The 126,663-nt window shown below is 45.5% G+C and overlaps 3 protein-coding genes across 10 annotated transcripts; 1 reads left to right on the plus strand and 2 right to left on the minus strand.

Annotated features, from left to right (window-relative positions):
* Positions 1-11,172: 11,172 nt before the first annotated feature.
* On the minus strand, positions 11,173-21,843 carry MRPL46 (mitochondrial ribosomal protein L46). Its single transcript, XM_060156243.1, has 4 exons — positions 21,480-21,843; positions 19,967-20,156; positions 19,034-19,207; positions 11,173-11,537 (listed from the first exon to the last, which is right to left on the minus strand). The coding sequence occupies exons 1-4, from the start codon at positions 21,705-21,707 to the stop codon at positions 11,287-11,289; spliced, it is 843 nt and encodes a 280-aa protein (XP_060012226.1). The 5' UTR covers positions 21,708-21,843; the 3' UTR covers positions 11,173-11,286.
* Positions 21,844-21,984: 141 nt separating this feature from the next.
* On the plus strand, positions 21,985-32,264 carry MRPS11 (mitochondrial ribosomal protein S11). Of its 2 annotated transcripts, XM_060156256.1 has the most exons (6): positions 22,018-22,158; positions 22,291-22,419; positions 27,455-27,553; positions 29,656-29,785; positions 31,036-31,101; positions 31,867-32,264. In XM_060156256.1, exons 1-6 carry the CDS (start codon positions 22,094-22,096, stop codon positions 31,972-31,974), a joined length of 597 nt encoding a protein of 198 aa, XP_060012239.1. In that variant the 5' UTR covers positions 22,018-22,093; the 3' UTR covers positions 31,975-32,264. The 2 variants fall into 2 exon arrangements, with proteins under 2 accessions (XP_060012247.1, XP_060012239.1); XM_060156264.1 differs by lacking the exon at positions 31,036-31,101 and having other exon boundaries at positions 21,985-22,158.
* Positions 24,062-84,943, minus strand: DET1 (DET1 partner of COP1 E3 ubiquitin ligase). Of its 7 annotated transcripts, XM_060156208.1 has the most exons (7): positions 84,805-84,931; positions 77,326-78,418; positions 76,300-76,368; positions 74,379-74,566; positions 63,848-64,039; positions 62,435-62,471; positions 60,441-60,623 (listed from the first exon to the last, which is right to left on the minus strand). In XM_060156208.1, the coding sequence occupies exons 2-7, from the start codon at positions 78,406-78,408 to the stop codon at positions 60,588-60,590; spliced, it is 1,605 nt and encodes a 534-aa protein (XP_060012191.1). In that variant the 5' UTR covers positions 78,409-78,418; positions 84,805-84,931; the 3' UTR covers positions 60,441-60,587. The 7 variants fall into 7 exon arrangements, with proteins under 7 accessions (XP_060012195.1, XP_060012178.1, XP_060012202.1 ...); XM_060156212.1 differs by lacking the exons at positions 60,441-60,623; positions 62,435-62,471 and adding an exon at positions 24,062-25,291; XM_060156195.1 differs by lacking the exons at positions 60,441-60,623; positions 76,300-76,368 and adding an exon at positions 33,378-33,829.
* Positions 84,944-126,663: the final 41,720 nt, after the last annotated feature.

A 126,663-nucleotide genomic window follows, 5' to 3' on the forward strand; every position in this document is an offset into this window, starting at 1 on the left:
TTATATATATATATCATATGTATTACATAAATAAGGCACCCCAATTTTTAAGAGGGCAAGGAATTGAAAAGGAACACCACAAAAGAAAATACTGAATGGGCAATAGATATATGTAAAGGTGCTCAGTATCATTATTCATTGGGATATACAAATTGAAACCACAATGAGATACCACTACACGCCCACTAGAATGGTTGAAAGTGCTGGTGAGGATATAGAGCCACTAAAGCTCTCACACATTGCTGGTGAGAATGTAAACTGACATAACCTCTATGGAAAACTGTCCATGTCTAATAAAGTTTCAAAGACTTATACCATGGCCCAGCAATACTACTCCAATGTGTGTATATAGTATATAGTATATATGCTATATATATCCCCAAGATAAATGAGTGCATATGTCCAGGAAAAAAGACTTACACATGAAGGCTCATAACACCTGTACTCATAATGGCCAAGAAGTAAAAACAATCCAAATATCCCTCAAAGGGAGCATGGGTAAATAAACTGTGGTATTTGGTAGTACTCAGCAATAAAAAGGAATGAACTACTGATAACATGCCAGATGGAAAATCTCAAGAGTACTGTACTGAACAAAAGAAGCCAGACTCAAAAGAATACATACTGTAAGATGTTAATCATAAGAAGTTCAAGATCAGACATAGCTCACTTATGGATATAGAGGTCAGTGGTTACCTTTGGGGAGGGAGGGGTAGCTATTGACTTAGAAAGAAGCACAACAGAACTTTCTGAGAGATGGGAATGTTCCATATCTTTATATGGATGGTGGTTACATATGTAAAGTGTATACATATGTAAAAATCATTAGGATTTATATATTTTATTGTATTTAAATTATGCCTCAAAAATACAACTCCACATATATCCTCTTTCTTTGGAAAAAATGAGAAAATTTGGCAACACAGGGCCCACATTTGGCCACATTTGGCTGGGGGAATGCACGTGCCACTTCACCACAGACGCCACCACTCTCTATTTTCACCTACAACTCATCACACTCATTTCTGCTACCTGCCTGGCTCCAACCAGATCCAACCATCTTGGCACATGGGTCAAGCTGGGAGTCCTGGGTGAGGGCACCACAGCAGCCACCCACCAAGACAGCCAGGGAGTGGACTAGTCAGACTCTAGTTGTCTTTCTGCCTGGTATTTGGAAGTAGGTCTTCTCCTTCATACTTAGCCAACGATTCAAGGGGCAGGAAGCCTCAAAAGAGAGACCATGATCTTCCGAATAATAAAGATTGTTCAAGCAATCAACTGAAGGAATAAAAGAAATGTGCTGGTATTTGCATTCCAAGCTGGCAAAGCAGGTCATGTTGATTATATTTTTTAAATCACTGAAGCAAATCATGTGCAAACTCTACATTAACAGAGATGTACACTATTGCCCCTGTTCAACCTCCAGATAGATGCAGGGCTCCATCTTTGTCTTATGGCTGTGCTGGGGAACACTCTGGGGATGGGGCCTCCCAAGTAGCCAACAGTGGTGGGCCAGGCATCATGTCCACAAGCCATGGTCACTCAGCTTACTGGCCTGACACTTCTAGTCTATAGACCTGTGATACCCAAATAATTTATCTACTGGTCTGGCACATCAGAACTGATACTGGCCAAATCACAGGAGCAGGGTCCTCATAACTCTTTTAGTTAATGGACCAGTGGGAGCTCTGGGAGGATCATGAGGGGAGGCCAGGGTCAATGGAGCAGTAGGAGAACTCTTGAGGCAGTGGCTATTTACCAACCAGTACGAAAAATTTTAATATTTATTAAGCAGCCTTATCACACCAGTAGTACTGGACCAGAACTGTGCTGAAACCAGATCACACCAACTCCTGAGAGCCAGCTATGAGCACCTCTTCCCTATCCCTCATTTAGTGGCACCACAGTAGTGGCTCAAAACCAGCCATGGTGCGAGTGTTAACACCATGGAAATTGGCAAATGCTACAAAACAGCACTCTCTCCCCACTGCCCACCACCTCCAAGAACCTGTTCACCAGCACACTGCTGGCACCGACTAAATATCAGCCACAACCCCACACACAGGACAGTCTCTGGACTCGGGACCCTGGTGCCAGGCAATCTTGTAAGTGCTTTAATATACACACTCATTTGATCCTCACAGCTACCCGACAAGGTATGTTCCATGTGTATCCCCATTTTGCAGACGAGGCACAGAGAGGTCAAATGACTTGCCCAAGATCACACAGCTACCAGGGGGCAGAGCTGAGTTCAAACTTGGCCATCTGGAGCCAGAGTCCACATGCTTCTCCCCTACATGACACTGCCCTGCCTCTTCTCTTCCTCCCTCAAACGTTTCAGTGGGCTATGGGCTTTCTGTCAGCCGTGAAAGCAGAGCCCAAATTACTAGCTACAGAAAACCTGACTTCCCATTCCTTGAAGGCAGGAAAGGCCTGGGCTTCAAAAGCACTCTCTACCTCTTAGGCTAGACTTCTTATGGAGGATGGGAGATCTTTGCATCTAATCTTGAGAAAAATTCTCCTCCCACCATCCCAACCCCAGAAATGTGCCTAATGAGACCTTCTAAAATGCAAGTTTGAGTTTTCATTACAAGAGCAGGTGGACCGTCCATAGGTAGTAGCATTGGTAATGAATGGGTTTCCACATCCCTGCTTGAGCTACAGCTGCCCTGCCCTGCCTTCCTCTCTCTGGTACTGGGGATAGAAACCCTTCCAGGACCCTTGGAAAATCCTGGCCTGGCCCCAGGCACGACAAGCACATCCAGCCCTGGCCCCAGCCTTGCTCAGGGGTCTGAGAAGACCTCTGGGAGGTCCTGGCTAGCAGTGCCAAGACCAGATAGCAGGGGAGATTACTACAATTTGATTTCCACATAACCCATAACTTGGATGAGTGAATGTTCCTTCACATGCATTATCCTGTAATCCCAGGGGAAGTTGTGCGAAGAGCCCAGCTCTTCCTGCCTCCACAGACCCTGGTATGCTGAGTAATCCCTGCTCTACTGGGTGGGGGTTATGAGGGCCAAGCAGCCCTGCCAGGGGCCCGAGGAGAGGCTCTCCCCAGGGCCGTGCTGGCTCCTCAGAGCCTGGTGTTTGTGAGCTGGAGCAGAGTTCCCGAGGCTTCCAGAAGGCACCAGCTCTCACACTGGAGCCAGGCAGCCTGCATAGGGCATCTGGGAAAAAGCCTGGGGGTGGGAGTCAGGACTCCCTGGGTCTCCTGCCTTTGCCTCTGGCTCCGTATAAGGCCTGAGATAAGAGACCCTCCATCTCTAGGCCTCGTTACCCCAAACGTAAAGAGAGGAAGTAGAAGCACAGGTGATTTGAGGGGCTCACCCACTTCACCTGCTGCCATGTGTTACCTGGTCAGCACTGTCTCCCTGTCGCAGCTGACAGAATCACCCAAACCACCCTGAGGTGGGTGCCCACCCTACTGACTGTTTCCAGTACCCAGGGGTATCCTTCATGGCTCATGGGGACCCTGATCTAAGTCCCAGCTCTGCCGCTTACTAGGTGTGTGGCAAGGGCCATGCCACTCCACTTCCCCAGCTCCTGGTTCCCTGCACCTGTCAATTAGGGACACCTACCTACCTATAGTGTGCTGCTTTCCTCGAGCACACTATAAAAATCACATAAATTTAGGACACTGGACTACAGGGAGAATATAGCGTATCAGTCAGCTCGAAGTAAAGCTACATTAAACTGAATCAAATATGTGTGAAAACACTTGGATGTTGGTGTTAATACTTTTTCTCTCCTGGCTCTGTCTTCCCTTTCAAATTTTACCTGTCCTGAGTGCCCACACCCTCTTCATGCTTCTGTTTAATCCTATGAGTTATAGTAATTCTAATGTGTTAATGACTTGGTGACTTCTGCCTCACCCTATCCTTCCATATTTGCAGTCATCTCCAATGCTTTAACTCAGTTTGTAACAGGCAGAGGGCCACTCAGAGGCACTGGCATGCAGGGAGGCTCCGGGGAAGAGGAACGTGGGCTTTCTGACTCCGTGGGCCGCACAGCTTTTGGCCTGGGGTGTCTGGGGCTGTGTATGTCTTTGTGTGTTGCGCCTCCCTGTGGACGATTTATGTACTGCTTGGGACCCACCCTGACCACCAATCACCAACCCAAGGCAACGCCCACCAGCATTGCGAAGCCAACTTCCTAAGGCTGCAGATGAGAAAACCGAGGCCCACATGGGGGCATATTACTTGTTCAAGACCAAATAGTTCCTTAGACATTTTATAAACATGAATAAGTGATGGGTCATGGTCCCTCATGATTCTATAAGCAAGAACTGAGATAAGGAACAACTTGCCCAAGTCAGTTTCACAACTAGGAATTTAGATTTGGGGGCATTGCTCAGACAACAGGTGCACCCAAGTCGTGAGGGACAGACACTCCCATTCTTCCCTATTTATCTCCGGCACTGAGAGTCCCCTTGCTTCTGAAACCACGTCTGGCCTCATGATGCAAAATCGTGAGGCTCCACGAAAGCTCCCACGACTCAGCTGAAGGCCATTTACCCTCCGTTCTCCAAATGGGCTCCGTCTGAGATGGCCTGGACCCTCATGAGGCTGCACTCACTGTCATCATTTGTGGTCCATCTAGACAGGATGTGCCCCTGAGCCATCTAATCCCGGGGTCCAGCAAGCTCTGTCCCAGAAAAATCCTGGAACAGGGAAGGAGGCACTGTACTCGTGCTTCCAACAAATACTGAACACCTACTCTGTACCAGGATTCCATCCAACAAAGACCTGAGCACAGTTGGAGGAAAGTGTCGGTCAGGGATGAGAATATTTTAAAGGGTGGGTGTTAGAGAAGCATAAATCAGGGTCCAGTTAGGGAAAAGTCACCCATTCCAGGTAGTTCAGAAGAGGAAATTTAATACAGAAAACCAGTTACAGAAGTGTTGGAAAGTATGGAAAACAAAAACAGAGGATGATGAAGCAACGCAGAGATTAGCAAGAGTAGAAGCCACCACCACCCCTAGAGCTGGAGGGACAGAGCAAAGAGGTGGTGCTGCCTGGACCCTTGCCATCTTGCAGGAACTGGAATCATGAATAAGTCTGCTAGCGGGAGACGGGACCACAGAGGGATGCTGGGAAGGCCACCCAAGCAAAGAAGGAGGAGAAATACCTGGCTTCTCCCTTCACCCTCCCACCTCTCACTGGTAACTCTTACTGGCCAAACCCAACTGGAATCCAGTGGCAAGAAAGCTTGGAAAATGTAATTTTCAGGGGTCAGCACCCCCCTCAACACACACACACACACTGCAGAGCAGGGGAAGGGCAGGGGATAAATCTGAGAGCAACAGGCAAATGACCTGCACAGCGAACAGCACGTGAGGTGAATCTTCAAGCGTCTGTGTGTAATGTGAACATGCAAGAATTTGCATGTGTATTCTGCTATCAGTTTCAAAGGCGTGTGCTTACAGAATGTGCAGTGTGTGTTTCAGTGTGACTGTTCAAGGGTACATATGTATCAGATGGATTTCAGGGGTCTGTATAAGAGTGTCATGGGAGCAAGTATCCAAGTGTTTGTGCGTGATGTGAACATTCAAAGGTATGTGTATATGTAATGAAAATATTTAAAGCTCTTGGGGGTGTGTGTGTATGCTGTGAATGTTCAAGGAGGTGGATGTGTGCTGTGCATGCTCAAAGCTGTGTGATGTGAATGTTCACAGGCGTGTGACATGATGTGTAAGGATGCGTGTGAGAGACTAGTGAGAAGTGGGGATGGGAGAACGGAAGTGCACAGAGATGTTCTCTATGGACATGGGAGAAGATGGGGCCACGTGTCTTCGTTGGGGACAGATATGTAATCAAAACTTTTCATTCTCGCCTATAGACACAAAATGGCTATGAGGATGATGTTCAGAGAAGGTTGTATATGAGGTGTGATTAAAAGAAACGTACTTCTTTAGCAAACATACTTTTCCATCCAAATGAGTGTCACCTGCTTCAAAGCAGTCATCTTAAAAAATAATATTCTTAAAAAAAAAGAAAAGAAAAAAAGTTAAATTCTTATTTTATTGACGCAGCCACAGTGCAATGAAGTTTCGGGACCTGCCTTCAGTTGGTTTGTATGCCATACATAAAATCTACACTCACTACTACAATCATCACTTATTCTTATTGGCTGAGGCTAGAATTACCCAACTTTAATCACTTAATCACTCTCATCACTGGCTTGACTTAGAACTTTCCTAAAATGCAAATCTCTCACCTTAAAAAAAAAGTTAATTTGTCACCTTTGAGGCCAAGCCTCCTTTGGGTATATTGGTTATTTGGGTATAAGCTTCATTGTTTGATAATTAGCTCCTGCAGATGGGAGTGTACTGGGAGCTACAGAAACAACTGGGAACCAAATGAATCCATAGAATCCCATCATACTCTTATGAACTCAAACTATTATACTGCGACTTTTAAAGGGGAGACCAATAATCTGCCAATACTGCAGGCATTTCCATCCACTATTGATGAGCTTACTGCTCCCAGGGCTCCTGCTCTGGAACGAGCCTGAGATGGGTGAGGCAACTCCATTGTGTCCCGAATGCCTATCTTTGTGTGAGCATCTCATAATGCTGAGTGTGATTCTGAATCTCCTTCAAGTTCAACATCTTCAACCTCTTTAGTCTCAATTGTTCTCCATTCCAAATCCTCTTCATGTTCTCCCAAATTGCCCCCATTCAGGCCTTTCCAGGGGTCCATGGGCCTGCAATAGGTTGCCCCTTGATAACAGGTGTGGGAATTCTGACACAAAGGTAATTGTCCAGGTAGCACGGGGCAGTGGTGGCTTTAGAATCACACAGCTCTGGGTTCAAATCCTGGCTCCACTGCACGCTGGCTATGGGACCTTCACAGAGTCCCCTCACCTCCCCAAGCTTGTCTGCTGATCAAAACACGGCGAAAGTAAAAGCTGCCACACAGGGCTAACACGAGAATCAAGAGAAGCAGAGTATGCGAACACCCCCAGCATCTGTCCTGGTCAGTGCATGTCTCACCCCAGAGGACTGGGCACCGAAGGCTCTGCGGAGCCTGGGAAAAGAAGCTTCTCCAAGGCAGCGGCCTAAGGCCAGGCCTGGTGAGGCTGCAGGAGACAAAGTGGTTGTCAGGCAAATCCTGCCACCTCGTGGTGCCCGTGCATAAGAGACCATCCTACCCGTCCTGAAGCCCCGCCTTACCCCCTCCGCCTCCAGTCTTCTTCTTATTCTGAGGACGTCCCCTCCCCTCTTCTCAGCTCTGCCACCCCAAGGCTTCCTTACGTGTCCTCCCAAGGCCCCTAGTTCCGGGGTGTTCTCAACTTTAACTACTAGTCCTGTCATCCTCAAAGAGCCCTACTCTCAGTGGTCCTCATGTAACTGTATTAGGGCCATTTTCTCCCTCCTGGGCCCAAAGAGAACCTGGGGCTCTTTCCCCGCCCCCATCTCCATCTCTTCTTCAGCCACTCAGCAGCTAGCTGAACAAAACATGTTGCTGGCTCCCCTGGCGCATTTGAGGATGGCTTGGGGCAGGGAGAGAGGGAGAGAGGGAGGGAGGGAGGGAGGGAGGGAGGGAGGGAGAGAGACAGACAGACAGAGAGTGTGTGTCTGTGTGTGTCTGTGTGTGTGTGTATCTGTGTGTGTGTGTCTGTGTGTGTGTGTGTTCCTTGCTGTGGGCTAGCAATGGCCTCCCCTCCCAGTGCCAGCCCCTCAGCTGCAGCAGTGACTCACTGTCTGGACCCATCCCTGAGTCTTTACAGAGGCACCTATTCTAGATACTTCTGGAAGCAAGGACAAGAACAGTTTCCTCCTTCATGTCCTGTGGTTTAAGCACTGACATTCCAAGGCAGGTGGGAAGTGACTGATGGCCTGAAGTGACTGGCTATAATCCAGGCTTCTAGGAAATAAAGCAGAGAAGGGCGGGGGGCCGAGGTTGCCCTAAGATTGCAGGCAAACAGGCTTTAATTTGCTGTGTGTGCTTGCAGCTTAGCGACCTGTGAGCTCTTAATAATTGGGTTGCTGACCCTTCCACTGTGCTCCTTTTCCCCCTGCTGGGGTAACGGAATGGGTCAGCCAGTCCATTCTGGTTTTAGTGCCCCCAAGCCTGTGCCTAACAGTAGCTCTGGATTTCCTGGCCCAGGGTGGGAATCATGCCCAGCCAGATGGATGTGGTTATGGGACTGACCTGCCATACACTCACTCTGAGATGGGCTGATGGAATCCATCAATGTCCAAATTACCCATGTTCCTCTCCAAATGGGTCAGAAATGCTTGGCTGTCACATGTATAACCTGAGAAAGGTGAGAATGGGAGTTGCAAAAGCTAAAGATGATACAGCTGAACTCCGGAGAACTTAGCAGCCTAAATATGTCAGAAGGAGGGAAACATTTACTGAGTGTTTATAGTAAGCCATGCATGGTGCTAAGTGCTCTTACATAAATTATCATATTACCTGAGAAACAGTTTCATCTTCATCTTACAGATGACAAAAATTAAGAAAGGTTAAGGGCTAGTTTTGTACACAGATCTGGGTTCAAATTACTAGAGAGTAACCCTAAGCAAGTTAACTAACCTCTTTGAGTTTATTTTCCCATCTATAAAATAGGAATAACAATACTTGCCCTGCTGTTTTAAATAGAAATGTACATTGTAGGTACAGGCTCCAGCCCCAGTACCTGGCACTCAGGGGTCATTCCACTGTGACAGTAGGTGTAATTTGCCTAAGGTCATAAAACAAATTCAAACCCAGGTTTTCTGATTTCCAAGTTCAGCGCTCACAGGGAAAGAAGCTGATTCACTTGAATATGTCTGTGTATGGCTATGAGGCAGGCCCTGCCCTAGGATTTGGAAGTTCAGTTAGATGTGGGAGCCAGACCATTGTCCTATCAAGTGCTATGTGTAGAGACATGTTCAAGGTGCAGAGATGGCCCAGCAGGAGGTGACTCTTGAGGATCTGTTATCAGGAAAACAAGTTTATAAAAGTGATATTTTCTCCATAGTCCCCGCAAAGGGGAAAAACAAGTGACTGGAAATCATTGGGGAAGAAAATGACCAGGTGAGGACTAAACTTCTGGAGGAGACTTCTAGTGAGATGGTCTGTTTTTCAGGTTACACACACACATACACACACACACACACACAGCAGCAGCAGCAGCAGCATTTCTCTTCTTAGAGCACACAAACACACCTCAAATTGCAACTCCTAACACCCACATCACACACAATATTCCTTCCTCCTCTCACTGTTTTCTTTAAGGACATCCCTTAAAATACAGAGATCATCACCTTTTACTTTGTTCCATGGCAATCTCTCCCCCAAGGACACACTAGAAATAGTTTTTTGGTTATGCTTGGCAGCCAATGGACAATTCAGGTTGGCACTCAGCATATGCGGTCATTTCTACTATAATGCCAAAAAACACTTGCATTCTGCAAAATCACACTCCCCAAATAACAGGGCTTCTGGAGAAAGGGGATTGGGGCAGACCACTCAAAACCTCCAGAATTTTGTAGCCAGGGTGCTGACAAAACAGAATCCAGCCCCACATGATGCCAACACAGTTAAACCTCCACTGGCATGTACACTGGTCGCTTACAGCATGAAATCCTAGGGTTCTTTTCTTCCTGAGATGTAGGGTCTTTGAGATGCAGGTCCTAGCAGAGACTAGTTCCATCAAAATCAAAAATGTGATCCAGGACAGAGCCTTCTTCATCAGTTTTGTAAAACAAAGCAGGATTGCGGGGGTGGGCCGTGGTCTTCCTTTCCACTCAGTTTCCCCAGACAGCCTAACATAGTGGAAAAGCTAGTGGTGAGTCTTGAAGCTACTAAACTAGCCACTACTTGCAATAAAGAAAGTCACTTCTACACAATTTTCAGCTTTTTTCTTAAGGTATTCTATCCTTTCCCTGATCTCTTCAAAATATTAAAGTCTGGGGAAAACCTCACAGGAAGGAACCTAATTCCAGGTTATCCTGACACCATTTCTCTACTTACCAATTTTATATATGCTATTTCCCTTTAAAGAAACAACCCTGCAACAAAACAGACCATCTTATGAATGGCCATTAAGATTCTGGTATCAACTCCACACCAAGCAATTCTGTGACACCAGCTAGATGTCCTACAATTCAACTCAATTTTGACACTATCTACCTGAAGAAAGCATCGGCTCCCACAGGTTAAGGGCTCCATCCTACCAGACTCCTCCTCTCCCCCCTTAGGTGTCAACCACAAGTCCAAGTGGTCACTTGTGCTTCTGACCAACTGGTTATAAATCAGAGGTTCCAAGGACTCCCTCTTGAGTGCAATTAATTTGCTAGAGGCCAGACTGTTTAACCCAGAAGAAGGCCTTCTGAGAGGAAACCAGGAAGTTTGATAGGATCCAGGACTGCAGTCTTGCTACTGGAACCACTATTCTGGGCAGAAAGAAGCATGCCTGAGACCCTCCCTCCCTTCCCCTCATTTTAGCAAATGCTCACTGAATGCCCTCCATTGTGCCAGGCACCGGGCCCAGCGGTGACCCAAGCAACCTGGTAAGGGGTCAAGAGCCCTGACCCAGAGGCAAGAGATCAGCAGTCTCCTCCTGCACCATCAGTGACCTGCAGTAAGACTCTCAACCAATCACACCTGGCCACGACACCCACCCACCTTTTCTAAAATGGGAGATAACAGGCTGACCCTGCTTATTTCACATGACTGTTTCAAAACATGTAAGAAGTGATTATATTCTGTTTAAATATAAAATGCTTTAAAAAAAAGAATGAATGAAAATAGGAAGGGAGAGAAGGAGGGAGGAAGGGAAAGGGAAGGGAAGGGAAGGGAAGGAAAGCAAAGCAAAGCAAAGCAAAGTAAAGCAAAGAAAACAAGGAAGGAATCATTTCCTAGGCTAGATTGATATATTCTCATATCAAGTAGAAAGGGAGAGAAATACAAAACAGAAAATGGAAACTACATAGCAGTAGGTTTTTTTTTTCAGGGGCCTAGAAGCTTTCACAGAACTCAAGGCTTTTAGAAGGTAGATTCACTTCCTTCCATTCTTTCTTCCTGGGTCCATGAAGCCAGTTGATTCACTACCAAGTAATACAATCCTACTCAATTATGAGCATGGGAAAAAAAGGGAAAGGCACCCTAAAAGACAGTTCTCTCTTGACAGAAAGAAGCCAGTAGTCCGCAAAGAACAAATCAACAGAGACGCACACAATGATAAACTTGTTTATTTCTCAGAATTTAGTTTGCTGCTTGATATTCCCTACAGAGAAGAGGCAACCCAACGTCCTGAGGCCCGATTGCAGACCTGTCTGGGCATTGTCCATCAGAGGTCCAAGAGAAACCTCCTAACCTGGGCCAGGTATTTTGGTTTCAAATAGTCACCCAGCTCCTCCTTACTGACCCACACATGATGGCCCTTCTTCCCAGCCTCGAAAAAGTCTCCAGTTAGCAGCAGTGCTTTGAAGAAGAATATTTTGGCCCCGAGGCTGCTCTCTGTCCGCATTGCCTGGGGGAACTTGAACTTGTAGTGGCCACAGGGTGCATTTCCCAGGAACTTGGCTTCCATGTTGTTCTCTGAGAAGGGGGGAACAGAATCGGAAGATGAGGATACACCCACCTGTTTACTATGGCACCCGAAATCACTGGGGGTCTCTGCGAGAGCCACTTCCAGCCTGAGGTAAAAGCAATCCCTGAGAGTGAGAACTAGGGTCATTCCTGAAGACGCTTGTCTCCTCTCAATCCAAAGGTTCCTGGCCCATAGGCTCCAGATTCACTGAGTCCATTCCTCGTGCCAAGCTACTGCCCTCAGACTGAAGTCAGCAATGCAGCCCAAATATCACTACCTGGGAGTCAGAGCACCGAGCTTCTAGACTCAGCCCTGTCACCATCTGTTGATGAAGGACCAAGACACCTGGTATCTGTAAAGCAAAGTTCGTCAGGCTTTTTTTTTTTTTTTAACATCTTTATTGGAGTATAATTGCTTTACAATGGTGTGTTAGTTTCTACTTTACAACAAAATGAATCAGTTATATATATACATATGTTCCCATATCTCTTCCCTCTTGCGTCTCCCTCCCTCCCACCCTCCCTATCCCACCCCTCCAGGTGGTCACGGAGCACCAAGCTGATCTCCCTGTGCTATGCGGCTGCTTCCCACTAGCTATCTACCTTACGTTCGGTAGTGTATATATGTCCATGCCTCTCTCTTGTCAGGCTTTTAAACGCAATGTCATGTGGAAAGTATAAAAAGGACCCAATTTGACTGCTGCAGGGTGAAAACCAAAGGTAAAAGGCAAAGACAGATGGACAAACAACATCTGCAATCTACAACAATGGGTTAATAACCCCAACCCAGCATTTCAAAGGATGGGAAAATGATGGATTAATTACTAAATAGCATTGGGAGAATGGGCTAGCTAAAAGGAAAAACTAAAGCTGGATCCCAACCTCACTCCTCACATTAAAATTGACACCATATAGGTCAAAGATTTAACAGTAAGTTAAAATTTTCATAAATGGTTTGTTCATTCTGGATTGATGGTTTCATAGAGATTTAATATTTTCTGAATTTTTCTGTATTTAAAAATTTTTCACAAAGAAAAAAGAAACCATAAGAGTACCAAAAAAAAAAAGTGGGATATTTTCTGTATCATTTTTGAGAGGGGAATTCCTAACCAAGACACAAAATTCAAAAATCCAAAACAGAAAAAACATTTATCTACATAAAAATTAAAATCTTTCTGCAAGGAAAAACGAAGCATACAAAAGTCACAGACAAAATGACAAACTAGGAAAAATATTTTCAACACATTCAACAAACGAATATCTTAAGGTATAAGTAGTACTTAGAAATCAATGAGGAAAAAAACAACTCTAAAAGAAAAATGAACCATGCATATGAACAAGAAGTTCACATGAAAATAGTTATCAATGAACTATAAACTCATTAAAAGATGCTCAATCTTATTAATAATTCAAGAAATACAAATTTATTTTCTATTTGATGTGTAAAACACATCATTATTACCGAAGTTCAAAAACTTTGAGCTGCAACATCACTAATAATTAGAGAAATGCAAATCAAAACTACAATGAGGTATCACCTCACACAGGTTAGAATGACCATCATGAAAAAATCTACAAACAATAAATGCTGGAGAGGGTGTGGAGAAAAGGGAAGCCTCTTGCACTGCTGGCGGGAATGTAAATTGATACAGCCACTACGGAAAACAGTATGGAGGTTCCTTAAAAAACTAAAAACAGAATTACCATATGACCCAGCAATCCCACTACTGGGCATATATCCAGACAAAACCACAATTCCAAAAGACACATGCACCCTGATGTTCATTGCAGCACTATTTATAATAGCCAGGTCATGGAAGCAACCTAAATGTCCACTGACAGGCGAATGGATAAAGAAGATGTGGTACATATATACAATGGAATATTACTCAGCCATTAAAAGGAACGAAATTGGGTCATCTGTAGAGACATGGATGGACCTAGAGACTGTCATACAGAGTGAAATAAGCCAGAAAGAGAAAAACAAATATCATACATTAACACATATATGTGGAATCCAGAAAAATGGTACAGATGAACCAGTTTGCAAGGCAGAGATAGAGACACAGATGTAGAGAACAGACGTATGGACACTGAGGGGATAAAGGAGGAGTGGGATGTATTGGGAGATTGGGACTGACATATATATACACTAATATGTATAAAATAGACAACTAATGAGAATCTTCTGTGTAGCACAGGGAACTCCACTTTGCTGTACAGCAGAAACTAACACAACATTGTAAAACAACTATACCCCAATAAAAAAAAATAAGTAAATTAATTTAATTAAAAAAAAAAACTTTGAGCTGTACACTGCTTGTCAAGGATAAGGGAAAACTGGGATCTCTCAAACATACTGTGGGAGTGTAATTAGTACAAGTACTATATTTGGCGAGAGATACCAATTTTAATTATACAAACCCTTTGATTTAGCAACTCTGCTTCTAGAATTCATCCTCCTGGATATAGTTATTTGCCCTTGTGAGCACAGAGGAGTGTACACAGATGTTCACTGCAGCTTTGCTTGTAAAAGCAATACACTGGTTAAACAAACTGCAGTACATACATATATGAAATATTACACTGGCGTTGGAAGTGTAAGATATGTCTTCACCTGCTGATATAGAGATATGCTTAAAAGCTGTGTATAAGAAGAGAAAGGAAGGTATGTAACCATGTATATCCCACTGAGTGGAAAAAAGGAACAGATAAAATATGTATGTGCTTGCAGTTTCTAAAAGGATACACAAAGTGTTCATGGAGATTACCTCTAAGATGGGAAAATTACTTATTACTTCTTATAGTACTACATTTACCAGACACTGTTTGATAGTTTTTCACCATATACAATGAATTGCTTTTCTCAATATTATAAACAATAACAACAGCATCAGCATTAGATGAGGAATTCACGTATGATGTGAAATCACCTACGATACAAAATGTCAGCAGTGGGGATCTGTGGGTGGTGGAATTATACTGGCATGTTTCTTTATACTTTTCTGTATTTTCCACTTAATTCAATGAATACATATTACTTTTCTATAATCTGGGGAAATGGATTAAATGTAATTAAATCAAAAAGAAAAAAAACAGTTCATTACAAACATGAGCAAAGAATCTGAACAGGCGGTTCACAGAAGAAGAAATATAAATAGCCATATGAAACATATGAATATATGAAAAGACGATCAATTAGCAATCAGGAAACTGCTAATCCAAAAGAGATCCTTTTTTTTTACTGACTGGACAGGCAAAAATTTTAGAGAGACTATTTCACATGTTGGTGAGGTCTAGACAAACAGGCACTCCTATACCCCACTCCTGAAAATGTCACATGCTGTGTACATTCTGAAGGACACTTGGGTGGCACCTATCAAAAACGTAAATGTGTCCATCCTTGACCATTAATTCCACCTCTAGGAATTCCATCTTGCAGAACTACTCGGGAAGTGCACCAAAGGGGAGGAAAAGAATAGACTTTGACTGTTTTATATTTATACTTTTATACTGCTTGAGCTTTTCTTTGCCATTTTAATTATTTTATTTACGATTTTAATGAATTTGAAATAAATCAACATATTTTATATGCACCTATAAAATACTAATATATCCTTTCACACTTATTTATGGCAACAGGAATGTTCAAAGAAGGAAAGCATGGTGCCAAGGGGAGCCCCTTTCCACGTGGTGCACAGCAGGTGGAGCTCAGCACCAGTCGTGAACATGAACGACTGACCGAGGGAAGCTAAGCATCTGAGTCCAATGATCCTAGCAAGAAACCCAGCTGCCAACTCTTGTGTGATGGCTAAGGAAACCGAGAACACAGCAAAAGCCACTCCCATTCCATTCTGTCTTGCTCCCTCTCCTGCAGGCCACACAGGTCACTCTCGGGAAAGGATCAAGGGGGTGCACACTGGCTGCTGACATTTCATTAGCAGGTACTTACGCTGGTGGCAGAGCCAGAAAAGTGGCTGTGCACTTATACAACCAGATCATTTACTTAATAAACATTCAGCAAGTACCTACTATGTGCCAGATACTTTGCTGAGAGTTGGGATGACTGAGAGGGATAGACAGTATCCATATTTTCAAGGGAGTCAGAATTCTGGCTGGGGAAGGACAACGTGTTAATAAACAATTAAACGGCAATGGAATACGTGAAGAGCGTCTTCTCCACAAGGACATAAGCTCCCAGGAAGCATGGGTAGTGTTCTGTTCATCACTGTGACCCCATTGCCTGGAGAGCGTCCAGCAAATGGTAGGCAGAGAGTAAATGTTTGCTGCATAAACTGAGTAGGGGCACACACAAGTGCTATGGAGCCTAGAGGGAGGAGTAGCTCTCTCTACCCAGAAGGATCCACCACAGAAGGTAGACTGTACTAAGCAGTCAGACTAGGGAGGAGTAAAGCATTCCAGTCAGGGACCAGCAGGTCCCAAAACAGGGACGTATGAAAAACCACATTATTCATGGGATACAAAAGGTTTGCTAGGTTAGAACTTGGAATATACATTAATGAGTGGCAAGATGGAAGACTGATGAGCTCGGGACGAGAGCAAAAAGGATTTGTAGGCCCTGCTTGAAAGTCTGCTTTTATAGGGAATCTTTCGAGAATTTAAGGCAGAGAAGTGACAAGGGATTTGTGTTTTAGAAGGCTCATTCTGGGAGCACTGAAGAGGACAACACAAAAGCAAGGGGGAACTCACTTGGCATCTACCTCAATAGGCCAGTGTAGCGGTTCTCAACCACTGTGATTCCACTCCCCACATAATGTCTGGCAGTGTCGAGAGACATTTTTGGTTGTCACACTAGTGCGAGTGTGGATGGGTTAGTGCTACTGGCATCTAGCAGGTAGAGGCCAGAGATGTTGCTAAACAGCCTACAAGGCACAGAAGCCCCCACAAAGAATTATCCCGCCTCAAATTTCAATAATGCCAAGTATGAGAAAATCTGGACTAGTGAGAAGTGAAAAGGCTCCCAGAAAAGCTGCAGGAATAAAGAGGGAACTATTTAGAACAAACCAGATAGGACTCAAGAACTTATGGATATTGCAATGAGGTCAAGGATAACTCTGAGGTTTCTAGTTGGGTGAATGGGTAAGTGGTGATGCCAATAAGCAAGCCTGCAAGGACAAAAAGAGAAGCAGGCTGAGAGACTGGCAGGAACATCAATTTTGAATGTAATAAATTTTAAAATCTCTGTGGGGGTGAGGGAGAGCACAGGGATGGCATCTGCCAGCCTCTGTCTCCGCAGGATATTTCCACAGGCCCCCAGATGTGTGCTGAATTGGATGCCTGCTCCCCCAGACCGATGCTTTATGTTAAACAAACAAGCCTCTTTCATAGAAAGTCTGGGTGTTTTTCAGTTGGCTGCCTCTGCACTGGGCTCTGGGGTAGAGCCTAAATCACAGGTCTGTCAGGGATAACACAGATTGTCAAATACTGAACAAAATGGAGCAAAAGATGATAACCAACCAGGGTATCTTCCTCAAGATGACACCAGATGGCCAAGAAATGAAAAATCTCATTTTCAAAGAGACCCCAAATTCAAAGTCAATTTTAGAAGGCAGTGGGTTACCTAGAAACAGGTTCTGCAAAACTGAGTACTTCTTCAGGATCTGAACTATGAGCTGAGGAGAAAATCAAGTGTGGACAGACCATATTGTAGATGCGACAGAACTAAAGAAATTCCTTATCCTCTAAGCTCTTAGCACAACAATGCTGCTTTAAAAAAAAAAAAAGGAGGGGGAGTAACTGTGCAAAGCAAAAGATTCATACTATGCAGAGGCACAAAAAAAAGAATCCTGAAGAATCCATAAATTATAAGAATCAAAAATGTAGGAAAAGAGAAAAACAGGGACTTCCCTGGCAGCACAGTGGTTAAGAATCTGCCTGCCAATGCAGGGGACACAGGTTCGAGCCCTGGTCCGGGAAGATCCCACACGCCGCAGAGCAACTAAGCCTGTGTGCCACAGCTACTGAGCCCGCGCGCCACAACTACTGAGCACGCGCGCCTAGAGCCCGTGCTCCACAACAAGAGAAGCCACTGCAATAAGAAGCCCGCACACCACAACGAAGAGTAGCCCCCACTCACTGCAACTAGAGAAAGCCCACACACAGCAACGAAGACCCAACATAGCCAAAAAATAAATTAATTTTTTTAAAAAAGAGAGAAAACCAAACAGCTAATCCTGATCATTTTTATGACAAGAAACCATGAAAAATAAATACAGAAGCTTTCAGTGTCGTAAAAACTGAAGCACCTTTTAATGTAAGTATTGATTACCAGAATCCCACTAGAACAAATAGTATCACTGGTGTTGAGTGGAGAGACAGAAATGCCTGAAGGGAAGGCGAGTAGGATCTATTAAGCCAACAGGACCCCTCATAGCTACACCCTATAATGACAAAATATTTTACAATACTGGGCCCCAAAGAAGATCTGGGCCAATTAAACAAAAAAATAGTACTAGAATCACCTACTCCTATGGAGAATGCAAAACTGTAGAAACCAGAAGGTGAATGTTTTGCACTCTGTTGGGAAGAGAAGTTTTAGTGATCAGAAGCGGAAACTCTCCATCCTTCAGGTATGACAGCAGTTGTTAATTCATTGAGTACAGAAACTATGAAGAAGCCGCTACTAAACAACATCAGGCCCATTCAAATAGGGAGATGGGAGGAAGACAGCATCTACAGCCAAACTCTTGAGCCTCGTAGAGGAGATGATGGCCAGCCAGGACGATCCACTCAGCCAACCCAGCAGCTTTACCAACCTCCCCGGCCTCAGAACGAGTATGACAAGAGTCTTTGTTTAGAAACAAGCCAGTGACTAGACCTCCTACTTTCCCTTTAGAATAAAATGCAGCCACTGTGGATATTATTATTTGGAGAATGAAAACACAGATTTTAGGGGAAAAAAAAAAATCAACCCACACAAAGAATGGGAAAAAATATGGAGCCAGATAAAGCAACTACCTTTTACAAGTGAAAGAATTTTTTCTTCTGCCATCAATAAAACCAATGTGTTATTTAAAAAAAAAAGAAAAGGAAATAGTTTAAAAGAAATAAAATAAAAATAAAATTTAAAAATCTCAGTGCCAGGACTTCGCTGGTGGTCCAGTGGGTAAGACTCCCTGCTCCCAACACAGGGGGCCTGGGTTTGATCCCTGGCCAGGGAGCTAGGTCCCACATGCGTGCTGCAACTAAGAAGTCTGCATGCCGCAACAACTAAGAAGCCTTCATGCCACAACTAAAGATCCCGCGTGCCACAACTGAGACCCGGCGCAGCCAAAATAAATAGATATTAAAAAAAAAAAATCTCAGTGGCACAAAGACTCTCACTTGATCTAAGATTTTTTCCTAGCTGAAATTTTATAAATATCAAAGTTTCCATTAACCTTCCAAACTCCTACCCTTAAAGCCAGGCCCACAGTCAGCCTGCAAATCCTCAGGCTGAGTCTGAAGTGTGTCTTGTGGGGTTTAGAGGGAGGCAGAGAACTCACCTGAGAGTGTGGCCAGGGTTCGTTCAGCTGTTCGGCGGAGGGTCTCCCCGGGCTGCCACTCTGCCTGGGGCAGCATCCAAACGTCCTGGTCTCCAAGCTTCTCTCTGACCAACAGAATGAGGTTCCTGTCTAGCTTCCGGTGCAGTGAGGTTCGGTCATTCTTTACATCGGCTTCTGTGAAGAAAAGAGGGGGTCTCAGGAGACAAGAGGACTGTGTTCTGCCAGAACCAAGAAGATTAGAGTTTTAGAGTCCTCCTTTAAGGTAGAGCCACAACCTCTGCCCTCAAAGAACTTATAATCAAATTAGAACCCCGACCCGTCTCTCTAACTCTGACCTCTCTCAGGACATAGTCTCACAATCTTGAGGAAACTAAAATTTAACAAGAAGAAACCAAAAGCTGAACTCCTCCTTTGAAGAGCCAAATACAAAGTACTTTGAGCCTCTGGAAAAGAAGCAATACCCGGACACTACTATTTCATCGGTCTTGACACTGTTACTGACTTAACCAGCCCCTCCTTTTTCTGTTCTTCAGTCTTCATCGTGAAATAAGAATAAAATAACTCAACCCCCTGCTTTGGGAGGGATTTCAGATAAAATACAGGAAACTAGTGGGGAACACTTAATTTACCCCACTCTTAGTCCCAAACTAGGAGTTAAACCCAGATAACATTCCTGAGGCTTAAGTGAAACAGATAAGGCTATCCCAATACCCTTACATCCCACTCAAAAATAACACAGACCTTGACAAATTTATATTAGGGTGGATGTGAGGAACAGGGAAAAGAATTTCTTTTTCTCCCACGTGAAAGAAGTTCTATCATTTGAAATTATTTGTTACTTAAAACACAAGCAGGGGTTAAGCAAGAATCCTTTGTTTGGGAACCAGAATACCCCCCTTTTCTACCTCTAACTGGCCTGAAAAGACCACAAACCTGTTATTCGAGCTCCAGGTTTGAACTGTAGGAATTTCTGCTCCCACATGTCTTCCAAATCCTGCAACAGCAATATATTCTGCTCATCTTCTTCTTCACCATAAAGGTCACTTTTCTTCTTTGCCAGTTTCTGGGCTTCATCCAAAGCACGAAGCTCATGGTCTGAATACAGGCTTCTCTCTATCTCGATCTGGGAAAATTAAAAGAGCAAAAATCTACCCCAAACTGGGAAGATTAAAAGGACAAAAAAACAAAATAAAACAGAGCTACAGTGCACTTGACAGACTCAGAAGTTTACCACCCAACAGACATACAACCAAAACACCACAGAGAAAACAGGGGAAAAAAGATCAGCTGCATTTTGGGCTTGAGTTATATTTACTAAAACATTAGAATGTGTTTGGAGGTCAAGACTGCCACAAAGAACAGCGAACTAGGACAGGCAATGCCTGCCCACTTATCTCCCTCCAGTCAGGCCAGTCTTTGATTAGAATCTCACTCACCATGAACGTTCCTGCTTCAGGGAGTTTACAGGTGCCATTCCTTCTCCCTAGAATGTTTTCCCTCATGCTCTCCTGGGAGATCCCTACTCATCCTTCAGATCTCAATTTAAATATCACTTTTTAAAAAAAATATCACTTTCTTAAGAAAGATATTCTATGACACCTCCCATTAAAATCAAATTAATGTCCCTGTTAAACACTATTACAGTACCCTGTGTTTTCCTTTACAACACTTACCAAAGACTTCAATTCCATCATCATGTGGTTATTTGGTTATTGACTGATGCCCCCTCCACCAAATTGAAGCGCTCTGAGAACCACAGCTATGTCTGTCTCATTCACCATTGCATCCCTAGCACTTAGCAGTGTCTGTACAAAGTGGGTCTTAAATGATTAGCTATAAAGCGATTAATAAAATGTTTGCAGAGTAAATTAATAAGCCAAGTAAAAAGGACAGAAGTGAAGTTTTTAATCTCTCAGTAGCCAAGACAAAAACATAATATCCTTTAATCACTATGGGGATTTAAGACCCTCATAGCCACTACACCGCTTTTGCCCATGTCTCTTCATTTGCCCTTCACACAAAAGACTTTATCACAAACATCTTACGGATGTGCCCGTTGCCTTTTCCTTACGCTCATCACATAACAAAGACTCTCTCCTCTCTAAACTGTCAACTACCTATGATAAGGGCTGAATCCGTCTTGTTCACCATCGCATACCCACTATATTGACTGAAAAAGGAGAGCATCTCCAAAGAGTTGCCGACGATAACAGAAAAGATCAATGAAAACGAAGTACCTTTTATTGAACGCGTACTACGTACCACACCAACCCAGTAAGGTAGGCACCATTTTGCAGGTAAGTATACTGAAGCTCAGAGAAGTGAAGTAAATTGCCCAAAGTCACACAAACTAATCGGTGGCGGAATCGGGATCAAACGCAAGTCAGCGTGCCTCTACTGCTTCCCCAACTGCACCGAGAAGCGACGACCCGCACCTCAATCCCACCTGCTGTAGCAGAGCCTCCATCTCTTCCTGCAATGGGGTCAGCGGCTTCGAGACCAGCGGTGGCCGCTGCAGGCACAACGCGCCCAGCAAGCGCCATGGAGACGCGCTGCTCGAGGGTGCGGCCGCAAGGGCCAAGCTGCGAGAACCCAGACTACGGGTCCAGGGGCCCTCGAACTGCCGCCAGCCCCTCGCCACCCCTAATACGGTCAGCCTTACGGGCCCCGCCATCTGTCAACCTTCCCACAATGTACCGCGGCTACCAGCGAGGTCCTGGGCCAATCCTATATTCCCACAAGGCAGTGCGGGCACAGCATGACGGGAAGAGCTAGGTTCCCCGGAACTAGTAGAACGAACCATTCCAATATAGAGGGGTGGGCGAAGATCTCATGTTAGAAAATTAGGAAAAGGGGGGAGGATTCCCAGTTGCCACTCTCAACGATAGTTATTATGGAGCATTTAAGTGGTAATAAAAATCTTTAATGTACGTTATAGAAAGGAATCAGGTGACTTTTCCTCTGCACCCCCCCACAAGCGCTCGTGGTGCTGGCTCCGCTCCAGCCCCGCCAAGCTCCGCGATCGCCGCGGACGGGAGCTGAGTGGGGTCAACTCAAGTCATGCAGGTTGTAAAAAACGCGGGGTTTTGGCTGTTGCGGTTATGGGCTTGGCCACCGACGACCAGGTAAGAATGATTATCCCCTCCGAGCCTACTGCCACCCGCGGGAATTCGCTCCTGCCCGTGTCCCATGAGACACTTGGACTCCAGTTAGGACTCGGTTAGGCCTGGACCTCACCGAGCTTTCCTTCTCCACAGGGTCGCCGTGGCCGGAGTGCCGGCCCCCACCATCCACACTAGCGCCCAGCAGATGCAAGACGCAGCGGCCAAGCCGGAAGTTGAGAAGGCGAAGGCTCCAGCGCCAGCTCCGAGGCGCAGCAGCTTCAGGTGAGGGCCACTTAGGTCCAGCCCTCCGGAGTCTGGCACCACTCTCCAGAGTCAGAGAACCAGTGAATTCCCAACTCTTTGTCACTTGCCATCTGCGGGACCTTATGCAGATTAATCTTTGAGCCACAGCTTTTTCGTCTGAAAGTGGAGATAACGCCGGAAGAGGTTGTGAGGATCAAATGAGATGAGCTTTGGCACAAAATGAATGCTCATGAACATTTGATGAATGAATGAGTGAACGTCGAAGTTGTATAGTAAATATCACTTTTGTTTCCCTCTGGGATCACGTCAGACTAACAGCCTTCCCTGGGTCTCGGACACAAAAGCGGGCGGAGATGGGTGGCTACACTAGGGTGTATGTTATTATGCACTTTTTTGAGTTGGTCTAAGGTCCAGGGTGGTTTCTGTGCTTAGCCCCAGCGACTTGGTAACTTGCTTTCCACAGTGCCACTACCTCTTTGTGCTACTTATACTTCACTATATTTAACAAACCTTTTCTAAGAACCTGCTTGGTGCCAGGCACCGTGCTAGGTGCTGGGGATACAAATGCAGAAGATCATTCCTTCCCACAAGTAGTTCACAGTCTACCAGGGAAGACAGACATACAAATGTTTTCACCATAATCTGACCAGTGGTATATTGGAGGTAAGAGATGGTTGCTTTGAAGTATGAAAGAGTGAGTGTCTGACTCCAGAGGAAATCAGGCAAGAGTGCCAAGAAAATAATGTGAAGCTCAGAACTGAATTGAATGGGAGTTCAGCTGGAAAAGATGAAAAGTCGTTTTAGGCAAACTAACAGTCTGTGTAACGCATGCATTGTGAAAGAATGCAGTGTATTCAGGTGTATGTGTGATGGCAGATGAGGCCAGCAGGGTGAGAAGGAATGCGAATGCTGAGGGTCTTATCTGTAACACTGGGGCTTTTACGCAGTCCCCACTGTAGGCAGTGGGGAGCTGCCAAAGGAATTTAAGCCCAGATTCTTTTATAGTCACTCAGCAATGTCAGGCACTGTTCAAGGTGTTGGGTATGCATTGGTGACCAAACACACAAAAGTCCCTGTCCCCGTAGAAGTTAAATTTGAGTGGATAGGGGACAGTATATAGAAAACAAAAAAAACAAATACGACAGATTGTAGGAGTGTGTCCAGTGTTTGAGAGCAGCAGCAAGAAGGCCAACGTGGAGTGATGAGTAAAAACAGGACGTGGGGGCAAGAGGGCAAAGGGGTGTAACAGGCACGCAGGGCTACATCCTGTCGGCCTTGTGGGCCATCGTGAGGACTTCAGCTTATTCTCTGAGTGAAGTGGGAAGTCACTGGAGAATTCTGAACAGACGATTGACATGATCCTGCTTACATCTTAAAGGGTCCCTTTGGCTACTGTGTTGATATTGAACTGTAGGGAAGCGAGGGTGGAAGATGGGAGAAGTCTCCTAAGCAGCCAGAAAACTACTGAAGTAATCTAGGTAAGAAATGATGCTGGCCTGGACCAGAGTAGCAGCTGTGGAGGTAGTATAAATGGTCAGACTGATACATTTAGAAGATGACCAACAGGGTTTGTTAATGTAAGACGTAAGAAAAGGAGAGGACTGAAGGAGCACTCTAAAATTTTTGGCCTAAAGAGCTGGAAAGATAGAGTTGTCATTAAGACAGGGGAGACTGCAGGAGCTTGGATTTGGGTGGTTAAGTTTGAGATGCTTCGTTAACATCCAAGTGGAGATACAATATTGACTATTAGAAATGGAGTTCAGGGCTTCCCTGGTGGCGCAGTGGTTGAGAGTCCGCCTGCCGATGCAGGGGACACAGGTTCATGCCCCAGTCCGGCAGGATCCCACATGCCGCGGAGCGGCTGGGCCCATGAGCCATGGCCGCTGAGCCTGCGTGTCCAGAGCTTGTGCTCCGCAATGGGAGAGGCCACAACAGTGAGAGGCCAACATACCGCAAAAAAAAAAAGAAAAAAGAAAGAAATGGAGTTCAGGGGACAGATCTGGGCTAGAGGTATACATTTGGAAGACTCATCATATAGATGATTTTGGGGTTTTTTTTTTTGCCATGAGGCTTATGGGATTTTAGTTCCCCGACCAGGGATCAAACCCAGGGCCCCCTGGCAGTGAGAGCACCGAGTCCTAACCACTGGACCACCAGGGAAGTCCCTAGATGATATTTAAAACCATAAGATACAAGATCAAGAGAGAAAGGATAAACAAAGAGAAGAAGAGGTCCAAGGACAGCACCCTGGAGCCTCTGGCATTTAGAGATTTGGGAGATGAGGAAAAATCAGCAAAAGAAAAAGAAGAAATCTCCAGAGAAGTACTAAGAAAACCTGGAGGGTTTTGTGGTTTTTTTTTTAATGTGGTTGAAGGGCAGAGAGATTAGCTATATCAAATGCTACTGATATGATAGGTCCATAGACTGACGACAGAATTGCTCATTGGACTTAACATTGTGAGTTGGTCGGTGACCTTGACTAGAGCATTTTCGGTGGAGGTATGAGGGGCTAAGGTCTCAGTGGCGTGGGTTCAAGGAGAATAGAAGACAGGAAGAAACAGCAGGTATGGTCATTTCTTTGAGCGGGAATATAGAAATGGGCAGGTGCTAAAGGAGGCTTTAGGATCAAGAGGTTTTTGTTTGTTTTTAGGTTGGGGAAATGACCACATGTTTTGCTGATGGGAATGATGCAGTAGAGAGGGGAAAGAATGAGGATGCCGGACTGCTGTCCTTGAGGGGCTAACACACAAGTGGAGCATCATAAGAGGAGAGAAGGCAGAGATTGTGGGCACAGATGTTTGGTAGTGGGAACTGGAAGAACTTCTGATTGCTTCTATTTCTCTGTGAAGGTCATCAGCGGGCAGTGAGGAAGCAGGAAGGAGTTGGAGGTCTGAGGGGACAAAAGAAGGTACAAAATAGTCATCCAGGACAGTGAAAGGGTAATTGAACTGTGGATGTGCTGTATGATTGCCAGCAGTGAGGGCCCACTGGATGTTAGAAGTCATTAAAGTAAAGCAGCGGTTCTCAGCCTGGGGCGGCTGTGCCTCCAAGGGGACTTTTAGCGATGTTTGAAGACATTTTTGGTTGTCACAACTTGAGGAACAATGTCTAGTTGGGTAGAGGCCAGGGATGTTGCTAAATACCCCACAGTGTGCAGGACAGCCCCCCTTCAGAAAATTCTCTTGCCCAAAATGTCAGTAGTACTGAGGTCAAGAAACTGTGATAGAGAGAGAGAGAGAGACAGTAGGTACTACTGCACTACTGTGTATTTTTCTCTACCCAACTGTGCAGGCTATTTTCAATCCTCGTCAGCCATTTGCAAGAGATGCCGTGTGTGCGGGCCTGGTTTGAGGATGGGTATGAAGAGGCAGCAGAACAGCGGCAGAAAGCTTTGTCTTTCCTGTTTCTGGGCAGCCTTGGGGTGAACTACTTGTTCGTTTGTACATTGGACCTGGGAGGCTTAAAAGCTTGATCTTGTCTGTGCCTTCAGTTAAATGGTTCAAGCTCCAAATCCTTCCAAGTTCAAAAATCTTGCCCTATATAAAAGGCATTATGCTGGTATGTTCAGACTTTAGAAGGCTTAAGTTTTTGACCCACAAGTCAATAGGGGAAATTATCAATGGGGAAATGATAATGTTTTAAATATTAATGTCATCTCAGAGCCTCGTCCACATTCCATCTCAGTGTAGGCTGATAAGCTGGCAACCTGCTGAGATGCTAAATCATCTCTAAGATCAGGCCAAGCAGGAAAGAATACACTTGTAACTCTTGAATACCACTGTGTTACTGTTTTGTTTTTTTTAAATCTCTCTAGGGAAGCCAGTCAGGAGGATAATGCTCAGCTAACAGTGCATTCTCTAAATCAGAACCCGTTGTAGTTCAGGTGGCTGAGGGGATACAAACACTGATCTGATCTGTACGTGTAAGCAGGGTGCAGCAGCAGGTTTGCTCGAGTCTAGAATTAAAAAAAGCGCAGGTGGTGAGCAGAGCTCTGGACCAAGGTAGAGCCCCTTGACCCAAGGCCTGGCTTCCCTTGTTAACCCTGTTCCCCTATTTGTACTCAGTTTCTCCACGTGAAAATGAAGTCCTGACCGAGAGACAGCCAGAGGACAGATCGGACTGAGATAGAGAGGGGTCTTGAACTCAACATGATGTCTAGGCCAGTGTGCTAAACCCTGAGTTCACATTCTGACTCACTTGGGCTACTTCAGAAATGGATTCTCAGGCCCCATCCAGAAGTCTGGGGTGGAATGTAAGCATCAGAATCACGTGATCCTGCTGTTCAGCCAGCATGACAACCGCTGGTCTAGGATAGGGGTTGGCAAGTGGGCCCCTACCTAGATCTGGCCAGTTTCCTGTTTCTTATTGGACAGTAGTCACACCTATTAACTTACTGTTGTCTGTAGCTGTTTTTGCACCACAGTGGCAAAGTTGAGTAGTTGCAACAGAAACTTTACGGCCAGCAAAACCTAAAATATTTACTATCTGGCCCTTTACAGAAAAAGTTTGCTGACCTCTATTCCAGGGATTTTTTTTTAATAATAATGATTTTTATAAGTATTATTAAGATAATTTTGTCTTTTTTTATTAAGATAATTTTGTCTTAGCAATATGATATGAAAAATCATATTGTTTGTACAAACAATAATATAGTCAAGATATCTGTGGTTGATAAAACAAGAAATAGAGATTCGACTTTACTTTTTTTAATGCAGAAAGAGTAGCTTATAGAGGACTGGAGAGTGATGTGATTACACTAGAAGGAACAGGGGAGGATGGGGAGCATGGATTAAATTCTCTTTCCTCCCAGCAGAAAGTCACTAGCTGTGTCTAGAGTCAGCAACTCAGGAAATGGCTGCTGAAGCACCGTGTTCACAGATGTGGCAGCAGCGCCAGAAGGGTTGGGGGCAGTGACCTCAGGAGCAGGTTGAGGCAGAGAGCTGCTGTTTCTTATTATGAGTTTGTACTGTTGGCTTTTTTTAAACCTTGTAATTTTTTTTTAATTAAAAAAAAATCAAGACAACTTTACCTAAAATTTTTCTTCTAATTGCAGCATTTACCCTCCAATTCCAGGACAAGAGAGTTCTCTGAGGTGGGCAGGAAAGAAATTTGAGGAGATCCCAATCGCACACATCAAAGCATCGTACAACAAGTAAGCAGGGAAGGGAGCACCTGGTAGGGCTAGAGTGGGCTTCTTTCCCCTTCAGAGGGAGCGGACAAGTCAGGCTGCCACGTTCTGCACGCAGATGCTGATGCAGAGGTTCCCCCAGGCTCCCTCCTGGTTTGGGGAGACCACCTCTCTCTTTATATAGTTTATTCAGATTTCATGAAAATGTGAACTAGGTTAGGCATATCCCATTCATAAGATTTCATTGCTGTCCTTGGGAATTGTATTTCCTGGTTCTGCTCAAGAGTTGGAGAAGAGTATATTTTAGGGCCAGAAAGTCCCTCTGTGAAAGTATTTGTTAAGTGTTAGTACTGGGGATGGGTGATTAATAAATGAGAGAAATTATTTCAGAATATATGATTTCCTAACTAAGCAAAATGGAAACCACCAAATAAGGGTCGCTTTAAAGTACTCGCTTTGGGCCACTGTGCACCGACCTCTGCCTTTGTAGGGCTGCACAAGGTTGGAAGACTAGCGTTCTGTGTGGCTTTCAGACAGTGCTGGGTAAGTTCCCAACTGTGTGTTGGCAACAGAAACCTTGCTGACATCAGTAACATCTTTGCACACTAGCCCCCACTTGGAGATGGGATTGGTATTTGGTCAGCAGTCGCCTATGAAGCAATTTAGAGAACAATACAAGAGACTGTTGGTAGTCAGGGCTAGAGGGTGAGCACAGGCGAGGTGCCATAGGATGCATTTCAGCTTTCATCTGGTAAGCTCAGAATGAGAGCCCCTGGATTTTCCTCTCTTCTCCGGTTGCTAAGGACATAGGTAAGCTCTCTTTGTTCGTTTGCTTTTTTAAGGGTCTGTGGCCCACTCTGTAGATTTCTATTGAGGTTGTCTCAGGGACAAGCCATTCTCTTGTCTATTTCTACTCTGTTCAGTGTAGAAAACCCAAGAAGCCGTGGTAGGGAAATGGCAGCCGTAGCCAGGCCAACAGCTGGTGGCCTGAGCCCAGGGCCAGCTCCAGCAGGTCTCCCCATAACCACTCTCTACTTCCCTCTGTGGTGAGTTCTCAGGGAGCTCTTCAGACCAGGAAACTGGGCAGTGATCAAGAGGGAAATGGAAAGCATATCTAAGGATTTCTTGAAGTTATTCTTAATTTTAATTTAACTTGTTAAAGAGTCCTTATCTTTTAGAGATATATACTGAAATATTTACAGATGAAATGATGGGTCTAAGATTTGCTTCAAAATAATCCATTAGTTAGGGGATAGAGGGGTGTAGAAACAGGGTTTATAGGTGAAACCAAATTGGATATGAGTTAGTAATTGTTGAAGCTGAATGGTGAATCCATGGGAGTTCAGACATTATTCTATCCACTTTTGTGTATATTTGAAACTTTACCAATGAAAAGTCATTAAAAATTACCTGATGTGAAAATCTAATTTCTTAGGAAAAAAAAAAGAAGAAGCCAGAAAGGACCCTGAATCTAATTAAACACTGGCTACAGGGAAGATACTAGGAGGAAAATATGCCACCTTTCCTCTGGATGACACTTAGCACCCTCAGATTATGGAGCTTCTGTTAGTCAGCTCAGGCCACTATAACAAAATACCACAAACTGGGTGGCTTAAACGGCATTTATTTCTCACAGTTCTGAGGCTGGAAGTCAGAGATCAGTGTGCCAGCAGGATCGGGTTCTAGTGACAGCTCTTCCAAGTTGCAGATGGCTGGCTTCTTGTTGTGTCCTCACATGCTGGAAGAGGCAAGGGAGCTCTCTGGGGTCCCTTTTATAAGGCACTAATCCAGTTTATAAGGGCTTCACCCTCATGACCTAATCATCTCCCAATGGCCCCACCCCCCAATACCTTCACATTAGGGGTTAGAATTTCAACATGAATTTAGGGGGCAGAGCCCAAACCTTCCATGCATAACGGCTCTCTTTAGATTATATGACTTGTCAGTTTTTAATGAGGTTTAGGGGTTGATTCTGACCTTTCCTGGCACCTCCTACAGGATAAGCTTAGACTGAAAGCAGCTAACGGTCTTTTTCTTTCACACTCGGGCTTGTCTGGGCATGGGTTAGCGCTCTCTTACTCCCTTGAAGAGCCATTATATTCTGTACACCTCCCCTCCTTTCCCAGCACACAGATCCAGGTAGTCTCTGCTGCTCACCAGCCCCTTGCCCGCGCTTCCTGTGGCACGGAGGGGTTTCAGAATGCCAAGAAGGGCACAGGCATTGCAGCGCAAACAGCGGGCATAGCTGCCGCGGCGGTAAGTGTGTGTTCTTTCCGGCTCCCTCTGTGCTGGGCTCCACTTTTTGCATGGCTGATCACTGGCAGGAAAATTGTCCTTGAGGTGGCTCTTCAGAAGCAAGAGTATTGGCCAACTCTTGTTGGCTACCCTAACATGGGGGGTGGTTTGAAGAGGTGTGTGAAAACGCTTCTCTTTTCTCTTTCTCTCAGCTTCAGTAGAAGTGAAACACTCGGTTCATTCTAGAAGAGGCAGGAGCCAGGTGCTGAAGGCTCACCAAAGCCTCCTGGGTTTAAAGACCAGTGCGGTGGGTGGGGTGTGGTTGTGGTAATGGTCCATCTGGAGAAGGTGTGGCATGTGAGGACTCTCCTGCAGTATCAGAGGGAGCGTGAACTGTTGCAGACCTTTCTAGAAGCAAGGTGGCAGTGAACTGCAGTTGGTGTATTTATTCAGTATCTACTATACGCCAGACACTTTACATTCATTATCTTGAATCCTCAGAATACCCTTGGTATTACCCATGTTTTTAAGAGTCATTTGGGATTCAGAGTGTGTGGCTTGCTCAGAGCCATGCAGCCAGTCCAGTTCTCTGAACTGACCCTGCCAGGTCTGGGACCAGAGCCTGGGCACTGTCTGCTACAACACAGGGCTCACTGCCAAACCGGGAGTATCTCTGGAAGGAAAACCTTGACCTTCAGACAAAGCTCGATGCCCCAAAATACTGATTGCTATGTATCAGTGATCATCAAAACACACTAAATGGCCACCAGTGGGCAGGTTTATACACTTAAAATAAATATGTCAGTGTTAACGGTGGCTTCTGCATGGTGGATTGAGTGACCTGTGTGTTTTCCAGATTTTCTGCAGTAAACTGCCTTTATAAACAAGAAAGAAAATTTTAACTGTAACTAAAGATTAAAATGATAAGATAACACTTTCTAAGAGGGTACTGAGGCTTAGCCTTGGAGTCCAGGGCACCTTATGTTCTGAAATTCTGCCTTTATCCACCTGGGAAAAATCTGAGCAATATTTAGAAGTCTCCACTAGGTGGCAGTGCTGTCCTGGGCGGAAAGAGTTCGCAGCTGACCGCTGGTGTCTGTCCTGCACCTCGGCCATCTGCTCTTTGCTTCCTTCCCTGTCTTCTGCCTGTTTACATGTGTGGGTGCTTGTTCCATGGAGCTCATAACCCTGTTGCTCCAGGTGGCAGTAGCAAGGGGTTTGGATGTCGCACTTCTCTCTCAGAGCACTAACCACTTGCTGCTCCTCTCCAGAAAGCTACGGGGAAGGGTGTGACCCACGTCCGAGTTGTGGTTAAAGGCCTGGGGCCAGGGCGCTTGGTAAGTGACCTCGCTTCTTCGCAGCCCAGCATGTGTGCTTGCTTCTTCAGTTAGTGAGAGAAACGGGAGTGAGAGCAGAGGAGGGAGAGTGGACCCTGTAGTGGATTCTCCTAACGGCTTGAAGTTTCTTTCCATTGCCTCTAATCTCCTAAGCTTCTCAAAGCAAGCCCTGATCACTTAGTTTCAATTCATCAGACACTTACAGAGTGCCTGCTGTGTGCCAGGCACTGGGAACAGAAAGGTGGCCCCTGGGGGACTGTCACAAATGGGTCCCTCAGTACAGACTAGTGAGTGCAGTGGTAAAGCTTGTGCCCAGGGTGCTGGGAGCCTGTTGGGTGTGATCAGGAAAGTGTCCCCAAAGAGGTGACATCTCTACTGATTTTTTGAGAATGACGAGGGACTAACCAGGTATGCGTATAGGATTGGGGGAGGGGGGATCATTCCAGGCAGAGGAAACTACAAAAGCATAATGCTTAAGATGCGTTGAGATTTACAACAGTCTTTGTTCTTAGACTGTAAAGCGCAAGGTGGGATGTGGCAGGTGGGATTGGAGATGTGGGCGACGTTGAGGGCTTGGTGAAGGGGTTGGTAGGGAGAGCTCTGTGAGAGCATCAGGTTGGGACTGTAGATATCAGAGCCAGTGAGCTTTCTCATCCCTACGCTGCGCCCCCCTCACCCCCTACCGGTTCCTCTCCGAGCCCTGTCTGGACACACTGGGGCATCGTTTCTGGGACTGTGCCATCCTGCTATTCCTTCTCTTTCCAGTCTGCCATCAAGGGACTGACCATGGGGGGCCTGGAAGTGATCTCAATCACAGACAACACCCCCATCCCGCACAACGGCTGCCGCCCCAGGAAGGCTCGGAGGCTGTGAGGGGCAGGAAACCTGCACCTGAACCTGACCTCAAGTCCCACCTCCAGCTGGACGTCATGGAAAGCACACTGTCAGAGCTCTCTCCAGGGAGGGCTTGTTAGAGACCCTTCAGACAGTAAGGGAGAGCTCTGCCTCTTTATGGGATGGCCTTTGCTTGTTTTTTCGACTGGAGACCAGTATGCCCAGAAGTGCCTCTCCTGGACAGGAAGGGAGCTACAGGAGCAGCTGTGGCCCAGACGCCAACCAGTAAATGCTGCAGCTGCTCTGAAAAAATAAAAATATCTCCACCATCTGTAGTAATTTGTGGGTTTTTTGCTTCCAGCATTGCAAACAGTAACCCCCCACTTCCTCCTGAAAACGAGATTGTGAATTGAGGTGAGACCCTCAATGGAAGGATTAAGATGTAAATGTGGGCCGCTAAGTACCAGGCACCTTCCTCTTTGGTTTCACATGTTTCCTTTTTAGCCCCTTAACTAAGGGTTCCAGAGCTCATTAGCAACTTTTCTTACTAACTTGTAATTTGGCCCCAAATTGAGAGCTTTGTGCCTCCTACCTCTGGAGTATTCTGATGATAGCAGGTTTCACTGTTAGCAGGCGTGTCTAAAGTTAGTTAGCCCTAACAGTACGGGAGAGTGGTCCTGGAACCATCAGAGATTCCCCACAGTCAAGGCTGCGATACACACTCCGTGGGCGTCAGCAACCCCAACACCCCAGACTGCATGACCCTAAAGGAGGGAGGGTAGAGTGGTATAAAACAGGGTTCTCTAGAAATTAGGGGAGGTGGAGGGATGGGCGAGAGCAGAGCCCAAATTGAGACGTGCAGGAAAGCGAGTCCAGGTGGTGCTGACACAGCAGGCTCCCAGGCAGCACTGACTGCTCAGTCGGGACGCTGGGGTCCCTGGATGCCACACAGAAGCCAAAGGTGGGGCCTCTGGGTACCCAGCAGGAGAGACCCCCCTCTTCCTTGGACAGAGGACCAAGGGTGAGAGCATTACCAGGAGATGAAAAGGTGCATGTCTGTCGGAGGGGAGTCTGCAGGAAGGGCCTGCCGACCACCGAGGGGCTCCACGCCTGCACAGCCAGCCAAGCATTGCGATTTGCCTGAACCCCGTGTAGTAAATGCACAAATGCCCTCTTATGTAGGGAAGCCGCTGCATTACAAAGGTTAGAGAAGGGGAAAGGACCAAGACCTGAATGTGAATTTAGAAGGAAAATGTCTCTCTACTGCCTTCTCTTCCATCCTTAGCAGGACCTATGAAGGTTAACTTGTGACCAATGACTAAAGGAACCCAACTGGAGGCTTCTTGTGTCGAAACCACCGACGGAAGGAGTTACACTTTAAAACTATATATAAACACGTTGTGTAAAAAACATGGGGCTCGTGAGAAACCGCTCTGTGATGTGATATGGTTTGGCCTTTATTCGGGTGGACAGAGGGCCTGGAGCAATTAGTTTAACAGAGCAAGAAACAGGCGGTTCAAAAGAGAAGCTTAAAGAAAGTCCTTTAGAGAGGCGTGGGCAGGGTCAGAGGATAAAGAGGCTGCAGCACTCAAGGACCAGCAGGAGCCGGGGAGGGACAGGCCCCCAGAACCTGGCGGCGCTCTAGTCACAGGGATGCGGCCTCTGCCAAAGCCGTGGCCCGCAGAGGGAGAGGACAGAAACACACTGATGGCTCCAGCCTCTGGCTACCTGACGTGCCCAGTAGCTGAGCCCAACAAGAACCAGAGCAGGGGAGCAGGGTGGTGCCGTCCCTGGAGGGCCAGCCTCGCAGGCAGCAGAACGGATCTGGAGGGGCACGTGGAGAAGAGGAAGCACAAGCGGTCTCCATCATTCCAGAAGTGAAATCTTCCATACGCTGTGGTTTTAGAAAGAGTTATTTTATTCCCAAGAGAGCATCGAAAAGGAAGGTACTGCCTGAGAGGGCCTACAAGTAGACAGGACACAGGGGACCCTAAAGGATCAATGGTCTTAGGGCCAGAAATGGAAGCCTGGCACCACCGCCGGGAGCCAGGTGGGGGGAGCACCGTCGACAGGGCGTCCAGGGGGAACGCACACAGCTTTGCTGTTGGGAGCCTCAGTGCCCTGCTGCGTCCAGGCTCTAAGAGGCCAGTGAACTTGTGCTCTCTTAGGTTCTATCACCTCTTAATCGTGGGGTCTTGGCCTCAGAGACCGGCCCCTCCTCAGGGGAGGACCTTCACTGACCACTTAAGGCAGTTATCGTTCTTCTAAATGCCAGGCTGCCCTTTCCCCTGCTGCCACAAGCCCTTCTCCGAAGCCAGCCTCTCGGTCCTGAGACACAGGTGACCGTGTGCTTGCACTTCCCCCTGGCAGAGAAGATGCAGAGCCTGGCACTGGGTCCTGAGTATTTGCACAAGCAGAGTGTTGGCATCAACTTGTATGACAACACACTTCCTTGTTTCCTGGCAGCAGGGCCTTGCATTATTGCTATGAGTACATCAAAGCACAAAGCTGGTGGCCCAGGACTAGCTGCATAAGGAAAGCGTCTCCTCCCCTCTCCCCTCTCTTCTCTCGTCTGCAGGCAAAAAGGCAAATATAATTTCTCTCCTTTCAGCATAGATGCAATGTTTTCCCTCCTTTTGGCCATCACCCGACACCAAGCTGTACCTTCACCACCAAAATAAACCTGTTTTAACAGTAGAGTACCTGGATGCTGGCAGAATATAACTCAGCAGTTTAGGAGAAACCATTTTGCAATCGCCTCTGCCTGCAACCTGACTCTCATATGTCCATTTTTTTAAATGCATATTAAATTAAAAGGCATTTAATGCATATATGCCTTCCCCCGGACTCCTTTATTCTTTCTTTCTAGTCATTTTTTCCTACCCTGGATAGACACATTGCTTTTTAAATCTGAGTATTATCAGCCCACAGTGATGGAGTGGTCACTACCAAAGCAGAAAAGTCTATTCAACCAAAGTGAACAAACATGGGTTATTGCACAAACACAGGCTGAGCACAGGGAGAACAAATATGGCACTGTCATTCCTGTCCTGGAGCTCACAGACCAAGAAAGTGGGACAGGCACATGGCTGAATTAGTCAGAAGGAAGTTCCATACGAGGCATGAATGTTATTGGTGTTTGAGTGAAAGGATGATCCCCTCAGTTCATCCCAGCAGGATCACCAGGATTGGAAACTGGCAAAGCAGCATTGCCCCAGGTTACCGGATATGGCTTAGTTGGTGTGGTGGGTCATGATAGGAAGACGAATGGGGGTAAAATCTTACCAAAGGATTGGGAGAAAAGGAAGGAGGCAAAAAACGTGTGGCCACACAAGATGTGATAGAGAAAGGGAGGTGGGCGTGTAGAAGGCTGCAGTCAAGCTCATTTGCAGGCGATGAAGGTAGGTGTGTAGGCATCTAAAATAGAGTAGAAAGAGTCACTGAGGTTTAAGTCAAGAAACTATGAGATGTGGACAAAGAAAGCTGTCAATCTTGATGCTGAAATCCCAAAGTGGACATCAGGGCAGGGGACAGAAAAGTCTGGGAGAATCAAAGTCCCGAAACAACACAGAGCGGCCAGAGTACAGGAAGCAGTATATGGGTTTAGGAAGAGGGGAGTAACAGCACGAACTTCAAAAGAGAAGGACTGTTGGGAGGAGGTAGCAGAACGATGTCCCAGAAGGGAGATGAGGCACTGGCCACATGCTGACCCGCATCCCTGGGCACTGGGGTGAGATGTGCAGAGTTGGGGAGGAATGGGGAGGAGTGTGGTGATGAGAGACTGTCTCTTCTCAGTGGAATCAAGCTCTGGGGACCACAGAAGAAGGAGCGGGGTGATGAGAGTCCTGGAGAAGAATGCAGGCTGTGGGCTGGGTTGCGGGTGTCCGGCGTGGTGACTTTGCAGATGCTGAGAGGATGTGGAGAAAGATGAGGCCGGGGAGGGCCTGGAGGGGGCAAGGACAGGGACCTGCCATGGCTGTGGTCTGGACTGGAACCTGTGTCCAGTGTCTGCTCTGCTTCTAAGCTGCTTTCATAAAGAATACAGACGGCCGGAAGCCATGACAAGATGACCCTTCTTACAAGTAATCAAGGAAATGGGAATTAAAATGCATGACCATGGGCTTCCCTGGTGGCGCAGTGGTTGGGAGTCGCCTGCCGATGCAGGGGACACGGGTTCGTGCCCCAGTCCGGGAAGATCCCACGTGCCGCGGAGCGGCTGGGCCCGTGAGCCATGGCCGCTGAGCCTGTGCGTCCGGAGCCTGTGCTCCACAACGGGAGAGGCTGCAACAGTGAGAGGCCCGCGTACCGCAAAAAAAAAAAGAAAGAAAAAAAAGCGCATGACCATCACTCCCTAAATGATGCTAATCCAAGCCACAGTGGGGATGAGCTCTCCCAGGAAAAAAGCAGAGAATGAGGAAAATAAGACGACCCAGTGTTAAATGCTGCAAGGAGGGCAAGGCTGCAAAGAGGCAGGGATGCAGCAATCAGAGAGACAGCAGGTGTGGCGTCTCAGAAGCCAAAGGGCCGAGCACTTCAGAAGAAGGGAACAGTTTGGGTGCACGGTGCGGCTGAGAGGCCAGCTGGCAGGTCAAGCAAGGTGAGGACTGGGCAATGGCCATGGATTTGGCAATGTGGAGGTCCCCGTTCACCAAAGGGAAGGAGGGTGGAAGAGAGTCAGGATGCCTAGTCTTCCGTAGAGGCTGTGTCATGGCAACAGGGGTGGATGAGGAGACGGGCTGTCTCCCTTGAGACATGGCAGCTGTGAGTCGGGGTGTGGAGGACCCTGGACCTGAAGGAGGGGGAAGGAGGGGAAGAGGCCTTAGCAAGGCAGCCGGAGGCCAGGCCTCAGGGGGAGACAGCCAGAGTGGGGCTCCAGTGACAGGCGGGAACAGCAGCGTCCAACTCCAGCAACGTGGCATTGACAACGGAAACAGAACGTCCTTGCAGTTGGTACACGGGGAACCTTTCTTTCTTTTTTTTCCCAATATTCCATAAATTGTTCTGAAATAAAAGTGCTCTCAAATGTAAATAGCTATAGCCTCTTCAGAGGGAGATCTGGCAATATCGTTCACCACATGCGATGTACAGACCTTCACAGTTCCCTTCTAGGAATTTCCCACATGGAGCAGCGCTGTCCCTGCTCATGGACGTGCCCTGGAGCTGCACGGTCAGCACAGCAGCCACCAGCCCCGTGGGACTCTCCAGCACTTGCGATGTGGCGAGCAGGACCATGACTGAGGAATTGGCAGTTCAGTTTTATCTAGTTCAAATTCACTGAAATGTAAGTACGGCATGTGGCTGGTGGCTACTGTATCGGACAGCGCAGCGGAGATAGGCTCTCATGGGGGTGGGAGTAGGCAGAGGTATATACTCACTGAAGCACGGCGAGTAACGGAAGAAGATTGGAACCTAAATGTCCATCAACAGGGCGCTAGCCAAGGAAATTACAGCCCATCTGGATAATGGAATGTTAGCCCTGAAACAAGCCAAGATGTATTGCTAAGTGAAAAACGGGGGTTGGGGGGCGGGACAGGCAAGACAGTGCAGAGTACAGTCATGAACTGCTGTAGAAAAGGACAGGATATGTGTACATAAATGTGGATGCACTGACTATCTGGAAAGACATACCCCAAATGGGAGCATTCCCTCCAGGGAGAGAAACTCAGTGACTGGGTAACAGGCAGAAAGAAGATTTTTTACCTTTTCCACCTTCAGAAGAGGGTGCCATGTACAGCTGACCCTTGAACAACGCCGGGGTTAGGGGCGCCCACCCTGCATGCAGTGCAAATCCACGTATAACTTCACAGTGACCCTCCGTATCCATGGTTCCGCATCCACGGATTCAACCTTGGGTGTCGTAGTACTGAACGGATTTAGTGAAAAAAATCCACATAGAAGTGGACCCTCGCAAATCAAGCCTGTGTTGTTCAAGGGTCAGTTGTCCATGCTGTTGCTTATTCAGGTTAATTAATGAATCAATTAAAATAAAAATAGAAATAAAAAACTGGTTTATAAGAAATGCGTAGAAGCTGCAGAGTCAGGCACTATGTAAATTATCTCAAGTGGGCAGATCACATTTTTTCAATAGACATTTTGACACACACAGATCTGTAACACCCCCCCACGCTGCAGCTGGCCCAGTATTTGGGGGAGGACTTCTGACTTGGCTCTGAAATTTGTTCTGGTAATCAATCTGGCTTCTCCCCTCTGCCCGCCCAGGTTCAAATTAAATTGTACACATGCTCTGCGATTCATCCTAACAAGTCTGGCCAGAAAAGTTGGCCTCAGTGTCATTGTTGCTTGGCTGGAAGGAAGGGGCAGACAGAGCACAGCGCCCCGTTTCCATAGTGCCCTGTGGCAGCTTAACCACCTTGGATTTGCGTAATCCCCTTGAACGGAAAGGAAATGTCAACTGAGGGGCAGTGTGGTGTCACAGGAGGCCCTGGCTGGCAGGACACCTGTTGTCTCAACCCAGCTTGAGCACAGACTCAGCAGCCTGTCAGCCACACTCCTGTTCCCCAGGTGGACCTCAGTTTCCCCCTCAGGACCAAGAGGCGGTTGAGTGGGCTGTAGCTCTGGCACCCAGGAACCCACAGCTCCTTTGTGGCTGGGAGGACAGCGTGGGTTCGGATGCACTAGCCCACACTGGGGGAGACCCTCAGGGCTGCGGTACAGGTCTGACTGGATGCCACGGAAATGCCCTTCACTCTTCTCCCCGTGTGCTCTCCCCAGGGCTCCATTCCCCCTGCCTGCTTGCAGTGGGGAGGGCCGGGGCTTTGGAGACACCCAGCCCAGGTTGGGACCCCGGCTTGGCATCAGTCTGACGCTCAGCTACTCCACCTCCACGGGACTGTTACGAGCATTCGCCCAGACAGCTGCGTACCCGCTTGTACACAGCTGGTGCTCATGAAGGACGCCTCTGCGCTCTCCCCACACTGCTCCCTCGGGCTCCAGTCTGTGGGGTTCTGGCTGAGAACGGTGGTGGATGCAGATGCAAGCCCATTTTGCTGCCATTATTATTATTACTATTCCCAAAGCTTTCTTTCCTGTGATTTTAATCAGAGAAGGTTCTGATGGAGCCAACCACCCATCCTCCTACTCCCTTAAACCCACTCAATTGTAGATTAAGCCAGATTGTTACAAATTTGCAGCCAAAAATTAAATTAAATTTAAAAGCCAAATGATTCCAAAATCTATCCTTCAAGAGCCTTTCTTCCATCCCTCCTTCCTCGAAAATCTATCCATACTCAGATAAAATATGTCTAGAACCTGGTAGCTGCCCTCAGCAGCTTCGAGGCTGGTGGGGGAGACAAATTCAGAAAAAATCCATTGTAATCCCGCAGGTGCTACCACAGAACAGGGTGTGTGTGATGAGAAGAGGTATCAAGGAACACTTCCTGGAGGAGGTGACCTGAGCTCAAAATAAGAGTAAGCATTAGGAGGCAAATGCGGGGGATGAGGGGTGAGGGGGGTAGTTTCCAGCAGAGAGGATGCACGCATGGACAAAGGGCAGGGGGCAAAAATGACAGTCTGTGCCGTAAACTACCAGCAGTTTAGAACATAATGTGAGGGAGGAAGGGAGGCTGTAGCAGGCTGAATAACAGCCCCCAGAGACAACAGTTCCTAACCCTGGAATCTGTATGTGTCACTTTATTTGGAAACGGGGTCTTTGCAGATGTGATCAAGTTAAGGATATAAAAATGGGGAGATTATCCTGGATTACCTGGGTGGAGCCTAAATGAGATCACATGTACCCTTAAGAAACGGAGGCAGCAGGAGATGTAACTGCACAGAGGAGGAGAAGGCCATGTGACCACGTCGGCAGAGACGAGTGATGCAGCCACAAGCCAAAGACCTACCGGAGCCACCAGAAGCCGGTAGAGGCAAGGAACAGGTTCTCCCCTGGAGATGAGATGAGAGATGAGAGTCTGACAGAGAACAGACAGTCAGGACTGCTGCGCAGGGCCCATTCAAGAGCGATTTATGAGACAAAATTGCTCTCTGGGTTAAAGGGGGCCGAGAAACCCCAGAGCTGCCACAGGGCGTGTCTAACAAAAGGGACTGGTCGGGCTGCGGCAGTTCCCACTTCACACGGACACCCTGGGCCGGTGGCCCTGCCTCTGAGGGACTGACAGGGCTCCCTTCCTGGGCCTTGCACCCAGGCCTCTGAAGGGAGGGATGAGCCTCAGCCATCGTTAGGACCCCTCTCTAGCCCCTCAGGTGTGCGAGCGGAGCGCAAGCTGCCTCTGGGAGAGGACAGTTGGGATCCTGACGACACATCCCTAGGAGCTGGCATAGCACAGGTTTTTGTCCTGTTGGGACCAAGATAATTGGGGCATTAATGGAAATGCATTTCTTACCTATTTTCTGTCTGATTGAAAAGTACTTTGCAGTCATTTAGAGCCCTCACACCCCTATAATAAGAGCACATGTCGCTCAGACAAGGCAGAAAACTGGGTCACCACACAGGCTCCAGAGCCTTTTGGATGCAATAAGCAAAGAGTGCAGGCCCACCCCCTTCCTGTGCCCCACCAAGGACATCGCCAGCTCTGTGCAGCCCCTCAGTGACGGCCAAATTCAGCAAACAGGCTGAATTTGGACTATCAGGGTACAACTTTATTTTTCTCCAATCTCTGCCTCGCATCAACTATGTCAGAGCTCCTTTTCTGTACCCCTGAACCGCCATCTCAGGAAGAGTCCATGGCCTTCTTTTAGTTTTAAGAATAAGTCTCATTTTGATAGTTCAACTCCCTTCCAGGGATCTAAAAGTCCAGTCAAATCTATTAGAAAACTCTGATCTCGGACCTTTCACAGCTTCTCCCCTCGCCCCTCTGTAGATCCCGTCTTCACTCCTCCAGGAACGGGATGAGGGAGGATGGAATGAGGGGGGAAGTGCAAAGTCGTCCTGCTCTCTGTGGGGCTCTCTTGGCCAACACCGGCCGTCACACCTTCGTCTTGACAGGCTGGCTCTCGTGTGGGCCCGTGGTGGGATCTCTGGAACCAGTCCCCAGCCCACCACCCACGCAGAGACCTCTGCCCCAGGCCTTCTGTGATGGACATGGAGATGGCTGCCCAGACAACCCCCAAAGGAAGGGCCTGTTGCCCAACTGCTGTCAGCCCCAGGGACAGTCACAGAGAGCTGTCATCCTTCCAATGGCAGGTCCACCAATGGCTGATGGCGGCCCGGGCATAGGGCCTGGCCAGCTCTGACAGGCACCTTTGGGTCGGTTTAGGCCTGCAGCACAGCTCGCCTTCCCTCTGCCCACCCTGCCTCCTCCCCTCCCTTTCATAGTGCTGCTCCTGGGCCACTCCCTAATAAACAACCCCACACAAGTGTCTCAAGTCTGCTCCCCGGAGAACCCGCACGTGACCCCTTTAGCAAGAAGCACATGCACTCGGGCTGACGCCTCCCCACCCATCTCAGCTCCTGGCCCTGTGGCCCACCACACCCAGGGTGCTGCTGCGGGGAGCCCTGAGCCCCGTTAGGTGAGTGGGGTACCGGCAATGCTGGCTCAGGGCCAGCTCCCCGCACAGTCCCCACTGAGCCACAGGGACCTTGGGGATGCCCCGCTTATCCCTGCCCCACCAAACGCCAGCAGCATGGCCTACCCAGCTGCTGCCCCATCTCCCTTTGCCCCACTCTGCCAGCCTCCCCGCTCCAGGCTTCTCCCGGCTGGAAGCAGGCACCACCCTCCGTCTTCATGTATATGCCCTCCCCACTACCTGTGAGATACCATCAATGTTTTGCTCCCAAGAACTCTCTTGAACCCTGCCTTAGAGGTGGCATGGAGCAGGTTCTGGTTTTCTGCAACTCAGTACGCTCCCAGCCAGGGCATGAGACACCACCCTCCCCTTCTGGTAGGGGCCCCAAACTCTGCAAGCTCTTCCCCCATCACTTGACTTCAAAGCAGGGCCAAGCAGTCCTGGCTGTACAAAGCAGTCCTGCGAATTAGTTGTGCTTGCACTAGACTTGGAAGGAAGAAGAGAGGCAGAGATCATGGCCTCCCCGCTGCTTTGGCTGGGGAGATGTTGGGTTTTTCGTCAGTGTGGAGAGGTGGTGGCGGCAGTGGCTGCGGCGGCGGCCCCATCTCTGGGTCAAAGAGAGGCAGTGGTCTGGGGTCGCCCACGGCCTCAATCACTCCTGAAGCCCTGCCTTCCTGATGGGGCAGAGGCAGCAGCTCTCTAGAGGGTCTGCAGGAGTGTTCTGGGCCCTTCCAACAGTGTTGTAAACACTGAATTTCCAGTAACAAATCCTCTTCTACCTAAAACAGCCAAAGTGGTTTCTGTTTCCTGCAACTGTGAACCTGACTGGCACCGGACACCTTTTCAAATTCCGAATCTCTTCCCTCGCCTGGATGGTGTGGCGATTGTTGGATTCGTCTTGCCATCTTTTAAGTCCCGCATGGATCTGACTAGCCCTTCTCTTTATCAGCCCTTCTCATCCTCAACTGAGCACGTGAAATCCTTGGGGATCCTTGTTAAAATACAGGTTCTGATTCGGTGGGTCTTGGGTGAGGCCTGAGAGTCTGCATTTCTGACAAGTTCCAGGTAATGCCTTTGCAGTATTCCCACCCCAGACGTGCTGAAGAGCACAGCTTTAGTTTGTGAGGGTACTGAGCATCTGTGCTCCTCAGCTGGGCCGTTAGTGGAAGTTCCAGGACAGCAGGAAGAAGCCCCTTTACCGTAAATCCTGCATAAGCAGGGCCTGGGCCAGGTGCGTGGGAGGCGCAAAGATGAGTCAGACACACTCGGGGCCTCCAGGATCAGTGAGCCATCTCCTACTGGGCACAGAGCCCGGTGGGCCGTGGGGACACAGCCTCCCGCCTTCTCCATGCCTGGTGACTAAAGGATTTGTCCCGCTCCCCAGGCACAAGCCAGCAGTGCTTCCTGCTTGGATAAGGGTTTCCGCTCCTCAACAGACGAGCACTTTAGGAGCACAGTGGGGCAAGGCGCTCATCCCAGAAGTGGACTAAGGAAGGAAGGCGCAGGGGGCTGCAGCTGCCGAGCTGGGCCTCTGCCCCAGTGACAGGGTGAGGGCATCATGGGTGGGCGAGGAGCAGTGGAACCACTGCTGGAAGGCCAGGCTGGGTGGCATGCTCTGTAAACAGCCCTCCTGAGCCATGCGAGGGTCATCATGGGCAGAGTGGGGGCAGGGTCGGGCTTGGAATGCTGAGGGAAAGGACTGACAAGGGGCTGAGGCCAGACTGGGAAGGCCCTGCAAGGGAATTTGGGGTGCCCCTAAGGATCCTGAGCAGGGCTCTAATCAGAGGCATGACAGCATCAGGAGGAGATGGAGGTGGTGGCCCGAGGAGCAGAGACACAGGATAAAAGGGTTCCAAGGGCTTCCCTGGTGGCAAAGTGGTTGAGAGTCCGCCTGCCGATGCAGGGGACACGGGTTTGTGCCCCGGTCTGGGAAGATCCCACATGCCGTGGAGCGGCTGGGCCCGTGGGCCATGGCCGCTGAGCCTGCGCATCCGGAGCCTGTGCTCCGCAAAGGGAGAGGCCGCAACAGTGAGAGGTCCGCGTACCGCAAAAAAAAAAAAAAAAAGGGTTCCAAGTTCACATGTCCTCCCACAAGCCCCGGATTATAGGAGCCCAGCTCCGTGGGCCTTATTAGCTATCTTTTATAAACAGACCCATTCACTCAGCTGGCTTTCATGTTTCTTCAAAAGCAGAACACTAAATGGAACACCAGAAAAGAACATGTTGTCCATTTAGATCACACCAAAAGCATGTGCTTTTGAGGGGCAAATGGAAAATAGCCAGTAGAGCACTCAATAAATATGTGTTGAATGTGTCAAATGCATGAATGAATGTATAAGCCTAGAGCAAGCTGCCTTGGGCGGGGGCGGGGGGGGGGGTGGTTCCAGGGGAGTCCAGGTCTGCCCTGATCACAGGCAGTGCGGCACTGGGCAGCCTGTTCCTTGGCACCATCCCTCTGCTCCAGCACACCCGGTCCAGATTCACTGAAGTGCTGACTGATCACTAGAAGTTTACAGATCTCTTTACTGACATGACATCTTGACTTAGTGTGGCCAAAATAAAACTCTTGATTCTCATCCCTTCCCCAGAAACCCTTTCCCTCTCCCAGTCTAACGTAAGGTAGCTAATGAAACCACTTACCCAGTTCTGGCCAAAAAACTTTGGATGCATCCTGGATTCCTTTTTCTTACCTCTACGGGGAACTCATTAGCTGGTCCAGCTGGCCCTACCTCCAAAATATGTCCCCGTCTGACCACCTCTCACCATGTCTACTGCTACACATGTCTACTGTCTTGTCTGGCTTGTTGCCTTGGCCTCCTAAGTGACCTCCCTGTTTCCTACCACCCCTTCCCCTGAGCACAGCCCATTTTCCACATAGCAGCCAGAGGGATCTTTTTAAAATATAAACCAGATAATGTCACTTGTTTATCAGTTTCCTAGTTTATGTTCTGTCTTGTCTACTAGAATGGAACTCCATGAAGGCAGGGACTTGTGGATTTGCAGTGCCCAGGCCTAAAAAAGTGCTCAGTAAACACCTGTAAATCTCACCGAATGAAGGAGCCTAAGCCAGTGGCTGGAGTGAGGACCTCATCTCCAACATCAGTCACCCAGGCTGCCCTGACTGGCCCATACTGCAGGGAAGCCGATACCCAGCTGCAAACTCAGCCATGTTCCAGATAATGCCATGAGAATGTTGACGAGCATTAGAAAATGTGATTTTTTTTAAATGGTTTTCTAGAACATTCCTGGAGAAATGGTCCAAAACGATAAGGAGAAGACTCTGGATTACCAACAAGACGAACAACTAAAATGATATACAGGAGTGGATTCTGGAGTGTTATCTAGAATTCAAAACATTAGCCAGTGTCTGATTCTGAAAGGACACCATACTGATGTCCCCAAAATGTGACAAAAGAATTTAGAAATGAAAACAGTGGGGATGTTTTCCTTCTTCTTTTTTAAATAGGTACTTAATAGGGCTTCCCTGGTGGTGCAGTGGTTGGGAGTCCGCCTGCCGGGGCGGGGGACGCGGGTTCGTGCCCCGGTCTGGGGGGATCCCACATGCCGCAGAGCGGCTGGGCCCGTGAGCCATGGCCACTGGGTCTGCACGTCCAGAGCCTGTGCTCCGCAACGGGAGAGGCCACAACAGTGAGAGGCGCGCGTACCGCAAAAAAAAAAAAAAAGGTACTTAATAAATATTTATTGAATGAATCAACTGCCTATGTAAATGAAAAAGAAAATATTCCCAAAATATCATTCTAAGTTTTAAAGTATAAGACAGATTAGAATGGTTCCAGAAGCAATATTCTGGAAAGGGGTCACTAAGGAATCGCAGCATTCCATACACTCCTCCAGTGGCTTACCCATATAGTCCTCTGGCCCCAAGCTACTCAAATATATATTTCATTGTCCTATTACTTTCAATGTATTTTTGAGAGCTGCTTCAAATCCTTTGTGAAATGAGGCAAGAAACAGACAGAAGGGCAGACAAAACCAATGAAACCAGCAGGCCCAAATCAAAGCAGATACAGAGGACGTGGACAAGAGGCGGACTGAGTAGGACAGGAGAGATACCACTCACCAGTTACAGACAGACACTGGGCCCATCACCTTAGTTTTACATCTCACTTTCTAGAAGGGAAGAGGTTCTCTGAACCTTTGGAAAAGCTCCCTGGCCATCACGAGGTGGAAGATTCCATGGCCTTAGCGATGGCCCTGTCACCTCCTGCTGCCATGGGGACAGAGATTAGCAAGCACTAAGCTCCCCGGGCTCGGAGGTGCTGGAAGGGGCAGCCAAAAGGGCCCACTGTGCATCTCCACCCGGTGGTCACTGAGGTTGCTGGGCACACCTAATCCAGCTGTCACCATGCACTTGCCCTCCTCTGCAAACAACAGCTGGTCGGGGCTGGGCTCCACGGCTGCCCATCTGCCACCCGCCCTCCCTGGCCAGAGATGCTCAGGTGTCCTCAAGACGGCCCTTATCCCTCACAGCACTACGCCCTCCCATCCCCCTGGCTTGGTTCTGTGGCTCGGATGGGGATTTTCCACCCTTCCCACGAGGCCGGCTGACTGCCAGCAGTGAGTCCCAGATATGCCATCTGCCCTCAACTATCCCATGCCCTTCCCCAGGGCCCCTTACCACATGCGGAGGGTGTAGGGGGCTGAGCTGCAGACTCTGAAGTCCATTTGAATTCTGGCTCCAGCTTTGCGACCTTTGGCAAGTTACTTATTCTCTCTGTGCCTGAATCCTTATCTATAAGATGGGGACAAAGCATTTCAGAGAGCTGAGCTGAGTCAGTAAGTCAACACAGATAAAGAATTTTACACAGTGCTTGACTCAGGTGCCCGAGAAATGCTAGCTCTTTATTTTATTTTTTTTATATTTACTTATTTATTTGGTTGTGCTGGGTCTTAGTTGTGGCATGCATGTGGGATCTAGTTCCCTGACCAGGGATCAAACCCAGGCCCCTTGCATTGGGAGCTCGGAGTCTAAACCACTGCACCACCAGGGAAGTCCCAACTAGCTCTTTTTAGACCCCTGCATTCCCTCGGACCCTCCAGAAGGCACCCCGACAGCAGACCTCTCCTTTAACTCAAACAGAGCCTTCAACTCCATCTGTCTGCACTCGATAAGGAAAGCTAAAGAAGCACCTTTATAACCCTCTTCGGAAAGCGTCCTGTAATCTATGAGGACCTTCAGAATCTAGTGGAAAGGCCTGCACGCTAATTCTGGCTCTGTCAGTGACTCCCTTATTCTTGTTCTCTAGTTGGTTTCCTAGTCCATAACCTGGGAATCATGCTGCCTAATCCTCATTACTCCAGCGGCAGAATCCCACTAATTGTATGCTGTTTCCAGATGTGAACTGGATTTAGAAAACACAGTTTTATACTAAAATATCAGTATTTGGGGGCCACTGCCCTAGGAAAGGGTCTCTCCATGTACCCCTCCTGTCCAGCGGAGTAGGAAGTCTGCCACGGGTGGGCCAACTGGCAGAGCCTCAGCTATGAGGCCCCTGTAGGGGGAGCTGGTCTTTGCTCCCTATTAGAACTCAGAAAATACAGAATCCCACAAACCCAGAAAGAGGTTCCAATGCTGGGGGAAGCAAACAAATGACAATGGCACTCAATGGTCTGAAAAGCAGAACTGCGGGGGACAGCCCACGAAAGGCAATGTAAGGGTGAATGGAGGCCTCGAACCTGAAACTGTTGGGCGTTTCTGAATTGCATGGCCTCTGACTCGGTGATGCCCCCCCACAGTGATGCTGCAGCGCATGACTGCCTTCCGTCCTGGGATCCCTGCAGCACCAGGTGGCCCGAGCCCAGTCTCTCTGTTCTATTTTCTAGAGAAGGTGTGCAGAGGACATGCTCTTCCCCGGCCTTCCTCCACACCCACCCGAGCAGGCGTCCTGCTGTGTTGTGCCTCGCACAAAAGAAAACACATACCTGGTAGGTGTCTGCAGGCTGAGACGCGCAGTGGGGGAACTGGGAGGGGGTGGCTTCCTATTTTCACTTCCTCCATAAGCAGCAGCTGGAAGGGAAGCCAGAACTGAGGGCTGCCATCCCCCACGGCCTCTCTAGAAACGGAAAAGCTAGTCCTTTCTCACCATGGGTAGAATGATTTGAAAATGCCAGATTAACCCTTCAAACACTCACTTGCGCCCACCCAAACCTGGGGAAAGGGTGTGTGCTCCCTGGGAGAGGGGCTGCCTAGCCTGGCACTTGACGAGCGCTTTCTGCCATGGGTACTGGGCACCAACTACACAGCAAAGGGGGCCCAGATGTGCAGTCTCTAATTTCATCCTCACAACAACCCTCGAAAGTCAGTATTATCATGCCTTTTTATATGTGAGAAAATGGGCTCAGAGAGGCGACGCTCTAGCGTCATAGACTGAGAAGGTGTGGAATGAGAATTCTAGAGACCAAAGTCCCAGCCACTCACTGGACTCCCTCCCGCAGGGAGTGGTCAATGCCTCTGGCTGGGGTCCACTTCTCTTCCATTTCCCCTCCTCTCCCCTCTTCTCACCAGGCTAACCCCTCTCATCCTTCAGAATTCAGCTTAGGCCACAGCTCTGCCAGAAGCCTTCCTGGACCCCACCAGCCTAGGTCAGGTGCCCAGGTGTCTGCTCCCCTGGCTCCTATGCACCCATCTCTCACCTGTTCTCAGTGAATCCTCATCTGCTCTCAGAGCTTCTTTCTCTGCCTCCCCATCTGGTCTGTCAACTCAGGTCTGCAAAGACCATGGCTTACTGTCCTTTCAGCCCAGTGCCTAGCTCAGGCTGCGATGCTCAGAAGCTCAAGAAATGTTTGTGAAAAGAATTAATGAGCAAATACAAGAGGACCCCTGCAGAAGCAGCCTCCCTCACACTGCTGAGGATACAGAAGGGTGCAGGGGTCACACAGCAAACAGGCCAATGGATCGGTGAGGTGGGTTATGCAAGCCGGAGGCACACTCGCCCAGTCTAAGACGGCACCAACCGTGGGACTGCGGGCCTCCTGACGGCAATGTGAAAATGCAGGATATTTTATACACCTTCAAATCTGTAAAAACACCACATACACCTAAAAGGCATGTCACTGAGCAGCATCTCATCTCAAAGCGTCCAGTTTGCAGCCTCTGCAGAAGCATTTGGGAAGAACTGGGGCCCAGAGTCTGGTTCCTGAGTAGCCGTCTCTCACACCCCTTAAGGAGTGGCAAGTTCAGATTCGGGGCTGTGGCTGCTGCTGACATCTCTGTCCCCACCCCCCTTTCCAAAGCCCCTGGAAACCCAGAGCAGTTGGAGCCACCAGGAACGAGGCTTTCCTTTTCCCCTTGCCTGGGACAGGGTGCCCCCAGGGCCTCCAACACCCACCAAGTCCTTCCTGAAAGGTAGGCTCCGTCTACTGTGGAGCAAGATCTCTCTCTTCCCCTAAAGTCTCCCAGCTGCACTTCACAATCCCAGCAGACTTTTTTGCACCATGTTGCTCTGTCTGTATTATAGCTGGTGACATTCTTTCTGCTCTCATCATGAACTTGAAGGAGCGGGGTGGAGTAGGCAGGTCAGGAGCTTTAGCACCATATCTGGCTTTGCAGGAATAACAGGTTCAGATCACTCACTTCCCCTGGAGAGCCAGCCCTAGACCCAGGGACCACCCCCGCTCACCCCCACCCCAGGCTGTGACAGCAGGTGGGCCGGCCACCCACCTTGTCTGGAGAGAAGCAATCAGATGTGAGTGCTGCATGTTGCTAGGGAGCAACTGGTAACAGCTGGCTGAGAAATAAGTCGTGTCCCTCGGAAAGCATGTTCTTGGCCTCTAATTAAATGCTGCTGCAGCGTCTCTTCCTTCAGGGAGCTATAGAAATGTGCCGAATCAATGCAGGCAGGAGCAGGCTGGGAGCAGCAGGTTCACAAGCCTGTTAAGGCCCCTCCTGTCAGTGCAGAGGAAAGGCTCAGGGGACAGGAGTGAAATTGCTAAACCTCCAGGAGGTTGGTAAAGTAAAGAAAATCCTGGCCTCAGACTACTCAGCTCAACTAAGCCCACAGAGTGGCTACCTAATACCACTTCTGCTGTTACAGGTGAATTCATTGGTTAAACACTTTTTAAAAAGCTCATTAAATCCTACTTCTGGGTATATATCCAAAAGAATTGAAAGCAAGATCTCAAAGAGATTATTTGCACACTTACATTCATAGAAGCATGATTCACAATAGCCAAGAGGTGGGAGCAACCCAAGTGTCCAGCAATGATGGATGAATGGATAAACAAAATGTATAATACTATATACATATAATGGAATATTATCCAGCCTTTATAAAGGAAGGAAATTCTGACACATGCCACAGCATGGATGAACCTTGAGGACATTGTGCTAAGTGAAATAAGCCAGACACAAAAAAACAAATACTGTATAATTCTACTTATACGAGGTAACTAAAGTAATCAAATTCATAGAGACAGAAGGTAGAATGGTGGTTACCAGGAGCTGGGGTGAGGGGGAAATGGGGAATTATTGTTTAATGGGTATAGAAGTTTCAGTTTTGCAAGTTGAAAAAGTTGTAGAGTTTCAGTTTTGCAAAATGAAAATGTGTAGTGGGCTTCCCTGGTGGTGCAGTGGTTAAGAATCTGCCTGCCAATGCAGGGGACACGCGTTTGAGCCCTGGTCCGGGAAGATCCCACATGCCGCGGAGCAACTAAGCCCGTGCCCCACAACTACTGAGCCTGCGCTCTAGAGCCCGCGAGCCACAACTACTGAGCCTGCGTGCCACAACTACTGAAGCCTGCGCGCCTAGAGCCCACGCTCCACAAGAGAAGCCATCGCAATGAGAAGCCTGCACACCGCAACAAAGATTAGCCTCTGCTCACCACAACTAGAGAAATCCCATGCACAGCAACAAAGACCCAGTGCAGCCAAAAATAAATAATAAATAAATTTTTAAAAATGTTGTAGAGATAAGCTGTACAACAATGTGAATGTACTTAACACTACTCGACTGTACACTCAGAAATAGTTAAGATGGTAAATTTCATGTCACGTGTTTTTTACCAGTTACAAATTAGGAAAAAACTCATTAAAAAATTTTAAGTAATACATGTTTACAGTAAAAGAATCACAAAGATAAAGGGGATAAGGTAAAAATTAAATATCCACCTTCCCTCACCCCCAGGCCCACTCTCCACAGAGAATCATCGTTAACAACATCTTCTGTGGGCCTTCAAAAATGTTTTACGGCTCTAAGAGCATGTATGTATTTATGTCTTTATTGATTTCAATTTCATTTCAGATTTTAGTCGTTTTTCTTTTTTATAAAAAATAGCATCACACTAAACACACTTGTTCAATTAATATATCTCAGAGAGCTTTCCAAATCAATATGTATGGATCTGTTTCATTATTTTTGACAGGTGTATCAGACCCCATTTTAGGGACATTTCATAATTTATTTAGTCTATCTCTACTGATGCACATTTAGTAGTTTCCACTTTTTCATAATAAAAAAGTTGCAATGAAAAGCCTTAGGCATATACCTTGGTCACATATGCACACGTTTTGGCTTACTAACACAGAATTTAACTGGGCTAAAAGATATGCACATTTATTAAGACACTACTCTTTGTCTTTCAAGAAATCTGAATCAATTTTCTCTCCCACTAACAGTGAGTGAGAGCACCCTACCTTCTTGACAATACTGGGTCATCAAACATTTTTAACCTTTGCTAATCTGATGGGTGAAAAATAAATATTATAAGCATTTTTCATACAGTTGATCACGTGTATTTATTTTTTCTGTGAACACCCTGATAATAATATTCTGTGCCCATCTTTTCTTTGGGATTGTTCATCTGTTTATTATATATTTTTTAAATGTTTTAAGCTAAGGAAATTAATCCTTTGATAAATGGATTGTCATTTGCCACTGGATTTTGTTTTGATATTTTTTGCCAAGTTTTCATTTGTATGTATTCAATTTTATGGAGGTTTTTTTTTTCCCCTTCTTAAAAGGGGCTTACTCACTGCAAAATTATAAACAGAAATCTAGAAGACAATGGCACCTCAGCAATTATAGGCCCATTTTGTGTCCCTTATCTTTCTCCGACCTTGGCACTTGCTGCCTGCCCCTCCCTGAATCTTCTCTTCAGGAGACTCATAGAAATGTTCCTTCTCCAACTTTCTCCATTAAGTCTTTTTTATGAAACTTGCCATCTTTCAAACAAAATGTTTTCCAGTCTTCCAAAAGTCATCTCCCTACTTGATAACCAGGAAAATCCCCTCTCCCTCTAGGATTTTGAGTGGATGTATTCCAGTTATGAATTCCTGTGTCTTCTGCTTAACCTCATCAGATAAGGTTTTTTTTTTCAATGTCTCCACAGTTTGTAATGTGAAAACATATGCATTTTTTCATTTTCTCAATAAAAATGATACAGACTTGTTTTTTTCAAAAGGAATCTCCATCAAGATTCTAGCATGCCCACTACTTCAACTTTTACCCTAACTTACACTGAGTTGAGAACCACTTTTCAGATAAACTTTATTTTTAAAAAAACATAAATAGAATGACATTTAAAGTTTAAAAATTGACTTGGAAAAACAATCTAGAAGCAATTTATTTTGAGTAACACATTCCTCCATAAGGACATATTTCAAACCTCATAACGCCCAACAAAAGCTGTTGAGGGAAGCCTGAAAATTACCCTTTACTTCTTTGTTCCTCTGTTCAGAATATTTCCATCCTTCCATCCTTTTTTTTCCTTTTCTTTTAGCAGAAATATAGACCCCTCTCTATTCTCTCAACAATTTACTAAGGATAAGAGACAGCCTCTTCTTCTAATCTTGGAAAGTTAAGTACTAAGCTTGGAAAAGAAAGGGTAGTTGAAGACCAGGCAGTCTCCAGTCTCAGGAAGCCGAATGGGACCAGCCAGGAAACCCGCTTCTGCTATTAGAGTTACTGTGTACTACTTACTGCCAGGCGGCAGTTTCAAACAGCTCTCCTGGGGCACTGTAACGCTGCCTGCAGGGGACAGAACTTCATCATCAGAGAGTTAATGAAACAAGGAGAAACAGTGGACTCCCACAAAAAAGCAGTCCACCACTCAGTTTTTCCATCCTAACTCCACACACTCAAAGACTGGTTACCTGGTCACTTTACTGATGGTGGGATGGGTGAGCCGGGGAGAGGGCAAGACACCTCTTTCTTTCAAAGAGAAGGAGATCGGTATCTGAAGACATTACCAGACTAGAAACTCAAAGGTTGGAACTATGACTTACACAATCTTATATTCCTAGTTCCTGGCATTTAGTAGGTCCTCCATAAGTGTTTAATAAATGAATGAAATAAGCCAACCAGGGTTTTTCATGAGGCTGCAGTCACCTGTAGGCTTGACTGGGGTTGGAGGATCTGCTTCTAAAAAGTCACACGCACATTTTGAGTGAGGAAGGAGCCTCATTTCCTTGCCAAGTGGGCCTCTCCAGGAGGTTATATGCGTGTCCTCATGATATGGCAGCTGGTTCCCCCAGAGCGAGTGATTCAAGAGGGGCAAGGTAGATGCAAAAGCCAAGCCTTGAAATGTCTTTTATAACAGAGCCTTGAAAGTGACACACCACCACTTCTGCTGTTTACTGCTCACACAGACCAATCCAAATACAATGTTGGGAGGGGACTACACACGAGCATGAATCTAGGAGATGAGATAACTGTGGGCCATCTTGGAGGCTGGTTACCACAATGTATCACTAACAAAAAGAACCCAGATAATTCAACCATGGCAATGTTTTTTATTACTTGCAATTACTATTTTGTACAGTATGAACCATGCCTTTTATTTTCTGATGTTTTGACATCTTGGGGCCTTGCTGACCCTGTAGGGAATGCCCCTCCCAGGGTTAGCTAATTCCTAGGGTTAGCAAACAACCTTTCTGGGAGTGTGCCTTTCATTACACACCAATCCAGAGTCAGTACCTAACCAGCTCCTTTATGGCATTATCCAGGTGCCCTAATCACCCAGGGCCTGATATGAGACAACTAGTGACAGCCCTTTGTCCCAGAGCCCACCAAAATTATTCAAATTAGCCAATCCCAAGCCTATTCACTCTGACTCGCCTGTTCCTTCTTGTAAAAACCACCCTAGAGGCTCTTGCACACATTTTCCCCTCACTCTCTCTGACTCCTGATTGACCCGGGTGCTTCCCTATGCCATGCTTCCTATTTCTAGTGACTTCTGAGTATAACAAACTTCCCTCATGACAGTCATCTCCATGTCTGTGTGTCTTACCATAACTGATTAAAACAAATCTCGATACTCTTAAAATGTATACCTATTCAAAGAGCATTTTAGACCTTTTTTAGATTGGAGGCATCCAAGCCATGATGAAGAATACCTAGCTTCATCAGCGCTTCCTATTTGACCTCATGTCTAATTTCATTTTCTTCCTATACTGAATCACATATCCCTAGAAGCAAATCAGCTTCTGCTCAAAGTCAGCATGAAGTTTCTGACAAATTGGTTCACACCTTAATGATTAGTCCTGTGATCTGCATGAAATGGTCACACTAGACCTCTCACTACATTAAGAAATTCTTCCATTTATTCCAAAGGATGGAACAGTTTCCCCTTCATTCATTTACCTTGCTTGGTGTTTGATAGGCAAACCTTTCACACCAATCTCAGCATGTCAGTAAAATTTCAATTACTAGTGTGGATCTTTCTTTCTTTAGTTCTAAGCAGCACTTAGTTGCTGCTTTGCAAAAAATACAGCCTCACGTTCATTCCTCCAATGGCAAACCTTTGCTTCACTAACACCGAACCCCACTGCTTTGCTTCTGTACCTTTCTGAGTACAAAATAACCTTTCATTGTAATATCAAATCACAGTGCATTCTTTTGGAAGACATCTTACACAGCACATACATTTAACATATGTGGCATCAATAATGCGTATTACTTGACAGAAGTGATGACAATATGAAGAGCATGCTCAACGTGCACATGCACAGGTGGTGACAGCAGTGACATCACAACTGCTGCCTGGCTGACACTCACAAGATGCCAATTAGATACACTCCTATTTTGAAAAATGCATCCCAGAACTGATGCAGTGAGGTAAATACCTTCCCATGTAAGGTGCTTAGCAGAGCTTCTGGTCCATGGTAAGCCCTTACTAAATGCGAACGATCAAAAACAACAACAGGGCTTCCCTGGTGGCGCAGTAGTTGAGAATCCGCCTGCCGATGTAGGGGACATGGGTTCATGCCCTGGTCCGGGAGGATCCCACACGCCGCGGAGTGGCTAGGCCCATGAGCCATGGCCACTGGGCCTGCGCATCCGGAGCCTGTGCTCTGCAACGGGAGAGGCCACAACAGTGAGAGGCCTGCGTACCACAAAAAACAACAACAACAACAAACTCGTGGCAAATGAAGCTCCCTCTGTCCAATGTGTCTGGCTGCAAAGAGGGTTAGGGATGTTCTGATCTTCTCAGACCTGGGTAAGTGGAGACAGAGGTAATGCCACCAGTCTCCTGTGGGTGATCAGGGCTGGACCTGGAGAAGGGCAAGCTCTTGTTGCTTGGTCACCAAGGAAAGGAGGAGTGTTTAGTTAATGCTCATTTAGTGCTCGCATCAACCTTGCAAATGAGAAATTATCCCCATTTTAGAGGAGGATAAACTGAGACTTCGGTCAAGTTCTTATTATCAACCCTAGGGCTACAAAGCTAGTAGCACAGCCCTCATTTGCAAGCCCGATCTGTTCTCATAATTCTATCAGAGCATGCTCTGTAAAGAATCTGAGTCTGGGACTTCCCTGGCGGTCTAGTGGTTAAGACTTCACCTTCCAACGCAGGGGGTGCAGGTTCGATCCCTGGTCTGGGAACTAAGATTCCCACATGCCCCGTGGCCAAAAAACCAAAACATAAAACAGAGGCAATATTGTAACAAATTCAATAAAGACTAAAAATGGTCCACATCAAAAAAATCTTAAAAAAAGAATCTGAGTCCTACTATGCATCTCTCTGCTTCCTACATTGTTTCTGCCTCTGATAATCAAATGCTGTACGATGGAGAGAGCCTTCAGAATTTTTTTTTTTTAAACAACAGAGGGTTATAGCTATAAAGGGTATACACTGAGCAGATTAATGTTGTAAACAAAATTACCCCCAGAACATCAAAACCACTTAATACGCTCCATTGCTTTGGAAGCACACACTGCAGAGAACCATTATGCTGATTAACAATAATTATAATCTACTCATTAAGAAAAGTCCCTAAGGGCTTCTACAAAGGAACACTTCATGGCTGACATGGAGTTACTCTGTGTACTTGAAAATAATGAAGCTACCGTTCTTTTAAAAATTATCTAATTTAGGCTTTTCACTGATATATGTGCTTCTCTGTAAGGACTCTAAATGAAAGAGGTTCTGCTAAATTTAAATGGACGTTTTCTCTCAAAGGTCCAGAGCAGCTTCAAACTGACTGTTGACATGCCAGCTCCCTGCCGAGTAGGGCTGAGAGGACAGAGGTATTTAATCTGAAAGGTATATCCCCTGAAGTCTCTGCTTTTCTTAAACATTTTGGTTTCAAAGAACTTGTTTCTCCAAAGATTCTCGAGATTTATTGTTTGAACATTTGTGGAGAGAAGACACTAGGATTTACTTAAAGCAGCTTTAAATCCTTTAGAAACAAAGTTAATGTAAACACATAGGGGTTGAGAACTAATTATGGGTCAAGTACTCAGTGGGCTGAGTGCTTTACCTCCCATTTTAACTATAATCCTTTTAGGTACAAGAAACAGCCAGGCCAGCTCAGGGATGCCTGCACAGGAGAGCCAGAAATCTTACAGAAATCCAAGACTAGGAATCATAATTGGGCCTCACGGACACTGGAACTGAATCTAGGAAGGTCCCCAGACAGCAGGAATTTCATGACTCTTTCCACAGGCGACCTGCCTTTCTCTTTGCATCTATTAATTTGCTTTCAACTGCAAGAAACAGAAAATCTAATTCAAAGTGGCCTAAATAGTAAGGAAATTTACTGCCTCACCGAACTGGAAATCCAGATGTAGGGTGGGTTTCAGGGTTGGGTCTGAATCAGCCAACTGTGTCATCTATGATTCCGGTTCTTTCCTCTTCATTTTCCCATCCAGAAGGCCAGCTTCATCCTAAGGCTGATTCTTACTGAATATGATCATAGGGTGTTGCATGGTGAGAATATGGGCTACATGTTTCCTCACTAACATATTCTAAAGAGAAATGTTTCCCCAGAAGCCCCAGAAACCTTTATCTCATGGTATCATTGACCTGAACTAAGTCACATGATATTCCTAAACTAACCCCTTATGATGACTGGTCTTAGTTTAGTTCTAGTCACTAGCAAGGAGTATGGGACTACCATGATTGGTTTAGACTGCTCAGGGCACACCCCTAGAGTGAAGTCATATATGTGGGGGATGGAAAAAAGAAAAACTGAGAATAATTCCTAAGTTTTTGCCTCTAGTAAATGGGTAGACACTGAAGTCATTTGGGAAATCTTGGAGGAAAAACAGGTTGGAGGTGGAGGTGAGAATCAAGAGCATTGCTCTGAATATGCTAGTTCTGAAATGCCTGTTAGATCTCCAAATGAAGAGGCCACATAAACCATGGGATATATGAATTTGGTGTTCAAGGAAGGGGTCAGGGCCAGAATTATCATTTTGAGAATCATCAGCTTATACCTAGAATTTAAAACCATGGAATGGATGAAATCAACTTAAGAAAGAATATATAGAGAAAAAGAGGTGAGGATCCAAAGCCAAGGGCTGGGCACTGCAACATCTAAAGATAGAGCAGAGAAGCAGCCTGCAAGCAGGACCAAGAAGCAACAATTAAGGACTTCCCTGGTGGCGCAGAGGTTAAGAATCCACCTGCCAGTGCAAGGGACACGGCTTCGAGCCCTGGTCCGGGAAGATCCCACATGCCACAGAGCAACTAAGCCCGTGCACCACAACTACTGAGCCCGCAAGCCACAACTACTGAAGCCCGCGTGCCTAGAGCCCGTGCTCTGCAACGAGAGAAACCGCCGCAGTGAGAAACCTGCCACACTACAACAAAGAGTAGCCCCTGCTCACCGCAACTAGAGAAAGCCCACGCATAGCAACAAAGACCCAATGCAACCAAAAACAAATAAAAATTTAAAAAACAAAAAAAGAAGCAACAATTAGTAAGACAGGAAGAAAACCAAAAATACGTACTATCCTAGAAACCAAGTGTTTCTTGATATACAGAGAAATCAATTATGCCTAATGTCAGGAGGCTTCCTAAGAGAGGGACAAGAGGTGAGCACTGTATTAGCAACATGGAATCACTGGTGACTCAGACAAGGGCAGCTTCAGTGGAGTAATGGGGACAGAAATCTATCGGAGTGGGTTGAGGAAAAAAGTGGGGAAGTGAAAACATGTACAACTCTTCTGAGAAGTTTTTCTGTGAAGGTCCCAGAGAAATGAGCAGTAACTAAAGGGGGAAATGGGGCCAAAGCAGGAGTTTTTAAAGAAGAAACATCCTCGAACATATCTTTATGTTAATGGGAATGACCTAACAAGAGAAAGATGGAGGAGAGAGAAAATAATTGCAAGAGCAAAGACCTTGAGAAGTCAAAAGGAGACAGGATTCAGTGAAGAGGTGGAGGGGTTGGCCTTTTATAGTAGCAGGGCTATTTCATTCAGGAGGAAAGGCAGAGAATGGGCATAGGGGCAAGTCTCATGGTTGACATGGTAAAGGAAAGATAAGGAATCCCCACTTGATCGTTTCTATTTCTGCCATGAAGTAGGTGGCAAGGTGATCAGTGAGAAATCAAAGGAGGGGCTTTAAAGAGAAATGAAGACGTGAAACGAAGAAATGAAAACAGCAATTTCAGGGAGTGGGAAATTAGACAAGAAAAGTATATGAGGATTGCTCAGCAGTTAGAGGTGATGAAAAGATCTAAGATATGACCAAGGGAATGCATGACTAAGGTGGAGGGAAGTGTAAATTAAGCCTCAGAAAGGCTAGGAAATTGGCCCACTGGTCACACATCTAATGAGCAGAAGAGCCAGGATTCACAGTGAGGCCCGAGTAACTCTACACTCTGTGCTCTTTCTGCTCTGCCAAGTCTTCAGGTACAATCACGCAACCTGGTATAAAGAAAAAGCTACAGGTAAAGGGCTTCTACCAAGAAAGGTTCACTCAGCTCCACAAACATGTGACAGCTTTGGGACCCTGATTTCCTCATGACCTACACACAGAATCTGGGAGAATGCTTCAGTATTTCATCCATCCAGATGGCCAGTGATAGTGTTCAAGCTCTCCCTTTGGATTACCACTGACTTGTCTGGCCTATCCCTACTCCCTCCAAGCCACCTTCCAGACCGCTGAAAACTATCTTTGTGAAATTCATACTACGCCTTCCATTGCATAACACCCTAGCACCATGCACAAGGTTCCTCTTAGTGACTCAGTCCTGTTGCCCTAGGCCCCCCACACATCTTGTGCTGTAGCCATTAGATTATTCACCGTTTCACAACCGTGACAGCCCTACTGATGCTTCCATGCCATTGCACATGCTGGATCTCTCCCTGAAATGTCCTCTGCCCTGGTTCACATGACAGATTCCCATTTACCCAGTTTCAGTGTCCCTTCCCCAGTATAGCCTTCCTTCTCTGCCTCTCCTTCAGCCCCCTCCACTGTTCCCAGATATACACTAATGGGGCTTTTACCATTTTGCATTATAATTCTATTTGCCTATTTCTCTCCTCACCCTCAACATCTTGGCACAGCATCTACCTGACACACAGTAGGTGCTCAAATCTTATGTTGAATGCTGAATGAGAATTAATTTAGCTGTTCGAAGTTGAAGATTATGAAATAAGCTGAACTGGTTTTGGTGGGGCTCAGCATCTCATATCACATTTATTATGTTCCCAAGGGAAGTCAGGACCTAGACGGTAGAGGGATATAGGATCCAGCTGTCTGCATCCACGGCTCCTTTCCCAGCCTGCTCTGAAAGCTACCTTCAAAGTCAAAGGCTACTAAACAAGCTTACTACATAAATGGTGGGCACAGTATGAAGATGAAACATAAACATCCTGACAAGCCCTGTGGAGGAGGCTGAGAAAGTGACAGAAGGATGCTGACTGGTGGCTGGCAGGTGTTTGTAGGAGAGCAGTGATGGCTCAGCCATCCAGGAACAACCTGTCTGATCTCTTTAGGGACACCTGGAGCTTGCCAGCTCCCACTACCCAAATTACAGTAAGTGCTGCACAGTGTTTGTTTCTGCTGTGGCAGTGAGAACCACTCACTCTTCCACCTGCACAACGCAGATGGTGCAGATGGGAGCGTGCTTCCACACGAGGATGTGCAATTATGCCCAGTTCCTCCAGCTGTAACAATTACCAGGAGAACACCCGAGGGAAGGAAACAATCCCGGCAGATAGCTGTCTTCCACGCTAGCACACATCACTTAGTCCTCCCAAGAGCAGCTGCTGGATCTATGGCCTCTAGTCCCTTTCACAGTCCTTCCTGGAACTCATGTATTTGAAAAACATTTGGTGAGATCAGAACATAAGGCAGTCATTAAACAGGATATATTTAAGTAAGAAAATACCAAGGCTTTATTTTTCTTTTTCTTATAAAGACAGCCCTGCTATTGGCTAAGTGGAAAGATGTACACACTTCTCATGAGTAAACAAGATTTACCTGCTTCAGGCTGCATACCATAATGCCAAAGAAGTGACATGAAGGAGGCAGAGGTGTAATGCTCTCATCTTCATAGCAATAAAATGCAAAATAAAAAAAACTTAAACGGACTTAATTAATGCTGGGCATTCCCACAGGGAAAAGGTAAGAGGACTTTAAGTCGATCGGTAGTTGTACTGTGTATGACAAAAAAATTCCGTCAGGCTGAGCCACCTGGCTCTCCCCATCTGAGGTATACAGTCTGGAACCGACAAGGCTGAGAGCCAGGAGCTTCTGCTTTACAGTCCACTGAGATATGAAGGAGGCAGAGTCTTGGAAGACCGGATGACCCACTCTGGTGAGGCACCTACGTGCAGCAGTGTCGCATATGGAAGTTGACAACATACTCAGCATTAGTCCTCTGCACAGAGATAGCAAAAGGCTCGAAAGGGTGGAAGGTGAAGGCAACAAGGCGTCGCACCGTGTGGTTGATGGGACGGCCCAGTAAGCCTGCCTGAATCTCAAACTTGAGCAGACCAGAGTCCCGGGCATAGAACCTAAACAGAACAAGAGAGAAGGAGAGGATGGGACAGATACTGACCACCGTCTTGAAACCTGAACAGCAGGAAAATGTGCCAACTCGTTATTTAACCTCACTGATGACATCTCCTCTAACAGCAGCCCCAGGTTATTGGAACTGCAAAATCACCTTTGTCTGATCAGCTCATTTTACGGGCAGGGTGATAATGAACTTCCCTGTGCTGTCCTGAGTCACTGGGTCATTTCTCTTTCCCAAGATGACCCTTAGTTACAGCCTTAACTACAGCCTCCCCTTTTCCAGTAGCTACCTGCCCAAGATTGCCTAGGCCAGGACTGGAAATGAAATGTGAGCCACATACATTATTTTAAATTTTCAGGTAGCCACATTAAACAAAGTAAAAGGTGAAATTAATTTTAATAATATTTTATTTAACCCAATATTGGTATCTAAAATATTATCATTTTAACCTATAATCAATATAAAAGATACTAAAAAAAATTTTTTATTGTACTAAGCCTTTGAAATCTGATGTGTGTTGACACTTGAGCACATCTCAACTTGGACTAGTCACATATTAGTGATGTCAGTGCTCAACAGCTACATGAGGTTAGTAGCTACTATAGAACAGTGCAGGTCTAGGCCTATATTTGAGTTTTTCACTTTTAAGAATAAATTCCTTTAGAAGGTTCTTCTTTTTCACACACAAATACAAAATACTAAGTAGTTTTTACTTTTTCATCTAACACAGTAAGAATAAAGATGCTTCCATCCATCCCAATACTTAAATAAATGCCTTTTTCCCACATGCAAAATAAGTGCCCTGTGAACTTGGGAACTAGAGATGATCAGCAGCGTTGGGGCTGAACTGGGGGAAGTTCTAGAAAATAAAGAGCTCTGAAATAAAGAGCTCTATAATTTCCCTTTTGGGAAGCAAATATATACTAGACGTAAAGATATTCATACCCCTTGACTCAACAATCCCATTTCTAAGAACTTGTATCCTCAGAATTTAATTTAAATGCAGTAAATAGTGACATGAATAAAGATGCCTACTACAGCATTAGCTCTAATGTAAAAATGCAGAGAGAATAATGCTCAGTAATAGGGGAATAGTTAAATCAATTATGGTACACCTACTTGATGGAATAATATGCCACCATTAGGACTGTAACTGTGAGGACTATGTAACAATATGGAAAAATGTTTATTAAATAAAAGCAGGCTACAAAGTATTATGCCAACCATGATTACAACTGTGTGAACGTAAACATGCATACTGGCAAAGACTAGAATGGAATATACAATAAGTGTTAGAGTAATGGCATTACCTCTACAAATGACTTTTATATCCCTACATTTCTCATTTTAAATTAAAAATAAAGAATTACAAGAAAAATCTTTTAAGTCAGGGTCAATGGCATTTCCAGATTTGTTTAATCTTTTCAAATCAGAAAGACAGGGAAGTAAAAAAGGAGAGAAATGTATCTCGTGCTTCGTGACAATATCAAATGAGGCCTATTATCTGCTTTCATGTGTGAAAAACACATTCACCTTACCCACATAGTCCCCAGCACACAAAGGGCTTATAATTTAAAGTGAGCTATTTGAGCTCCTAAATCTAACTACCAGTTTACAGGACATATGGGGGAATGAGAAAGGCAGTAAATACGCCAGAGATGCAATGAGCAAAATCTAGAATGTGGTGAATACTACCGGACGAACAACCTGGTTTCTTCAACTATTTCACTGCAAAGAAAGTAAGAGGGAAGCAGAACCCATAGAATAAAAAAGACTTAAGAGGATAGCAACCAAATACAACATACACACCTTGTTTAGATCCGGACTGGAACAAACTGTAAAAAGACTATGCACAAGACAATAGGGAAATGTGAAAACTCACCAGATATCGATGATCTTAATACATTTTTGTTAATTTTCATAAGATGGAATAATGGTATTAAGGTTGTATGTTTTTAAGTCCTTACCTTTTAGAAATTCATACTGAAATATTTACAAGTGAAATGCTATGACACCTGGGATGTGATGGTCCAGGGTGGCAGCTGGGAGGGGAGAAGTGGTGGTGGAAAGAGATGAAACAACATTGACCATGAAGTGATAACTGTTGAAGCAGGGTGATGGGTACAGGGAGGTTCATTATACTCTTCTACTTTAATATGTTTAAAAATTTCCATAGGGCTTCCCTGTGGCACAGTGGTTGAGAGTCTGCCTGCCGATTCAGGGGACACGGGTTTGTGCCCCGGTCCAGGAAGATCCCACATGCCGTGGAGCGGCTGGGCCCGTGAGCCATGGCCACTGAGCCTGCACGTTCGGAGCCTGTGCTCCACAACGGGAGAGGCCACAATAGTGAGAGGCCCGCGTACCACAAAAAAAAAAAAATTTCCATAATAAAAAATTTTTTTAATTGGCTTTTGGAACCTGACTGCAATTTCTCAAAGGAAATATTACAAATGGTGATTAAGTGTTCAGAGTATGTTACACAAGCCTATTTAATACACAATGAAGCTGGATTATGAAATACTATCTACCACTATTTCTATGTGAAAAAGACCTTCCAAAATCCAGCTCAGGGCTCCAGGAACACACCTCCCTTGAAATGACCCCACTAGTGGCAGTGGTGTCAGTTCCTCTCCCTAGTACCTATTATAACACACAGAACCACCCAAGCTCCCAGCACAGACAAGCGGGTCTGTGAATTGGACATACGTGAGGAAGGCATTGCTTACAGGAGATTAGTTTCAAGGTTCTAGCAATAATACAGTGATCTGCATTCCAAAATTCTTCCAAGTGAGGAAGCATGAGTTTCTCCAAAACCTGCCTGTTTCCCAAACCGTCTCTGCTATCGTTTCTATTAGGTAACATGAGAGGATAAAATAATTTGAGCTGGATAAAATTTAAGTCTCAATTATAAACACTATTAAGAAATGGTATTAGATTATTAAATTGAAAAGTATGGTTTCCTTCTCTGGATACCCTGAAAAGGGAACAACACTTATCTGAATTTGATGTTTTGATGAGAAGCAAAGAGCAGAACTAATTAATTTATGAGATTAGTGCCTGAATGATCAAAGTACCCACCACATTATAGAAATAGCCTACCCTCTGAATTCAACCCATGAGTACAAGTGGACAGAGTCACAGTGAAATGATGTTTAAGAAGTAGAGAAAGAGAAAGCAGACCACCTCCTCAGGCAGTGAGCAGCTGAAGCAGGGATGGTGTACCTGATAGGGTGATCTCCACAAGTCTTGGGCCGCTCCATGACTGACACCCACTTGTCATCATAGCTGAAGAGAGACAAATCAAGGTAGGGGCTACCACTGTAAGACTGGGCGCTGATGGGGAGCTGACCCAGCAGCCGGCGTACTGCCTCCGTGTGCCCTCCATACTTGGCATTTACAATAGTGTCTTTAAACCTAAAATAAAGCACCAGTGAGGAAGGCTATGTTAGTGGCACACAAACTGCACTGGGTTTTAAATTGACAAACATATGTCTAAAAACAACTCATTCTGAAAACAAAATCTAGATATTGAATTCTGACACATCACAAATCTGCCTAGCTACAAATATTCTCAAAAAGCAAAAATAGAATGAGAAATTGGGAACATTAAGTTACTTTAGAAAAGTTAGCAAATATTCTACAAAAGTTAACAACAGTATGACTAATCTATGACAAATATTTCTACTCAAACTTATTTCCTCCAAATAGCAGCCTTAGACTACATTAAAAATGAGTTACACAGAGCAGAAAATCCTGAACAGACACAGCCTCTGACTCTTCTTGGGATCAGTTATAAGCCAACTTACATCAAACCTTTTGACAAATTACTCATTCTTTGTTTAAATAAAGTTTGGGAGCTTGCTACTTATACTTCTGCCAAAACTCCAGTATCTAGAAGAACAGTAACATGGATACAGAATCACCTATCTGACTTATCATTAATAATAACAATAGAGCAGTTATTTCTCACAATTATAATGAATACTAAATTTAATACCCTTTGACCAAGTATTTCTATTCTTCTGGAAATTTGCCCTAAGGAAGAAAAATCCCTGTGCACGTTCAATATAGCACTGTTTATGACAATGAAAAATTGAGAGAAAAATTAAAAACCTAATAATAGAAAACCATAATTTTCAAAAATTATATGGTAAAAGAGGAACTGTTTATCATAATGGTAAGTAAAAGAAGTAGGCTACAATCTGTATATATAGTATGATCAAAAACACACACAGGGGCTTCCCTGGTGGCGCAGTGGTTGAGAGTCCGACTGCCGATGCAAGGGATACGGGTTCATGCCCCGGTCCAGGAAGATCCCACATGCCGCAGAGTGGTTAGGCCCGTGAGCCATGGCCGCTGAGCCTGCGCGTCCGGAGCCTGTGCTCCGCAACGGGAGAGGCCACAACAGTGAGAGGCCCGTATGCCGCAAAAAACAAAAAACAAAAAAAACCACACACACAAATTTATGCCTTAAAAAAAAAAACTGGTGGAAATACATCAAAATGGTAATAGTTGTGTTTGTGTAATGACATTTTAGATTTTTTTTAACCTTCTTTTTCACTTTCCTATAGTTCCTTAGAAAATATGTCAACTGTTTATCAGCTTGATTTTTCTTTTATTCTCTATATTGAAGCATATCATATAGTATAACAATCAAGGGGAAAATAATTTTTTTAGTCCAGGGGAGAATATACGATATAACATCTCATCCCTGAAACTAATGGAATAAAAAACTTGAATGTTCAGGACTTCCTTGGTGGTGCAGGAATCCGCCTGCCAATTCAGGGGACACGGTTTCGAGCCCTGGTCTGGGAAGATCCCGCATGCTGCAGAGCAACTAAGCCTATGCGCCACAACTACCGAGCCTGTGCTCTAGAGCCCACGAGCCACAACTACTGAACCCACATGCCACAACTACTGAAGCCCGCGTGCCTAGAGCCCGTGCTCCGCAACAAGAGAAGCCACTGCAATGAGAAGCCCATGCACTGCAACGAAGAGTAGCCCCTGATCGCCGCAACTAGAGAAAGCCCACGCGCAGCAACAAAGACCCAATGCAGCAAACGATAAATAAATAAATAAACAAACAAACTTGAATGTTCGTAACTTTGATGAGACCATAAAGATTGATTAGATGGGTTTTGATTTGTTTTCACTGCTAGCCTGCAGTGCTAGATGGACATTAACACTTCTCAGTTCCCCCAAAAGAAAGCCTAGTGTTAACACTGCTCTTCCATTATTTCTCTTGACAGTAATTTTCACAGCCTCAGTGTAAATCATAAAATTAAACCCTGGGCCACACAAAACTTATTTCTTTCCCTTTCATTTGAGCTGGGGATACGGGGCTGGGCTCTTTGGTTTCCAGCCCTTTGTCAGTGAAGATCTAGTACTCCAATACTGCCTGACTCACTGGCTTCAAAAGTTGGATTCGAATGATGGGGCTGGCCCACAGCTTCATGATAACCACAAATCAAAGCCTCCGTGACAATCCACGGGCTGAAGCAGCTCCTATTCCCCGGGAACACCCACCACCTCTACTCTCCAGGCTCCCCAACAACTAAAAGATGAAGCAGTGGGCTTCCCTGGTGGCACAGTGGTTGAGAGTCCGCCTGCCGATGCAGGGGACACGGGTTCTTGCCCCGGTCCGGGAAGATCCCACATGCCGCGGAGTGGCTGGGCCCATGAGCCATGGCTGCTGAGCCTGTGCGTCTGGAGCCTGTGCTCCACAATGGGAGAGGCCACAACAGTGAGAGGCCCGCGTACCGCAAAAAAAAAAAAAGATGAACCAGTCATCCCTCTGATGTCTTCACCTGATTAACTCCTAGCTCACTGTCACTGTCCAACTACGCCTCTCTTAATTCACGATTTCAAAATTCTCACAGATGATCCTTCCAACACCACGGCTTCCTAGGTCCTGGACTTCCTTTCTGCCTCAGCCACTCGTTCCAATGGTCATATCCTCAATCTCACTCTTACCAATGACTGCACCCCCCGTAACAGGGTGCAGCACCACAGACTCCAACTATCTTCTCTCCTACTTTTCCAGCTAACTCCCTCTACTCATCCCAGCTTCAACATCCTTCAGACCCAATGGGACCTAAATTCCATTGACTCTACCAACTTTTTGCCATCCTACGCCTTCATCATGACCTCTTTTCCTTCCTTAGCCAGCTTAAATTTCACAATCATTAAAATCACAAAATTTATATCCATAAACTCACATGGGCCCTTAATGCTGCAGGACACTCATGCTGCATTCCCACAGTCCAGCGAGTCTCCTACTCTCTTAGAAGACTATTTCATCCCCCTCCTCCATGTTCATCCTCACGTAATGGCACTGCCTTCTTTGTAACTGACAAGTAGAAGAAATGAGAAGAAAACTTTTTAAAGCTCCCATTAGCACATCTGTACCTATTTAACTGTATGTGCTGCCCTAGAAGGCTAATCCATCCACTTGGGCACTAGGTTCTATCCTCTGACCTCATATACTTAACCAATTCTGCCCCCACCCCAACTTTTCCTAACCCATCAGTTTCCTCCTATGTACAGATCAGTCCCATCTGCAAACAAACATGCCATTTTCCCCTCCCATTTAAAAAATAATATCAATAAAAGCAGAAACTTAACACCACTTGCCCCTCCAGCTAATGCACCATTTTTCAGCTCTCCTTTACAGTAAAACTCCTCAAAGCACTTTTTCCTACTGTCTCTTCTCCTCCCATTCTTTCTTAAACCCACCCCAAAGAGGCTTTCACGCCCACCATCTCACTGAAACGACTCTCATCAATGTCTCCAGTGATCTCCATGTTGATGACTCTAATCGCTGATTATCAGTCCTTACTGTACTTGACCTGTCAGGAGGATCTGACACTCCTTCCTCAGAGAAACTACTAGACCTCTCCACTTACAGAACTTCTGATCTTCTCGCCTAAACCTGCTCCACCCACAAGCTTCACCATCAGAGTTTAATGGTAACACTCTCTTAACAAGTTGACTGGGCCAAAAATGTTAGAATCATCTTTGACTTTGCTCTTTCACAGCCCATATCCCATCCTCCGCTAATCTTCTGGGCTCTATCTTCAAAATACATTGAGAATACAATTACTTACCACCCCCAATGTTATCACCCTGATCCAAGCCACCATTATTCAACCAACAAATTATTACTGATAGCCTAGAATGGGCAAGGCACTCTTCTAGGTGCTTAGGATACTATAAATGAGCACAAAAGAACTTAAATCCTAGTGTCAGGAAACAAAAGGTAGCAATTTTATTTATTGGATCATTGTAATGGTCTACTAACTTCTACCCTATCCCCCTATGGTCTATTCTTATTTATTTATTTTGCGGTACGCGGGCCTCTCACTGTTGTGGCCTCTCCCGTTGCGGAGCACAGGCTCCAGACGCGCAGGCTCAGCGGCCGTGGCTCACGGGCCTAGCCGCTCCAAAACAGCAGCCAGAGTGATCCTGTTAAAACACATGTGAGACCACGTCACTCCTCTGCTCAAACACTACAAAATCTCATCTACACTTAAAGCCAAAGCCTTAGAATGGTCTTATGTATCTGGTCCTGTCTCAGACCACATCTCTAACTACTCTGCCTCTTGCTTACTCCAGCCCGGACACCCTGACCTCCCTGGTGTTCCTCAAACGCATGAGATCCACCTCTGGACCTTTAGATTTAATATTCCCTTTGCTTGGTATATTCTTCCCCCTGATATCCACATGGCTTTCTCCCTGACCTCCTTCAAAAGCTTTACTCAAATATCACCCTGCCGGTGAGGCCTATGCTAACAACCCCAGAACAGAACTGACAATCTCTTCCTAATACCCTCAAACCCATCAGATATTCTAATAATTTTAACATTTTATTGGATACATCCCTCTTGGAAACCTCCCCGTTCCTGCTTCCACCTAGTCCGACTGGTGGCCTGTCATCCTGGAACTTCCGTTTACCATCATCCTCAGAATTCTCTGTGCTTCTCTCCACTGTTAAGACTCTATTCCCTGTACCATTCTTTTATGGTTTACTAGGAAAAATACATATTCCAGAGGCTTCCATAGAAAAGGAACATGCAAGGTAATTTTTTGAGACCTTACGTGTCTGAAAATGTCTTTGTTACACCCTATTATTTGGATGTAGAATTGTAGTTTGGAAATCATTTTTTTAACAGAATTCTGAGGATATATAATTGTATTGGCTTCAAGCTTTCAGTATTATTATTATTAAGACTGATACCATTAATGACTTAATTTTTTTTTTAAAGCTTATTTTTTTCTTGAGTCATCAGTTCTTTATTATTATTTTTTTTTTCTTTTTGCAGTACGCGGGCCTCTCACTGTTGCAGCCTCTCCCGTTGCGGAGCACAGGCTCTGGACGCGCAGGCCCAGCGGCCATGGCCCACGGGCCCAGCCGCGCCGTGGCACGCGGGATCCTCCCGGACTGGGGCACGAACCCGTGTCCCCTGCATCGGCAGGCGGACTCTCAACCACTGCACCACCAGGGAAGCCCTAATGACTTAATTTTTTATATATAAAATGTATGTGATCTTTCTGAAAGTTTTTATAATTTTCTCTTTATCCCCAGTGGGATAAAGAGTGTTCTAAAATTTCATGATGATATGCCTCAGTATGGGTTTTTTATTTATTGACTGTACTGGTTACTTGATGGAGCCATGATGTGCTAATAAGTTTAATAATTATTTCTCTGAAGGGAAAAAAGCCATGATTTGCAGTGCCTGCCAATTTCTGTGGTGTAAATCCTCCTGCTGTGGTCAATTTCAAGGTACCAAAGTGACATCACTGAATGCAGAGTTGTCAAGAGATGAGCAGTAGCACATCACTATATAATATTTTTACCAGATAAAATAGATACAAATAACCTCAAGAGTATGACAGTAAAACAATTATGAATTAATAATTAGAAAATAATTTTTTTTTTTTTTTTTTTTGCGGTACGCGGGCCTCTCACTGCTGTGGCCTCTCCCGTTGCGGAGCACAGGCTCCGGACGCACAGGCTCAGCAGCCATGGCTCACGGGCCTAGCCACTCCGCAGCATGTGGGATCCTCCCAGACCGGGGCATGAACCCGTATCCCCTGCATCAGCAGGCGGACTCTCAACCACTGTGCCACCAGGGAAGCCCCAAAATAATTAATTTTTAATAATGGCTGTGTTTAACAGCTTGCAGAAACTCCTGAAACTTTAACAGTTGGCTCTCACAAGCCAGAATGAGCCAGCTCCAGCACACCACTGGATGGTCCTTGCCAATCTGGAAGAGAGAGAGAGAGAGAGTGTGTGTGTGTGTGTATGTGTGTATTCGCACATCTTGCCGGACCTCAGTTCTCCAACTAAGGATTGAACCTGGGCCACAGCAGTGAAAGCCTGGAATCCTAACCACTAGGCCACCAGGGAATGCCCATGGAAATGTATATTTTTCAGTACTAGAAAACTGTTTAGGGTCTTCCCTGGTGGCGCAGTAGTTAAGAATCTGCCTGCCAATGCAGGGGACATGGGTTCAATCCCTGGTCCCGGAAGATCCCACATGCCGTGGACCAACTAAGCCCATGCGCCACAGCTACTGAGCCTGCAAGCCACAATTACTGAGCCCACCCGACTGGAGCCTGTGCTCTGCAACAAGAGAAGCCACCGCAATGAGAAGCCCTCGCACCGCAATGAAGAGTAACCACCACTCGCTGCAACTAGAGAAAGCTCACACACAGCAGAGAAGACCCAACACAGCCAAAAATAAAAATATATAGATTAGCGGGCTTCCCTGGTGGCGCAGTGGTTGAGAGTCCACCTGCCGATGCAGGGGACACGGGTTCATGCCCCGGTCTGGGAAGATCCCACATGCTGCGGAGCGGCTGGGCCCGTGAGCCATGGCCGCTGAGCCTGCGCGTCCGGAGCCTGTGCTCTGCAGCAGGAGAGGCCGCGGCAGTGAGAGGCCCACGTATGGCCAAAAAATATAGATAGATAGATAGATAGATAGATAGATAGATAGATAGATAGATAGATAGATAGATAGATAGATTTTAAAAAAAGGAAAAAGAAAACTGTTTACATTATTTCCTCCCCTTCATTTTTCTACTGCTCCTTCTGAAATTAGCCAGATATTGGACCTCCTGAGAAAATCCTCTAAATTTTTATCACCTCTCTCCCATTTTCCTACTCATCTTTGTATTCTACTTTCTTGGAGAGTTCCTAAACTATATCTAACAAAGTTTAAATTTCTAAAGCATCTCACTTAGCATTACTGTTCTAGGAATGTTCCTGTTTTTATAGTTTAAATTATTTCAGTGACTACCATGTTGTTTCTTTATTTTTTATACTGTTTGTTTTATTTGGTCTCTATCTTTTAAGATAAAGGCTTTAAGTGACTCATGATCCCTGATGTCCATTTTTTCTTAAACATTTATTCTAACCTAAAATAGAATCCATTTTCATTTATTTTTACCAAAAGTTTATTGAAAACTGTAAAATTGAGCATTCAAATCCATGTGTTCACAAGAAATAAAAAATAATTTTGATTTATATGTACACTATATTTTCAATGCAGCAAAGTATGATAAGATGATTAATAAAATGTTATTAGGACACAATTCTCTGGGGGAGATAGAACAGACATATGAATTTGAAAAGAAAAAGAAATATAAAATTTCAAACAGTACAGGAATAACTTGCTCTGTATGTTTTTTTTCTTCTTTTGGCCGCGCCATGCGGCATGCAGGATCTTAGTTCCCTGACCAGAGATCTAACCCCCGCCCTTTGCAGTGGGAGCACAGAGTCTTAACCACTGGACCACCAGGGAAGTCTATACTTGTTCTGTACTTTTTATGTGAAATAGAATACTAAATTACTATGGTATTAGATTCCCTTGGATATATTTAAAATGGCATATAACATTGGCTACCTTCAACTTAGCCAATGTTATATGCCAATTATATCTTGTAATGCTTTTTTAAAAAATGTCAATGTTTAATACATTGAAAATTGCATCCTTTGCAACTATTTAAATTTAACAGTAAAAAGTTTAAAGATTAACTTAATAATTGATGCATGAGGGTATCTATGGTTTTTCAAAATCTTTGCTGGTATGAAGCAAAATTTTGAACATAACAAAGCTAGAATGCCACCTTTCTCTTTAACCTTTTGTTTTCTCTTCCAGAGCTTCCTACAATTTCACTTAATTATAGGTACATTGTGAAATAAATTTTCAGAAAACATAGCTTCCTCTAATTCCTGATGACATTATTCATTCAACAAATATCTAACATGCTCCTCCCACATGAAAGACACCGGCCTAGGTGCTGTGGATATGGCAGTGTATATAACAGACAAAAATCCCTGCCCTCATGGAGCTTACCTTCTAGTAACTTCTTTGATGTTTTAACTGAGTGTACCCAGTTTTTGTTACTAGTCGATAATAATCTGCTTAATTTTAAAGTTAATTTTAAAAGACAACAATTCATTTCAAAATGAAAAAAGCAAGATCTGATCCATGTTCTGCTCCCAAAAATCCTTCTATACTGAATAGAGATGCTAGTAAGGCAGAAAATTTGTGTGAACCAGAGAAAAAAAGGCATGTTTAGTTGTCTGAAAATCAATATCCACCTATTTTTAATCAATTACTGTCATTCTGTATAAATACAATGCCACTGAATTAGGTGTCTGCTTTGCTTGTTTTTCCCAGTGGCAGTAACGCTTATTCTGATTCATCCACTCACTCTGGTCTGATCTATATTGGAACCTAAAGCAGATATTCTCCATAACTGGCTAAGGTTGGGGAAGCAATTTAGGTATGTGGAATGTGACCAGGCACTGACTGACTAGAGTAGAATTGAGTCCTTGGTCCAAAATAACTAGTCATTTCACAATAACGTATTCAGATAATTATGAGCAGCTCTGGTTCATAACAGGTGGGTATCAATTTAGGGTGACCTAGGTGTTTTAAGAGGGGCCTCCAAGTGTCTCTTCTTCGGGTTGGTCAGTTTCCCTGAGGAATTTATCTCTAATCTCCTGCCTGGGGAGTATAAGCTTGGATGCCATAACTAATAAGAGGGATAGGAGTCTTCCCCAACAGTATGACAATTTTCACTTAATTCTTGTTTTAAGCATGACATGTCTCATCCCTACTCTCAGCCATGCCTCATGAACATGAAACCAGAGCCTGCACGGTGCAATTTCTCCAGAGAATAAACCTCTAGCCTTTTGATGAGGTGGGGAAGAGACAGTCATTTGGCAGTGTAGGCTTAAAGAAAGGAGCTAGAGCATCTGATTGCTCCTTTTAAGAATGTCATCCAGGGACCTCCCTGGTGGTCCAGTGGGTTAGGACTCCGAGCTTCCACTGCAGGGGACACGGGTTTGATCCCTGGTTGGGGAACTAAGATCCCACAATCCACGTGGCATGGCCGGAAAAAAAAAAAAAAGTCATCCAATCCTCCAGAGGTATGTAGGGCCTCCAATTTCTTGAACTTTTCCAGAGCTCTCTGGTGCAGGGCAACTTATTTCTTGATGGATAAACTCTGCTTTTTTTTTTTTTTTTTTTAATTTTGGCTGCTCTGGGTCTTAGTTGCAGCATGCGGGATTGTTTAGGTACAGCAATGTACTCTTAGTTGTGGCATGAGGGCTTCCTAGTTGTGGCACACAGACTTCTTAGTTGTGTCACACGAACTCTTAGTTGTGGCATGTATGCAAGATCTAGTTCCCCGACCAGGGATCGAACCTAGGCCCCCTGCATTGGGAGGATGGAGTCTTACCCACTGGACCACCAGGGAAGTCCCTAAGCTCTACAGTCTTTAAGTTTTTGTCCTCTGAGATATGTCAAGTTAGTTATCACTCATCCATTGGCTCTTCAGCTTCTAAAACTCTCTTGATATCTCCTCCCCATTCTCTTTGTTCTTGTAGCTTTATACCTCTTCTTTTTTTTTTAAGATTTATTTATTATTTATTTATTTATTTTATTTACTTTTGGCTGTGTCGGGTCTTAGCTGCAGCATATGGGATCTTCGCTGAGGCGTGCAGGATCTTTAGTTGCAGCGCGCAGGCTTCTCTCTAGTTGTGGCATGCGGGTTTTCTCTTCTCTAGTTGTGCAGCGCAGGCTCCAGGGAACATAGACTCTGTACTTGTGACGCATGGGTTCCAGAGCGTGTGGGCTCTGTAGTTTTGCGGCACGCGGGCTCTAGTTGAGGCGCGTGAGCTCAGTAGTTGTGGCACATGGGCTTAGCTGCCCTGTGGCATGTGGGATCTTAGTTCCTCGACCAGGGATGGACCCTGCGTCCCCTGCATTGCAAGGCGGATTCTTTACCACTGAACCACCGGGGAAGTCCCTCTTCTTCCTTTATTGTCATTTTAGTGGGGTTTGGGGATGGAACAGAGATAAATGCACGTGTTCAACACACATGTTTAACCAAAAGTTATAAAATTATGTCCTTAGTCATTCATTCAAAAAATATTTAAGTGCTTGACAGTGCACCACTGAAGATATAGCAATGAACTAAACAAAGACAGGGTCTCTATCTTTCTGCAGCTAACATACAGTCTAGGAGGAATCATGGACAACACACAAGTAATTCCTCAGGTGCTAAGAAAGAGAAAAGAGAAGTTTAGGATGACACAATGGGTTATGACAGGCAGACTGACCCAAGCCTAGGTGGGCAGAAAGAATATGAGGTTTCCTGAAGTAAATGACTGTTGGCTTCACACCAACAAATTTTCTGAAGAAAAATTAAGCTTGTTAAGCCTAGTGGAACAGCTTACCGGCGCTGGATCTGCCGTGCAAAATTGTTGCTGGAAGCTGAGCAGGGAAACTGGACTTCACTATGCAGGGTAGCGTTACGGAAGAGATCACAGAAGTTCTCAAACAGCTCCAAAAGCTCATCTGATGTATTCTCAAACACAGCGATCACCTCTGTTGTCACCATATTGTACACCACAAAGAAAGATGCCTGCGGAAGAACAGATAGACCTAAGGAATAGCTGAGTATAATGCCTTGCCTAGCAAATATCTTTTTGGTTGAAAATCAAGCTGCCCAAGTAAAACAGGCAAACACCTCCACTCCGGCACTATGGTGGAAACATGGTGCCAAGAGGTCCTGGAAAAGGAGGAAGCCTCAGTGGACTTGATCAATCAAGGGGCTCAGTGTTGCCTGATTTCCCACTGTATCTGCTGGAATTACTGAGTTGTTCAGCATATATGTATAAGAAGGTTTTCAATCTTTCATTTCAAGCTGTGTGAAAATTTAATATTTTGCCTTCCAAGTGTTATTCCCTACTTACTCCCCAACCCACTTTTTTAAAATGCCAGATTTAATTTTCCTTCCTGCTGCGAAAGTGATTTGTAGCCAGGAGCTGCCTGTTGGCAAGTTATTTTCTCTTGTATACGTACAGTTGAAAGTTCAATTTAGGGGCATTTCTTTTTCTCTCTTAATATTTCTAACATGCAGAAAGACATCTTAAGTACACTGTGTCCACCTAGGCAAGCTGTAACCAAGCAGGGGACTGCTGCTGAACACATGAAAAATCAGAAAAGCATTTTCCATTTCTTTCTTCATAAATGTTCTTTCAGCCAAGAGCATTTGTAACAAACATTTGAGATTCGTAACAATTAATTTCAGAGGGGGAACTTGAAAACCATTCAAATGCCATAGGTGGCAGAGTTACTGCTTTCTCTGAATAAGCCCCTGGGTGACTGGCCCTCTTCTTTAAACCTCCAGTGCTCTGCTCAGCCTAACAAGGAAGTGCCAGGTACCTCTAGTTTTTATCACAGTGAATGTGGCAGTGTGAGGCAATCTGCAAGCTTCCAACAGGACTCTAGAAGTTTTCAGAACACTAGGATTAGTATTCCGCCTCTTATGATTGAATTTAAATCTCCATTACCAATTTCTGGAGACATCTGGCCCACCTGTTTTAATAGTAATTAGTCCCTCCCAAAGCTTATATTACATGACTTTTGCGGTCACCTGGAAATTAAATTTGGGTGTAAATTAAAGAGGCTGGAGAGTAACCTGAGAATAATACCCATAATATTAGCAAGGCTTTGTGTTTAGGTGCACTTTTTACTTATTAACCTTATTGGAACCTATCAAATTAAACTGGGAAAGGAGGAGGGAGGACAACAAGGGCAGAGAGATTGGGTTTAAAGTTACAAATTCTGTAAGCAAAGCATAGAGCCCTTGTAATGTTTCTGGCTACAACCTACTGTAGCTACCGGATATAAGTAGGTCATGTTTTAGCAAAGGAAAAAAGGATAATCTCAAATGCAGCAGTCACACAACATATTCCCTCCAAAATAAAAAGGTAATTATAGCTCAAACCTAAATACATGTCCTTTCTATAAGCCTGGACAACGCTTTGATCATATTAGGGCTTCACCAGGATCCATCATAATTATGTGAATATAGAATTACACAAACATTTACTAGCCTTCCCACCAGGCCAGACTGGGAAATACAGGACAGGAGGGTACAGAAGTCAAGGGCTTCACGGACAACCTCCCATGACTCATAACATGAACTAGATGGGCTCACCCATGATGGCTCAATGGGTGACTTCATCATTAATAGAGAAGAAAAAGAATTCAGAAAAAAAATGATCTCTAACCATTTTACTCACCACCCCCCCTTATTTTTTAGACTATACAAGGTATGATTCAGAAGAAAAATAATAGAAAACATTTTACCATGGATGGCTGGTACGGTCTTAGGAGACAATTCTTTATACAGTCTCTAACTGTTACAGGCAGAATCAGCTGCAAGTCAATGAGAGAAACCAGACTCAGCTGCCTTCGTGGTTTACTGGTTTGTTCTGTTCTAAATTTCCAAACTAGTATCTAAGGAGACACTCTGGAAATAGGAGAATGGGGGGACAAACGTACAGAAAAGTAGGTCTCTCACTTGGTCAACACTAAAGTAAGGAGCTTCTCAAAGGGAAATGCCCAAATTACCCTGAATTTCAATATGGTATTTCAACCCCAAAGTCTTAGAGGTTTCCATGCTCTTAACACCACGTTATTCCTATTTGTGAAATGCCTCTCTCCCCTACCAACATCTTTCACCCAAACTGAAAAACCCTCAGAACCTGCAGTCTTGATGATTCACTTGGTAGATCAAAACTTTTGGCTTCCTTTTGATCTTTTCACTGCTCCACAACCTATGTTCCAGCACATGGGCAAGGTCAGAGTACAGTCATAACGCTTAATTCCATCAAATGAACTTACCTGTTACAATCTAAAGAAGATTTGGTGAGGAAGTATACTGACATCATTTAAGTAGGAAAGAAAGACTAGATTTTTAGAAGATTTTCTTTTTCGTATGGTGGGTTCATTCTCATTGCCAGAACTAAGCAGACCAATAAGCACAATCTTAAACAAAATCAAGGCAGGAGTCCAACCTTGACCCTGTAGCATATGGGCTTCCATTTCAAGGGTACTGAAAATGCTCTGCAGAAGAATTAGGGTAATAATCACAGAGTTGACTACCTACATGTCAATGGCTTACGATATAGCTTCCATTTGTCCAAATGAGAAAAATCATTTTGAGAAATGATTAGAAAAGTCGAGCTGTTTTAAGTATGAGCCCAAAGATAGCAAAAATTCAAGATTACATAAAATGTGTTATTTCTGAGAGACTGGCTATAGGCAAAGAGAGAAACCTTCCCATTGTGCCAAGGAGACTGGAGGGGTAAAGGGCAGGAGAGCACCTTGTACCTGTGATGGATCTGTGACCCGCAGGGTTACGACATCCTCACTAGTATACTTGATAAACAGATGGTTTTCATCCAGAAGCTGCATTTTCCACATGCGCAGCTGACGCAGTTGGTCAAAATACTGGAAGAAGCGCCTCTTGGCCATTGCACTACCATCCTGCTCTGCCCGGCGCCAAAGGTACACAAGCAGCCGGTGTTTCAGGGAGTTGATGAAGGGATCCCTGAAAGGATTGGCCATGCCTGTCTGACTGTCCCGCTGCACCTCAGGAAAAACAGCTGACACAGTGAGCAGGTCATCCTCATAGCAGAAGCGGCCAATGGTCCTCACATCAATGAAAGTGCCTTCAGGAGTCACCTGGAAGACATGGATGGTCTGCTGCTGCACTGACAAGATGGCCAGGATGTTCTTATACAAGTACAACCCTTGGTTGTGTGACAGGACGACTTTGTCACACTTGAAGGTACGTGTATCACATAAGCGGCCAGTATGAAGGTCAATGATATGGAGGGAGTAGTCCTCCAGGGGGGACCGGGGGTTGGGGGTCACGGACTCACTGTTCCGATATACCTCATAAAAAGGAGGGTGAGGCTCGTCTGGGAGATAGGCAGCTGAGCCCACGATGACACAGCGGCAGTCATCAGTGAAGAGGCTGCACTCCCGGTTCAGGTGCTCGCCATTGGCTGCCACATTGGTAATGTGCAGCAGGACGAAAAAGCGTTCGAAGAGCCGGCCACGGATGTTGACTGACCGCTGGTCATTGCCATTGGACAGGATTTCCCCCTCATAGCCCTGCAGTAGGTCCTCAGCTGCCTGGCAGCCCTGGTACTCATAGATTTCGAGAGATGTCTGGTCTGAAGAGAAAGCAATGAAGTAGCGTCCATCAGGTGAGAATTTACGCAAGAAACAAGGGGGCTTTTCAACATTGACGACCGTGAAGTTGGGGAAGACATTCTGGTGGAACACTCGGACCTGGTGCCAGTGGGTGCCTGCCTTGCCTGAACTGATCCGCCGGCGTTCCAGGCGGTGAATGACATTTTGGTTTTGGATTCTTCGAGGTTTGATGGTGGAAACATGATGATCCATTATCACATCTCTGCAGGGAGAAGTAAAGAAGTAGTCAAGAAAATAAAACAAAATTTACCAAAACACAAACACACTTGACCTTTGAATAACGCAAGGGTTAGGCACACCAATCCCCTGAAGCTGAATATCCAAGTATAACTTATAGTCAGCTCAGTATACATTGTTCCTTCCTATCCATGGTTCCTCCACATCCACGTATTCAACCAACCGGGGATGTCTAGTACTGCAGTATTCACTGATGAAAAAAATCCATGTGTAAGTGGACCTGCACAATTCAAATCTACGTTGTTCAAGGGCCAACTGTGTATATACAAGTCAAATAGATTTCCTTCCATATATCCTGGACCTAGGAGCTCCCAAGATGACAGTGATCAGCATTCCTTCTTCCCAAGTTATAGTTAGAAAGTGGTCAGGACATTTTTGAGTCTAGAAACAGGTTTGAGGGAAGGAACTAATTCCCTAGGAATACCTTCAAAGCATGCTTAGCTGTTGGGAATGTTCAACAGAACAAACCTTAGAACTACATCAAATTTGTTCACTGTAAACACCACATTCAATGTACATTCATTTAAAAAATATATTTATTGGGCTGTTAAGATGTCCATCCTACCCAAAGCAATCTACAAACTCAATGCAAAATCCCAATCAAAATCCCAAAATCATTTCTGGCAAAAATAGAAAAATTCATCCTAAAAATTACATGTAATCTCAAGGGACTGTGAAGAGTCAAAACAATTTTGTAAAAGAACAAAGTTAGAAGACTCAGACTCCCTGATTTCAAAAACTGTTACAAAGCCACAGTAATCAAAAAAGTGTGGTACTAGCATAAGGCAGAAAAATATACCCAATGAACAGAATTAAGAGCTGAGAAATAAACCCTCACATATATAAACCTGAGATCAGAAGTTCAGAGAACCCCAAACATGATAAACCCAAAGAAATCCATGCCCAGGGACTTCCCTGGTGGCACAGTGGTTAAGAACCCACCTGCGAATGCGGGGAACACGGGTTCAATCCCTGGTCCAGGAAGACCCCACATGCCACGAAGCAACTAAGCCCGTGCGCCACAGCTACTGAGCCTGCACTCTAGAGCCCGCGAGCTACAACTACTGAAGCCCACGCACCTAGAGCCCGTACTCCGCAACAAGAGAAGCCACCACAATGAGAAGCTCGTGCACCGCAATGATGAGTAGCCCCCGCTCGCCGCAACTAGTGAAAGCCCATGCACAGCAATGAAGACCCAACGCAGCCGAAAATAAATAATAAATAATTTATTTAAAATAAAAAGAAAGAAAGAAAGAAAGAAATCCATGCCCAGGCATACCACAGTCAAATTGTGAAAAACTAAAACACAAAGTAAAAATCTTGAAAGCAACCACGTAAATGACACATTACCTATAAGGGAACAACAATTCATTTATCTGTGGATGTCTCATGAGAAACTATGGAGACCAAAAAGAAGCAAAGCAACATTTTTAAAGTGCTGAAACAGCTGTCTGTTTCATCATTCAAATCTCAGCCAAAATAGCAACTCTTGAGTTTTTGCCTGACTACCTTACCTAAAGTCATGACTTTTTCCATCCATATCAACCTACTGTTTTATTTTCTTCAGCCCTTATCACCTTCTGAAACCATTTGTTTACCTTTTTAGCATCTTTGTCCCCCATACAGGACAGCAGGGGCCTTGCCTAATTCCTTGCTGAATCTCCAGCACCTCGGACAGTGCCTGAGGCACAGTAAATGCTAACAAATATGTTAAATGAATGAATGGAACATTTGACAAAGGTCTTAAAGGATAAAGAACTCACTAGGCAAAATAAAGGAGGAACATTTCAGAAAGAAGGTAGCTTAAAAAATATACTTAAAAAGAGTGTAGCATGGCACATTTGGGAAACACAATACCAAGTGGTTAGAACACAGGAAACACAGAGTGATAAGAGAAGCCTAGAAAAGCAGATTGCAGACAGACTGGAAAATCCTTTGTATGCCACGTCATGCAAGTTATTACAGGTTTTAAGCAGAGGAGTGACTCTATCCAATCTATACTTTAGAAATAAAAACATACAGACAATGGGGAATTTGTTTATATTCTGTCTCCTAAAAGAGATCTGAAATGCCTTATATAAGTATATATACTACCTAGTCAAGTTAAAAATGTGCATACCTTATGATTGAGCAAATCAAGTTTCTCAAACTGCTAGTCACAACTCACTGATGGAGGCTTGAAATCAATCTAGTGCATAAACTAACTGACATTTCAAAAAATGGAATAAAACAGAAAATACCAAACTGTATCACATATTTTCAATACATATGTGAGTTACATGCACTGGGTGAGGATATAAAATATATTTCCTACTGATCTAGACTAGACCAAAAGACTGCAAACAACTAGCCTCAGACCAGTCTAGGCTGCCTGCCTACTTTTATAAATAAAGTTTTATTGGAACACAGTCATACGCACTCATTTACATCTTGCCTATGGCTGCTTTTGCCCTACAAAGGCACAGTTCATTTATTAACACCAAAGACCACACAGCTCACAAGCCTGAAATATTAACTACCTGGTCTTTTGCAGAAAAAGTCTGTCAACCCCTGATCTTGAGCACTGGTTCCCAAATGGGGCAATTTTGTAATATATGAAGATATTTTTGGTTGTCATAACTTGGGAGGGAGGAAGGGGTGCTTGGGGTGTCCATCAAACAGAAGACAGGGATGATGCCAAACATCCTACAGTAAACAGGACAGTCCCTCACATCCAGCCCAAAATGTCAATAGTGCTAAGGTGGAGAAATCCTGATGTAGAGAAGTGTCTGCACATACGTAACAGGAGACATATACAAGGATGTCTGTAGCAGGACTGTTAGCAACAGCAAAAACTGACAACACTCCAAATGTCCATCAACAGTAGACTAGATAAATTCATCCATGCATATTCATACAGCGGAATCTTTTTTCTTTTTTTTAATGTTTTTGTTTGTTTGTTTTTTGGCCACGCCACGTGGCTTGCAGGATCTTAGTTCCCGGACCAGCGATAGAACCCAGGGATCAAACCCAGGCCCCAGCAGTGAAAGCGCTGAGTCCTAACCACTAGACTGCCAGGCAATTCCCCAAGCAGTGTAACCTTATGAAGTAATGAATTAATGTACTACAGTTATATATAACAACAAAGATGAATCTCAGACACAGTGTTGAATGAAGAAAGCAAGCTACAGAATACATACAATGTGATTTCCTTTATATAAGCTTCAAACAATTTCCACTTTAAGAATACAAATATATGTGGTATACAATTACAAAAAGCAAAGGAATCATAAACATAAAATTCAAAATAGTGGTTACCTCTGAGGAAGTAAGAAATGGGATGGGAGTTAGGGACACATTGGCACTTTTAAGTGTATATTTTTTTCCTTCAATCAGCATTCATTGTACTGTTATTCTTTTAAAATTACATATGTTTTTTAAGTAATATTTGTGCTTACTCAGAATTTTTTTTTAATTAGAAAATAATCATTGTGAAGGGAAAACAAAGGTAGGACAATAAAATGAAGTCTGAAGTACACAAAAATTCATGCCATCAGGATCTGCAGAACGGACAAGCTTCTAATTTGGCTCTGACTTTCTCAGCAGACAAGGCAGAGGAAAATACAGTCAGTTATAGAACTTGCACTGCCAAGAAGATAAAAACTTAATAGCTGCTTGGAAGAAGCACAGCAATACCCATCACTGGATTTTTTTTTTTAATTTATTTTTTTTTTATTTTATTATTTTTTTTTTACATCTTTATTGGGGTATAATTGCTTTACAATGGTGTGTTAGTTTCTGCTTTATAACAAAGTGAATCAGTCATACATAAACATATGTTCCCATATGTCTTCCCTGTTGCGTCTCCCTCCCTCCCACCCTCCCCATCCCACCCCTCCAGGCTGTCACAAAGCACCGAGCCAATATCCCTGTGCCATGCAGCTGCTTCCCACTAGCTATCTACCTTACTGCGTTTGTTAGCCATCACTGGATTTTAAAAGAAATCTCTCTCATGAGTTTTCTCAAAGGACCTTGGCATGATACAGTGAGCAATATCCTCCACTTCTGAACAATAAACACAATGCTGAGTTTCACACGGCTACTCCTTTTAACAGTGACATAGTTGATGTGCCCATTTTGATACAGTCCAAAAAACATACTGGTAAGGTTTAAGCATTTTAAAATACCAAGTACTGTACAAAACTGCCTCCCTCAATCCCTGCCCAGGACACCTCTGACGCTAGCACCCTGCGAAACTAAGATGCGGGCTGGAGTCAGAGAGGGAGACCAGAAGGGGATGCGATAGGCAGGTAAGACCCATGAATGGAAGAAGGAGTAGGCATCAGACAACATCTAGCAGACTAACCACATATAACTGAATCAGATAAAGTAAACTAGCTGTTCGACTTCGAGCCATTGATCATTTTAAGCAAAGCAGATGTTTAATTCTAAAAAAAATCTGTATATATTTTGAACAGTCCCATCTTAAATTCTCCAATTTGTCTTTTTAAGGGAAAAGCCACCAGTACTGTGGTGGAGGGAGTAGAGGGGTGGGGTGGGTAGAGCTGAAGGCCTGCTGGCTTCAGCTCCAAATTGGACAGAAAATCCACACTTAATTTCCTAACCCTTCTCTCAGTGTGCTCTCTCTCCCTCTCCATATTTTACATCACACAATTAGGGTTTTTAGAGAGATGGTGGAATTCTTAGTCTTTTTCAACTTGTTATTCCAATTATAAAATACATGCTCATAAACTCAAACCATACAGAAAAAGTACATCATGAAAGTCCCTTCTAGTCAGAGTGGGAGTTATGAAAAACATTAGAGTAACTTACATTTTTCCCAGAAGCCCTCTACCCGTTTCCCTAGTCCAGTAAATGGCATGGCCATTCACCTGCTAAAAGGAACCAGAAAGCTGAGAGTCTCCCTTGATATCTCTTTCCCTCAGCCCCCATACCTGATCAGTCACCAAACTCTGGAGATTTTACCCCCTAAACAGTCCTCTAATGCTCCACCTTCTTCTATCATGACCTGCCAGTACCCTTACCCAAAATTTTATAACTTCATGTCTACGTTATTGCAACCGCTTCTAAGTGGTCTCCCTAAATCCACTCCTATCCACTTCCAATCCACTTACCAGAGCAATCTTTTCAAAATGCTTTTTTGATCACGTCCTTTCCCCTACAGATTAAAACAAATATCTTTCCATTGCTCTTAATGATACGGATCAAAATCCTTGCCGTGCCAACCAGATGCCTCAAAGGCTCAGTGCTGCCTCTCCAGCCTCATCTTTTCCCATTTCACTCTAATCATTTCTTCAACAAGTGGCCTACCTCCTGCCTCTGAACCTTGGCACATGCTCTTCACCTCAATCTAAAAAAAGCTCTTCTCTTCACTTTGCCGAGTTAACTCCTGTTTCAGGTTATCAGCCTAATCATCACTTCCTGAGAGAAGTCCTCCTTAACCTTTCCCACCAGATAAAACACCAATACACCAGCCATACCTCTCCTTCTTAGCACTTACCACGCTTGCAACTTCATCTCTGCATTTTACTTATGTCTGTGGCACTAGATGGTGAACTCCTGACCGGTACACAAACATTATATCCTGTATGCCCATCACAGCATTTGACCCATCGAAAGCCTCCTTTCCTGAACGTTCTTTACCAACTCAAATATCCACAGGTGCTGTTCGCTCTGCCCAGCATATATTTCCTCTGGCCCTTGCCATACTTCTCAAGCCGCAGCTCAAGTGTCCTCTCGTTCAGGAAGTCTGCTCTGACACCCTTGCCGAAAGAGATCTTTGCTGCTTTACCATTACTTTTTCTATTCTTTTAAATAGCCATTGCCACAATTTGAATTTGTACTTTCAGCAGCATGGTTAGGTGTTTAATGTTCGACTCCCCTGTAAACTATCCTCTCCAGGCAGGACGTAACCATGGCTACTTCAGTCACCTTAGTTTTCAGAGAGCCTAGCACTAGGGCTGCCCCACTGCATGCGTTCGTACGTTATCTATGGAACGAAAGAAAAAAGCCTGACTGAACTGGGCCACTAACTCGTGCGGTACTAAGCAAGACCTTCCTCCCTGCTAGGTCTGTTTCCCCGGGCAGGCAGGTGCACGTAACCCTCAATTCCTTCTGACGGCTTCCTAAACGGGAAGGGGATACCCAGGGGCGGGCACACACGCCCAAGGCGCCCCCGGAAAGAAAAGCCCGGGGCGGGGCCTCAATGGGAAGAGAATTCTGAGGGAAGGCGGGGGCCGCAGGGCCTCGGCGTCAGGCGGGAAGGGGGCAGCCCCATGGCGGTAACTCGAAGAGGCCTCGGGGAGGGCCTGACGGGTTTGGAGGCTGAAACAAGGAAGGAGAAGTCCTCACCTGTCCGGTCCGGGCTCAAAGGGCCGGGGCGAGGGGCTCCCCGGCCTGCTTGGCGCGCGCCTCACCCAGCCCCGCCCCCGCCATGCTGTGGAACCAGATGCCCGCAGCGGCCGGCTCCCGCTTACGCTAGCCACCGGAAGTGCGGTGCAGCGAGAAGGAAAGTGGAGAGAGCGCGGCACCCGGCCGGCCGGCCCTGAGAGACGGTATAGCGCACCCTGCTGCCCGGAGGGGGATCGAAGCCCTAGAGGCCCAGGGGCTGCGAAGGAAAAATTGAACCAGGCGCCGTAACCTCGGCACCTGAGTGATCTCCTATGGCAGTGTCTCTGCAACCGCTGGACACACTTGCAAAAACATGAATAAAAATTAATTTTTCACCTCTTGATTAAATGCACCATTTCATCAGCTGAGAAACTATCCGTTTTCTGTTATCTCCTCCTAGACAGTGAGCTCTTTAAAGACCGAGGCTGTACTGATCTCTGAACGCTGTGCCTAATACATTTACTAGCACACAGTGGACTACAGTAAAAGCTTATTGCATTAAATTAATGCTATAACCTTTACTTGACTTTTACTTACATTGTCTCTTACAACCTGGTTCCTCCCCCGAAGCCACTGCTTTGTCCTATTTCTGGACATCCTGCTCCCAAATTTCCCTGCCTCAGCCTCCTTCAGATAATTCAGGTCTCAGAGTAAATGTCACTTCCTCAGAACTCTTGTCTGACCACTCTCATTTCACCACCATCGTGCTATTTCTTCCTAGCACTCATCCCTATCTGATATTACCCCATTTGTTTTGTTTTCTTTCTTTCTTCTGTTTCCCTTGCCCCGACTAGAATGTAAATTCCGTGAGAGCACGGGTTTCGTCCTCTCTTCTTTTCTACCCTCACCTAGACCAGGATTTAGCATCTTGCTGGTGCTCAAGGAAGGTTCAGTCCGTGAATGAATGGCTCTGCCCGTAGGGCTCACAGCATCTCTATGAGGAAGGAATGTTTATTGGCTTTTTTTTTTAAGTGCAATTTTATTAACTTAACCGTCTTGGTTGACGTTGTTATAACAAAATATCATAGACTGTTTAGTGGCTTTTACAGATGAGGAAACTGAGGCTCAAGGAGGATCCATGACTTGGAGATGAGGGTGGTTAAAAGGAAACACCGTGGGTTCTTGGTCCAGTCTTGACATTTCCAAGCTGAATGTACTGACTTCAGAGTCTCTGTTTCTTCTTCTAGGAAACGAAGATATAGTACGCAGAGTATATCTCAAGTAGAGAAAAAAGAAAGAGAAGGAGAAGGAGAAGAAGACGGAGAAGAAGAAAGGGAAGGAGAAGGAGAGGAGAAGAAGGAGAGGAGGAGAAGAAGGAGGAAATGAAGAAGAAGAAGGAGAAGAAGAAGAAACTCTAAATTTCAGGTTGCCCCCAGCTTCGGGGCTGGGTGGCCCATGGAGCCAGCTCTGAGTGGGCTGCTGGCCTTCCCCTTCCCCATTCAGCTTGTCAGATGATGCCCCCAGTAAGGGGTCAGCCCAGCACCCTCTCACACCCCCCCACAGCCCTCCCTGAACACTCCTGCCCACCATGGGGGAGGCAGGACTTTCTCGAGCTCCTCTGATTTCTTCAAGGAAAACTTTTCCTATCGAGTGGAGTGGTTTAGGACAAAAGCATTCTGGGACATTGAATCCATCATACTTTCCTCAACTTTTGTATGGGTTTGAAATTTTTCATAACATCAACAACAGCAAAAGCTGAAGCTACCCTGCAGCCTGCCTGGCACTCAAGTATCACTTACCGATTAGCTTACTCTCATGCTTGACCTACAAGAAGAGAGAGGAATGGAAGGAACTTCCTCTCCTGGAATGTACACCTGTACTGCCCTGTCCCTGGCATGCCACTGCATGGGGATGACAGGTGAATGGGGGCCATGCCTTCCCTTCTCTGCTGACTATTGGCCTGTAAGTTTTCCCCAAGAGCTTATTACTTTAAAAAAAAAAAAAGGAGGGAGTTTTGCAGTAAAACTGGTTTAGTTATTTATATATATATATATATTAATTTAGTTGTTTGTTTGTTTGTTTGTTTGCGGTATGCGGGCCTCTCACTATTGTGGCCTCTCCCGTTGCGGAGCACGGGCTCCGGACGCGCAGGCTCAGCGGCCTTGGCTCACGGGCCCAGGCGCTCCACGGCATGTGGGATCCTCCCAGACCGGGGCACGAACCCGTGTCCCCTACATTGGCAGGCAGACTACCAACCACTGCGCCACCAGGGAAGCCCAGTTATTTACTTATTTATTTTTGGCTGTGTTGGGTCTTTGTTGCTGCGCACAGGCTTTCTCTAGTTGCACCGATCGGGGGCTACTCTTTGTTGCGGTGCGTGCGCTTCTCATTACGTTGGCTTGTCTTGCTGTGGAGCACGGGCTCTAGGCGCGCGGGCTTCAGTAATTGTGGCACGCGGGCTCAGTAGTTGTGGCGCACGGGCCCAGTTGCTCGGCGCATGTGGGATCTTTCCGGACCAGGGCCCGAACCCGTGTCCCCTACATTGGCAGGCGGATTCCCAACCACTGCACCACCAGGGAAGTCCAAAACTGGTTTAGTTTTGTAGTGAGACTGGTTCAGTTCAGCCTCAGGTACTTCTTACTTACAAGTTACTTATCTGTACCCCAGTTTCCCCACCTGTAAAATGGGGATAACAATCCTAGTGCCTGTATCATAGGATCAGTGGAGAATAAAATTAGTTATTGCACGTAAAGCTCTTAGTACTGCCTGACACATAATTAGCACCCATAAATGTTAACTCATTAATTTGGCTCTTACCATGCTGGACTACCTTGTCTTGGAATGTTATGGGTTTGTCTCATCAGTGAGGCTGTAAGCAAGTCCCTTGAGAATTAAGATTATGTTTCATACCCTCATGCTCCCACCTCAGACTGACAGATATAACTTTCCTGTGAATATCAGCTCCATCCTGGGATCCTGCCACTGGCTTATGTGGCTTCGGCAAGTCACTTTTCTCTGCCTGCTTTCCCATCTGTGAAATGGGTGTACGAGGGAGTTAAGGAGTGTGGAAACCACTGTGTTTGTGAAAGACCTAATTTTTACATGAATTTTTAAATCAAGTAAATAATATATGAGTACATTTACACAAACTTTTAATCACACAAATCATACAGGAACACTTTACTCTTGTAAAGCTACAAATAATATAGCAATAGAGTAAAAAGTGAAACTCCTCCACATCTTCAATCCCACCTCTCCCACTGTAGTAAGTGTATATCTATCCTTCCAGGACTTTCTATGCATTATTGTTGTAAATGGATGAACATGCAGAGATCTATATATAGGATTTTGCTTCACTTTTTTCTTTCCACATGAATGGATATTGCCTTAATATTGTTTTGTAACTTGCTCCTCCAGTAAACACATTTGTCATTATGTTTTGGAGTTTGTTCTATGTCAGCACATAGATGTCTAATTCATGCACACTATCCCACAGTATGAATGTCCCATGATTTAACTATACTCCTATTTATGGGCATTTAGGTTTCTGGCAGTTTTCACTTTTATAAGCTGCCTCAGTGAATAATCTATATATAACTTTGGACACAAGTATAGACATATGACATATATTTAACAGTAAAATTACTAGGTCAAAATTTAGGCATTTAAAAAGTTTTGATATAGAATGCTAATTACAAAAAGTTGTACCAATTTGCACTCTTATTTCTCCACATCCTTGCCTACACTGTATATCATCAGTCTTTCTTGTTTTTGCCAGTTGCATTAGCAAAAGATTATATTTTGTTGTTTTAACTTGAATTTTCCTGATTACTAATGAGGTTGACTAATTTTTTCAGATGTTTATTAGCCATTTACAGTTTTACTATGAGTTGCCTTTGCATATCCTTTGCCCATTTTTCTACAAGAATATTTTTTCTTATTGATATGTAGGAGCTATTTATATATTCCAGATATTGATCTTTTGTTAGGACTGCAAACATTTTCTTCCTGTCTGAGGCTTGTCTTTAATTTTTAACTTTATTTATAGTGATGTCTTGAAAATGCTCTGACCTTCCATTACTGTTCTTGCTATTTGTCGATTTAATGCAGAGTCTAACTTGGGGAGGGCATCACACTGTGCTTCCTGGAAAATCTGCTGGTGGCATAGGAGGCCTAAGGTTGTCTTTTCTCCCTGCCTTTTCTAGGAAGTGGATGTTGTTTCATTTTTCCAGCTGTTATTGCTATCAGAGTATGATGGGGTTAAAGAGGCATCCAAAGGCAAGACCATGAGTGTTTGTGGGTCTTTGCAAGGACTTTGCCTTCAATTTGTAGTGAAATCAAGAGCCGCAGGAAGGCTTTGAGCAGAGGAATAACATAAGCAGTCTCATGTTTCAGAAGGTTCACTCTGGCTTCCACGGGGAAAGGGGGCTATTAAGAGACAGTCAGGAGGCTACTGCAATGGTCTGGGCAAGAGATGTTGGTTGCCTGGACTGGTGTTATAGAGGTGGAGGTGGTGAGAAGTGGTCAGATTTGGAATATATTCAATATATGAAGATGGAGTAAAGAGGACTTGCCAATGGATTGGATAAGTGGTGTGAGAGAAAGAAAGAGAAGAGGCAAAAATATCCCAAGATATTTGGCCTAAGTAACTGAATACTTTTGTTCAGAAAGTAATAGAATATTTGGATTGGGCTACATTTGAAGTCAGCTCCATGAGGACAGGGATCATTTCTATTTTGCAGCTACTATTTTGCAGGTCTATGCCTCAGGGGGGCCATTTTCAAGGATACCGGATGCCACTTTCTATTTCCACAGCTCTTCAGCCTGCCTCTCCCAGATGTTCCAGCTTCTAATTCCCCACTGCTCCCTCCCATTGTGCTCTCACACTGGGAACAACACTAAGTCCTGAGCCCCCACTGCATCCCCAGGCCCCTGCCTTTTTCTTCCCTCTTGGGAGTCTCCATACACACAGGGTCCCCAAGGGAGTGGGATGATGGAGTGATAGGGAGGGGGCCTGAAGGGCTTGAGAGCATCTCTCCCCTCACTCCAGTCCTTCTGTCGCTCTTCTGCCAAGGCTTTTAGCAACTCTGCTCGCTTTCTGCATTAGCCATGAGAGGAGAAGATGGGCACAAAAGCAGGACAAGAGGCTCTTGTTCTTTCTCCCCTTCTTGAAGAGGCTGGTGAGCTCCTTCTACCGCTATATTCAGTGGCAGACATTCTTACCCTGAGTATCACATCACCACCCCATCATCATCATCATCATCACCATCATCATCATCATCAATCTTTAATAAAATAATTGAAATTGGGGACTTCCTTGATGGCTCAGTGGTTAAGAATCCACCTGCCAATGCAGGGGGCATGGGTTCGATCCCTGGTCCGGGAAGATCCCGCATGCCGCGGAGCAATTAAGCCCGTGCACCACAACTACCAAAACCCGCGCACCTAGAGCCCGTGCTCCGCGCAACAAGAGAAGCCACTGCAATGAGAAGCCCGCGCACCGCAGCGAAGAGTAGCCCCACTCGCCGCAACTAGAGAAAGCCTGCGCGCAGCAACGAAGACCCAATGCAGCCAAATAAATAAATAAAAAATAATTGAAATTGTCGATGGGGCTTCCCTGGTGGTCCAGTGGTTAAGACTGTGCTTCCATTGCAGGGGGCGCGGTTCGATCCCTGGTCGGGGAACTGAGATCCCACAGGCCATGTGGCGTGGCCAAAAAAAAAAAAAAATGTAATTGTCATTTAGTACATATTTACTGTACGCCAGACCCTATAAAAAATGTAATTGTCATTTAGTACATATTTACTGTACGCCAGACCCTATACCAGTCATTTCCCTTAGGCGATCTCATTTACTCCCCTGGGTAACCCTGTGTGTTAGGTATTAACCCCACTTTACGGGTGCAGAAACCGAGACTAAGTTTCACTTGACCCTCTTGTGGAAACCCCACCCAATTCTTGCTTTACAAGGCTCACTTCTTCATATGTCCTTTATTGATATTTGCAAGAAGTGCTCAGTTTCTGCTTACCGTTCCTCAGCCTTCAGATTTCAAATCCAAGTTCTTACCAACTGTTTGAAGACGTACCTTCCCCCTGTGCTCTTGGCTGAATGCTCCCTGACCCACGAATAGGTTTGGGCTTTTTTTTTTTTTTTTAACTCTTCAGTGAGGCTGCAGCCTTCGATCTTTCTCAGGCATCTTCCCACTGCCTCTTGCACTTATGACTTAGTGCTCAGGAAACTGGATGAATTTTGTTCTGCTCGGTTTGGGGTTGTGGGGGGAGAATAACTTCCAGATTTGGGTCAAGAGGAACATGGCGGCTGCTGTTTGGAGCTTTCACTATTTTACCCATTTCTTACCAAAAATCAATCTCTCTCTCTCTCTCTCTCTCTCGTTCACATGGCAGAGAAGAAAAGTATGGGCTTCAGAATAGATTGATCTCGGTTTAAACAGGCTGTCCCTTGCTGTGTCTGGACTGGGACCCTGGGGAGCGAGAATGGGGCTAAAATCTAGTTCTTACTGGCTCAGCCAAGCTCTGAGACCCTCAGGCCCAGGGACCTCGGCACAGGGCTGCATCAGCAGCTGGGAAAGGAGTGTCTTTTTCTCTCTGGTACTCCCAGAGGACTTGCCTTTTTTACAATCAACCTGCTCAGAGAGGGAGCCTTGTCCTAATTCACACAAAGATGCCTTATGGTAGCAGCAACCATGGTTCAAATCTCATTTTTACCCTATGCCCTCAGTGTGACTTTAGACAAGCGACTTCACCAATCTGTTCCTGTTCAGCTAATCTTTCTGGAACACTGGCTCTGTGCCAGGTGCTATTCTGGGTGTGGCAGGACCAAGGTGAATAAGTCATGCTTCTTGCTTCAGAGAAGGCTGCAGTTTAGTCGGAAAGACACTCACAAACAGCTAATTTCGATATGATATCGTGAGCACTCAGTTAGAGGTCTGTGCAGGGTAGGTGGATGGACACCTAACCCAGGACTCCAAGGGTAGATGCTACAGAAGATGCTGAAGGAGAGGTGGGGATGGCACTCCAGGCAGTAGGGACCACAGGGGCAAAGGTATGAGATGCAAAATACCATCGTGTCTGCAGGCACCAAAGCGCAGTTGGGCGTTACTGAAGCAGAAAGGGTAAGGTAGGCAGGGATCGGGATAGGAGAGAGGGCTAAAGGCCCTGAGGCTCACTTTTCTAATCTCTAAAACCGAGGTAAGAGTATTACCGCCAACAGGTAATACTAGATCCAGTTAGGTATTCAATCAACAATCGCTTCCGCTTCCGTGGCCAAGCAGATTTGAAACTTCCCAAAGGCGGTTACTTTGTCTTAAAATCATGGCTAGGGCTACACCTCACCTGGGCACTGTGCTGAGAATAAAGTCTGATTTAAATAAGACTTTTTTTTTTTTTTGCGGTATGAGGGCCTCTCACTGTTGTGGCCTCTCCCGTTGCGGAGCACAGGCTCCGGACGTGCAGGCCCAGCAGCCATGGCTCACGGGCCCAACCGCTCCACGGCATGTGGGATCTTCTTGGACCGGGGCACGAACCCATGTCCCCTGCATCGGCAGGCAGACTCTCAACCACTGCGCCACCAGGGAAGCCCAGTAAGATGTTTTTGATTGTCTAGCGCCTAGCACATATTAGAGACCTAATGAATATTTGTTGAATGAGTGAATGAATGAATGAGTTAAGCCAAAGCTAAAGTCTAGTTCTCTCCTCCTTCTAGATGTACCTGAGATAGGGGGGTGGAGGAAGGTCTCTGGAGAGGCAGGAGAAATGGGAAACACATCAGCCCCTTCCCTTTCCTGTGGAAGCAGCTGCTTCAACCACTGAGCAGAGCCCTCAAACCGGGGGCCCTGGGGGTACCCCAGGGCCACCCTGTTCCACCTTCTCAGGGGCAGGACAGGGGAGGATGGCTGAGGTGTGAGTTTGGGGGTGGAGATGTGCAGGCAGAGCTACTGGAAAACAATTGCTCAAGTTACTTGCTGGAAATGAAAGAAAGAGGCTGGACGACCAAGGAGGCAAAGCCCAGGGAACATAAAAAATCTTAGCTGCAGGGGAAAGCACTCTTCTTCCCATGAAGACAATGAAATTAGAGGTAATTGTGCGACACAGAGATTCGAGAAAACCTAGGGCGGCTAGCAGGTAAGGGGGGCCAGGACTGGATTCAGAGGTGGAAGAGCTGGTCCTCCCCTCCAGCACCTGGTAATCGCCCCTCTGTTGTGACGATTGAACAAACAGTCCTTCCTGGCCCCGCACCGGCGCTGTCCTGTAACGGGGGCAGCTGGGACAGGTGGAGGACATAGGTGGCCTGGCCACCCACAAGGCACGAACCTCCACCCAGCCACCACCCCATGCCTGGGGTCTGGGAGCCCACGAATCGTGAGCTGGGACCTGCTTGGGGGCAGAAGGCTAACAGGGGTGGCTAAGCCAGGACTGACCTTCCATCAGCTTGTAGACCACAGGCCACCAGAGGGGCTGGGAGGAACCAAGGAGCAATCTGTGGGGGAGGAACAGGCATCCCGTCCCTCCCTTTCCCTCTCTTGTCCTCCCTTTCACCCACTGAGGATCTGAGTGAGTAACTCACACAGTAAAACTGAAGATGGGATGTGGAAAGTGCTAGTTAGGGAAGCACCGGGCCATGAGGATACACACAGCAGGCAGTTAGATACCCACAGTTAGTCGTTAGTCCCGCTGTCCCTTAGTTAGGAAAGAAGTGATCTCTAACTAGGTCTGGTGCACGGCTGTCGGGGAGAAGGCAGCAGAAGGGGACAGTAGGTGAGAAAGCACAAGGCAAGAGATACCTTCTATTATTTTTATGATTTACATTTTTCACTGTATTTTCACAAACTGAAAACATTATAGGTAAGGGTGAGAACAATGTACCAAGAGGAGGCTGGTTAAACAAAGAACGGTGGAATATTAAGCAGTGATTCAAAGGTCTGGGATGATTGTTGGCCAGAAAGAATACTTGTGACTGCCGTTAAGCGAGGAAAGCAGTATATAGATGCTTTCCCCCATTAAAGGGGGAAAAGTTTACATGGATGATAAAAAGTTAGCAAGTTTATACACTTATCTGCTGACAATGGTTATTCCTGGGAGGCATAATGGGGAGAGATTCACTTTCTACTTTATACACATCTTTGTTTTTGATTTATACTGAGCATGTTTTGTTTTAATAATCAGCAAAATCAGTACAGATGTTTATACTTAAGGTATTTAAAGTAAAACACAAATAACAGCAAAAAAAACGTAGGTTGAGAAAAATGCTGGGTTTTCAAGCTGCTTATAATCCCCCTTTTACCCTCAGAACAATGTCATCTGTGGCCAGAGCATCTCAGAGAAGACAAATTATGTTTCCTTCATTCTACAGCCCAGAGACACTGCCTTCTGCTAAGCTCAATTCAGCTTGAAGGAGGGGATAAATCAGGAGTTTGGGATTAAAACATACACATTACTATATATAAAATAATCAACAAGGACCTACTGTATATAGTACAGGGAACTATACTCAATATCTTTTAATAACCTATAATGAAAAAGAATCTGAAAAGGTATATATATATATATATGAATTACTTTGCTGTACACCTGAAAATAACACAACATTGTAAATCAACTATATTTCAATAAAAAATTTTTTAAAAATTCAGCTTGATGAGCTCTTTACATGAGCATCTTTCTGTACAGTGCCTGACTAGGCATTGAGGGTGGGGGGCATGGGAAGGCAACAAGAAGAACAAGATGAGCCCGTCCTCACTGTGACTAGAGTATAGGGCTGGGGGAGGAAATTCGGTTAGAAGGAAAAGCATGGAGGTCTTTGGAGGGTCTCCACTGCCTGGACTTGGTCTGCAGAGAGAAGGGCAAGGGGGTGACAGGATTAGCATGATCCTTAAGAAGATCATTCGGGGAGCTGTGGGAGGACAGACAGGGAGGGTGGGGACAGGTGATGGAAGAGGCTGGGCCATCCTTCCAGGTGATGAGAGCTCAGGCCAAGGGGTGTATCCAGGGAGCCCCCCTTATTGACCGGCGGGCTTCTCTTTAGGATTGCAGGCAGGGAACAAGCTGAATCACCCCCTCGCCAGTGCCCAAAAGAAGAGTGTCCTCTAGACCAGCAGTCCTCAACCACGGCTGCCCGATGAACACAACTGGGGAGCTTTAGAAATGCTGAGCCCTGGGTCCCATCCCCAAGTATTCTGATTTAACTGATCCAGGGTGCAGCCTGGGCATGGGGATATTTCAGAGCTTTCAGAGGATTTTAAAGTACAGTGGAGTTTGAGAGCCACTGCTTCAGAGCATCATCGAACACAGCAGGAGCCTCACGGGTCTGTCCCCAGACAAGTTCTCCCACCTCCTCCGGAATAGATGCCAAGCAGGAGACCACTGTCTTTATCAGACTCTGGTTTGGGAGGTTTTCTGGGGAAGTGACAACTGTGTCTTCAGTGGCGTTGAGAATATTCGGCTACTTTTGCTCAGTATTACCCATGACTTTCTGCCTTTCAGAAATTTGTTCGTCACTTAATCCGCTGTTGATCCCTCTTCCTGTTTTCCTCATCATTATGCGTCTATTTCCTTCTGTCCATCACTGCCTTCACCATGGGATTTAGAGAAGGCAGGAGGAAAGCACATGTGTGCAGGGAGCCACTCTGGCCTGGAGGCTCCTTTTGTCTTTTATGGGAGCAGATGTGAGGGGAAGGATTGTGGCCCTCGGGGCATCCAGCCTCCCCGGTCCCCAGTGGTTGAATACAGGAAAAGGACACCACTTTAGGTATATTCATAAAGAAGCTGGGTTCTGTTCCAAGATGCTGGGGTGTGCATTTGGAACTGGAAACAGACACTTGCAATCTGTAACCAATAACCACAGTAGTTGGATGTGAAGTAGGTCAACCCGTCCATGGGCGAGGCCACCCAGAGTTGCTCTCTTCTCCCCTCCAACCCATCGACAAAACTAAAGGCTGGAAGCCCAGTCCCAGCTCAGGAGGGCAGAGCAGTTAGAGTATGACATCTGGTGATGCCCAAGCCTACAAGCGTGACCAGAGTAAGATCAGTCACCCTCTACTCCAACAGGAATCTCCTCATATAGCCAGCCAGGGAGGGATTTTTGCAGCCCATCCCCCTGCCAGTCCATAAATAGTAAGTTTGAGAGACAGCCAAAGTCATTCTAAGGACCTGGCCAGCAGCCTTTGCAGGGATCTGGTACGATGGGGACAGAATGACAGCCAGCAGCTAAGGACAACTGGATGGCCTTCTGACCAAATGGGGCAGGTTGAAGAGATGGGAGGAGGGGGAGGGAGGAGTGGGGACACTTTTCCCTGCCGCCGCCTTCACAAAACATTACTGTCTGCTGGGGGCTGGGCCCCTCAGAGCATCTGATAAGGTTGTTAAGTCAGCTGGAACACCTGGCCCGCCATCTGGCACTTTCATCCTCCAGACAGGGCCACTCGGGCGTCCTTGCTCACCTTCTCGAGGCCAGTGGGCTGCAGGGGTCCCAAACACCTGCCAGGGAGAATGAAACCCCCAAAGCTCCGAGGGCTGTAAGGCAGCACTCTGGGTTCTCAGGTAACACTTCAGGAATACTTCTTTAACTTCGTTAAGAGATGGGGGTTTTTTTAGCAATGATGTGCCCTTTCTGAGGCTCCTGGTAGTTTAAACACAGGTTAATTCTGACCTTGCTGAGATAACAGAGCAGCATGGTTACAGCGTCTGGAAAAGGGAGACTTTAAACAAGGCTGCCTTCTCTCCATATCAGACTAAACGGGAGCTGCAGCTCAGGGCCCATTAATCATCTCATATGCTGGGCTTCAGGATCTTATCTGCTGTACAATTACCTCATTCCCACCTCTCCTGGGCTCTGGAAACCATAGTATTTGGGGAGAAAACACAGTACCTATATTAGCAAATCTTATTAGGCTCTAGCTAGTGGCACATGACCCATTAATGTATATACTTAGCTGTTCCAATAGAGTTCTGATACGTGTTAAGAAAAACACAATTGGAGCTGCTGGGAATATTCTGTATGCTGTCTGGGTGATGATTATACAGATGTATACATATGTAAAGTGTCATCCAGCTGTATGCCTAAATACCCTTTATTCATGTACTCTCTATATATTATCCCTCTGCTTAAAAATTTAAAAGAAAAAAAATCTATTTAAAAAGAAGGGATGGGGCTTCCCTGGTAGCGCAGTGGTTGAGAGTCCGCCTGCTATGCAGGGGATGCGGGTTCATGCCCCAGTCCGGGAAGATCCCACATGCCGTGGAGCGGCTGGGCCCGTGAGCCATGGCCGCTGAGCCTGCGCATCCGGAGCCTGTGCTCTGCAAAGGGAAAGGCCACAACAGTGAGAGGCCCGCGTACCGCAAACAAACAAACAGAAAGAAGGGATGCACAACTGAATGATGCTAAACTCTTAGGTTTAACACCCCCGCCCCACAGCCAAGGAGCCCAGGCTGTGCGTGCACAACTGGAGCCTCAGTGCTTGGATCTCTGCCTGCTGGTGAGGGGTGGGCAGTGGGGGGCAGGGTGGTCAGCAGCAGGGTGGAAAGAGGTGAAATTTGGAGGGGGCATATCCGTATTTGCATCTTGACTCCGCTGTTTCGTAAGTCACTCTGGACAAGTCACTTGGCCCCTCTGTGCCTCAGTTTCCTCACCTGTAAAGTGGGGATAACATTGCTTGCATTATCAGTTGTTGTGATGTTCAAAGACCATTAAATGGAAAGCACCTGGCACACAGTAGATGCGCGCTCAATGGTAGCACTAGTCACAGTGTAACAGTTGGTCCCTCAGGAGTCTGCTTCTCCCGTTTACCTGTTCTTAGGTCGACACACCCAACATCTGAAAGGAACTTTTTTTTTTGGCTGTGTTGGGTCTTCATTGCTGTGCGCGGGCTTTCTCTAGTTGCAGCGAGTGGGGCTACTCTTGTTGGTGTGCGCGGGCTCCTCATTGCGGTGGCTTCTCTTGTTGCAGGGCACGGGCTCTAGGCGCGCGGGTTCGGTAGTTGTGGCACGTGGGCTCAGTAGCTGTGACTCGAGGGCTTAGTTGCTCCACAGCATGTGGGATCTTCCCGGACCAGGGCTCAAACCCGTGTCACCCGCACTGACAGGCGGATTCTTAACCACTGCACCACCAGGGAAGTCCTGAAAGGAACTTTGATGTCAGTTGGCACCAACTTCTCTGTCTCCACCTCCTCTCATGCACTCCATGACTTTCTGGTGCCTATTCCAACTGTAGAAGTCCTGCTTATAACCCTTGACCCATCCCCTGCTCATACTGCCACCTGCTCCAGCAAGAGTGGGTTAATCTTTTCTACTGTCCATCCGAGAGACCACCCAAACCCCACTGCTGCGCTCAATGTCCCCAGCAGCAGCCCTGGCCACATCAGCTGTGGCTCCAACCCTACCTGTGGGTTCAAGAGACCTTGGGCTGGGATTCCCGTGGTGGATGAGAAGGAGGTCAACAGCATACCCAGCACTTGCCAATGGAGACCAGAGGGTGTCCGATTCTTGGGACCCAGGGTGTGGGTGGGACAGAATCAATGCCCACACACTGAGCTACTTGTAGCCACTCACGAGTGCAGACCTCTCCAAAGTGAGGTGTCATGGATGTGCATGGACACATCGAGGGCATTACTGTCCATCTGTGCACATCCGTCCCCAGCAAGCATGCCTATGCTGCAGGGAAGTCATTACCTCCCCAAGACTAACCTCTCCCTCTACAAACCACGTGATTTTCAAAACCACTCCCCCATAATGGACCCACATTTGTTTCCCTTTCATGCCACCTAGAACCAGACTAATCCCTTATTTGCACTCTCAGATTCCAGATATTTAAAGACAACCATGTCTCCAATTCTCAAAAGGAATCTCCAGATTAAACATGCCCTATTCCTTCAACAGTAGCTCAGACATGAGCCTTGCTATGAACCCCCTTGCTCTATGCCCTGCCCAGGTTCCATCATGGAGGCAGTAAGGGGTAAAATTAAGAAATGATGCCTATTTTCACTCCAGCTCCCAAGTGCCCATCACAGACCCTCCTGTGTGCTCTTTACACCCTTTTTACCATCCTGCACCGTCCCCCCAGCCTCCTCTATGATTGATTCCCGGTTCACACTAATTAGGCCTTGCTCAGACTGTGACAGAAACGAGTGCTTTGCCATTTTCTTTAAGGAAACCATGTGATAGGCCGACCGGCTGTGGTTGCCAGGCAACCTTGATGCTCCTACCGAAAGACAAACTCGAGAGAGCGGCAGGGCCAGAGAGCCTAGTTAGCAGCTATTGAACATGAGCCTCTGCTCCACTGAGAGGTGCAAGAAAGGCCTGGCTGGCATTGGCTCCCATTGCTCCAGCTGTCTTTTTATATGTAGTGTGTGTGTGTGTGTGTGTGTGTGTGTGTGTGTGTGTGTGTTGGGGGTGCATATGCAAAGGGAGCTGGGAAAGAATAAAGGAGTGTTAGTCTTTAAGATGGAATCACAATAAAGGATACCATGGCAGGATAATTTATGAAATATCACACTTTATCTGTGTACACTTTAATTTTCCTTCCTGCCTCCTCAATTCTAGTAACTGAGCAGGACTTGTAATTATTTAATCAGAATAGGACAGAAAGCAGAAACAGCCGATAGGCAAAGACCTTTCCCCTCTGGTAAAATATTAACCCACAGAACAAGGGATAATGTGAGGAGTCTCAGAAGGGGCAGGGGCGGGTGGTAGTGTCTGTCCCTGGGAAGGCCCAGCAGGGTCCTGTTTGGTTTCAATTTCAGGTGAGTCCAGGCACCTGAGCTCCCAACTGCACCAAAGGGTTCCTTAACCCACGTGTAGCTCAGCACCTCATGATGAGAAGTAACCACATGGGCAGCCGGCAATGCATGGCTTCAGGCAAACACGTGTGAGCTGGAGAGGTGCAGAGCGGCCACTTCAATACCTTAGCATCTCCAATGACCCAGAACCTTTGCACAACCCTGATGGTGGGAGAGGAAACAATGACTTAGACTGCATTTCCTTCACACTGAGGCCAGATGGGGACTCAGCAGAGTGGGTTTGATGTAGAGCAATTAAAGCTTTTTAGGTGGGCAACTTGGTGGTATCACACCCAGTAATTTCACTTGTAATAAGAGGTCACATTCATTGTACCTTTAATACATGCCAGGCAAGGCTCTAAGGACTCTCCTTGTTACACTCTCACCAGCAATACATGAGACTACGTATGTGTCCCACACACTTGCCATCAGAGAACGTTACTAATCTTTAAAAGTTTTGCCAATCTATTTGCCAACCTATTACTGGGAAAATGGCATCTAATTGTTGCTGTTTTTGTTTGTTTTATTCTTTTTTTGAATTTTATTTTATTTTATTTTTATATAGCAGGTTTCTTGGGCTTCCCTGGTGGCGCAGTGGTTGAGAATCCGCCTGCTGATGCAGGGGACACGGGTTCGTGCCCCAGTCTGGGAAGATCCCACGTGCCACGGAGAGGCTAGGCCCGTGAGCCATGGCCGCTGAGCCTGTGCATCCAGAGCCTGTGCTCTGCAACGGGAGAGGCCACAACAGTGAGAGGCCCGTGTACTGCAAAAAAAAAAAAAACACGTTATATAGCAGGTTCTTGTTAGTTATCCATTTTATACATATTAGTGTATATATGTCAATCCCAATCTTTAATATATGTTAACACTGAGTAGTGATCTTTCACTTCTATTTCTGTATTGTTTTCATTTTAACAACGAGGATGCATTCGTGTACTAACTTGTGTGTAAAATTAAAGTAAATAAAAATCATGATTCCTCATGCACTTACAAGCATGACTTTGAAATACATAGAGCAAAAATGGATAGAAAAATAAAGTGAAATCAATAAATCCACATGGTGGAAGATTTTGACTGTATTTATCAGATACTGGGTAAAAATAAGAGATTTGATAACATAATTAAATTTGATCATATATAAATGTATTATACATGTATGTATATACATAGGTACACACAAAATTCAATAAAAAGACACACAATACACAGCATATAGGGAACAGTCTCAAAAAATTGACTCTGCCTTAGGCTACAAAGGAAAACTGGACAAATTCTAAAAATCAAAAATCATAAACCGTATACAATCTCTGAACACAATGCAATAATATTCAAGATTAAGAATTCTAAAGGGATAACCAAAATATTAATCTGCCTAGAAAAATTATTTAAATATTCTCCTAAATAATTCTTAGATTAAGAAAAGAAATCAAATTATAATTTATTTAGAAATGAAAGACAACCAATTGGTTTGAAGATTTAAATGTAAACAAAAACTAGATAAACTATGGTTAATTAAAAAAATAATCTTGGCATAGGAAAGGTCTTTCTAAATATGACACAAACTTCAGATACCCCAAAAGACTAATATATTCAGCCACTGTAGAATTAAAAAAAAAATTATGTGTGGCAAAAGCCACCATAGGCAAAAGCAAATGATAAACTGGGAAAAAATATTTGCAACCTATATCACAGACAAAGGAAGATTTTCCTTATTTGTAAAGTTCTCCTATAAACTGTTAAGAATAAAAACTAACATAAATCAAGTATACCTCAATTAAAAAAAAAAAAGAATGAAGACCAACAGCCCAAGAGAAAAATGGCCAAAAGATATGTACCAAAAGTTCACAGAAAAGGGAATTTAAGAAATGACTCTTAGGGACTTCCCTGGTGGCACAGTGGTTAAGAATCTGCCTGCTAATGCAGGGGACACGTGATTGAGCCCTGGCCCGGGAAGATCCCATGTGCTGCGGAGCCACTAAGCCTGTGCACCACAACTACTGAGCTCACGTGCCACAACTACTGGAGCCCACACACCTAGAGCCCGTGCTCTGCAACAAGAGAAGCCACTGCCATGAGAAGCCCGTGCACCGCATTGAAGAGTAGCCCCTCCTGGTCACAACTAGAGAAAGCCCACACACAACAATGAAGATCCAACACAGCCAAAAATAAATAAATAAAAATTTTTAAAAAAGAAATGACTCTTAAACCACATGATGTGGTATTTCATTCCGCTTACAATAAAATTAATTGCAAAATCAGACTACATCAAGATATTGAGTTAAAGAAAAAGACATACTGGATAATTACATTTATATAAAATTCAAAAACAGGTAAAACTAATTAAAGATGTTAAAGATTAGAGTAGTGGTTATCTTGAGGGGTATGGAGCCAGGGATTTGAAAGGGCTCGTGAAATTCTACTTGTTGATCTGGGTGCTATTTTGCAGATGAATTCACTTTGTGGAAATTGGTGGAGCTGATATGTACACATTTCTGCATGTATGTTAAATGTCAATAAAATTTATTTTAAAATACCACATTGATATAATTTTTCACCTGGAAGTCGGCAAAGATCAAATCATTTGATCTCTGTGTTAATAAGAGTGTGGAAAAGGGAACTCCCTCATATATTGCTAACGGGAGTGCAAATTGATAGCACCTTGATAGGGAGATAACTTATCATTAGTATCTGTGGAAATTATTAATGCCCATGCCCTCTACCTAGCATTTCCACCTCCAGAAATTTACCTTACAAATAATACTTGCACCTATATGAATATATAATGCATTGCCATGTCATTGAGAGATCAAAAGATCGAAAGCTACCTAAACATCCATCATTAGTGAATTAATTAAATAGTCCTTATAATGGAAAACTTACAATGAAATGCTCTGCCACCATTAGCTCTAATGGGGAGACACCTTATGTACTAAGATGGAATGATCTCTGAGGTGTATATTAAGTAAAAATATAAATTAAGGTGCAGAACTGTATGGAAGGTATACTACCATTTGGGTAAAAAATGGGGGAAGGATATAAACAGTGCTCATATATACATAAATATCCCTGGACGGATAGTCAAGGAACTGATAACATTTGTTGCCGTCAGAGAGCATTTGATGGCTGAGGAACAGGAACAGGATGGAGATTTTTCTTGATATACATAGAAAAAGGCCTGGACAAACACCATTGAACAGACGTTCCCTCTGGGTTGGAAGTGGTACTGAGTGGCAACGATAAAGGGGAACTTTTAAAGTTATACTCTGTAAACTGAATATATTCATGCATTAAAAGTATAATTTTTAAAAGATTGTTTTAAGAAATAATGTGGGGCCTGCCAATGCAGGGGACGCGGGTTCGAGCCCTGGTCTGGGAGGATCCCACATGCCGCGGAGCAACAAAGCCCGTGAGCCACAACTACTGAGCCTGCGCGTCTGGAGCCTGTGCTCCGCAACAAGAGAGGCCGCGACAGTGAGAGGCCCGCGCACCGCGATGAAGAGTGGACCCCGCTCACCGCAACTAGAGAAAACCCGCACACAGAAACGAAGACCCAACACAGCCAAAAATAAATAAATTAATTAATTTTTTAAAAAAAGAGAGAAATAATGTGCCTGCAGTAATATTTGTTGCAGACAAGATAGAGGCTAAAATCAGGGGACAAAAGTTTGAGGAGAAAGAGATATTAACATCATCTCAAAGGATTGCTCTAAAGATATTTATCAATTACAAAGGGAAAAATAACTTGATAGTGGAGAAACCTGGCAGACATCACTTTAATGAAGTGATCAAGGTTAACATCGCCAGTAATAAGATAACACCACCTTGTACCCCCTGATATGACACACTGAGAAGAACACAGTATCCCTCCTGTCTTGATATTCACAGAAGGAGTCCTCACTTCTTTTTGTAGGCCAACTAGGAGGATGTGTGTGTGTGTTTGACATAAATTGCAAACCTTCAGTTCACCCCTGCATCTCCTGGAGTCAAAAACTCACAAAGGTCATTGAGCCACCAAGCCTGGAGTAACAAGACATTTTTTACCAAGAGGAAATGTTATTTTAGAATGAAATCCTAGCCAAGGCTGCCAGGGGCTATGGAACACAAACCGATAAAACTAAGGTCCTTGGAGCACTTAATAAGATTTCTACCTGATGATAGGAAAACAATGATTTTATTGAGATTTCCCCAGGAAACGGGTTTCTCCCCATCTAGCTGAAAGGCTGAGATCATTTTAGTAATAATCGTGAGCAGCAGCAGCAGTCAGTCAGCCAGTGCTGGCATCTCCTGTGCATGTTAGTTAACTCATCAATGTCCTTCCCAAGGGCAGGAGAAGATGAGCGGCTCAGAGGCAAGTCTTGCGGACCTTCCTATCTCAAGAATGCTAAGAACTCACTGGTATCCTCTCTCAAATGATTTGCCTCCTAGACGAGCTAACTGATCACTTCTACACGCTGCTTTCGGTTGCCGCCTCTGGCATTTTCCACTAACAGGCTCCCCTGATGGATAGCCCGGCAGACTGCCAAAGGAGTGATTTATGCTCACGTTAAACCCAGGACCTTCTCACCCCCTCCCTGGGGAAAACGCCTTTATCTGCACTACTTAGAACACCCTGGGGAAACATGAAGGGGAAATTGAGTACCATCTCTTCATCTATAACCTAATTCAAAATTAGTGTGTGCTCTAGTTGTAAATCTCAGATTAAGCTGTTCTTAGCTCATTATGTTTTTGCCATTTCATTTTATAACACTAATATCAGCATTAAGCAGAATTTATAGTTTTCAAAGTGCTCTCTTGTGTGTAAGTGTATTTGATGCTCACTAAAATGCTATTAGAAAAAGAAAGGTCACCAGTTCTATCTGAGTAAAGAGAACCTGTGACACAGAGGTTAAAGGGCTCCCCAAGGTCAAATATCAATTTCTACCATCAAACAACCTTGTGCAAGGATTGTGTCTACTTGTAAAGATAAATTATTAAATATTTCAAAGATATGTAAAATATAGAAAATATAAAAGCCACGTTATCTATCTCCCAGTTTTAACAGCTGTTAACGTATTTCCTTCAAATCCTTTTAAAGAAGAAATAAAATGATACAGATACAGTTATCACCACCCCACTTCCCCACTTCCTCTCTTTCTTGCTAGAAGTCATTGCTGTCCTGAAGTGTTGGTGAAGATATGGGGAAATAGGAATTTTTAGACAGACTATTATAACCAGACTATTATTAACCAGACTATTATTAGTCTGGTTAATTTTCCAAATTGATGGGTGTGATTGATTGTTATAATTGTTTTAACTTCATTGCCTTCATGACTAGTCAATTTGGGCATCTATCCTAAGTTTATTGGCCATCAGAGTGTCCTTTTCTGTGAATTGCCTGGTTATGCCCTTTACTCAATTTTCAATATTTTTATCTTTTTGAGTTGATGTATACAAGTTCTTCAGGGATTCTAGATATCAATTCTTTGTTGATGATATGCTTTCCAAACATCTTTTCCCAGTTTCTAGCTTGATTTTAGCTTAGTTTATGTCATTTGCCTCCACTGAAGTTTTAAAGTTTAATGTTATTGAATTTATCTTTTTATTTGTACTTTTTGTATCTTGTTTAAGAAATCATTCACTGTTCTAAGGTCATTCTCCTGTACGTTTTCCTTTTTTTCTATAAGTTTTTCACAATTTTGTTTTTAATCCTAAATGTAAATTATTTTTGGATATGATATGAGGTTAGAAACTAATTTTATTTTATTTTCCTTATAAATGTTTTCATATAAATGTTTCAGTTGTCAAACACCCATAGAACAGTTTCCTGTATTATCCATGGGTCTGTTTCTGGGCTCTCTAGTCAAGTCTGTCAGCATATTTTAACTTCTCTATGGCTATTCCATCTAGTACTAATTACTGGATGGAATAGTTTTATGATAAACTTTGATATTTCATAGGGAAGTCTCCCTCCTTAATCCTCATAATTCTATTCAGTATTCTTGGCTTTTTGTCTTTATATAAATTTTAAGATCAGTTTGTTAAGTTCACACAAGAAATCCCCTTTTTATTAGAACTGTCATAAATTTATAAACTAAGAAAAATTAACATTGTAATGTTATTGTCATAATCCACAAATATGCCATGTCTCTACATTTATTTAGGTCTTCTTTTATGACTTTCAATAAAATTTTAGAATAGGGACTTCCCTGGCGGTCCACTGGTTGGGACTCCACGCTTCCACTGCAGGGGGCAAGGGTTTGATCCCTGGTCAGGGAATTAAGATCCCACATGCCGTGCAGCACGGCCAAATGATTAAAAAATAAAATAAAATAAAATTTTAGAATATCCTCAATAAGTAACACATAATTATTAGATTTATTCCTAGGTACCTAAGAATTTTTCTTGTTATTCTGAATAACTTCATTTATTAAATTACCTTTTTGAGTAAGGTGTTGCTCAGGAATGCTATTGATTTTTTTTTAAATGAGAAATAGTTCACACACCATAAAATTCACCCTTTTAAGATGTACAATTCAGCAGTTTTTAGCATATTCAAAAGGTTTTGCAATTCCAGAATATTTTCGTCACCGCAAAAAGAAACACTGCACCATTAGCAGTCACTCAACATTTCCCACTCCCCTTAGTCCCTGGCAGCCGCTAATCTGTTTTTTGTCTCTATGGACTTACCTCCTCTGGAAATAAGTTCATATTAATATAATCATACAGTATGTGGCCTTTTGCATCTGGCTTCTTTCACTTAGCATAGTGTTTTCCAGATCCATCCATGCTGTAGCATGTATCAGGACTTCAAATAATATTCCACTATTTGGATAGACCACATTTGTTTATTCATTTAGCAGTTGATGGACATTTGGGTTGCTTCCACTTTTTTGCTGTTATGAATAATGCTGCTATGAACATTTTGTTTACAAGTTTTTATGTGAACATGTTTTCAATTACCTTGTGTATGTACCGAAACGTGGAAATGTTGGGTCATATGGTAAATCGAGTTAACATTTTGAAGAACTGCCAAACTGTTTTCCAAAGCAGCTGCACCATTTTACACTCCCACTAACAATGTATGAGGGCTCCAAAATCTCCACATCCTTGCCCGCTCTTGTTCTCAAACGCTTTTAAAATTATAGCCATCCTAGGGGGTATATCTCATTGTGGCTTTGATTTGCATTTCCCTAATGGCTAATGATGTTGCATATCTTTTTGTGTGCTTGTTGGACATTTATATATCTTCTTTGGAGAGCTGTATATTCAAATCTTCTGCCCATTTTTTAATTGAGTTGTGTTTTTATTATTGGGTTATAAAAATTCTTTAAGGATCCTAGACCCTTATCACATATGTGATCTGCAAATATTTTCCTCCATTCTGTGGGTTATCTTTCCATTTCTTGGTAGTGTCCTTTGCAACACAAGCATTTTAAATTTTGATTAAGTTCAATTTATCTATTTTTCCTTTGGTTGCTTGAGCTTTAAGTGTCATATTTTAGAAACATTTGCCTAAGCCATATGGATTTAAGTTCACAGACTTATACCAATGTTTTGTAGTTTTAGCTCTTACCTTTTTGTCTTTGATCCATTTTGAGTAAATTTTTGTATACTGTGTGAGGTTACAAGTTCAAAATCACACTTTTGCATATAGATATCCGGTTGTTCCACTACCATTTATTAAAGAGACTCTTCTTTTCACCATTGAATTATCTTGGCACTGTTGTTGAAAATCAATTGACCATAGACGTATGGATTTATTTCTGGACCTCAACTTTATTCCACTGATCTATGTTTATCCTTATGCCAGTACCATGTAGTCTTAATTAGGGTAGTTTTGCAGTAAGTTTTGAAATTGTGAAGCGTTAATCCTCCAACTTTGTTCTTCTTTTTCAAGAGTGTTTTGGTTATTCTGGGTCCCTTGAATTCCAATGTGAATTTTAGGAACAGCATGTCAATTTCTGCAAACACAGCAACAAAAAAGAGCAGCTGGAATTTTGATACGGATTGTGTTGCATCTGTAGATCAATTTATGTATATTGTCATTTTAACAATATTAAGTCTTCCAATACATGAATATGGGATATTTTCCCACTGATTTAGATGTTTAAATTTCTTGCAGCAATGATTTCTAGTTTTTGAGGTACAAGTCTCACACATCTTTCATTAAATTTATTCCTCACATTCTATTACTTTTGATGCTATTGCAAGTGGAATTGTTTCCTTAATTTCACTTTTAGATTGTTCATTGCTAGAAATAGAACTGATTTTGTATAGTGCTAGCCTGCAAACTTGCTGAGTTTGTTTATTAGTTTTAATTGATTTTTGTGGATTCCTTAATAATTTTTCATATAAAAGACCATGTTATCTGCAAATAGAGAAGTTTACTTCTCCCTTTCTAATCCTTTTATTTCTTTGTCTTGCTGAATAGCCCTGAATAGAAATTCCAGTACAATATAGAATATAAGTGGTGAGACCTTACATCTTCATCTTGTTCCTGATCTAAGGAGGAAAACTCTGTCTTTCACCATTAAGTGTGAGGTTAGCTATGAGGTTTTTTGTTTTTTTCTTTTGTTTTAAGACACCTTTTATCAGTTTGAGGAAATTCCTTTCTTTTTTTTTTTTGCAGTACGCGGGCCTCTCACTGTTGTGCCCTCTCCCGTTGCGGGAGCACAGGCTCCAGACGCGCAGGCTCAGTGGCCATGGCTCACGGGCCTAGCCGCTCCGCAGCATGTGGGATCTTCCCGGACCGGGGCATGAACCCGTGTCCCCTGACTCGGCAGGCGGACTCTCAACCACTGTGCCACCAGGGAAGCCCTTGTCACCTCCATTTTTAAAAAAGTATGTAATGCTATAATGGACAATTTTATGCGTTTAGATTTTCCTGTAATTAAGATTATTTTATTAGAATAGATCCACAGAAAAATTCCTGGCCCAAAGGGAGTGAATATGTTTATGGATCTTGATACAAGTTGCAAAATTACATTCCCATGAATTTAACCAACTTAAAATCTTCACAAGTTATTAGTGCTCATTTCACCATACGCTCTCCAGCATTGGGAAGTAGACATTTTAATTTTTTGTTAACATCATATGTGAAAAATGGTATCCCACATTTTCAAAATTTACATTTCTAGAAGCCCCAGCCCGGATCTGGCAGCAGGTCTAAATGAGGACTGTCAGTTGTCAGCTTGCAGCTGCAGCCTCAGAATGATTTTCGGGGTGTTGGTGGCCTCCACCATGGAGACTCTACTGGTGTTTGGAGCCTGAACCTAGCTCCACAGGTTTGGAGGGCCCTGCTGCCCAAGGACAACTAACCAGCCGTGTGGCTGACAAGGTCTTGGTGCTCCGGCCGGGTGTCAGGCCTGTGCCTCTGAGGTGGGAGAGCTGAGTTCAGGACACTGGTCTACCAGAGACCCTACAGCTCTACATAATATCAAATGGCAAAAGCTCTCCCAGAGATCTCCATCTCAACGCTAAGACCCAGCTCCCCTCAATGACCAGCAAGCTCCAGTGCTGGACACCCTATGCCAAACAACTAGCAAGACAGGAACACAACCCCACACATTAGCAGAGAGGCTGCTTAAAATCATAATAAGGGGGCTTCCCTGGTGGCGCAGTGGTTGAGAGTCTGCCTGCCGATGCAGGGGACGCAGGTTCGTGCCCTGGTCCGGGAGGATCCCACATGCCGCGGAGCGGCTGGGCCCGTGAGCCATGATGGCCGCTGAGCCTGCGCGTCCGGAGCCTGTGCTCCGCAACGGGAGAGGTGCACGTACCACAAAAAAAAAAAAAAAAAATCATAATAAGGTAACAGACACCCCAAAACACACCACTGGACGTGGTCCTGCCCAGCAGAAAGACAAGATTCAGCCTCATCCACCAGAGCACAGGCACCAGTCCCCTCCACCAGGAAACCTACACAACCCACTGAACCAACCTTAGCCACTGGGGGCAGACACCAAAAACAACGGGAACTACGAACCTGCAGCCTGCGAAAAGGAGACCCCAAACACAGTAAGCTAAGAAAAATGAGAAGACAGAGAAACACACAGCAGATGAGGGGGCAAGGTAAAAACCCACCAGACCAAACAAATGAAGAGGAAATACGCACTCTATCTGAAAAAGAATTCAGAGTAATGATAGTAGAGATGATCCAAAATCTTGGAAATAGAATGGAGAAAATATAAGAAACGTTTAACAAGGACCTACAAGAACTAAAGAGCAAACAAACAATGATGAACAACACAATAAGTGAAATTAAAAATTCTCTAGAAGGAATCAATAGCAGAATAACTGAGGCAGAAGAATAGATAAGTGACCTGGAAGATAAAAGAGTGGAAATAGCTACCGCAGGCCAGAATAAAGAAAAAAGAATGAAAAGAATTGATGACAGTCTCAGAGACCTCTGGGACAACATTAAATAGACCAACATTCGAATTATAGGAGTCCCAGAAGACGAAGAGAAAAAGAAAGGGACTGAGAAAATATTTGAAGAGATTATAGTTGAACACTTCCCTAATATGGGAAAGGAAATAGTCAATCAAGTCCAGGAAACACAGAGAGTCCCATACAGGATAAACAAGGAGAAACACACCAAGACACATATTAATCAAACTATCAAAAATTAAATACAAAGAAAAAAAATTAAAAGCAGCAAGGGAAAAACAACAAATAACAACAAGGGAATCCCCATAAGGTTAACAGCTGATCTTTCAGCAGAAACTCTGCAAGCCAGAAGAGAGTAGCAGGACATAGTTACACATGTGTACTAGCCACTTGAGAGCATGTGTGTGTGCACACATACACACACAACACTGAAAGGTTACTATTTTAGGTGCAAATAAATTGAATAAATTTGGGGTCAAAGAAAAAAATTTACATTTGTATATTAAATAAAGCAGAAATTTTTTCCAAATGTTGGTATATTCGTTGTTTTTCCACTTTTGTAAATTGTCTGTTTAATCCTCTTAACCACTGAATAAATAATTTTGATGATTCACATAAGGGAGACAATTGGGTCTTTCCAGCAGAAAGAGCACTGATAACTCAAGGTGAATTAAGCAGTTTGACCTCTGCTCCTTAATCTATAAAACGGGCAGTTTCTAGAATCAAGAGAGATACACCATGTGAAATGCTTGGTGAACTCTCAAACATTTTAGAAAGGTAATGAATAGAGAATTAATATTATTACTCTCAATTCATTGACAGCCTAGAGTTCTAAGATTCACAAAGAGAATGGCTCTAAGAAAAATATGCTGGATGAAGGGGCAAAATTAGGTAAATGACGAGATGTTGGAGGACACCATGTACTACCCAGAAACCTACCAGGTTCCCACCAAGAGACAGATGCAGAATCTTTTCTCCTACCTAATTTTCCTGAATAAGCTAAAAGTAATCCATATTGGGCAAGATTTGGAGTTGATCTAGTACAAAGTTACCTTGGCTTTCAACGAAAATTTCCAGACACTTGGATAGGAGAGCAAGTACATATAAATAGAAACCTCTTTCTCCTTAGGGGGAATTCTACTGCTAAGGGGGAGAAAAGATAATTGCCCTTCCCAACTGTTGCATATATTCAAAATGCACACTTAATGACTGTCCCAGTAAGTGTGGCTGTATAAGTGTGAATACCTGAGGCACAGCTACTGATATATGGCTCCGTTGTTGATGGTGGTGGGTTTTGCTGGTTTGTTTGTATGTTGATTGTGTTCACGAGAATTTTTTTTTTTACAGCTACATTTAAACTGCCAGTCAGAAAATGTAAAACATTGTTATGTTTAGGTGGTGAGTGATTAAATTTTTTTTCTTCTCCCTATTTTTCTGTATTTTCATTAATGAGATATTTTAGTCCTTAGATTTAGAAATGTAAAGAATGTTCTGTGTGAGCAAATATCTGGGTGATCAATGAAAAACATGATTTTTAAAGTGTTTCCAGATACCTGCATGTTTTGAAATGTGAAAATGGAAGGGGGGTGAAAACAGCCTTATTAGCAGGAAATATGCTGCTCTGTGTGGTCTGGTTGCAGGTAGCACAGATGTCTGTGTGTCAGTCAAATCTCTGGACCTGCAGGGCACCAGCCAGCCAGTAGTGAAGCAAAAATTTCAGCTTGAGTGAAGCCATTATCAGTTCCTGTCAAACACAGGAGGGCAGAAAACTCACATGAGTGCAGGGCCTGACAGATGACAGTAACGAAGTAAGCAGGTGAGGTGGGGACAAAAATATTTCACTTTCCTCTCTACTACTAAAAAAAAAAAGATAAGGTTGGTGATAAATGGCCTTGGTGACACTGACAAAAATGAGAGGTGGGCCTAGGTTGGACGGGACCCCAGCCCTTCCTATGGGGTCAGTGCTTTTTGGCGTGCACAATGCCAGCTCCCATGTTCAAGAGACACAGAAATCCCAGATTTCTGTGCAAACATTTTCGATCTTGAAGACAAGTACTTCAAATATTTTAAATTCTGTAAGAGCCCAGTAAACACTTTTGTGCCCCATCTGGCACCCTCGGCCACCATTTCGCGAACCCTAGATCCATGGGTTTTTCTCCGTTGGTTTGGCTGTTTTCTGAAGCAAAAGGGTAAAGTTGGAGTCTCGGTTTACCCTCGTGTACAGGCGAGGATTGGGGCAGGTGGTTCTGTGTCGGCGCTGCCTGGGTGCGCTCGCGCAGGGATACGCGTGCCTGAAGAGTTGGTGAGAAGGGTGAGCGTTTGCATACTTGAATTCGGGGAGAACTAGTCTGCGTGTGGTCAGGCGATCTGGGTTTGATCTGCCAAGGCGCGGCGATTTGGGGGAAGTGGGGCTATAGGAATTGTCCCTGTGGAAATGAAGCTTTCTGCGGGATTGCCCTTTGGGAGTATCCTTGGAGTTCGAGGGCCCCTCTCCTGCCCTGCTCAGCTGGGGCAGTGGGACAAGGACCAGGACAGACAGGTGGACCCGGGTCTAGCTCTAGTGCCTGTCCCGTGAGTGTAAAGCTGGCTTGGGCACTTATGCGGGACGCTACTCCAGCATTCAACCCCGGAGGGGCTCGGGATCCCGGAGCCCAACCGCTCCGGAGGAGACAGGAAAGGCGGTGAACTCCTGGCCCGCCGCCCTCCACGAGCTGTTGCTATGGCCACAGGGGACTTTTGATGTGAAGTGCGGTGACCCCCGCTCCACTTACCTTCTCTGCCTGCCTTCTGGATGACGTCATGGACGCCCGCGGCCCTGACAGGCCACCTGTGGGTTGGTCTCGCTTTAAAGCAGCTGTTCTCCACCGGCCCCCGCAGCCGCAGCGACTTGTGTCATCACCAAGAGGACTATGCCGGGACTCTGGACCTGCCTCTCGTCCTGGCGGAGCGGCCACTGCTCCGGACAGCACTGATTACCCGAGAGAGGCAAGTATTCAAGGGATGCTTCACAAATTATCTTCCTCAAAGCCCAACCGCCTCTCCGCCCCTCCCCCTTGCCCCTGATCTGCAGCTCTTGGGGGGAGAAGGGACGAGCCAGCGGCGGCGTGGTGGCTGAGGGGCTTTCTTACAGAAAGAAATGGAGAGCAGCGGTCTTTCTCCCTGGCCGTGGAGACCCATGCCAGGTAAAGTCCCGACCAGGGTCCCCCGTCCGATTCTCTGTCCCAGGTCGAGGGCTCGGGATTGGAAGAACAGCCGACTGGAACTGAGTGAGGTTCGCGAGGCTGAGTCTGGGGCTGCTTCGGAAGGCCGGAGGAGGGGGCAATCGGGCTTGGCATCTGCTAAAGGTGCCGAGCCCGCCGCCAAATTCACGAAGAGGAGGGAAGACGGTGAGGGCGCCTGGAAAGCGGGAAGCGGCTCCTAAGCCCGGCACCCGAGCGCTCCTGACGGGGTGCTCGACCAGCTCGAGTTGTGGGGACATCTAGTTCTCGGACCCACTCTCGGCGCTCGCCGAAACCCGGTTTGCCGTTTGTCTGGCTCGGTCCGGCACCCCGTCGGAGATGGGCAGCACCACAGCCTCTGGAGTGGGCGCTCTCCGGCCCCAGCCTCCCCAAGCCCACCGCCGCCGCCTGGTCTCCAGCGCTGCTCGCCCTTCAGATTCCGGATGCAGCGGACCTGTTGCGTGCAGAAAAGCGGCGTGGTGAGGTGTTCCAGGCCTCTCCTCCCTGCCTTGCCCGCCACCGCCCGCCACAAGATCTGAGGGCCGGGAGTCCCGGGACTTTGCCTGCAGACTCCCAGAGAGCCCAGTGCTGAAAGAGAAAAGGGGAGAACTGCCGGGAGGCAACTGTAGCCATCCCACTGCAAAGGGCTCTTCGTACCCGCTGCGACTGCGGCAAATAATCCCACTAACCCGGAGAGGGAAACGGAGAGGCGCGGGGGATTGAGCCCGGGAGGGAGTTGCGTCTGCTGAAAAAGCGCACCTGGTGCAGACACGTCCGAGTCTCGCCTTTGGCCCCGGCGGACGGAGCGCCTGCACTTCAGCTCCCTGCCTCGGGGTTAGAACCGAGCTGCTCAAGGTCCCCAGAGCCCCTCCACGGCGAGTCCGAAGCTCCAGCTTCAGCACCAGACGCTGGACAGCGCCCCGCCGAATTGCGCCCAAGGGTGGGTTCCTGCGGGCTACTCCGCTTCCTAGCTCGTCGCCGCTCGCAGTCTCTCAGATCCCACTCGGAGGAGGCAAGGAGGCGAGACAGTGTTCACCGAGAAATGGATGAGGGGGGGGTACTCATGTTCCCCGTTACTCCAGGAGCTTAGGTATCGGATTCTAGGAGGGCATTCTATCTCCCCTTCGCTAAGAGCAGCTGGAATAACTTGGTGCTAAATGCAGGCAGGATGCCCGAAGAGAAAAGAGGCGCGCCTGGAAGTGGTGAGCTTAGTTACGCACAAGCGGGAAAGTGGTTCTACTGGGAACCCCAGGCACTGGTGTACTGTGAAAGGTCGCCACATTCAAGTCATGTTCTCTCTACCTCTTCCCCCCACCTCGACCCCCGCCCAGCCTCTCTCCCCACAACTTCCATACACCTTAACGCCGGTGAATGAAGGGAAAAGCGTGGGATGGTGGGAGAAGATATTGAGGTCGAGGTTAAAAGCACATTTTTTCGGGGTTGCCATAGCTCGGTGTAGACGAAATCTGTCCTAATTGAACATCAAGGTCTGCATTTTTAGCCAAAGGCGCCCAATGTGCCCTTTGTATGAGGAGCTGAATGACTGTTCAGCCAGGAAGGAAAAAAGCCGCAGAGGGGAAGACGTTATCACAAAAGGGCTAACAGAGGTGGGGGAGGAGGAGAAGGGGACAGGACCCCGGCACTAGAGTGTGGTTACCAGGCAACCAGCCCCAGCCTCTTGTTGCCTTGGTTACAGTGAGTGGAGGGGCTTTGGCCGTTGATTATCCGTGAGCACCTTTATTCTTAAAAATATCTGCTGGGAGCCCCTGTTTTCCCCCGTGTGGATGTGAGTCAACAACCGCCCCCGTAAAATCCCTGGGGGTTAAGAGGAAATCCTGGAAGGCAAATTTTTCCTTTGAAGTCAAGGTGCCTGGTGAAGCAGCTACCTTTCCACCACCGCAGTCCTTCACACCCTCTCCCTTGCCCCCTTCAGAGAGGTGAGCATATCCTACTCTGTCCTTTCTCTGGGATTTACAATTAGGGCTTTTATTTTTTTCATGTGGTCCTTTAGACGCAAGGGCTTCCCCCACCCTGACCCCGCACGCTTTGCTTTTCCCCCTTTAAATGAGAAAGACGCATTTGTTCTTCATGGATGAACTGGAGGGAGAGCGGCTTTCTCCTGGGTTTGGCAGTGGTTCTTCCCTCCCTCAGCACCTCTCTCACACTGGAAGGGGTGAATTCTAGATCATCACCTCTTTTCACCTCTTCCCGCAGACCACACAGAAAGCACAGATAGGTAGAAACGGGACTCCCTTAGAAAAAGCCACTAGCATCACCAGCCTCAGATTCCTCAAAATTCTCTTTTCTTCCTCTTCAGCTCTGCCTTCATAATTAGGGAATGCAGCACTTAAAGCTTCTAATACTCTGATCTTTTTCATTTCCCTGGATTGACAAACATTGATCCCACTTTTTACCTGTCAGACTTGTCTGCCTGCATTCATTTGTAGTATCTGGGTAGAAAATCATTTTATCCGTAATTTTCCCAAGGCAGCTGTAACATTCTCAGAATGATTTAAGGGGAAATCACTAGTAAGTTAATAGAACAACCTGTGTTCTGTGCACTACTTCATCTAGAACACTTCTTAAGAGCCACGAACTTTGTCTTTTCACAACAAAACCTTGTTTTAAACTGAGCTATCACCTGACAATCCAGGAATGGAGGAAATCTCTACTCCAGGCAGTAACTGTCATATCTTAATCTTTGTTGCCCTGCATCACAAACACACATATCTTTCCTTTTCACTTTTTCTTCGCTCATTGCTAATGTAAAATTTTTAAAAATCATTATAATTTCAGACTATGTTGAAGGCCAAAATTATCCTCCATGGGCTGGCTAGATATAGTTTTGGGGACATTTGCATTAAAATGCTTCTCCTTCACGTGTTACTATAGAAACTTCTTTTTAGTCCAGACTAGACAGCTGGTCTGCTTTTTGTACTTTTCTTCCCAAAGAAGTGCCTTCCTTTATGAATTCTCTGGGGCAGCTATCATTGATCACATCAATAATGTCCCATAGCAACAGTGGTTTCTTTTTTCTTTTTTTAAAATTATTATTCCCTTTCTGCTCATTTTCTTTATGGACAAAGGTTTTACTTTCCTTTCAAGAAGAGAACTGAGATCTTATTGGCCAGAAAAGAAGAAGCATTCTTTCATTTGTTGGTGTGTATTGCCTTGTTAACCAATCAGAGGATGCCATTTATCCTTTTCTGACTAGCTAAGTGAGCAGAGTACCCAAAATGCTTGAATCTGTGTTAGTACCATCCAGTAGCGAAGGTTGGAACTCAGAGTTCTGAGACCCAGGATCTGCTATTTGCTTTGACTAATCCAGATTGCATTTGACTTGCAATGATGAATTCACTACCTAGTTATTTGTAGCTTACTTGAACACAGCTGGATTACACGTTATTCTATGATTCTTTTTTTTTTTATTTTCAAATATACTATGATCATCTTTCCAAGTCAGTGCAGATTATTGGTATCAGCACACCAGTGGTCCAGGGATCTTTCTGATTTCCCTTAGAAGTGTAGAATTGGTCCCCACCCTTAGGGATTTGGTGAAAATCTGGGAGGATGAGGATGGGAAGTCAGAAGAGAGAAGAGCTTTGTTACTTATGATGAACAGATATCTCAGCTTTTGGATTCATTCTGTCCAACTTTGGTGTCCCTGGTAGTTTTATTTTTTGTTTTTCTATTTTAATTCTTCACAGCTGCCCTGCTGGCCTGCATTTTCAGTGACAAATAGAAAAGCTGGATGGATGGAGACAATGACCCTCTAATTAGGTGTAAGAGAAGACATAACTTCCCAGGAAGGCTGTGGCAGGTAGGTGGTGGAGATCCCTGGAACTGGAGATTACCCCAGTCTGTCATGGCACTGGAGTTGGGCAGGTCTATTTTTTTCTTTCTCCCTCCACCAAACAGCCCTATTTAAGGATGCTGGCATTAGTCTCCACTTCTCTAAAAGGAAGGGGGCATCAAAGTTCCTTCCCTTCCAAGACAGAAACCGTCTGACAACAGCCTGAGAAATCTTAACGTAAGTACAGACCCCCTTGGTCGATCTTTTCTTGTTTTTGGCTGGAGGGGATGCTGGGAATGGACAGATGCTTGACCATGAGGATGCTATCAAGAGCCATCTCCTTTAGTGACCCAATCTGTGCCAGGGTTTGAGTGGGACCATGACCAGAGTATAAGCCCTTCAATATTAGGGGCTATGTCATGTACACCTTTGATTCCCTGGAGCTTAGTCATGCTTAAAGTAGGGGCCCAGCAAATATTTGAACTGAATCCTACAGGCTACTGTTAGGACAAGTCCCTCAACTTCCTTTTTATGACAGTGGCAGCTCTAGCCCTGCACCATCCCCCACCCATCTCTTCCAAAAGCTTCTATTCCCTAGCTGTCTTCACTAAAGATAAATGAAGGCTCCGTTAATTGTTTCCATGGTTACATGGAAGTGGCCACACTGAGGATCCCTATCACCCTTACTGTCTGAAGGAAAAAGAGAGGAGGGGTTTGGGATCTTTGTCACAGAGGAAACCATGGAAACAAGCGTTGCTAAGGGGATGGCTCTAAATTCAGAGGAAAGAAACTAGAAGTGGGGAGAGGGAGTTGGTGGGCTCAAGGGCAGGTTATTTTTCAAGGTACATTTCTCTGAGGCTAGAGCAGCCTCTTTCACTTCTTGCATCCTCCCCCAACCCAGACAGAACCCAGAGTTAAAAAATTTTAGAAAACTGGGGCCACTGTCAGGCTCAAGTCCATCTTTATTGGTCCTGCAAGGGAAAAGCCAATGAAAATGGAGTTATTGTGTTCACACCTCATGATTATACTCATTTCTGAACTTTGCCTCTTTGCCAATCAGTTTTGTATGTTATGAGCCAGGCAAGTGCTGGGCACTGGAAAATAATCATCAGCAAAACAGTCCCTGCTCTCATGGTGAGCTGATAGCAGGACAGCCACTTGGTGGCTCTAGGGCCAGGGTTGCTCACATGGGCTGGATTGGACAGTCCTGCATGGCAGTGTACAGAGGGCTGTCAGGAGTCTCTCCAAACTCTTTTTGTAATACCTATTAGCTTATCTATTACCACCTGAAGTTTACCTGAGAGGTCACTGAGAAAGGCCTGTTTTTCCTGGGAATACCTAGGGCTCTAGCCTCTCCAGTGAACACCTTGCACCTTGGTTAGGCTTGCCCTCTGATATTAGCACTCAGGCCCTTGTCTCTGAAACTATACACCAAGGATGATGAACTAGTCCTCTCTCAACAGTGCCAAAGAGACACGGGGTTTTTTTTTGTTGTTTTTTTTTTAAATTTTTTGACTTCACCACGCAGTGTGCAGGATCTTAGTTCCCTGACCAGGGATTGAACCCACACCCCCTGCAATGGAAGTGCGGAGTCTTAACCACCGAACCACCAGGGAAGTCCCTATTATTATTATCATTATCATTTTACAAAAAATTAAAGGCAACAAGTCCCTCTTTCTTCCTTGATGGGTTAGCTGCGGGGGTGGGAGTCCTCAGCTCCCTGCAGCTTGGAGTTGGACAGTTAGCACCTCACTGGGGAGTGGAGAGATGGGGGGGGTCTTAACCTCCTGGGGAGGGATACCCCTCTCTTACATCCAGCTGAGAGCTGGGGGGCTGGGCCTCCGAGCTCGGTTCTGCCAGTCTTCTCCATGTCCCCCCTCTAACCTTCAGTTTCTCTGGGCCAGCCCTTCCCCACTCCGGGTGCACAGAACAAGCCCAAGGATGGCGGGCTGGGCTACAGAGGAAGAGTTGTAATTAAAAAGAGAAAGAATTGGGCTTTCCTGGTGGAGCAGTGGTTGAGAGTCCGCCTGCCGATGCAGGGGACGCGGGTTCGTGCCCCGGTCCCGGAGGATCCCACATGCCGTGGAGTGGCGGGGCCCGTGAGCCATGGCCGCTGAGCCTGCGCATCCGGGGCCTGTGCTCCGCAGCGGGAGAGGCCACAACAGTGAGAGACCACAACAGTGAGAGGCCCGCGTACCGCAAACAAAAAAAAAAAAAGAGAAAGAATTAAAAGCAGCACCAAAAGGGAAGGGTAATTACCTTTCAGCTGCTGCAGAAATACAATTAGGGCCGTGCTCTCTGAGCCGCCAGGATACTGTGGCTTTTGCTAATTATGAAGCGGATATGCCCTGGCAGCACAATTAGAGGCCGGCCAGGCACCAGGGGCCTGGCCTCTCCTCCATCAGTGCCCAGGCCTGGGGAAATTCAGCCCGGAGCCCAGTGCCGGGACTGGCTGGGTGGAGGCGGGGGCGCAGGCCCACAACCGTTGTCCCTTTTCCTCTCCTGCCTATTCTGCTAGGCCCAGCCCCCATCCCCACTTCATTCGGAGCCGTGGTTCAGTAAGCACTGGGTGGATTGTCACCCTGGGCCTTCACCGTGGACTAGGGCGGAGATGGGAAGGGGGAGGCTGGTAGAGAGGGGTCACCGTGACCTGGAGCTCTTCACTTTTCCCTTCTCCGTGATAGTACAGCGCTTTGTGATTCCCAGAAAAAGGTAGAGAAATGAGCCGCCCGCTGTCTCCCTTTAAAAATAAGATCCCCCTATTATTAAAGGAAATACGTTCATTAGAGAAAATGAAACACTCCAAAGAAAAAGAAAATAATAAAACAATCCCCTCCCCACCCCCCCACCCCCATCCCCCCATCCCCCCATCCCCCCATCTCCATCAGAGGCTCCGGAGAACTCTGGGGTGGGCGAGGGGTGGTGGGCTGGTGGGAGGAGGTGACCTTGGGGGCGGGGGCGGGGACACAAGCTGGCCCGGCGGGAGTGTCGGGCTGGCTGAACGCCTGGCCCGAGCGGCGGGTGCGGCCGTGGACCAGCCAGCCCCATCTGGAAGACTAGTGATTTTGTTGTTGTCTCCCTGCGCTCAACAACAAGTCCCAGTCTGCCGCATGGTGCCGGCCGCCGCAGCGGGGGGGGAGGGGGGCGGTGCGCTGGGGCCTGGGGCGGGCCGCGCACTTTGTGGCTCTTCCTCCGTGTGTTCTTTCTGTGCCTTCTCTGTCTCCTAGAAAGCACCTCTGGAAACTACCCTGAGCACCACCTTGGGCAGCACACCTCAGGCGGACTCTTCCAGAAACAAGGACAGACTACAGTGTGTGTGTGTGTGTGTGTGTGTGTGTGTGTGTGTGTGTGTGAGTGTGTGTGGTGGGGTGCGGGGAAGCATGAGGGTGGGAGGGATGGACAGGGTCACAGTCCTCCGGGAGCGGCGAGCTGCTTCCACATCACTGACAAGGGCAGGGAGAGAGAATCCCCCCGCAGGGGCCCAGGCGTCTAGTTGTCTCTGGCAGGAGAGAGCCAGAGCGTGTGCAGGCACAAAGCGGCATGTACTTATGACCAGGGTGCCTGCGATGTTGGTGCCCTGGCAGCCACCTGGAGGACACGCCTGACCCTGGCCGGCCCGGACCTCACCTTGCCTACCCAGGGAGGAGAGAGTGGACTTGTGCGTATAGAACTTCTTCTTGGCCCCAGAATCTGCCTCCGTGCTGCTGGGCCCAGAGGTGTCGCCAAGGGAAAACTGAGGTGAGAAAGCCCAGTCCCACATCTGAGCCTGGAAACCAGTCCCCCACTATGGCAGAAGCAGTGATCATACAAACCATTTCCCATCCTTTGTCCATGCCTCTGTGTGGGGGGCACCTTACCCTCAGATGGTCGCCAAGTTCCAATGGTGAGACTCTCAGTGGGACAAATTTTTCAAGCAGCAAACTCAAATGCCCTCCCCAGTCCTTTCTAAGTATATTCCCACCCTCCTCCTCCACCCTGGAGAAGGAGGCACTCCTGGGGCCCTTGGGCCAGAGAAAGGAAGTGTTGGTCAGCAGCCTCGGGAGGCAAAAAAAAGACTGGGAAAGTGTTTGTTTGTTTTAGAACACTAACACATCTTACCAATTTAAATTGGGTTGGGAGTTGTACTCCTTTAGGTAACCCTAAAAATGCAACCATTGTTGAGCTTACCCTGCCTCTGCCACTTGCCAGCTGTGTGACCTTTGGCAAGACACTTAACCTCTCTGAACCAATCAGTCCTTCACTTCCACCCAGAGGCTGCTGCTGTCAGTGTCTCAGCTCCTCCAAACTGGCTCTCTCCTTCTCCATTTCCTGCCTCTTAAATTCTCTTTACTCCAATCCTGCCTGAAACCAGTGGGCAGCCAGTCCTATTAGAAATCTCATTCACACTTGAGAAGGCTGCAAATTGGTGTCAGCAGGTGCCTGCCCTTCACTGGAGGAAAGGGGCCTGGATTGAGCAGAAGGGGGCAGAGGTGGGGAACAGGGGAGGAGGGGAGTCAAATCTCTCCCAGGCAGTCCTCAGTATCCAGGGCTGCTATGGAGACAGAAGGGAGAGAGATCCTGCCTCAGCGAAACAAGCATCTAGAGAGGGTAGTGGGGTGCACTCCTGATTTGAGAGATGGACAAGAGTGCCCCTGTTGATATGTAGCAAGGTACAAAATAGAGGGAGCAAGGTACTCCCTGGGGGGGTGGGGAGGGAGTCCTGGCTTCAAAGTCAGACACACCCCAGTTCCAATCCTGGCTGCACCACTTACTAGCTGTGTGACATTGAGGCAGTCACTTAACATCTCTGAGCCTCAGATTCTTTAATTGTAAAATGAAATTGATCACATCTACCTTGCTAGGTTATATGTTAATTAATCAAGAGAAGTGCCAATAATATATAATGGCATATGTAAATACTCAACAGTAGTCTCTTTTGCCTCCTCTTTCATAGTTTTTCTTTTCCAGGATCTGGGGTACCCACAAGTCCCCTTTCCTGAAGTAGCAACAAATGAGAACCATCATCTCTCTATTAGTCTCCCACATAGCATAGAAGTTTTATCCCATTTAAACGTTTATCCTTCCCCTCCCCAGATCAGTATCTTGTCCACTTCAGGAGGCTCAATATATATTTAAAGAATGATTATAGACCAAGTGTCCCCGACCCCACCCCCCTCCTCTTCCCTCCCCACACTTCTCCGTTTTAAAAATGCAGAAACCAACACTTAGGTTGTATGATTTACCTCTAAGTCACTCGGCAAAATAGACAGCTTACTACTTCTTAAAGTAACTTTCTAGGAGTCTCAGAACACAAAATGGTTGGTGATCCAAGGGTCAGGCATCTGGAGTCCCCTTACCTCAACTGCATCGCCCGGGTTTATGCAGCCAGCAGCCCCATCTGCGGGCGCGTTTCCAGGGATGAGCGGGGAGGCAGCGCCCTCTGATGGATCTTGTAGGTAGCTGCGCCTTAGCGCCCAGTCTCAATCTTGGCTGCAAGCTAGAATCACCTGGTAAGTTTTAAAAATCTCCATATTCAGGTCACATTGCAGACCTGTTACATCAGAATCTTGGGGTGTCACCCAAGTGTCAATATTTTTTAAAGCTCCGCAGGCAATTTTAATGTTCAGCCAAGATTGAGCAATAATTACAGATTAATTTTATATGTGAAGAAATTGTAGTGTAGAATGGAAAAAGTTAACGGTGGAGAATAAAATTCCCCTGGATCAAATCTTGCCAGTTTTCCACAAAAAGTCAGTCATATGAGACTTGACATGGTTCTAAAAATCCTGGAAAATCTCAGGAGTTGGGAGAAGGTATAAAATACTGTAATTGTCTTGATGACAGGCTGTGTCCAGGTAGGTTCCAAGTCACTGTTGGATCAAGAGTGCTAGTAGAGCGGGAATGTGCTTGAATAAAATAAGTTATTTACATTGGCTCCCAGGTTGTGTCCGCTTCATACCCTCTAACACATCGGATTTTAAACTTGAGCATGCATGAGGAAGCTGCTAATCTGCTTGTTAAAACACAGATCGCTGGGCCACACCCACCCCTGAATTTCTGAGTCAGTGGGTCCAACAAATTTCCAAGTGATGCCTAGGCTGCTGGTTTAGGACCACACTTAGAGAATCGCTGCTACAAAAAATGGCCAGATCGACACCCGCCTTCAGGTCTGCACCTGCTCCAGCAACATGGGAATCCCCATAGCATCCCAAATAGTCCTCAAAGCAGGCATGCAAGGAAGGCAGAATGGTGCTTCGAGTGTGGCATAATGATTTGTAAGCACAAAACACAGGTCAAGTCCGATGTCTCAAGTGCTTCTGGATTGACAGGGTTGGGGGGGAATAGTGTGGGGTCCCTGGGGGCAGGGCTTGGATCATGGGCTTTCCCCCACCAAGCCGCAACTCTAAATGGTCTGTTATAGAGGAGCCCCAGTCTTTGTGGAAGGAGGAGATAGTTTCATTTCAGGAACGGGAAGGTGAAGTCCCTAAAGGTTGGGGTTGGAGGTACTGCCGTTCACAGTCAAGATGCCAGTATTGGGCCATCCATATTGTATACTTGTGGACCTTCAAATTTTTTGCTTGATAATATTTTCTATTGTAAGTTGTGGTAGTTACAAATGATGTATCGTAAATATTGACATCTTTTTAAAAACTGTGTCTGTAAATGAATGTAGTGGACACATATCTATCAGAGCAATTTGATACTAACATTAACCATTTTAAAAATACATGAAAAAACTCTTACCATCAATGTTAAATTTTATCTGAGTCCTATGCTCCTGGAATGCAGCAATGGTGAAGAAATTTCTCCCATCCTTCTGTGTTCCAGAAACTAGTTACTGCAAAGAAACATCCTGCCCCATATGATTGTGAAAAGACTCCAGGATTCCCCCATTGTTTACCTATGACGAGTCCTGGCACGCACACTCCAAATTCCCATTCTTTGCCTCATTGATGATTAGCTGAACTGCTGGACCCATGGATCAATTGGAATAAAACGCTCATTAACCAAACTTTGGTTAAGCTTCTTTTCTTCCCCTAGGTCCCTGAACTATGGCCCACCCTCAGCCAGAGCCAGTTTACAATCCTTCCTTAATGACCCCTCCAGGGAATAGGCTGGCCTCAGGGTAAAACAATCTCCGTATCTAATATCAATTTACTAACCTAATAGGATCTGGGATCTGGTCACTGCCATCTCCATATCCTGTTCTTTCTAGCCCCCTTTACTCCTCCCTATAAAGGAAAACCCTTTTTGCCTACCCTTGAGAACTAGCAGAGCATTTTCTCTATTGAAATAAATATCCCCTCCCAAACACCCACCCCCCTAATCCTTTCAAATAAAGTCTCTCCTTCCTAAATCTGGATTTATTTTTTATTACATGCAACATTCTTTTTTCTTCTTCAACTTACACTTCCATTCAACTTCCACTATGGAGATTTATCCTAACATAATCTATTTTCATGCTTGGCAATATTTTCTGGAGAACCTGATCATACTTTAATGTCACAAAATTATGTATATCAATTTGAACTTGTTAACTCTAGAAAAATGTCCTGTGACCCATGAGGTTCCACGTGTTATTTTTTTTCCTTCTGGATTGAGACATTGTTGCTATTATTTCTATTACAAGTGAGCAAATGATAAATATACAGCATTTCATTATATGAGCAATAATATTTACACATAAAAAGTGAGTTTTAATTAGAAATGCCATTGGAAACATGTCTCTTTAGGAGATAGATGGAGCCAGTTATTTTTCATTAAGTTTATAAATCTGGGGATGAATATCACTTTTTGCAAGAATGGGAAAAAGTTGGGCCTTCTGTTTTGTTTTTATGGAGGTAAACACTGATTAAAAACATTGTTCACATAAAAAGCAGATAGAAGTGGAAGGAGTTTTCTCTGACAATGTCATCTCTTTCCATTTCTGTTAATTATGTAGCCTCAAAAAAAATTTTTTTAATGACCCATTAGCTGGCAACATGATTAAATTCTCCTCAGATCATAACGAAAGCAAAGAATCAGAAACCCACCAGACTTGTAGAAAGGGTTTCTTGCCCAGTCCTCAATAATAACCCATATTTAGAGCAGTCTTATTGAAACTGATAGGTGTCATTTCAGGCGAGCTCCGAAAAGCCTGGTCCTTTATGTCTCAGCGCAGAAAGAATTCAGCGAGAGGCAAAGTGATAGATAAGAAGTGATTTATTAGAATGGGATGCTTGTGAGGCTTACAAGTGGACAGGCAAGAGGGTGCCACGCCTGAGAACTTAGTGGGAACTTACATTTATAATCAAAGGAAAAGGGGGGAGGGGGAAAAGACCACTTTCTTCTTCATTCTTTTTTTTTTTTTTTTTTTTTTGCGGTACGCGGGCCTCTCACTGTTGTGGCCTCTCCAATTGTGGAGCCCAGGCTCCGGACACGCAGGCTCAGCGGCCATGGCTCACGGGCCCAGCTGCTCCGCGGCTGCATGTGGGATCTTCCCAGACCAGGGCACGAACCCGTGTCCCCTGCATCGGCAGGCAGACTCTCAACCACTGTGCCACCAGGGAAGCACCTCTTCTTCATTCTTGAGTAGACGTCACGCTTCCATCATCAACTCCTCGTCCAGGTTGAGCAGGGGAGTTTTTTGTCCCTACATGGTCAAGCCAGGACTTTAAAAATTATTTCAGGTCTCTGTACAATGAGCACCTTTCCATACTGAGCTCACTGGGCAGGATGTGGGTCTCATGCCACCATTGTTTGTTTTGGGGCATGTCTCGTGCTTCTGTCACGTGGTTTTGTGGCTAGGCAAGCCTGCTTGGTTTTGTGGTTAAGTAAACCTGCTTTCTTGAGTGATCATTAATCTTACTGTGGTCTCCCAAAGCCTCCTAAAGTTCCCTATCTACAATCCCCTAATGGGGTTTCTAAGCTGACTATTTGATTATCCTACTCAATCCCTATCATTATTTTTCTTCTTCCCAAGACTACTTTTATTTCCCCGGGTAATGCCACAGAGCAAGATTTAGAATGTGTGTGTGTGACTTTCCTTTGTAAAGTGGAAGACAGCTGGTTATAAAAAGGGAGATGGAAGCTGGACTCCAAAGACTCCAGGTCCATTCCCAGGTGTAGTTCCATGGGAGTTAAGGATCTGGTTACTGACTCTCTTAAAATCCTCCTTGCCCCGAGAGTTGCCTCTGACAGAGTCTCCATGTCCGAAAACAGCTACTCTGCATCCCCTTTCCTTCTGCTCTCTGTCGTCTCAATGTTGCCTCCGAAGGAGCTCTGGAATCTGTCCCAAGCTCTTTATCCTCTCTACCACTCTGGCCACCAGGATCTTATCCCACCTGAATGTCCACAATCACCCCAACACCCATGTCTCTTCCTCCAGGCCTGGTCCCTTCCTTTCCTATTGCAGCCAGAGTGAGCTTCCCCAAACGCAAATCTGCTGGTGAACCAGCTCTGGCTTGAATTCCTTCCAGCTCCCCCAAGCCTTCAGGAATCTGAGTAGAAAGCCTTATCCCTCTAGTGGCCTTCTCCTTTGTCCTGCTTCCCTCAAATCTGTAGCCTGGGCAGAAATACCCAATTTTTGGAACATGTACCCCTGGCCTTCTGAGTACATTTGCGATGCCACTGCTGCTTGCACAATGGAGCTAGAAGGAATCTGACTGCGTTGGTCTTTGTTTGGACCTTCGCTGTTTTCCCTTAATTTCTTGAAATGTCAATTTCCTTAATCGTAAAACAGAAATAATAGTACACAT

Source organism: Lagenorhynchus albirostris, chromosome 1 (assembly GCF_949774975.1).
Source record: "Lagenorhynchus albirostris chromosome 1, mLagAlb1.1, whole genome shotgun sequence".
Lineage (NCBI taxonomy): Eukaryota > Metazoa > Chordata > Mammalia > Artiodactyla > Delphinidae > Lagenorhynchus > Lagenorhynchus albirostris.

Coding starts and splice junctions, on each gene's coding strand:
- MRPS11 (XM_060156256.1), top strand. CDS start 22,094: ATGCAGGTTGTAAAAAACGCGGGGTTTTGGCTGTTGCGGTTATGGGCT. Junction 22,420..27,454: donor CCGAGGCGCAGCAGCTTCAG/GTGAGGGCCACT, acceptor TTCTAATTGCAG/CATTTACCCTCCAATTCCAG. Junction 27,554..29,655: donor ATCAAAGCATCGTACAACAA/GTAAGCAGGGAA, acceptor CTCCTTTCCCAG/CACACAGATCCAGGTAGTCT.
- MRPL46 (XM_060156243.1), bottom strand. CDS start 21,707: ATGGCGGGGCCCGTAAGGCTGACCGTATTAGGGGTGGCGAGGGGCTGG. Junction 19,208..19,966: donor ACCTGGAGCTCGAATAACAG/GTTTGTGGTCTT, acceptor TTTTCTTCACAG/AAGCCGATGTAAAGAATGAC. Junction 11,538..19,033: donor AACCCTGGCCACACTCTCAG/GTGAGTTCTCTG, acceptor CCCCCTTCTCAG/AGAACAACATGGAAGCCAAG.
- DET1 (XM_060156195.1), bottom strand. CDS start 78,408: ATGGATCATCATGTTTCCACCATCAAACCTCGAAGAATCCAAAACCAA. Junction 74,567..77,325: donor GGGTCACAGATCCATCACAG/GTACAAGGTGCT, acceptor GTTCTTCCGCAG/GCATCTTTCTTTGTGGTGTA. Junction 62,472..63,847: donor TGTGGAGATCACCCTATCAG/GTACACCATCCC, acceptor TCTTGTGCATAG/TCTTTTTACAGTTTGTTCCA.